Source organism: Carcharhinus amblyrhynchos, chromosome 13 (assembly GCF_965287045.1).
Source record: "Carcharhinus amblyrhynchos chromosome 13, sCarAmb.v2.hapA, whole genome shotgun sequence".
Classification (NCBI taxonomy): Eukaryota; Metazoa; Chordata; class Chondrichthyes; order Carcharhiniformes; family Carcharhinidae; genus Carcharhinus; species Carcharhinus amblyrhynchos.
This window is the reverse complement of record NC_137336.1, coordinates 44293885-44438063: the sequence shown is the minus strand read 5'-3', so window position 1 is coordinate 44438063 and position 144179 is coordinate 44293885. Positions and strand designations below refer to the sequence as shown.

The following is a 144179-nucleotide window of genomic DNA, read 5'->3' as shown; positions in this document are numbered from 1 at the left end:
ATATTGTTCACTTTACCTTTATGTAAAATTTTCTCTCACCTTTCATTTGTTTCCTGCACAGTTTTTTTTAAATCTTGCATGTTTTGTAGTAACCATTGAGGATAAAGGCTGCAGAGGTTTGGGAACATAATGCCTGCCAACTCCCCTTCAAGTACACACCATTCTGATTTGAAAAATTCTATAGTTTCTTCATTACCATTTGCTCCTTCATTGCCATTTGCTTAAAATCCTGGAGCTCTTAGCCTAACAGCAATGCGGGAGTACCTTCACCAAATAGGCTGCAGTAATTCAAGGTGGTAGCTCACCACCATTACTAGGGTAATTAGAGACAATAAGTGCTGTGCTTGCCAGTGACGGTGTGGAGATGCCAGCGTTGGACTGAGGTAAACACAGTAAGAAGTCTCACAAATTAGGTTAAAGTCCAACGGGTTTATTTGCCAGTAAAACCAACATCCTGTGAATGAATTAAAAACATACTTGGGTGGGAAAGGTTGTCCGTAAAAGTCTTTCATTTGTGTAATGTGTAATTTCTGAATAACATGAGATAAAGCGGGATAAAGAAATCATTTGGAATTTTTCACTTTTATTTCAAACTTTTTTTTGAGATTATGTACCCAAATCAATGAAACAGGCTTGGAGACAAACTTTTGACTCTATTGTAAAAATGCTATGACTGAAGTAAGACTGGTGCCTGAATAACATGCTGAAAATTAAACTTCTGCTTTTATGATTTTTACTTCTTTGTAAACCGTCACAATGCCTGAGGTATTGGCCAAGACGAGGTAGGAAATATGTTCACCTCAATTTCTGGAATTGCCAACAGCAGCTGTCTGCAAAAATAGTCCAGCAAAAATCTCTCACAATAAATATTGCATCCTAATGTAATTCTACCAATGGGGCCAATGTTTACCCAGCTTTTCATTATTGACAATTCACATGATGATAAACATTCTGAGGAATACACTTGATAGGTGACAAATGCATATGTGATTAGGATCCATAGCTTATATCTCTGTCACAGTGATATATTCTAACAATTGCTTCCACAATAATTCAGAGTGCAGTTAGATACTGCACCTGGAAAGAAAGAGTCTCAAAGATCAAAAGAAGGGAAGGCCGCGAAGCAAGGTAACAAGATAGATGAATTTCCAGAAATGTAGCCTGCCAATAGAATTTTATCTAGTGGTGCCTACTAGGTAACATATTTCTCAAACTTTTCTTTGCCCTTTGGTTATATGTGAGTGAAGTATGAAAACTGTTTTGTCTGTGGTAATTATATCCACAAGAACAACTCGCTATTGAAATGTTAGTGAAGCTAGTTCTGCTGGTTCCTATTTTTCAGATATTCTTGCTTCCCCATGGGAAATCTGGAATTCAGTCATCCTGTAACAACTCAGATTTACATTTTACTTCTGTGGTTATTTAGTCCAGAACATAGGGATCCAATAGGCCTATGGAACAAAAAAATCTATTAGGTATTCCTCACAAGAAAATATTATTGTAATTTCAAAATTCAGCAAAAATCCATCTTTTACCTTTGGGCCGAGGTATGTATCAGTTTAAATATATAGTTGCAAAGTCCAGCTCTGTAGTGCTGCTGGTTTCAAAGGTATTGGAGCCTGGAAAGAAAGAAAGTGGTGTTGAGTTTTGATGATACTGTGCTTTTAAGAAATATATGTTCATCCTGTTTCTTGTAAAGGGTATGTTTAGAATTCAGATCTGTTTTGCAAGATACCTATTTGTCTTGCAAAATATTTAAATTGATAGCTAGGAGCACAGGATAAGTACTCAGATATGGTCAGCTATTTACCATTTATATAGATGATCTGGAGGAGGGAACCGAGTGTAGGGTGTCGAAATTTGCTGATGACACCAAAATTGGTGGAAAGGCAAATTGTGCGGAGGGTGGGGAGAGTCTACTAGATAGGCTGGGCGAATGGGCCAGGAAATGGCAAATGGAATTTAATGTTGGCAAGTGTGAGGTGGTCCACTTTGGTAGGAATAATGGTAGGAAGGATTACTACTTACGTGGAGAAAAACTGCAGCAGGCGACGGTGCAGAGGGATCTCGGGGTCCTTGTGCATGAGTCGCAAAAACCCAGCTTGCAGGTGCAGCAGGTGGTCCGGAAGGCGAATGGGATACTGGCCTTCATCGCGAGGGGGATTGAATATAAAAGTAGGGAGGTCTTGCTGCGGCTGTATAGGGCATTGGTGAGGCCGCAGCTGGAGTACTGTGTGCAGTTTTGGGCGCCGTACTTACGCAAGGATATTTTGGCCTTGGAGGGAGTGCAGAGGAGGTTTACTAGGCTGATGCCGGAGTTGAGGGGGTTGAGCTATGAGGAGAGGCTGAATAGATTAGGCTTGTACTCGTTAGAGTTTAGAAGAATGAGGGGAGATCTCATTGAGACGTATAAGATGATGAATGGGATGGATAGGATAGAGGTGGAGACTCTTCCCTCTCAGAAAGGATAGTAGGGCTAGGGGGCATAGCCTCAAGATAAAGGGGGGGCGGTTTAGAACGGAGTTGAGGAGGAACTTCTTCACTCAAAGGGTGGTGAATCTCTGGAATTCTCTGCCCGTTGAAGTGGTGGAGGCTACCTCGCTAAATATTTTTAAGACGCGGGTTGATGGGTTTTTGATGAGAGAGGGGATTAAGGGTTATGGGGAGAGGGCGGGAATGTGGAACTGAGCCACGACAGATCAGCCATGATCTTATTGAATGGCGGAGCAGGCTCGAAGGGCTGGTTGGCCTACTCCTGCTCCTATTTCTTATGTTCTTATGGTATGTTTCTTTTAATGCATTTGTGTTTACTAGGGTTTCCTTTGGGGGTCTCAGTGTAGATTTTTGATTTTTGACAAGGACAAAGTCATGTGTTCAATTGGAGGAGCTAAGCTTGCAGGCAAAAAAAACATTGTTTCAATATCATTTTTAAAAACACAAGCAGTTGCTATTTGGACTGCCAGAAGAAACAGGTCACTCTCTCTATCTCTCCAGAGGTGTTCTGAAAGCCCTAGGACTGTTAACCTGAGAATAGCAAGGAAGCTTATATTTTGCTCACTAATCATAAAGGGAAGTTTAAACCTATAAGAAAAATAAGAATTGTATCTTTTCATGTTTAAATATTGTTCAATTGTTAAATGTTAAACTAATTCATTTGTTATAGTTAAACTGTGTTGTTAAATAAAATTTGCTTTGTTAAAAGCTTTCCAGTGTGTCAGCAGACTCATGCCTGGATTGAAACATCATATTCTTACATTAATGCTAAAATAGCAAATTGTTGAAGTCTGGTCTGACTTCATGATGTTATTTGGAGTTTCTGATCTGGTATCTTAATAAGGTTCATATCTGATGACTTCTAGTGCAGTCAGAATCAATCACCATCTTTGTTCCACACTTTCCCATCTCTCTATCCCTCTATAGCCAACCATTGCAGTGTCCACTTGTTCAAAATCTTGAAATAAAACACACTGCGAACAAAACATTCCACATGAATGCTGTGCTCCTGAGAGAGAACAACTGGTTCATGCACCATGGAGTCATTGCCACCAGTGTGATACCTCAGCATTCCTGGTTATCTCCTGGAGGACACACTGCTGAACTGCTGTCAGTCCCTGAAATCTCCTTTGAACGCTGACATCCACAGGCATGATGGCAGAAGTACAGACCTATGTTTTGAGCAAACACTAAGTGACAATATTGCCATTGCTGAGATACGATGATGATAATGATTAGATTACCCTGCGATGTATTGCCAGCAATACAAGAATTAGAGAAACCATCTTGCAGCAAGGTCACCCAGTTGCACTTGTATCCAGAGCTTAAACTGATCTGATTTATTATTGTCACATGTACTGAAATACAGTGAAAGGTATTATTTCTTGTGCACTATACAGGCAAAATATACCATTCATGAAGTACATAGGGGAAAAGAAAAAGGATAGGGTGCAAAATGTAGTGTTGCAGTTACAGATAGGACAAAGAGAAAGATCATCTTAATATATAAGACCATTCAAAAGTCTTATATAGCAGGAAAGAAGCTATTCTTGAATCTGTTTGCACGTGTTTTCAGAACTTTGTATCTTTTGTATTTTGTAACTGAATAATGCTATGCCCAGGTCATCTTTCTTATGAACATTTTAATCAGGATCAGTTTGAGAGGGTCAAAGTGACGGAATCTGATGACAAGCTATTTCATGGCATCTTTCTCAAACTACTTTTATCTGCTCCAAAGCATCTGCAAAAGATGTTAGCTTGCAAATTATATCTCTTCAAACAAAGTAAGTACAAAACAGCAAGTGGATTAACATTGCTGACATATTTTCAAGAGCTACACTCCCTTTGAAGAAAGTTGATGATGCTAATACAGAATTTGAAATCTTCCAGATTCAATGGGAAGCAACAGCATACCATGTTCTGAAAGCCATTAATCCAGCAGACACTGAACCTGATAGACAAGTGTCTTGCTCATTTCAAAGAAACCAAGTGTCAAGATACAACTCTCCTGATGTTGCATGAAGTAATGATGAAAATACAAAAACCATCAAAGAAACACCTATGAAAGAGTGTATTGGGCATATAGTGAGGAAGTGATTGCCCAAGATGGCACCTTGTACAAAAAAACTAGAGTCATCAATCCTAAGGGAATGAGGAAAGAGTTACTACAGTGCATTCATTGAAGCCATCAAGGAATCACGTCTAGTCTAAGAAAAACAAGAGGTACTCTATTGGCCAAACGTGAGCAATGAGATCAAGGACCATAGTAGTCGGTGCAGAACTCATAATGAACATCAAGCTAAAGAGCTGTTCATGACATTCCAGACAGACCATGGCTAAAGTTTGGAGTAGACAGCTTAATTCTCTTTGTAACTGACTATCTTATCACCATGAAATTATTCAGAGTACTGGGAGTTACACAATTTGATATCAACAACAACCAGCAAGTTCACACAATGTCTAAGACCACACTTTAGTCATTTTGCATTACAGACATTGACGATGGCCTTCAGTTCATGAGTGAAGAATTCAGATGCTTCATAAATTATTGAAAAATTCAGCACCACATATCTCCATACTGTCACCAGACAAATGGAAAGGTTGAAGCAGCAGTGAAAATTGCCAAAGGGAAAGTCAATAATCAAGTAGCTTCAGCACAAATGTGTACAAGACAATCCTACAACGGAGAAACACAGCTAATGAAGGCATGCAAAGTGGTCCAGTTCATTAATCAAAGTCATGCTGCACCCACACTACTCTTCCAATAGCTAAGAAACTACCGAAGCCAGTAGTATCAGGAGTGAATAACAATATCAAAGAGAAACAACGACCAAATTTCACTTTGACAAAGCAGCCAAATCATTGCTAGAGTTGAGAATTTGAGAGCTAGTCAGAGTGCAAATATTTAACGTTCTCAACAAATGTTCAGCCCAGTTTGCAAGTCGGGACACGTGCAGAGAAGTTGTCACCTCAATTGCACATGGTGAAAATGAATGACTAGGTGCATTGTCGTAACCACAGACATGTACGTAAAAATGAAAAAGTTGCTCCTTTACAGCAGACAGCTGATGAGAAGAATGAGGTCACCAATCACACAAGGAACTGAAATGACCATAATTTCTAGAGCTCAACCAACAAAAGGCAATGGATCAGCAGCAACAATTACCACAGCAGCAACACTTGCCAAAAGTGTGAAATTCTCCGCAGATGAAACATCACTCCAGGAACAAGCAGATAAATACCCAAGCATACACAATTAGGAGATCTGAACATTAAGGTTATGTGTACAATGAGTTTGTAGGGACAGACAAACATGTATCAGACTAAATAGTTTTCTGTACATACATCACAATTTTCATTATAGATCATGTATGTGCTTGACTTACAACTACAAATGATAGTGTACGCAGAGCTTTTATGAAAAGGAGAAGTGCCTGTGTGCAATGTGTCTTATCGTCATCATGTGACTTCTGTCATCCTTGGTATGTAAAGGCTTAATAGGAAAGGCATACCATCCACCGCTGGGAAGACAGAAGTTCAAAAACACTTTTAAATTTGATTTGCTGAACTAAATTTACAATTTTGCATTAAGCCATTGAAAGAAAATCTGTATCTTGACCTTTTAACACCAGAATCCAGCACAATTTCTCCAAATCTTTGTGTCCTCTATAATCTTACAAACCTATGAAACTTGTTGCTTCTAATTTTGTATGTATAAAAGTGTACAATGAAACAAAGGTGAACAGAGACATTGTTGTAAATGTAAAGTTGTCTTTTCTAAAGGCATATAAATAATTACCTTTACAAGATTGAATGCATCAGCTAACGCATTTTTGTGCAATCTTGCTTTCGCACATTTCTCTACTTGTTCAAAGGATCTTAATTTATTAATACACTTATTATAATATTATACACTTATTTCAATATTCTATTATAAAATGACACTATATAATTACCAAAATCAAACAAATGGTGGCATGGTAGCACAGTGTTTACCACTGTTGCCTCACAGCACAAGGGACTCGGATTCAGTTCCCAGCTTGGGTTGCTGTCTGTGTGAACCCTATATATTCTCCCGTATCTGCGTGGGTTTCCTCCAGGTGTTCCAGTTTCCACTCATAATCCAAAAGATGTGCTGGTTAGGTGTATTGCCTGTGTTAAGTTCTCCCTCAGTGTACCCGGGCAGGTGCCGGAGTGTGGCAACCAGGGGATTTTCACAATAACTTTGTTGTAGTGTTAATATTAAGCCTACGTGTGACACTAATGAATAAACTAAAACTTACGTTTGAGAGGACTGAACAAATTATACCCCCGCCACTTGCTAAGGGAGTGATCATCCTGCCTTCGCTAACATTACGAAAAAGTCTGTACAAATATAAAGCTGTGGTCCCAATAAAAATTCATACCAACTAATTTCCTGAAATTAGTGAACAGGAATTTCACCTATTCCCAGTTATAACACTGGCAACTCAATATTTTTGCCTGCAATTTGAATGTATTTTATGTAATATTACAGGTACATGTGTGAGACAGTACCTGTAGAGTGTGACCTAGAGCAGGTAGGTTCAAATTATCTTGACAGTTTCACGTGCTCTTTGACAACAGAAAACCAGATGCAAACTTATGAACCTGTACAAAACTCTAGTCACCGGCATCCAAAACTCGTTAAATGTACTGTCAGCACATGAATTGTTTTTGGACTGTTTCAAGTTGGCTTTGCACCAGCTGTAGTTAAACCACAGTCAATGTAAACCTGAAGCATTTTTGAATTACCTATTGAAGGTTATCTTGCTTTACTAGTCTAAATGTGATTCGGCTGGTTTCACACCCAAATTGCACCACATTGTTCACATCAATACAAAGTCAAAAGCATAAAATATGTGGTACAACCAGGCCATTATCTACATACTAGTATTCACACTGAACATATTAATTGGTGAGTCATTGGTCTGCAATGTTGGGCAGGATTTAACATTTCCACTTCATCCCTTCTGGAGGTATGGCATAGGTTTCCATTTGATCGGGCAGAAAGTTGTAGGATGGAGACCCTACTCACCCCCCGACTTCCTGCCTCAACCTGATCAACATAAGAACATAAGAACATAAGAAATAGGAGCAGGAGTAGGCCATCTAGCCCATCGAGCCTGCCCCGCCATTCAATAAGATCATGGCTGATCTGTCGTGGCTCAGTTCCACATTCCCGCCCTCTCCCCATAACCCTTAATCCCCTCTCTTATCAAAAACCCATCAACCCGCGTCTTGAAAATATTTAGCGAGGTAGCCTCCACCACTTCAACGGGCAGAGAATTCCAGAGATTCACCACCCTTTGAGTGAAGAAGTTCCTCCTCAACTCCATTCTAAACCGCCCCATCTTTATCCTGAGGCTGTGCCCCCTAGCCCTACTATCCTTTCTGAGTGGGAAGAGTCTCTCCACCTCTATCCTATCCATCCCATTCATCATCTTATATGTCTCAATGAGATCTCCCCTCATTCTTCTAAACTCTAACGAGTACAAGCCTAGTTTATTCAGCCTCTCCTCATAGCTCAACCCCCTCAACTCCAGCATCAGCCTAGTAAACCCCCTCTGCACTCCCTCCAAGGCCAAAATATCCTTGCGTAAGTACGGCGCCCAAAACTGCACACAGTACTCCAGCTGCGGCCTCACCAATGCCCTATACAGCCGCAGCAAGACCTCCCTACTTTTATATTCAATCCCCCTCGCTATGAAGGCCAGCATCCCATTCGCCTTCCTGACCACCTGCAAGCTGGGTTTTTGCGGCTCATGCACAAGGACCCCGAGGTCCCTCTGCACCGTCGCCTGCTGCAGTTTTTCTCCACGTAAGTAATAATCCTTCCTACCATTATTCCTACCAAAGTGGACCACCTCGCACTTGCCAACGTTAAATTCCATTTGCCGGTTCCTGGCCCATTCGCCCAGCCTATCTAGATCCTTCTGTAGACTCTCCACACCCTCCGCACAACTTGCCGTTCCACCAATCTTGGTGTTATCAGCAAATTTCGACACCATACACTCGGTTCCCTCCTCCAGATCAATGCATGTGCACATCACACCTGCATCCACAGGATGGTTTAAATTCCTTGTCACAATGGCGCTGCACCTATGTCAAGCGCATAGTGGTCTGTTTCTGTACTGATTTTATACATTTGCAAAGTTGATATAAAACATACATCACTGATTAGGACCCAAGGTTGCCTTAAATCTTGGTTTAAAGAAGTACCCCGATACAAGTTTTACAGAATTTGAGAAGCGCTTGCTGTCCTGTATTATGATACTTTACATGGTATCTCCAGATTCAGGCACTGAACTCCTATGTCAATGAACTGAGGGCTAATAGGGCTTTCTCTTGGTCTGGATGAGAGCCTTCTCACTTGGAGGACAATTTAGATTCTTTTGTCGTCAGAAAGGGCTCATTCCACCATGACTGGTATTCAACCAGTGACGTGTGAGGGAGTTGCTATGTGGGGAGACCACATAGCAAACTCCTATGTTGGGTTTGCCTGCAGGCTAGTGAGTCACGAAAATGAGCAGGCAAGGTCCTCTCCTTCACAAGCACTCTATGTTCAACTGAGGAGTACAGCATGGGAGAGAGGGATGTGTCCATGCTTCCAAACCCCATCTTACCCACCCCCCCACCCGCAGCCTGACACACTGATCCCCACTCCCTGTGACCCCTGACCCCTATCCCACACACTTCTATCTGGGACTTCATCAGCAATCCTCAAGGTAGGCCTAAGTGTTATACTGGCAGTGGCCACTGCTCTCAGTGGCAGAACTGGAAAACTGTGGGTATGAGAGTGGCTGGCAGTTCTTGGAGTGGAAACTCTTGGGGCTCAAACCTACTGAGAGCTTGATTTTCTTTTTATTCATTCATGGGACACAGGCGTCGCTGGCTGGGATAGCATTTGTTGCTCATCCCTAATTGCCCTTGAACTCGATGACTCGCTTGGCCATTTCAGAGGACAGTTGCGAGTCAATCACATTTCTGTGGCTCTGGAGTCACATGGAGGCCAGACCGGGCAAGGATGGCAGATTTTCTTCCCTAAAGGGACATTAGTGAACCAGGTATGTTTTTCTGACAATCAACAATGGTTTCACGGTCATCGGTAGATTCTTAATTCCAGACTTTTTTATTGAATTCAACTTCCGCCATCTGCCATGGTGGGATTCGAATCCAGATCTCCGAGAACATTAGCTGAGTTTCTGGAGTGATAGTCCAGTGATAATACCATTAGGCCATTGCCTCCCACTTTTGTGCAATATCCAATGCTGTTCAGCTAACTGTGACAGGCCTCCTGGAGTGAGGCGATCTGGGATTCCCACCAGTTCAAATAATTCAATGGACCTTCATTGCACACATTGAGTCAGAGTCATTTATGGCACAGGAGGTGACTATTTGGCCCATCGAGTCCATGCTGCAGCTGAGCAATCCAGTCAGTCCCAATCTTTCACTTGATTCCCATAGCCTCCAAGTTTATTTCCTTCAAGTGACCATCAAACTTCTTTTCAAAATCACTGCTAATTTTCACTTCTGCCACGCTCATTTTAGGCAGCAAGTTCCAGGTCATTGAGACTTGCTGCATACAAAAAAGTCTTCCTCACATTCCCCCTGTATCTCTTACCCAAAATCTTAAATTCTTATTGTTAATTTGGTTTCTCTCCACAGATGCCACCTGCAGGTACATTGTTACTGCCCATAAGATATTACATATTAATTATTAATCCAGCTCAAAAGCAATTATGCAAATAAATGCATCATTTGGTCCAAAGAATAAAGACACACATTAGAGAACTGTGGTACACTAAGCACGATGTACATTGTCCCTGCAATTCATGTTTCCTTTTTATGGTCTGTACCTGTGGCAATCTCCCACAAATTAGATAAACTATGTAGATAGATAGAGTCTAAACAGTAAATACTTTTTAATTTCTTTACTTCCTCTTCCTCTACAGAAAAATTAAGATAAAGTGCAGAAATACTTTCATTTTATGCTACTATAGTAAAACTATAAGTTTTACTATAGTGGCATAAAATGGAAGTATTACTTTCAGTTTTACTATAGTATTCCTATATACTATATATAGGAATACTATAGTAAAACTTAGAGTTTTACTATATAAAATAAAATGACAGTATTACTATAAGTTTTACGATAATATTCCTATATACTATAGTATAAAGGAATACTATAGTAAAACTGTAAGTTTTACTATAGTAGCATAAAACTTACAGTTTTACTATAGTATTCCTATATAAAATGCATAAAATGAAAGTATTTCTGTACTTTACCTTAATTTTTCTGTGGAGGAAGAGGAAGTAAAGAAATTAAAAGGTATTCACTGTTTAGACTCTATCTATCTACATAGTTTATCTAATTTGTGGGAGATTGCCACAGGTACTATTTATTATATAGTACTATAGTTTTACTATAGTAAATAGTATTATAGAATTACCAATTCCCAGCTCGGGTCACTGTCTGTGTGGAGTTTGCACATTCTCCTTGTGTCTGCATGGGTTTCCTCCGGGTGCTCCGGTTTCCTCCCACAGTCCAAAGATGTGTGGGTTAGGTTGATTCGCCGTGCTAAGAATACCCTTAGTATCCAGGGATGCATAGGTTAGAGGGATTAGTGGGTATAATATGTAGGGATATGGGGGTAGGGCCTGAGTGGGATTGTGTTCGGTGCAGACTCGACGGGCCGAAGAGCCTCTTTCTGCACTGTGGGGTTCTATGATCTATGATTACATTGATTTAGAAAATAGATTAGTTCTTGCTTTCCTCCCAGATCTTTGTCCTGAAGTTCAAACTGCTGAAGCCAGCACTATGCTCGAGGCCACTCTTTGTCTCAACCTGAACAGCTATTCAATAGGGTGAGGAACATCAGAAATGTAGCCAGATGTAGTCCCAATATTTAAATATACCCAATTTTCAGCCAGAGTTAATTATTTCAATACAAACTTTACCTATTGTTTACTGTAGGTTTACTGAATAAGATCCAATCATTTCTCCCAATAGTTTGTATCACAGGGTAATTATGGACAATTAATCTAATAGGACATATGTGCAAACAATAAATTTTACTTATTAACTGTATAATCCACGACAGGTACAGCCTGAGTTTCTCGTCTTCAAACATCAGAGGAATAAATTATTTCCAGCGTTTGAAAAAAATCCATTTTTTATTCATTCAACAGACATGTTAGTCACTCTGTATGGACAGGATTTGCTATCAGGGACAAATGCAGATTTCAGCCTGATGGTGGCAGCTACCTGAATGGAATTGAGAACTTCCTGGATGCAGCCAAATAAGCCATCTTCAGGAGCATGACCAATTAAGAGTGTGAAACAACCAGTGAACTGCCAGACCCAAAAGGAGGGCCCACAGCAAAGTCCAACCGGCAGTCCCAGTGGGAGAGAAAACCACAAGAGTGCCTCAATAAGATGGCACCCTCTGGAGAATTATGATTTTTCAAATATTAGGCTGGTCACAGCTGTCAGACCATTGGTGAAAATGGGGATCCTTTCCACAGGATGGCCTGTGACAGCGACTGTAGTCGCTCTGGCATCCGTTTCTCCGAATGGGGCTTGGAATTTAAAAAAATACCTCTTTGGGTCACCCTCCACCCCAACCGCCACTTCTAGCCTATTGGCGGGCTTCGACCTCAGCGGGAGGCCTTTCCTTGGCTGGTAAGAACCCAATGCCATCAACAATTCAATAATTAGCTACCTGCCGTTGCGACCCAGTAGCTGTTGTCAGTATCACCCTGCATGCGGTAAGACTGCTCAGAGATGGGAAAACGTCCAGAAGACAACACACCACACTGATTCCTAAATTTCCTTTTATTCCCACCTTCGAACTTCCATGGGGCTGGGAAGATTTTGCTTCATGTATGTATATCACGTGGACCAGGCTAAAGTGGTTAAAGACCTGCTGTCTCCCTTCAGTGCTGCTATAATAGCACTTTTTCTTGCTATTTCTAATTCTAACTGATAAGTTCCTTTGGATTTTCAAGGGCTTCAGGGAATCTGTTTCTTTCTCATTTCTGTGGGAATATGTCATCATGAAATGAAAAGCATCTCACCTGATAAAGTTCAGTGAAACCTAAGAGTTTAATTATAGTGATACAAGATCTGTACATGGTTTACTTGCCCTGATGTGTTTGTAGTTTTTTTAAATTAGAAAGTTCAGATGAAGGGCCTAGACCCATAATACATGATACCGACTGAAGAGTCATTTCTTTCAAAATTTAAGAAATAGAGATTAAAATATACCCAAACTGGGTTTTAACAGCCCGCCAGAGGAATAATTTTTAAACCTTGTTTGTAAGAGAAGTTGATGATATTTAAAAAAATCACATTTTCACTAATATAACAAATTTTGTAGAGTTATAAATTATTCACGATATTTCTTTAAGGGAAAACGGCAGAGTTTCATTCAATGAAGTTATTTTTAAAAACTAGTTCAAGCTTAAGATGCTGATTACTGTATACTAATTATATATTAAAAATGGTGAGAAAGCTCAACAAGTAATAGTATCTGTAAATGATACCATGATTATATGTTTATGCCCTTGAGTGTCATGAATTGAACTTTATAAGCCCTTTATAATAATTCTAACTATCGTGCCTAATATACATCACCATAGCAGTTAATTTCCTGGAGAAAAGCAAACATCCTTATAAAATAAAGGATTAGCGTTTAGATAACATTTCTCATAACTTGAGGATGTTCCAAAGCACTTTATCACCGACTAAGTACTTTAAGTGTAGTCACTATTACAAACATCTGGAAACAACAAGCAGGTCAAGACCAGTAAATTCGTCAAGTCTGTCCCACACTCGTAATGGCTGGAGCATGAGGACTTGACATTTCGTACTTCCCATCACCCACTCCCCCACAGCTGTGTATTTTCCTGGGAGAGGGGGGAAACTGGGTATCTGAATGATCAAGACTTGGGATTGGAAATAATGTGTCAAAGTTTACAGAGGATTCCAAATTTTGGGGGGTGAAGTGGGGTGTTGTTGGTGAGTCATGGCAATAAAAAAGGTAGTCATTAACACTTTGAAAACTGGCTTTTTCAAGCAATGGAAACAGTCAGTGCAATCTACCCAGAACAACATTTACATATAATAAATCAACATAAAAGCTCAGAAATTGTAGTTAAAAATAATAATGGTTGAATGTTTAATATGTATGACATTATTTCTGCTACTTGTAAGGAGGCATTAATCCATTTAAGGAAAATTCATTAAATCCTGCATTAAAGTAGAAGACAGAACAATGCCGTACAAATATGTTAAGTACACATTTGCTAATAAAATTTCCAAGTTGTAATGAAATTAAATTTCCTTCTTTTGCCACCCACAACTACTGCACACTAATACGGGGCAGCAGCCCTTCCAAAGTGTTTGCAATGGAAATTATGTTTCCACAGTAGAGATCAAAGTAGAAATAAATTATCATAGTCATTGCTAAGAAATGCAAAGCAAGTGCCTTAATAGAATTCTTCCAACTTTCCATAATGATATTCAATGAGAAATCTCTGTTCTATCTGATGAAATGTTCTTTCCAAATTCAGGAAAAGTAGTCCAAACTATTTATATTCAAATTGTAAAATTGATGTCATACGTTCAAAATTATCTCCCATTGTCACTTGATAAGTGTTCTTTATAAATTTTGCATAAATTGTCTGGAGTTATATTGATGAAAAATGGAGTTCAATCAGCCAAAATCTTAAATTTGCTCTTCAAATTACATATATACTATAAATAATATGGGCGCCCTCCCATAATGTGTCAGTATATGAAGAAGACCACAAGATCACAAAGTCTGGAAGTTCTGCTTCAAGCCACTCGCCATCCTGGCTTGGAAATATTTCACTGTTCCTTCACTATCACAGGTCAAGATCCTGGAACTCCCTCCTTAACAGTGTTGTGGTTGTTCCTGCACTACATGATCTGCAGTGTTCAAGAAGGCAGCTCGCCACCATCAAATCGGCAGTTTGGTATGGGCAATAAATGTTAGCTTAGAAGGCAAAGCTCACATCGCATAAATACATTTATGCTGCACAGTAGCACAATGGTTAGCACTGCTGCCTCAGTGCCAGAGACCTGGGTTTGATTCAAAGCTTGGGTGACTGTGCAGAGTTTGCACATACTCCCCATGTCTGCATGGGTGTCCTTTTGGTGCTCTGGTTTCTTCCCACAATCTGAAAGATGTGCTGATTGGGTGCATTGGCCATGCTAAATTCTCCCTCAGTGTAGCCAAACAGGCACCAGATTGTGGCAATTAAGGGATTTTTCATGGTAACTTAATTGCAGTGTTAATGTAAGCCTACTTGTGACTAATAACTAAACTTTACATTTTTTAAAGTGCTGGACGGGAGATCAATTGAATTCAAAAATCAGCAGGATCTACTATTTTTATAGCTTCTTTCGAGAATGTGAGGATGTCATCCAGACAATGGTTAATAGCTGGCCAGGAGATTTCAGTCTTCCACACAAACAGCAGCTAACGGTATATTTGAAAGTCTTGGTAAAACAGCCTGTATTCTGTGGCAATCAAACAAGCAATATTAGAAATAGCCCAGAGCTACTGTTTTTGATAAGCATTGAATGGTTTTATTCAATGTTCATTAAATGTTACTTTAAATCAGCTGAGCATACATTCAGCCCCAGAGGATAATAAAATGTTCAGCAATTCTTAAACTTGATTCAGCAGACTCCCCACCATGAAGAGTAGTAATTTATGCTTTATAATTGCAAATTCTTCAAGCTCTCACTATTACATTTAATTATTTCAATCCTACAAGGCTATATATGAAATATTGGATCATATTTTCCTCTTCGTTGGGCAGCATGGGTGGCAAAGTGGTTAACTCTGTTGCCTCGCAGTGCCAGGGACCCAGGTTCAATTCCCAGCTTAGGTCACTGTCTGTGCGGAGTCTACACCTTCTCCCCATGTCTGCATGGGTTTTCTCCAGATGTTCTGGTTTACTCCCACAATCCGAAACACATGCTGATTAGGTGCATTAGCTATGCTAAATTCTCCCTCAATGTTCCCGAACAGGTGTCAGAGTGTGGCTATTAGTAACTTCATTGCAGTGTTAATGTAAGACTATTTGTGTCTAATAAATAAACGTAAGTTGTTCAAAAATAGATATTAACACTTGTGAAGCCTTTAATTATAACACACTGTCAAAAGGGAGAGTGTACACCTGTAGTATTGTTTCACCAACCTTTAGGCAGATAATGAGTCACTTTAGTAACTTAAAATTTATTTATTAGTGTCACAAGTAGGCTTATGTTAACACAGCAATGACATTCCCATGGAGGACCCCTAGTCGCCATGCTCTGGTGCCTGTTCGGGTACACTGAGGCAGAATTCAGCACAGCCAGTGCACCTAACCAGCACATTTTTCAGACTGTGGGAGGCAGCCAGAGCACTTGGAGGAAACCCACACAGACATGGAGAGAATGTGCAGACTCCACACAGGCAGTGACCCAAGTCAGAAATTGGACCCAGGTCCCTGGCACTGTGAGGCAGAAGTGCTAACCACTGTGTCACTATGCCACCGTAATTTAAGTGATAAGTTCAGGATTGTATCTATTGATGCAAAAAATGTGTGGTTAATAACGAATGGAAATTTTAAAAATCTCGTTTTCTCATAAGGCCTCAAAGTAAATGGAATTGCTATGTATATTTAAATATATAGTAATAAAATGCTTCCTCTTAAATGTTGGCAGTTGTTTCCTTGCCTTTGTGTAAATTTGTTTTTAGAAGATTCCACTTCAAGTTACTTCTGATTTTATAAAACTGCATTCTTTTTCCTCCTTTTTAAAAATGTTGGTGTATCATTGGCTTTGGCCCTCTTTCAGACTGTTGATTCCAGAACTTTGATGTGGCCCCCATAACTAATCCAGGATTCCTCACCATACAGCAGGGTAGTTAAGCACATGGCCTGATAAAATTTGATTTTAGATTTCAGCTTAATGCTATTAAGGATGGCACAGTGACATAATGGTTGGCACTGTGCCAAGGATCTGGATTCAATTCCAACCTTGGATGACTGTGTGAAATTTCCATGTTCTCCTTTTGTCTGCATGTTTGCTCTGGGTCCTCTGGTTTCCTCCCGCACTCCAAAGATTGTGGATCAGGTTGATTGGCCATGCTAAATTGCCCCTTTGTGTCGTTGGGATTAGTAGGGTAAATACGTTGGGTTGTGGAGATATATAGGACCTGTGTGGGATTGTTGTTGGTGCAGGTTGCTTGGGCGAAATGGCCTCCTTCTGCACTGTAGTAATTCTATTCTATGATTCTATGCTGTTTCCATACATGATCATGGAATCAGACGCTGCCAAGGTATCAGAATTTTTCTACAACCATGTACCATCAATGGTTATGACTGGTACTTCATAGCATGTGTCTAGTGCTTAAAATATCTTTTGAGAAGTCCAGAATAGTCAGACAACAAACTCACTTCCGGGTCTCTCAATGCCATTTTGAAAACAGCCACAGCAAAATGGGTGACGGAAGATGGAACTTAGCCTTCCCACTGTCCCTCACTTCCTCCATGGCAACAGGTTTCTACTTACCATCTCGTCAAGTAGGTCGAGATCATAAACTGATCGCGTCCATGGGGAATCATGGCTAGAATCTTCAATCCTACAGTCAGCTAATAACTATAACTACCATAAATGCTGTTATGAGTTTTCATAAGAAATTTGCTAAACCAGTGCAATGTCAATACACTGTAACAGCATATCTAACACGTGTACACATAATCTGTGGGTTAAAGGACAGTATAGATAAGTGTATCTGCAACAATGATAAATGCCACATGAGGGCAGACTTGTACAAGTCTATAAAGTAATCACACTGAAGTTAAAGTTCAAACGCGAAGTACAAAAACGTTCTTGCTTTACCTACAATTAAATGTTAATAACATGAATTCCAGTTTAAGTTACAAGTTACCTACTATCTCATTATCCAAAGGAACAAAATACATTTATCAGGACGCTAAATTGACAATTGTATGAATACAAGTACAATTTGTTCCCTTTTTAATCAGAATGAACTCAGATGTTGCACAGCGCTGTTTGGAAAATAATAAGCCACATTTCAGTACATCCTATAAAAAATGGAACTTCATGTGTGGGTGAGAAATTGTAATCTTATAAATGAATCATGCTTATAACACAAAATATTTGATGCAACAAGCACCAAATCCTGTTGCCTAATGGGCTCTTGGTTGGCATATTAAACAAAATGTATTGTTATCTTGTTTAGGCTGGACATTTTGTACAATTGTGTGTTCAATCCTATGAACAATAATTCGCATACAAATAAATTAACTTCAGAACAGAACTATGCCAGTACTAAGACTCATCTTTTCAGGGTTGGCCTCATTACCACAAGATTTCAAAGGAGTAGTTGCATAAATACTCCCTTAATCTGTAGCCAGGAATTCTGATGACAGACACAGAAGTTGCCTGGCTACAGCTGCCAAATGGGTGCTGTGAGTTGTACCTGATTCATCCTGTTGGCGTCCATCCAGACCTCACATTGGTTCATTGTTTAATCAATAGAGCTGTTTCACAGTTCATAGAGGTAAAAAGCAAGCAGCTCTGATCGATTTTTAACCTGTGACTGAAATGAGCTGCTCTGAAAGTAGCTTCACTCTGTGAGCAACTGCAAATTTGGCTAAGCACTGGTAAATCAAATGTTTTAATTATTTAAAATAGCCAAACGAAAAGGCTATTCAGGCTACCTGATCGTGACAATGTTTACATTCCACCGGGTCTCCACCTATTCGTAATTACTTATCACCCTTCCCCCATATGATGGGAACTGAAGTAGGCTGTTCAGCCCTTCAAGTGTGTTCCACTATTTTATTGGATCATGATTATACATTAATGCCATTTATTCAATTTTTATACATAACCATTATATTCCTTCTTTAAAAGCCTATCGACTTTGGTCTCCAAAATTTCAGTTGGCCATGCACCCTCAACCTTTTATGGAGCAAATTCCAGATTTCCAATTGTCATAGTGTGAGAAAAAAGAGCTTCCCAATTTCACTCCTGAGTATCTGCAATTTTTCAATGTCTCTATTCATAACTATCAGGAAGAGTGATCAACACAGAATCAATGACAGAGCAAGAGAGCTTTACAGCACAGAAAGAGATCATTAAGCCCATTGTGGCTGCACTGGTCATCAGGCACCTATCTATTATAATCCCATTTTCCAGCACTTCGTCCGTAGCCTTGTATGCTATAGCATATCAAGTACTCATCTAAATCACAGAATCATAGAATCCCTGCAATGCACAAAGAGGCCACCAGGCCCATCGAATCTGCACCTACCATTCATAAGAGCATCCCACTTAGACTCTCCCCTCCACCCCTATCCCTGCAACCCTGTGCATTCACATGGCTAATCCACCTAACCTAACATCTTGGGACACTAAGGTTCAATTTAGCATGGCCAATCCACTGAACCTTCGCGTCTTTTCTTTTTCCCTGCTGCAAACCTACACCAGCAACACTATCTTTGCTTGTTAAATGCTCTTAAATTTGAATATCCTGTTTCAACAATCCCAGGGTGGAAACCATCAGATTTTAGAGATTAAATTATTCTAAATCACATTAATTTTCTCCATTAACAGTTCTTCTAACATACTAAATTCACTAAGCTCCTCTGCTTGACTTCAAATCCCCTTACACAGCTGATATTTTACCCTATTTCTTCCTTCTCCCACTTGTAAGCAAAAAAACTTCCACATGACTGCTTCAATCATGGCAACTTGAAAATCTGACATTCACATCACTGTGTAAAGCTCTCTAAAGATTAAACTTACTGGATTCTTTGAAGAAATAACCACGATTAGACAAGGCTACACAGTTAATGTTGTATACATGGACTTATGGAAGGCATTCAATAAAGTATGCATCTTATAAATTCAACATTCTCATCACTGTGTAAAGCTCTCCAAAGTTTAAACTTGCTTTTTTTTTGAAGAAATAACCATGATTAGACAAAGCAATGCAGTTGATGTTGTATACGTGGACTTGGAGAAGGCATTCAATAAAATATCACACATGACAGATATGTGACAAAACTTAGTGAATGTGGAGTTAGGAGTCAGGTAGCAGAATGGATTGAAAGATGGTTATAAAACAGAAAATAAATAATAAGCAGTATTGTACTGATGGGAAATGGGAGCTGGACTCAAAGATTTGATGTATAGGGCAGAATTTTAATTGCCACTGGAAGACAGGTTCAATTACACGTGGGGGGGTTGGGGGTTAAGACCTGAAAGATGGCATTGAGTTGGGGACTCAATGTGTCCTGTTCACTTCTGGATTTAACACAGGCAGATTTGCAGGTAAACAAAGACGTGTGAATAAAGTAGTTTCAATATTCAAATCCCCAATTAATAGAGGACTAACAAAATATCCTGGATTTAACAGCCAGCCTCAGGTTTCCCAGATTGCAAGTGACACAGTAGAGTCAATCCGACAAGAGTACAGCAGTAAAATTTTTCAGTGAAACTGGCAGGCTGCATAGCCTTAAGAGTGAAACTGAATAATTGTAGCCATGCCTAGATGAGAGGTTAGTGAGAGCACTTCATCTCATTGCTAGACAGGTGATTGGGTTCCCAGGACATTAGCTGAGTTTCTGAATTAATAGTGTAGCGATAATATTAGAAGACCATTGCCTCCCCATTTCTCTGCTGTAAACCTTCACAGTATAAAGTCTCACAACACCAGATTGAAGTCCAACAGGTTTATTCGGTCGCACAAACCACAAGCTTTCAGATCACTGCTCCTTCATCAGGTGAGTGAGAGTTCTCGCAGAACCAGCATTTCCACATCAAAGCACAAAGAACACAGAAAATTACAGCACAGGAACAGGCCCTTTGGCCCTCCGGCCCTCCGAACCTGCTCCAACCATGCTGCCTGACTTAACTAAAACCCCCCATGCTTCCAGGGACCATATCCTTCTATTCCCATCTCATTCATGTACTCGTCAAGACGCCCCTTAAAAGTCACTACCATATCCGCTTCCACGACCGCCCCCAGCAACGAGTTCCAGGCACCCATCACTCTCTATGTAAAACATCTGCCTCGTACATCTCTTTTATAACTTGGTCCTCGCACCTTAAACTTATGTCCCCTAGTAATTGACTCTTCCACCCTGGGAAAAAATTTCTGACTATCCACTATGTCCATGCCTCTCATAATCTTGTAGGCTTCTATCAGGCCTCCCCTCAAACTCTGTCACTCCAGTGAGAATAAACCAAGTTTCTCCAACCTCTTCTCACAGCTAATGCCCTCCATATCAGTCAACATCCTGGTAAATCTTTTCTGTACCGCCTCCAAAGCCTCCACATCCTTCTGCTAGTGTGGTGACCAGAATTGAACACTATATTCCAAGTGTGGCCTAACTAAGGTTCTATAAAGCTGCAACATGACTTGCCAGTTTTTAAACTCAATTCCCCAGCCGATGAAGGCAAGCATGCCATATGCTTCTTGACTACCTTCTCCACCTCCATTGCCATTTTCAGCGACCTGTATACCTGTACACTCAGATCTCTTTGCCTTTCAATACTCTTAAGGGTTCAGCCATTTACTGTGTATTTCCTATCTGTATTAGACCTTCCAAAATGCATTACCTCACATTTGTCCAGATTAAATCCATCTGCCATCTCTCCGCCCAAGTCTCCAATTGATTTATGTCGTGCCGTATCCGCTGATGATCCTCATCGCTATCCACAAATTCACCAACCTTTGTGTTGTCCGCAAACTTACTAATCAATCCAGTTACATTTTCCTCCAAATCATTTATATATATTACAAACAGCAAAGGTCCCAGCACTGATCCCTGAGGAACACCATTCAGAAACATACCCTTCCACTGCTACCCTCTGTCTTCTTTGATCAAGCCAGTTTTATATCCACCTTGCCATCTCACCTCTGATCCCATGTGACTTTACCTTCTGCATCAATCTGCCATGAGGGACATTATATAAACCTTTACTGCAGTATGACAGCAGCTAACACCTACACCAGCAACACCGGGGTGACAAAGTGGCAGCACCAGCTATATTTTCCTTAGCCACCTCCCACAACATAGGACAGAGAGGATAGAAACAAAAATCCAACTCGAGGAGACAAAACTCCCAGCACAAAGCCAACAAGCAAAAAATCATCACTATCAATATGTGTGAGCACCAGTGCTTCATGAGGCTCAGGATTTCACAGTAGGTCATTGCCTACGTCTGCAGCCTCCTGGAGCAAGACCTGCTGCCTTGTTAGGCAGGCATTGTCAATGGCCAAAGTGGCTATTATCAGAGACCCCACCAATCATCCTGTTCTCCCATCCCTGGTTGTCTGCCACTCTCTGGAGCTATGCACTGTCTTCCAATGCAAGGGGAAAGAATGTGAGAAATGTATTGTGTGGAGAGGATGGAACAATAAGGTTTGCAGAAGGTGACTGATGCATGGTTGCACATGGCACAAAGATGAGGGAAAAATGTGAATGTTGGCTGTTCAGACTGGAATATGAGGAAGTATCTGCATTGACAGAGAGGAATGAATGCAGTTCAAGGATGTGTTGGTTTGAGGAGTGCTACACAAAACAATGTAGGGAAGGTCAGGGCGTGGCATTGAAATTGTTCTGCTATTCACCTTTCCTGTCCTCCTGAGGTCCTTGATCTGTTGGAGCACTGAAGACAGATCTGAGGGACCAATATTCCTGCTGCTCATTTCTTTGACAACTTCCTATTCACACTTGGTTGGTGTAAGTTGCTGTCCTCCTCCTCCCACCCTTGGCAAGTATTCAGTTCTTGCAGCATGATTGGCTATGGTTGCAAGCTTCTGAGGTCCTTTTTCATTCTTGTGATTGCTGAAGCCTCCGGAATCAATGCACAGTTCAGCCACCTACACCCATGGCGGGTTTAACTAAGTTCCTCATTCACTACCGGTCTTTTGGCATGTAGGTCAGTTAAAGTTGTAGGTTCAAAATGTACATATAATGCCCAACTGTAAGGAACAGCTAATTACACAGAAGATATCACCGATATATAGGAAGATATAAACAGGTACACAGATTGGGTATATAATAGGAAGTCAAGTTAAATATTGAGAGTGTGTGCTTCGCTTTGGTAGTAGGTTTCTGATTATTTTGAGGTTAGGAAACTAAATGGTATAGCGAGTCAAAGAGAACTAGGAATAGGGATAATTAAATAGTCAAAATGCAAATTAATAGGGCCATAAACATTGCAAAGAAATTAGTTTCAGTTCCTACTCTCTGCAGACGTGTAGCAAAGAATGAAAAAGTGGAGTCATTTGAGCAAATGTCAGCATCTGAGCTAATGTTACCATCAGTACTTTTTAAAAATAATTAAGGTTAAATGTTAGGTTCTTGTGGTCTGAGGTGAGATGATTAATTGCTGATCTCAAGAAAAGCTACCGCAAAAATGTCATAATCTCTGTGACAGGAATTTGCTCTTTCCTGATAGTAATTTGAATCTAGTCCAAAGTCAAAGACCAGACCTCCTTGCACCCAGCAACAATGATGTCATTAAGAAGGATAGGCAGTCAACTGCAATGAAGTATTCTCAAAGACAACAAAGCAGGAAGTAATTAACACATCTATTTTAAAAGTTAACTCCTGGAGGTCAGAAGAATAGAGAACAAAATAAATGTTGGATCATAAACATGGGATTAGCATAGAAGATGAAATTTCACAAATGAGGTTTATAAAAAAAAATTTAAAATGTACGATTTTTAATAATAATGGTGAAACTTGACATTCTGCAAATATAAAAGTCTTTCAGGAGAAAAATTCTTCAGCAGCAATTATGGACTTAGTAAACAGTAAAAACCTCGTTACACACCATTCACCAAGGTTTAACTTCAATAGTTTTTACTGGAATATTAAGAATGTAGATTAATAACTTCTAAATAAATAGTACCTTTAACATGGAATAGCAATCATGGCTGGATTGCAATTCCACTTCTATCTACTTACACTAAAATGTAGCCATCTCTTTCTTGCCTGACTTTTCAACTAGGACTGAAGCTTTTTGTTGAGTGCAGAAGAGTCAGGAGAAAGGAAGCACTGTCTGCTGGAGAGTAGGCAGGTTGAAAGGTCCAGGCATTTTCAGAAGCCAGGGAGAAGGTAAATGTGTAAGATGAGTGAGCATGATAGCAGAGTAGCAGGATGGAGGTGGGGGGGGGGCGGTGTTAAGCAGGATGGAGGTGGGGGGGACTCAGAGTACTCAGTGATCGGGGGAACTAGGTCATCAGTCGGGTGGTCAGTGAGATGGTCGTCAGTGACAGTAGTCAGGAAAGGGTGGGGCATGGCTAGGGAAAATAGAAGTCACTTAAGAGGTCGAGAGGAGGGGATGGGAGATGAGTTGTTCAGCGAGGATGGAAGGGTTGGAGGTGTTTGGTTGGGGTGTGGTGTTGCTCAGCACCTTAGTTACCCAGGAGTTGGAACTTTTCCTGGGTAACTAATTCTGTGAGGTAGTTGAACAATCCAAACACTCCAATTTAAGTTGGAATAACAGATGGCTCCCAGTACAGGATGATTGCCCAATGGAAGTTTGAACTTTCCATACAATTGGTGTGCAATCCTTACACGAGGACTTCCAGGGAATGGGGGTCATATGTCTTTGAGGTTGGAGGTTATAAGCCATTAAAACATCCAAAGCACTTTAAAGGTGCATTATAAAACAAGAAACGACACTGAGCCATTGACAGATATTAGGGCAGATGAACAAAAGCTTGATCGAGGAGACAGGGTTTAACTGACCATTTTACAGAAGAGAGAGAGATGGGATGATTAAAATTGGGAATGTCCAAGAAAGCAGAATTAGAGAATTGCAGATCTTTCAGAAGATTATGAGATTGAAGAAGATTACAGAGATAGAGAGGGGGAGCTATTGAGACACTGGAAAGCAAGGAAGATCATTTCATGATCACTGACAGCATAGTGGTTAGCACTGCTCCCTCACAGCGCCAGCAACCCGGATTCATTTCTGAACTTGGGTGACTGTGTGGAGTTTGCATATTCTCCATGTGTCTGCTTGGGTTACCTTCAAGTGCTCCAGTTTCCTCCCACAATCCAAAGATATGTAGGTTTGGTGGACTGGCCATACTAAATTGTCCTTTGTCTCAAGATGTGTAGGTTAGGTGAATTAGCCATTATAAAAGCACAGGGCAATGGAGATATGGCAGGAATTTGGCCCTGGGTCAGTTGCTGAGTCAGAGCAGTTGGGCTGAATGGCCTCCTTCTGCACTGTAGGAATACTATGATTCTATTTTAAAATAGAGGCATTGCTCAGTAAACAAATGGTTGATCAATGAGACTTTATCGGAGAAAAGGTTCCAGCAGCTTTATTTTTATTTGATTTATTATTGTCACATGCATTAACATACAGTGAAAAGTATTGTTTCTTGTGCGCTATACAGAAAAATATACCATTCATAGAGAAGGAAATGAGAGAGTGCAGAATCTAGTGTTACAGTAATAGCTAGTGTATAGAGAAAGATAAAAATTAATGTAAGGTAAGTCCATTCAAAAGTATGACAGCAGCAGGGAAGAAGCTGTTCTTGAGTCAGTTGGTATGTGACTTTAGACTTTTGCATCTTTTTCCTAAAGGTGGAAGAGAGAATTTCTGGGGTGTGTGGGGTCCTTAATTATGCTGGCTGCTTTGCTGAGGCAGCTGGAAGTGTAGACAGAGTCAATGGATGGGAGGCTGGTTTATGTGATGGATTGAGCTACATTCACAACCTTTTGTAATTCCTTGTGGATAGAGGCAGAGCAGGAGCCATACCAAGCTGTGATACAACCAGCTAGAATGCTTTCCATGGTGCATTTGTAAAAGTTGGTGAGAGTCGTAGCTGACATGCCAAATTTCCTTAGTCTTCTGAAAAAGTAGAGGCATTGGTGGGCTTTCTTAATTATATTGTTGACATGGAGGACCAGGACAGGTTGTTGGTGATCTAGACACCTAAAAACCTGAAACTCTCGACCCTTTCTACTTCGTCCCCATTGATGTAGACAGGGGCATGTTCTTCTTTATGCTTCCTTAAGTCGATGACAATCTTCTTCATTTTGTTGACATTGAGGGAGAGATTGTTACTGCCGCACCAGTTCACCAGATTCTCTATTTCATTCCTGCACTCTGTCTCGTCATTGTTTCAGATTTGACCCACTACGGTGCTGTTGTCAGCAAACTTGAAAATCTTAAGAGTTTTGGATGGCCTCAGGCAGTGAGTTCTAGACTTCCATCACCCTTTGGAATGAAAAGAGTTTCCTCACACTCTTTCTAAACGTCCTGCTGTCTTTTGAAACAAAAAGTTAAAACAAGTCTTCTGCATAATCAGTGAATTTAAAATATCGCATGGCAATTTTTTAAAGGAAAAGGAGTACTACTCGTGTCCTGGTCAACATTTGTCCCTTAAACAACACAACCAAGAACAGACTAAGTAGTCATTCATCACAGTGTTTTGTGGAACCTTACTTATGTAACAATGATTAATACTTCAAAAAAAAATTAATTTACTTTGAAAAGTTTGGAACTTCCTGAGAGCACCATAAGTGCATGTCTCTATTTTTGCATATTCCGAATGGCTACTCTTTACATCCATAAAAGATTCATGAGCAAATTCAAAATTGATGGCATGAACTACTTCTTCATTATTATGGACCACAGAGTAGCGTCATTTGTCCACTTCATTCAATTATATTAATACCCTCAACTTTAAAGAGCTGTAGTGATACAATATTTAGGAAGCACTGTCTTAGAATAATAAAGCACAGGTCCACATACTATGCTCCAGATTCACCTACAGTCACAGACAGACGTTCAGGCATTCTTTCTAATGATACAGTGCAGGGAACCCAAAATAGGGAAAGGTCCATTAACTAAATAAATAACATAACATAAAACTATCTTTGTTCCAACCATGAGGTAGGAGTAGGAAGATACTTGTTAAAAGAACATTGGCTTCATGAAATATTTTTAGCCCTTTGTTAAAAATGCAACAGGATTCAGTAAATCTCATTGTAATAGCTTCTCCTGAGTTGGTGGATACCAGTGCTATTCTCCCTTGGCCACAGAAGAAAACAAAAATTGGCTGTGGTTGATAGTGAGGAAGAAACTGCAAACTGCAGGAAGACATCAACTGATGTCAAACATAGAAACTAGAGCCAGGAATAGGCCATTCAGCCCTTTGAGTCTGCTCTGCGATTTACCTTGATCATAACTGATCAGCGAATTCAATATTTTGATCCCCCTTTCCTACCATATCCCTTGATCCCTTTTGGCCAAAGAGCTATATCTAATTTCTTTTTGAAATAAAACAAAGTTTTGGTCTCAACTCCATTCTGTGGTAGAGAGTCCCAAACATTCACCACACTCTGGGCGAAGAAATTTCTCCTCACCTCAGTTCTAAAAGGTTTACCCCTTATCCTCAAACTATGACCCCTAGATCTAGACTCCCTCACCATTCTTACTGCATCTACCCTGTCTAACCCTGTTAGAATTTTATAAGTTTCTATGAGATTCCCTCTCACTCTTTTAAACTCCAGTGAATATAATCCTAACCAATTTAGTTTCTCCTCATATGATAGAGCTGCCATCCCAGGAATCAGCCTGGAATTCAATTGATATCAAGTGGGCAAACAAGCAACAAATGATGTTGAATCTGGAAAATGTGTAGATAATGTGTTCAGGGAAGGCAAACAAAGCAAAGGAATACACAATAAATGGTGGGTTTTTGAGAAGTGTAGAGGAACGAGGGGGCCTTAGAATGCATGTCTACAAATCCCTGAAATTAGGACAGGTAAATAAGATGTCCAGAAGGCACATGTGATATTTTCCTTTCCAGTCTGAAGTCTAGGGCAGTTATACTGGAATTGTATAAAACACACTAGTTTTATACAGACCACAGCTAGGCTCCTGTATACATGTTCTGGTCACAGTTTAACAGGAAAGATGAGAATCAACAACTTATATTTATATAGCACCTTTCACATAATGAAGTACACACCACAGGAGCATTATAAAATAATATGTGACTGCAGGCTACATAAGGAAATCTTAGGTCAAATGACCTAAAGTTTGGCCAAAGAAAGAAAGCAAGGGAGAGGTTGACAGGCAATGAGGATAGGGCAAGGCAACCAAAGTTATAGTCACCAATGGTGCAGCAATTAACTCACCTGAAGAAGGACCAGCACTCTGAAAGCTTGTGATTTCAAAGAAACCTGTTGGACTTCAACCTGGCATTGAGACTTCATACTGTGCAGCAATGAAAAGCAGGGATGCTCAAGAAGCCAGAATTAGAATCAGAGGTGTTGCCAATGGGATAAAAATTAACATGTCAATGAGGGAAATATTATGGTTGGTTACCAAAATTTTGTTCAGAAGTTTTAAGTAAGGTTTTAAATGGGAGGTGGCCTGATGGAAATAATTCCAGTGCTTAGAAACTAGATGAGAGACTGTTCAAGTACTCTCACTGTGGGACTCATTGTGCACCACACACACACACTGTGGGGATGGTAGAAGGAGATGCACTTGAGTCCAGTAAAATGGTTAAAGTTTATTTATTAGTCACATGCAAGCTTACATTAACATTGCAATGAAGCTACTGTGAAAATCCCCTAGTTGCCACACTCCAGCACCTATTCGGGTACACTGAGGGAGAATATAGCATGGCCAATTCACCTAACCTGCACATCTTTGGACTGTAGGAGGAAACTGGAGCACCTGGAGGAAACCCCTCACAGACATGGGGAGAATGTGCAAACTCCACACAGATGGTGACCCAAGCTAGGAATTGAACCCGGGTCCCTGGCACTGTGAGGCAGCAGTGCTAAGCGCTGTGCCACCATGCTGCCTGAGAAACATAAATTCTGATCCCATTCCACCTTCTCATTTTAAGCCTTAATGTATATTCACAATATCCTCCGACCTTATAATTTCAGACCCTGGGTCTGTTCAGGAATTCTCTCGCCACACAGCACACTCCCTTACCCATCTCCAATGTTCTCCTTCTGCCTGGAAACCTGTCTCAGTTTCTTATCCTCACTTGATATCAGCTATCTAAATTAATTTAATCTAACATTATCTATCTGTTACTGATACCCACAGCTACCCTATGGGCAGCACTGTGGCACAGTGGTTAGTACTGCTGCCTTACAGCACATGGATTTGGGTTTGATTACCCTCGGGTCACTGACTGCATGTGTTCTCCCCGTGTCTGCATGGGTTTCTTCCGGGTTCTCCTGTTTCCTCCCACTGTCCATAAGATGTGCTGGTAAAGTGCATTGGCCATGCTAAATTCTCCCTCAGTGTACCCAAATAGGTGTTGGGAGTGTGGCGACTAGGGGATTTTCACAGCATCTTCACTGCAGTGCTAATTTAAGCCTAGTTATAACACTAATAAATAAACTTAGAATATAAGAATTAGGAGCAGGAATAGGCCATTTGGTCCCTCGAGCCTACTCTGCCATACAATAAGATCATGGCTAACCTTATCATAGACTCAACTCCACTTAACCGCCCACTCACCATAATCCTTAATTCCTTTACTGTTCAAAAATCTATCCATCTTTGCCTTAAAAACATTCAATGAGGTAGCCTCAACTGCTTCATTGGGCAGGGAATTTCACAGATTAACAATCTTTGGGTGAAGACTTTCCTCCTCAATTCAATTCTAAATCTGTTCCCACTTATTTTGAAACTATGCCCCTAGTTCTGGTTTCACCCACTAGTCCAAACAACCTCCCTATTTTTTCTATTCCCTTCATAATTTTATATGTTTCAATAAGATCCCCATGCTAAGAAATTGCCCCTTAGTGTCCAGGGATGCGTAGGTTAGAGGGATTAGTGGGTATAATATGTGGGGAAATGGGGGTAGGGCCTGAGTGGGATTGTATTCGGTGCAGACCCTGGGATCTGCAGCCGAAGGGCCTCTTTCTGCACAGTAGGGTTCTATGGTTAAGATCCCCTGTCATTCTTCTAAGTTCAAATGAGTATAGTCCCAGTCTAATCAGTCTTCCTCATACGCCAACCTTTTCAACTCTGGAATCAATGTAGTGAATCTCCTCTGCACCTCCTCCAGTGCCAATATATCCCTGCTCAAGGAGACCAAAACTAAACACAGTACTCTAGGTGCGGCCTCACCAGCATCTTATACAACAAAACATAATTTGCTGTTTTTAAGTTCCATCCCTCTAGCAATGAAGGACAAAATTCCTTTCGCCTTTTTAAATTACCTGCTGCATCTGCCAACCAACGTTTTGTGATTCACGCACAAGGACACCCAGGTCTCTCTACGCAGCAGCATGCTGCAATTTTTTACCATTTAAATAATAATCAATTTTGCTGTTATTCCTGCCAAAATGGATGACCTCACATTTACCAACATTGTACTCCATCTGCCAGACCCTTGTCCACTCATTTAAACTATCTATAGCCCTTTGCAGATGTTCAGTCTCCTCTGCACACTTTGCTTTGCCGTTCAACTTAGTGTCCTCGGTGAACTTTGACACACTACACTTCATCCCCAACTCCAAATCATCTACGTAAATTGTAAACAACTGCAGGCCCAACACAGATCCCTGAGGCATACCACTAGCCACTGATCACTAATGGAAAAACCCATTTATCCCCCTTCTTCAATTTCTGTTAGTTAACCAATCCTCTATCCATGCTAATACATTACCCGTAATGCCGTGCACCTTTATCTTATGCAGCAGTCTTTAGTCACTCAACTTGTTGAATGCCTTCTACACCACATCCATCACACTGATAATGTCCTCAAAGAATTCCGCTAAATTAGTTACACATGACCTGCCTTTCATGAATACATGCTGTGTCTTCCCAATGGGACAATTTCTATCCCGATGTCTCACTATTTCTTCCTTGGTGATAGATTCAAGCATTTTCCCTACTACAGAAGTTAAGCTAACCGGCCGATAGTTACCTGCTTTTTGTCTACCTTCTTTTTAAACAGTGGCCTCACATTTGCTGTTTTCCAATCTGCTGGAACCGTCCCAGAGTCCAGCGAATTTTGGTAAATTACCAATAGTGCATTTGCTATTTCCCCTGCCATCTCTTTTAGTATCCTGAAATGCATTACATCAGGGCCAGGAGACTTGTCTACCATTAGCCCCATTAGCTTCCCAACATTACCTCTTTTGTGATAATGATCGTTTCTAGGTCCTCACCTAGCATTGCCTTCTTGTCATCAATTTTTGACATATTATTCGTGTCTTCTATGTGAAGATTGATGCAAAATGCCTATTCAATGCCTGATCCATTATTAAACCTCCCTTCTCATCCTCTAAAGGACCAATGTTTACCTTAGCCACTCTAGTTCTTTTTATATATTTAGAGAAACTTTTCCTATCTGTTTTTATATTCTGAGCTAGTTTGTTTGCATAATCCATCTTATGTTTCTTTATAGCTTTTTTTTGTGGCTTTCTGTTGACCTTTAAAGATTTCCCAATCGTCTAGCTTCCCATTAATCTTTGCCACTTTGTAAGCATTTTCTTTCAATTTGATACCCTCCTTTATTTCCTTAGGTATCCATAGCTGATAGTCCTTTTTCCTCAACCAAGGATTCTACAGCTCCACTCACCGTCTCCCACTTTCTCCCCCCCTCTCCCCAACCACTGTGGTTGACAAGGCGGTCAACTGTGTTTGTCTTATTTCCTGCACTTTTGCTCCCACTCTTTCCCCTCCCTGCCCAAACCGTGATAGGATTCCCCTAGATCTCGCCTTCCAGCCCACCAGCTTCTGTATTCAAAAAAAATCATCCTTTGCCATTCCTGCCACCTCCAGCAGACATCATCACCAAACACATCTTCTCTTCGTTTCCCCTTTCAGCATTCCAGAGACGTTAGTGTACTTCTCAATCATCCATAACATCCACTCCCCTTCACATGGCACCTTTCTATGAAAGTGCAGAAATGCAACACCTGCCCTTTTATTTCCTCTCTCCTCACTTTCCAAGGCCTCCAACATTCCTTCCAGGTAAAGCAACAATTAATGCGTACCCCTTGTGTTTCAGTATACTGCATATGCTTCCCACAAACGTAGTCTGCTCTACATTGAAGAGACCAAATGCAAATTGGATGATCAATTTTAAGAACACCTCTGTTGAATCCACAAGTGACTCTGAGCTTCCAGTCACCCACCATTTTAATTTTTCACTTTGTTCTCACATTGACCTTTGTCCCCTGCCTCCTCCAGTTCTCCAAGGAAGTTCAATGCAAGCTTGAGGAACAGCACTTTATTTTTTGATTAGTTTCCTTTGTTTCTTTACATATCCCTTGGTCATGCACCATCCAATCTGTCTGCCACCTGATCAAATACTATTCATAGAATCCCCACTATGCAGAAGGACGTCATTTGGCTCAAAGAGCCTACACCAACAGCAGTCACATCCCCATGACCCCCAAATTTACCGTTAATCCCCTTGACACTAAAGGACAATTTGTCATGGCCAATCAACCTAACACAGTAAGCAGTCTGACAACACCAGGTTTAAGTCCAACCGATTTTTTTGATAGTAAACTCACAAGCTTTTGAGGTTCCCCTCTTCATCAGGTGGAGAGTTCTGGCCTCAGACAGTACATATAACAGCACAGACAGTTTACAGATTATTGATTAGAATGCGAATCTTTACACCTAACCTGCTATTCAAGTCTTAAAGTGGCTAACAACGTGAGTGGAAGGAGCACTGAGCACAGGTTAAAAAGATGTGTATTGTCTCCAGACAGTACAGTAAGTGAGGTTTTGCAAACCCAGGCAAGTCATGGGGGTTACAGATAGTGCGACATGAACCCAAGATCCCTGTTGTGACCGTCCTCATGTGTGCGGAACTTGGTTATCAGATTCTGCTCAGCGACTCTGCGCTGTCATGTGTCGTGAAGGCCACCTTGGAGAATGCTTACCCGAAGGCCGGAGGCCGAATGCCCGTGACCACTGAAGCGTTCGCCAACAGGAAGGGAACAGTCTCGCCCGGTGATTGTCGAGCGATGTTCATTCATCCGTTGTCATAGCGTCTGCATGGTCTCCCCAATGTACCATGCTTTGGGACATCTTTTCTTGCAACGTATTAGGCAGACAATGTTGGCCGAGTTGCAAGAGAATGTACTGTGTACCTGGTGGATGGTATTCTCAATCAACCTAACTCAGACATCTTTGGATTGTGGGAGGAAACCAGACCACCCGGAGGAAATCCATGCAGACACAGGGAGAACATGCAAATACCACATTGGCAGTCACCTGAGGCCAGAATTGAACCCGGTTCCCTGGTGCTGTGAATTAGCAGCACTAACCACTGGTCAACCCTTAGTTTAGTTTATTTGTTAGTGTCACAAGTAGGCTGACATTAACACAATGAAGTTACTGTGAAAATCTCTGAGTCACCACACTCCAGCACCTGTTCGGGTATACTGTGGGATGAAACCAGAACACCCAGAGGAAACCCATGCAGACACAGGAAGAACATGCAGACTCCACATAGTGACCCAAGTTGGGAATCAAGCCCAGGTCCCTGGCGCTATTCAGCAGCAAGAAGCATCACAACACCAGGTTAAAGTCCAACAAATAAACTTGTTGGACTTTAACTTGGTGTTGTGAGACTTCTTACCGTGTTTGCCCCAGTCCAATGCTGGCATCTCCACATCATGCCTGTTCAGCAGCAGCAGCAGCAGGTCTAACCACTGTGCCACCCTGCCAACCCTTACTTCCTTCGGCTCGCTCCCCCCCCCCCTCCCCCCCACCCTCGACTTACTTAAAACCTCTGGCTTTTCCTTGTTCTGATGAGGTGCAAAAGGTTTCTCTCTCTCCCTAACCTGCAGCTGGGTACTTCCAGCATTTTACTGCAGCAACTTTTTTGCTACTTCTTCTTAAATCTTACTGAATTAACTTCTCCAGAGACATCAGCCAAAGGAGGAAACACAACTATAAAAGCAAAATACTGTGGATGCTGGAATCTGAAGCAAAAACAGGAAATGCTGTAAAATCTCAGCAAGTCTGACAGCATCTGCGCAGAGGGAGAATACAGCCAACATTTCCAGCCTGAATAACACTTCCTCAAAAGGAACACATATCCTATTGAGGAACAGGAAGCATCCGTCAACATTCCCGCCCCCCCCCCCCCCCGCCAAAAGGGAACAGATGAGCCCGCGGCATGATGGAAGTTGTAGTCGCCATCCCGCCGTATTGGACTACAAATCCCAGAATGCAATGCGATCACTGCCGTCCCCGTCCCTCGCAGTGAAGGTGCGTCACCATGGCCCCCAGGCGGCGGCATGGAGGGGAAGGAGAGGCGTGGCCGCATCACCATGGCGATGAGCGCGAGAACGGGCGGTTGATTGTAAAAAAACCGATGACGTCAGTCCCCCCTCCCCTCCCAGCCCCCACAAGCCTTTGCAAAGAAGAAAGAACTTGACGCTGAGAAGATGGAGCATCAGGGATAGTCGGCGGTCGATCGATCGGAGGGGGGGGGAAAAATAAAGAAGGCAAAGGATTAGGACAAGCAGCAGGAAACGGATCCGAATTATTCAAGAGAGGAGGAGGAGGAGGAGGAGGGGGTGGTGGGGAAAGCGACATAACCAGAGTGGCTTTCTATATGTCCGCGTCCCGCCCGTAGTCGTCGTCGTGCTGAAGAGAGAGTGAGTGAGTGAGAGTGGTTGGGGGTGGGGGGGGGGGAAATTTAGTAACGACGAGGATGGCCAGCGCCAGTGGTTCGAAAGCGGAATTTATCGTCGGTGGAAAATACAAATTGGTCCGGAAAATCGGCAGCGGCTCGTTTGGAGATATCTACTTGGCGATTAACATCACCAACGGGGAGGTGAGTGAGTGTGGGCCGCTTGTGAGGGTGGGATGGGAGGGGAGAGTGATTGCCCCCCTCCTCCTCCTCCTCTTTGCCTCCTTCCCCCCTCCTCACCCCATCCCACCCCCAATGTAACTGCTGCTGTTTGTTTCTATCACCCACTGACAAGACCAGAGTTTCTTAATTTATTATTAATTATCTTCTACCCTTCTCCTTCCCCCTCCCCAAACTCCCTAACCTTCCTCAGGAGGTGGCAGTGAAATTGGAATCACAGAAAGCTAGGCATCCTCAGCTTCTCTATGAGAGCAAACTGTACAAGATCTTACAGGGAGGAGTCGGCATCCCTCACATCCGGTATGTTCGATTGATAAACTTTTCCTTATGTTGGGGTGTTATTTGGTCTTGTGTATGTGTGTGTGTGCGTCTGTGCTTTTATGTAACAATTGCCTCTTTTTTTCAAGTGTTTGTGCGGTAGGCGTCCTCCTCCCCTCCCCCCCCCCAACTCAGTCAAAAGGCTGGTGAGAAAACGTGAGACCAACATAATTGTGTTACATAATTGTGTTTTAATCTCGCTTTGCATTAAACGGGGCCCTGCTTTTGGGGGATAACGGGGGGTGGGGGTGCTCAAGTGAGATATTTCCAAATAAGAGTTGAAGCGATCACTTTTGTGGCCTACCTTCTGGTCTCCCTTTTTCTCATCTGACCATTCCTCACCGTCCCCCCCCCCCTCCTTCCAGCCAGCAGCCTTCGCCTTTTGAAAATCCGTCCATTACACAGCAGCCTTTGAAAAATTGTATTTCTTGGTGCTTTTTATATTTGGTGAATTATGTTCTGACATGTACAGTGCGGATGGCTGCGTGGAATGGCTGCTCTTTTGTTGTGTTTTGTACGGACATGTCATAAAATGGCGGATCGACGTGATTAGGAGCAAGTTTCATCCTACAGGATTTATATATTTCGATGTGGTTGTCCCGGTTATTCCGTGTTATTTCCGACAATCGGGTCCTTTTGCTTTATAATCCGTATAAGCTAGAGGCTTCAAAAAATGAGGTCGATTCGAAACGGTGGAATTTTTGTGCTGTGCAACTTTTTGACCAAGTTTAAAGGCAGCCTGTCTCCTCACTCAGGACCCTGAATTTGCTGTGCAATGTTTGGGCAATAAGTGACGAAAGACTGAAACGAGCAGAAGAAAAAAAATCAAAATTGCAGGGAAAAACGGAAATCCCGCAGATTGGAATTGCTGTAAGGATAAAAGCGGAGTTTGTTTTGAAAAACATAAATAAACGTACTTTGCTACCAAAACGAAGGTTTTCATAGATACTTAATAAATAATAGACTCATTACATGTAAGAAATCCAAGTTAGGCAATAAGGAAATGGTGCATTTATTTAATAAGTACTCTGTACTTCGCAGTTAAGGAAGAGGATCAAAGGTGCAGTAAATTCTAAAATTCACCAGGGGGATCTTTTTTCCTAATACAGTTTTAAAAACGGAAATATATTTGCATTAAGATTGTTCTTACCCTTTAAGAAATAAACAATTTCCAAAGCATTAGATTTAGGAGTCCTGTTCAAGTGTTGGGAAATTTACTCCATTATGCCGTGTAATAAGGCCTATCTGTTTAACATCAGTTGGATGGTTACTTGAGTCTTTGAAATAATGACAGAGCAATTGGAGAAAAATGAATAGCACAGAATGGACATGGATTTGTGATGGGTAAATTGAGGTTGATGGTGATTACCTGTTGGGGTTTTTAGAAGGTTTGTTGATCTACAAAAAATGCACAGTGTTAGCATAATGAAAATACACAGCAGGTCAGATGGCACCTGTGGGGCAAGAAGCAGTTGACAATTTTAACGGGAACATTTTGTGATTGGATTTGAAGTGGTGATGTCCTAATGATTTGTATCTTGAAAGGAGTAGAGTTGGTCATCCAGATTGTCAGAATACACAAATTTAGACTGCACATGTACAAATTGATATTGTTAAAACTATGGCAGATATGTACTTATTCAATATAGGATAGTATAAGGTAATTCAGTTAAAATGTGTGATCAAATTGGAACATTTTTTTAATGATTAAAGGTATGGAGAAGCAAAGAGATTTAAGGTTCCTGGAGGCAATTAAGTTTGCATACATGCAGAATGTGATAACAAGTTTGAATCAAATTTTAGCTTTCATTTCAAGTATGTTGGAAGAAAAGTAAGGAAGTGATGTTTCAGTTGGTCAGATGCCTTCTGAAGTCTTGTATTAGGCCCTACAGAGATGCAGTACCAAAAAAATCACAAGTTTGGTTTTAAGTTTTCTGGACTGTATAAAATCTTGCCCCAGTGGAAAAGAGAATATAATTTTAAAAATGGAGTTACAGTTCCAGTGAAGCTAGGGCACACACTTGCTCACACAGATAGCAGAAAACTAAAATTCTCTTCTTGGGCCAAAAAATCTCTGGGGCTCAACTGAGTTAAAAATTTCCCAGACAGATTGAATAGGAATATCAAGGGGAAGAAGCTGAGGCAGAGATTGACCATTATCTAATTGAATAGGAGTACAGACTCATGTAGTCACTCTGTCTTTACCAGTATTGCCATTATTATTAGACCTAATGAGCTTCCCAGGAGGCCTGTTGTCTACCATACTTGGGGTATACATTTTTTGTCAGAAAATCCTGCCTTGATGGGAAGGGGGAGAGAAAGAGACTTGGGTGCAGGTTGTATAGCATGCTTCTTTTCAGTCTTGGATGAGGCCACATACAAAAAATATTGTATGGACTTATCTATGATTGGCACAGCATTTATTCACACACCTATAATTTTAAAATAAATTGGCTATATCTAAGACAGAAACTAGACATTTGTTAATTGGTACAAATTGCAGTTTTGAAGCAATTTGTCATTTGAGTAGGGAAGGGGGATAAATGAACCAGGATATCTGGTCTTAGAGAATGTTACACTCCTAAAGCTCTCCTCCACTCCACCTCCTCCCAGTAGATTGATAACAGAATCTTTGGCTGTTCTAAATATTTCTTGTTTTCCTACCTCCTTAATGTGCATTTTTTAAACCAAGCCTTTAGTTGCCATTGCTCCCTTGAGCCAACCAGTTATTTTTGTGTAAACTGCATAACAAGTGCTGTCCCTTGTTGAAACAGTTTGAATTGTATCTAAACTGCTGGGTGTCATTTTTGTAGCCTCTGTATATTGGACATCATATTACGCAAGAGCTCAAGTTTTAAAATTTAGTCTGCCAGTTTTGTTTTATTTATGTTGGCCTAAATGCTACAGCATAATGCCAATGATTTTTAAAAATCTGTATTTGATAGGTTATGGAACATCATGTTTTCTATGTGGAGCTGTTAATATTTGCAAGAAATGGCCTGAGCATTTTCATGCAGTGATTTTGGGAAATTGATGGAAAATGTTAATGAGTTTGTATTAAGGGCCTGGTTTTAGATTGTTCTGATGGAATTTGATATTTTGCCTTTTAGGTTTCTGGCCTGGTGTTGCTTAGAGACCTTACAATATGGATTAACAGTCTTCAAAGGTCAAAACCATAAAAGGAGATGGGTTGGCAAATCAACTTTCTGCCATATTACTCAGTGAACCCAAACCACATCTCTAAGGCCAATAAAATTCTTTCTGTAAATTTAAACATAAATTGTCTTCATTTTATTCTCTAGAGGGTCTACTTTGCACAACTAACTGAAATAAGGTCATATACAATTACAATTGTAAAATGCAGTATGTGGAGCTCTTGCACTTTGGTACTATTCTAATCCTGTTGTGCAACCTTGTTACTTGGTGGCCAAAGGGAATGTAGTTAAGGGATATCTCTGGTCAGAAGTACTCTCACTGAACAGATTTTCAATTTGTGGAATTGTGCTGTACAGCAAAATCTGCATTTAACCTAGGTTTAAAAATTAATTTGCGTAGATCAGTATCGTTGTTTAACCATATCTAGAGCTCAGTTTCTAAAACATCGGTTTGGCTTTATTACTTGCAGATCTTTTTCTGTAAAAATGCATGAAACTACTGTATTATTTGTGTAGCATTTTGAGTTGCTGATTAGATATCATGAGTGCTAGACAACAAGTCTCTTCAGAATTTGAGCCCCACCCAGATAACTTGCATAACGCTGCTAAATGTTGGTGCTAAGCATTTGAATGCACTTCTTTGTAGGTAGAGTAGTGGCATTTTGTGAAGTACTGTAATGTGGCACTTGTATACAAACATGATCAAATTAGATATAATGTAAGATTACATCATATAAAGATTGGAGCTGTATTATGTGTGATTTTAATGGGGAAAGCAATGCCTTTTGATAGGATTATATACAAATGAATGGATGTCCAGCTACAACCAAAAAGCCAGTGTGAAGTGTTATTTGATTCACACTAAAACAATTACTGGAGCAATAATCTGAATCCAGTTCCTGGGCCTGAGTTGTTACCAGATTGAAGTGGGTGAGAGTTCTTGAAGAATTCTTGCTCCAATTTTGTGTTTATACATATCTTGATTCTAGATTGACCTTATTCAAGGTTATGTTGGTAAAGCCCATATTGCTTTGGAACAAAGTAATGTTGGGACTTTGAAAACACATTTTCTTTGAATTATGTCTTGTCTGTTATATTCATTGCCCTGAATTGCTTCAATGCCTTAAAATTGCTTCCAGACGAAATTGTTTAAGAAATATTAGATGTCTGGAGCTTAAACTGTTTGTTTTTTGTAATCCCACAATTGTCCTGTTGTATTGTTTTTGCAAGCAGTTAATTTGCAAATGTTGTCTCAACTTTAAATTGGCATTTTCATATTAAGGTCAAAATTTGGCTTTCTGTGGGGGGTGGGGGAAGGCAAGGGACTTGTAAGATTGGAGACGAAAGGGAGGCGTATATTTTATCATGGGTGCTGAAGGACTCTAATCAGATAAAGGATGGGTTAGGTATAGAGCCAAACCTGCTTCAACCTTAAACCCCTTGAACGCCAATGTGGTTATTGATGTTTTGCATATAATCTCCAAATATGAAAGACAAGAATTTGAGATGGTCATTTATCCCTTTAAGCCAGTATTGCCATTCAGTGAGGTAATGGCTGAAGTTTTGACAATCCTTTTAATAACCACTAGCTTTGCCTCAACTCATGCCCATTCTGGGCACCACTCTTTGAGAAAGATGTTGAAGTGTTGAGAGGAGTTGCTGAGAAGATTGAGGGATTACCTGAGAGGTTAATCAGTTATATGGAAGAAGTTAGGGTTGTTCACCTGAGAGAAAATTGGATAGCAATGCTCAGATTGTGAGTAATAGATGGGGAGAAACTGCATTGGCAAAAGGGTCGCGAGCAGAGAGCTCTGATTTTAAAGCATCAAAAGTGACATGAGGGAACTGTGCAGTGTTATTATCCAAAATAGGCAGCAAAAGGATGATATTGGCTTTAAAAGAATTGGATAAGCACTTGGAGGAAAATGTTGCAAGGCTACACAAAGGATAGATGAGTGGGGCTATTCTTGCAGAGAGCTGGCATAGGCTTGATGGGCCAAATCTTGTATAGTACCATTTCAAGATCTGTGGCCTAACTTGATTTGCCTATCATTACTCTATATCTCTAGTAACCCTTGGGTAATGAGAATCTTATAAATCTGCTCGAGAGTTCTAAAGACTTTTTGTAAAAGTATTATCAAACACATTATTTCTAAAAAGGCCTGGCTTATTGTTCTTAATTTTTTAAAATACAAGAAATGCCAAGTTTGTATTCCTCATGCACACTCTAGCCGTTGATGTCCGGGTATTATGTCTGCACCACCTTTTATTTTTGCCTATTGACATGTATGCTCAGTTTACTGTGAAAAGTCTGTCTCACCCTATTCAAGACCATGCTTACCTCAAACTAGAATCTTTCCTGTTTTGCACCTTCCTATTTCACCACAACATTGTTCATATGGTCAGTGTTAGACGTATGCTTATGCTTTAAAGCTGTTTACTAAATCTGGCTGATTGCTTATTATTCAACCTAATATGGCTGCCATCTTGGTTTTAGAGTATCTGGATGCAGTTAGCAGCCTACTGAAGTCTGTGGAAGTTAAAATCCTCCGTTTAAACAATTTTGGTTGTTACTACATGCATACTTAATGTTAGAGATGATAGTTATCCTGAGTGCAAGTGCCCATTGAAAACAGAATTTTGATGCCAGCCATAGCTCACATTGGTTCCTTGTTTTTAATTGAAGGGACTTTATTTCTCAGTTTGAGCTAGAATTCTGCTCCAATCATAGGTAAAAGCATGTTGCACTGCACAGTACAATACCTTGTCAATATTGCTGTTCTCTAAAGATTGGTAATGAAATTATTGATACTGTTGTCTAGTTTCAAATGTGTTAATCTTTGAGTGACAACTATCTGTAGTAGCTGCTCTGTTTTGATTTATATTTTCATTTCCATTTTAAAGTGGGTCAGTTTATTTTGGCATAATGATACCAATTGTACTGCATTGCTAATTTTGATTTATACCTCAAATTGCTTTTCAGCAGTGTGGAATAAAGGTTGACTAGCTTAGTCTTGCAAGAAGCAAATTTCTAAGCATTCATCACAGTATGCTGATATGTGGAATTTTAATTTAATAAAATATAAGTATCATTGAAAGTACTGTTTTTCATTGATTATTTTTGGATTCTAGGTATTTTGAAAATCCTAATGCCCAATTAGTTTTGGATGTTCTGCCATTTCTTTTAATTAAAGATTGTCTGGGTAACTTCATTGGGTGCATATTCTCGATTAACATTTTTCTTGACCATTTAAGAACATAAGAACATAAGAAATAGGAGCAGGAGTAGGCCATCTAGCCCTTCGAGCCTGCCCCGCCATTCAATAAGATCATGGCTGATCTGTCGTGGCTCAGTTCCACTTTCCCGCCCTCTCCCCATAACCCTTAATCCCTTCTCTTATCAAAAACCCATCAACCCGCTTCTTAAAAATATTTAGCGAGGCAGCCTCCACCACTTCAACGGGCAGAGAATTCCAGAGATTCACCACCCTTTGAGTGAAGAAGTTCCTCCTCAACTCCGTTCTAAACCGCCTCCCCTTTATCTTGAGGCTGTGCCCCCTAGTCCTACTGTCTTTTTTGAGCGGGAAGAGTCTCTCCACCTCTATCCTATCCATCCCATTCATCATCTTATACGTCTCAATGAGATCTCCCCATTTGTAATTTCAATAGCCTTTACTTTTGATTCAAGCATTTTAAATTTAAAATTGGTGTGTAAATGTTCTGTCTCTAAACGTAGCAAAATATCCAAGCTAAGGATTTGCGAATTGTTTACTTACAGGTGGTATGGACAAGAAAAGGATTACAATGTCCTAGTTATGGACTTGCTCGGACCAAGTCTCGAAGATCTTTTTAACTTCTGTTCTCGCAGGTTCACAATGAAAACTGTTCTGATGTTAGCTGACCAGGTATGTAATAAATATGCAACAAATCACGATTGGATTAGTCCGTGTCTTACGTAAAGCTGCTGCTTAACAAAATAATATGGCATTTAGAGGCTGCGTCTTTCAGCTGACACCTGCAAGCCGAAGTGTCAGTATTGTGATTACTATAGCACTGTTTTGGACAAATACCTTAATATTAAATGGTTCAGCTACTATGTAATAATATGCTTGGAATGAATAATTTCTTGTATTTCTAATCAATGACCATTTTGAGACCTGGACACCACCTAGAAGAAACATGAAGGCAGTTGGTATATTTTCATTCAGTTGGCAGAAACTAAAGCTCACTGTAGTTCAGCCATGAAGATAGGTAGTCAAGATGCAACTGAGCCTGAGTTATAAAGAGTGGACTAATGCGTGGGGATAAAGCTGATATGAAATATATTTTGGGTCTGCTCCTGACATACTTTGCTGCACTGATCAGTGAATCAAGGTTGGCCCCATGGCTTCATGGTAATAGAGGAAATGATGGTGCCAGGCCATGAGATTACAGATTGTTTTGACCTGTAACTTCTGAGTCTATTCCTTTAGCACAGTGGTTGTACCATGCATCATAATGGAGTGTACTGTCAATACAAAGACAAGACTTTGTTTCTGTAAGGACTGTGCAGCCCTATATGTAGATACGCAAAGATGAGATCGACACATGGTGTTGGTGGGACTCCGCAGTCCTTGTAAAGTCAATATCCCAATTTTGCATTGAGAGCACTCTCCATTCTGATATGTAGCACAACCATAGTACTAAAGGATATATTCGACAAATCTTGTAGCTCAAAACCATCTGTAACTTTGTGACCTGACATTTTTCTTCCTTTACTATTACGAAGAAGCCAAGGGATTAACGATGAATCAATCATTGTGGGAGAACATGCCAGGAGATCACCACCTGGCATACCTAATGTGTTGCATAATTGGTGAAACTACAACATGGGATCCCACACACCCTAGACATCAGAAGCATACGATAGTGCTCCCTCAAAGCAACAGATCTAAGCTCTGCAATCCTAACATGTCAAGCCATGAATGATGGAGGTCAATTAAGCAACTAACTGGAGAAGGTGGCTTCAAAAATGACATCATCCTCACTGACAGAGCCAGCAAGTCAGTGCAAAAGATAAAGCTGATGCACAAGTGCTGAGTGAAAGGTCTATCTTGGCCTTCTCCTGAGGCCACCATATGTCAGCCTTCAGGCAGTTCAATTCACTGCCCTTGCCTGAATGCAGCTGATCTGGCCAATATTCGGGCTTGGGCTGATAAGTACATTGACTAGCACCACATAGCACAATGACCCTCTGAGAATGTAGCTCCCAGTGAAGTTCAGTGACATTACCATTGTTGACAGTCCCACCACCAACGTCTTTGGCGGGTCACCATTGATCAAATATCTGGCAGTGGTAATTGGTGTGCAAAGAACTTTACACTGCATTACTAATGGGTATGTAAGATTTGTGTTGCCCTAGTGGCCTATTACTGTGTAACAAGTGGAGACCAGTTGCATCATCACCTAGAATTCCAGTACAATCATGAGAAAAAAGCAAAGTCCCTGTGTAGATTTTTGGGCTGATCAGGCTGCCTGTATTTGTCCATTCCAATGTAGATGGGAAATTATTTCAGCTCTGGTTTGGTTAGAAGTGAGACTGAGTGGTTGATGGATTATGTGTTTTGATTTATTGATTAGTTACAGTTGGGAGTTTCTCTTTATACTGCTTTGAGTGGTTTTGTTAATGTTTATCTTGTGAGAACTTGGATGCCCTTATTGGCTGTGTCATCAATGAGGGTCAAAACTTGGAAGGATGCGGGTAGAGGAAGACCAGCACTGATCGTGGGCAAATCATTTAACTAATTTAAGTTTTTCAGTGAGGTTACAAATCGAAAAATGTAGTTGTGCTGCTTTTGAAATGCCAAAAGATGTTTTGAATAAAGTGACATGTAACAGGTTCTTCAAAGTTAAAGTCCATAGTAGTAAGATGGTTAACAATAATAGCATTGCAGAACGGGTTGAGTGAACAGTAATGCTGAATATTTTCAAACTGGAGGACGTAAATAAGGTGCCTCAGTATCAGATCATAGCTTTTCTTGATAAATGTTAACGTAGACTTGGGGACGCAGAGTGCAATTTTGACATTTTCTGATGACAATACTTGGAATTATTGTGAACTGAGGAGGATAGTGATAGATTTCGATAAGAAATTAAACAGGCTGTTTTGATTGGGTGGATTAAATTTAATACCAAGAAACACAATGACGTGGTAGTAAGAATGAGGATAGACAATATAAAATAAAGGAATAGTGGGACCTACTACATGCAGAAATTTTGAAGGTAGCATGGCAGGTTGAAAAATAAGCCTTACAAAATCTTGTGGCTTAAAAGAAAGAAGCATAGGGTTTGGAAGCAAGGAAGTTATGGTGAACTTCTGTAAAACATCGCTTCTGCTTGAACTGGAATAATGTGTCCAATTCTGGAGACTGCACTGCTGGATTGATGTGACGGGAGAGGATTTGAAAATGTTTCCAGGGATGAAATACTTCGATCCTAGGATTTTTCTTGTTGGAGGCAAGGTGGAAAACTAGAGGACCCTGATTTAAAGTGATCAATAAAAGGAACGTTATTATGATATTGAAATCTGGAGTAGAATCCCTACAGTGCACAAGGAGGTTATTATAGCCATTGGGTAGGCACTCTATCTCCAAAGGGGCATCTTACTAGACCTTCCCCATCCCCATAACATCATGCATTTACCATGGCAATCCATTTAAATCTTTGGACTGAGGGAGGAAACTGGAACACCCAGAGGAAACCCATGCAGACATGGGAAGAATGTGCAAATTCCAGTCACCCAAAGTCAGAATCAAATGAAGTAGCAATGTTAACCACTGTCACCTGCACCCTACACTGTGTAGTGGTGACTGATTCAATCATTGGCTTTTAAATAAAAATTGGCTAATTAGTCAAAACATTTGCAGGGCTGTGAAGATGGAGAACGGGGCTCAGTGAGAGCTGGTGCAGACAAAATGAGCCAAATGGCTGTCTTATGTAATGTAGTAATTGTGTGCTTCATCGAAGATGGGGCGAGCTCTTGAAAGTGAAATAATTTGGGTGGGATAGTGAAGACAGCTAATTTAATAACTGGTAAAATGATCAGTTGACTGATTAGATGACTACATCACCTTGAGCCTGCTTCACTATTCAAAATGATCATTGCTGAACTTGTCCATCAACTCTATCCCCATATTCTTAGATTCTTGGGCACAGCAGAATCAATAAATCTGTTCTGAATGTACTTGAAGGCTGACTATCAATGGCCTTCTGAGATACAGAATTCCGAAGGATCAGAGCCTGTAAACAGATTTCTTCTCCTGAGATCTGAGTGAGTGATTCCTTAACCTGAGACACTGATCTTTAGTTCCAAACTGCCCAACCAAGAGAGGATTCAGCATTTACTCGGTCAAACCAGTTTGTATCAAACCAGTCAACTTGTTTAACTCCACTGTGGGGCCCATTCTACTGACTGTCCTCAGAAGGCAGTTCTCTTTCCAAAAATCAATCTAATGAACCTCTGTTGCTTTCCCCTTTTGGCAAATATATCCATCCTCAGTTAAGGAGGCAAAATGATAGTTGGCTTTGGGTGTAGTCTCATCATAGCTTTATATAATTGTAGCAGGCATTAGCTAAAATTCCAAGCCCCTTGCAGTGGAGGCCAACGTAACTACCTAATTGAAAATTGTCTGCTTTTGAATTGGTTCAGCAAAGAAAATGTTAAAAAATCTTAGATTATTCAAATGTCCAAAGCTGTCATTTGTCATTCAAGCTTCTGCACCTTGTTTGAGAGTTGACAGATTTTGCTTTAGAAGTCAATTGGTCATTAGATTTGTGGGTGATCTACTTTATTTGCTATAGTTTCTCAAAGCATTTGATCAACAGTAGGCATACTATCAGTTAGAATGACTTTTTTCACTTGTGGATTAATGTAAAGGAATCTGATATGCATATGCCTCCACTCTGACAGCCATAGTAGCCAACATTCAAAGCTTTTTTTTATCTTTTCTGTATTTTGTATATTTTTAAACAAACGAGATGCAGATTTATATTTTCTCATCCAATTTAAGTGGATGAGACTTCTGTTTTCTCAAACCATTTCAAAATTTACTAAGGTGTAAAATATTTGCCTTTGATCTAATGGAAAGTCCCAAGATATCTTAAGTTATTATAAAACAAAGCATGACATCAAGCCACAAAAGGAGGTACAAGATCAGATAACCAAAAGCTGGTCAATAAGACAGGTTTTCAAGTGTTTTAGTGGAGGAAGATGCGCAGGCCATAATTATAGGAGTGCAGAGTTATGAGGTTGGAGGGATTTCAAATGTATAGTGCCCTCTATTTATACACTTGTACTGGCCATTGTTCTGCTAGATGTTTTCTCTTCTAAATTAACTTTTATTGTAGTTGGTACTGTTCAACTCAGTAGGATTGTGCGATGTTTATTGTGAGTCAATATTGTATGCTTTCAGATAAATTCTTAATGGTCATTTCCTTTCGGGAATAACCAATGGTAAAACCGTTGGCTTTCAAATGATAGTATTATACATGAGCTTCTCAATAAATCATTGGGTTGTAACTATTCACGTACAAGTGGGCAGTATTTTTGGCTTGACACTTGCTTGACAAATCAATTACCTTTTTATAAAGTTTTCATTCTGTACCTTAAGATTCTTTTTATTAACAATGATATGTGCTTTGACAAATGCTTTGGTCAACCTGATCAGGATAGCTAAATTCAGTGATGCATGCACAAAATATTTTTGCTGAGATTATGGCTTGTTTGCACCTTTTTTGTGGAAATAAACAATATTATGATTTGGCTGTGTATTTGCACTTTAATAAACTGCACTGGAAAAATGAAAGTCTGTGCTTTTTCCTAGAGGTTCTTTTGGAACATGTTAATAGACATTGCAGTTGAGGTTCCTCACTGTATGGTATAGCAGTGAAGAATTGACCCATTTAATTGGCCCACTTTTTTTGCACAAACGACAATATCACTATGCGAATCATAATTACTACATTTGAAGTTTTAGCATCAAATAGGTGAGCATTAAATACATTGGCACAGTGGTCAGCACTGCTACGTCAGTTGTAGGGACCTGGGTTTGATTCTCGGCTTGGGTCACCATCTGTGTGGAGCTTGCACATTCTCCCTCTGTCTGCGTGGGTTTCCTCTCTCTCAGTCCAAAGATTTGCAGGTTAGGTTGACTGGCTATGCTAAATTGCCCCTTAGTGTCCCAGAATGTTTTTGTTAGAGGGATTAGCAGGGTAAATGCGTGAGGTTTAGGGCTTGGGTGGGATTGTTAGTTCAGACTTGATGAGCCGAACAGCCGCCTCCTGCACTGCAGGGATTCTATGATTAACATATGGCTTGCTGCTAAATAAATGCATGTGAATTAGATTGGCATAGTACAAAATGGAAATTTATTCTGTAAATTGGATTGCACTATTAAATTCTTCTGTTTGACCATAGATGTGAAAGCATTTTTCAGCTTTCTGCATTATGATTTGTCTGTGTACAATTTTTCATTATTTTGTGATATTTTTAAGTATAGAATAGCTTATCTGAAAGGTACCAATGTAAATGTACCTTTTTGTTTATAAGTTTTTTTTTACATTTTGTTTTGTTTTTCAGATGATCAGCAGAATTGAGTATGTGCATACAAAAAATTTTATTCACAGAGATATCAAACCAGACAACTTTCTAATGGGTATTGGACGTCATTGTAATAAGGTTGGTATTCACACTAATGTATTTAATATATCAGTTTGGTAGAAATCTAATTTATTGGAAAAGACAGTCAAGTTTAAACAGTTGACATTTTCCTCCAGTGAAATAAATACTTCAAGCCTTTTATAATAAATGCCTTCACTGTTTAGAATGAATTTGTTTTCAGTAATATCTTGGATATTTATTTTGGACGGTAAATTAGCCTGTTCATTTTATTATGACTCCATTTAATTTTGTATATTCTAATTTAAATCCTAATCATGACAATTGCAATAGATGGAGGTGTGCACTTCAAAAAATAAGACACAATGTATCATTATTCCTGTCCTGGGCAATTAAATGGAGACATAAAGCATTAGGCAGTTTCTTGAATGCTCTTAAAATGAGGTTTGTTTACTGATTTTAATTTTAGGTTATCAACATAAAATACAGCATGTAAAATAAATGAACAGATTTTTCACTGCTTCTTTCCTCGCCAATAAATAGTACTGGTCTAAAGTAATTCACATAATAGCATTGGGTCACCTTGGAGAGTTAAAGTCTACTGTTGGATAGCTCATGTGACACGTGAAGCTGTGGCTGAACTTGAGTATCTGTAGTAGAGTTGTTGCATCAAAAAAATCTAAGGTCTTTTGGAATTGTTAACAGAAATCCATCCAGCTCTTCATACTAGAGTCATCCTTTTAATAGCAAAGGTAGTCCCTTGTCTTGTAAGTAAAACGTGTAAATGTGACTGCTTGTGCTGCTGATTAGTACAAATCAGAGAAATTTACTTCAATCTAATTTACCAAAACGTCTCCTAATTTTAAATGTTTGTTATAGCCTCTAGTTTCTCTTCGCCTTGGAGGAAAACTCAGAATAATCCATAATTTCTCAAGATGTAGAATCAACTATGTGGCCATTCCTGCATCCCTTTCGCATTCCACATCCAATATTAAGTAGCAATCAAAACTGTATCCAGTACATTGGAAGGGGTCTCGTAATATGGCTTGTCTGAATTTATTATACTCTTGTATACCCAATAGTATATCCCCAATATTCCATTTGTATTTAGCAGTTTGGAAACATTGAACGTTATGACCTTCTTGTTGTCCAGATCACACTTGCCCCAGTGCCTCAGTGTTTCTGTTTAGCACGTGTTCTGCATTAACCTTCCTTTTCCCAAATTCTCATCCGCGATGGAGATCCTCTTTGTTTGTGAGCAGTGGTGTTCATTACTTCCTCCCTGAAATCCTTTAATAAAAAGTATAAATCGCGGCCTGTTGTTAAAACTTGTGCCTGTTCCCAACCACCTGTCAGCTCTCTTTAGTGCATTTCCTTCTATCCTACAGATTGAGACTTTACAAAAGCAAACAAAACTGTTCATTTATTTCACGTGATTGTGCTGGCTTTCCTCTAGATATGTGCCTAAAATTATATTATGTAAAATTCAAGGGGTTAATGTGTAAATTCTTTTCATTCTTGAAAGATTTGTATAATATACTGGAATTAGAGATGTTAATCCCACTTTCATTTCATAAGGAATGAAGTTGAGCTTTGTATGTTTGTGTGCTTGATTGAAGTTTGTCATTTTTGAGCTTGAGCAGACAGGCAGCATTGGCAACATTACGCATGCTGCATTTGATGGTATATTTGATCTGTTTATAGTGACAGAAAACTTTGGAGCACCAATCAACTTTATATTTTAAAAAAAAGTTGTTTTTTACTAGTCACATTGATGTACAATAGCAAAGCATGTTTTTCCCATTTAGGTGCTGCATTCCCCTTCAAAAGTGTTTACCAGAGTCTGCCTGTACAAATGCCAACTTAGGGCCTATTTAATTTTAATCTTAAAGGAAGATTGTCTGCAAATAAATCATTTTCCCCTCTAGGCAATTTTTCTTCTATTTTAGTCATGCCAAAGTGACTATATGCTATTTTGTTACACAAGCTGCTTTTGGGATATTTTTTCCTGTATGTACAAGTGACATTAAAAATATTTTGGGTTTTTAATTTATGGAAGTATTTCATTGTCTTTCCCCAAGACACTCTTTCAACAAAGTGGTAACTTGTCAAAGGTACAATTCTATAGACGTTGCTAGCACGTGAAATTACAATTTTTGTGTGAGCCTCAGCAGAATGTCAACAGTCTTGCACTTGTGGAATTTATTGTCATGACCCCAACTTTACCTTCTAATATTCTCCTGCATTTATCAGAAGAAATTGCTGGATAATAAGCAGGAACAGGCATTTTACCTTCCATAAGGCCCTTGGATTAGTTTAATTGTCCTTTTTAGGTCAACTTAACAATGACCTGTGAATGAACCTGGAATTTTCATAGTTTTTTTTGCCTTGGTACCATACTTGACAGAAATGCAATTGTCAGCTTATTGGCTGCCATTAATTTCTGTGATTATTCATCTTGCTGCTCAAAGATCCAAGCATGTTTCTGCACAGTTTCTTGTGGACAGGTAGGGCCGAGAGAAAGATGCATTGACTCTTTTTTTGTTTTCTTCCTGCCTTTGGGAAGTGCATTACTTTTGCTTCGTGTGCCCCAACAGTTCAGGTGAAGGTAGTTCTGCCCGGAAACTGCAGAGGCTAATTCGCCACTGTGGGACTGGGTGGCTGTACCACCTGTTCTAGAAGAATTGAACTTGGATGAGGGAGGCAAGATGAGCTCTTTTTGGATTGTTTAATTGAACCTTTATTACTCATGTCTGTGTATTGTAAGTTTTTTGTCAGCAACTTATATTTTGTATCTCAAAACTACGTCAAAGATTAAATGTCATTTGTGGTGTTGAACAGTTGCTAGGCTTGACAAAGTATTGATCCCAATTGTTTGCTTAACCAGAGCTGGCATTTGAGCAACATTTTTAGTTCAGTTTGTTTTTGTAGTATAACTGCGCTTAGTGTTGAAATTTGCCCTATTAATAACAATACGAGTAAAATTGCAATACATCTTAAGCAGCAGCTCAGGAAAGTGCTCAAGTTCATGTGCTTCAGCAGACACACTTCCTTTAATAAAGACCATGCTTTTATTAATAAGTACCAGTAAACTGGCATAATACAGTATGGACTACATAGATTACAGTGCCTTCCTTATTACTGTCAACCTAAAAATCTTTACAGTATAACACAAACTGATTCTGTATTCAAATCCTGTCCTCAGTTCCCTCATTTCATATACTGCTGCTGTTCAAGTTGAGGTATCCTTTGGTGTTTTTAGACCAGTTTTGGTTTGAGAGTTTTCTTGGTAACTATTTTTGTCTAGGTGTGGCCTTGGCCTAACTTAGACTTTCTTGTAAAATCTAATTATTTGGGCAGCCTTAATGTTAAGTAATTATTTTTTACTATTCAGCATGTTCAAAAATGACTTCTACCTTGACCTACAGGTAGTTTAACCATTCAGAAGCTGGGTTCCAGGTTAACTTGGTACTGCGTTAGCAATATGAGTTAGGCAGCATCTAAGAAGCTACAGTTGGTCTCAACAGTCGTGATTTGAAAGGTGGTTATCAACCATGATTCCCACCTTGACCCCTCAGTGAAATCTACGTCTGTGGGCTTGGTTGAGTCTTAATTGTCTCATCTTCCCTTCCAGTGTTCAAGTGTTATTGCAGAGTGACTGCCTTTGGAGCAGTACTGCAACTGAAATCAAACTCTTTGAAGGGAGGGGGGAATGCATTTTTAAACTCTGGAATAAAGCTGCTTGCATTCTCTTCAATATATATAAACAGTAAATGATACATGTCCAATATTGACTTTGAATTTAAGACAGGGCCATATGTTGGTGATAGTTTGCGCTGAACGCTTTTGGTCATTTGACAATGAGACAATACTGTAACGAGACATACTTGTCTCTTATTTTAAACAGCTTATTTCAAACAGCTTATTTCAGGAGAAATGCGGAGGTAACAAGAGCCTTCATTATCAATAGGCTTTTTGCATTTAAAAAGGAGGATTTGGGTGACAAAATTATCACAAAAAATTGGAAATCTTACTGCAATAAGCAGAAAGCACTGTAGTCTAAGTATTGTATAAGATAATGTTACTGCTAATCAATAATTCAAAATGTATTGAAATAATTGTATTTAGGGAAAAGCAGACACAGTTCTGTAGGTGTAACTTTGTAAATAATGCCATCAAATCTGTATCTAATTGGGGGGTAATTGTGCCTGTGATCCAGTGAAATGCTTTTTTAAAGAAACTAATTTAGCATGCCTTTTGCCTAATATTAACCATTCTGAATATTTGATCCAAATATTTTGCCGAAATGCCTTCTACCTCTTCCTTACTGAAGGTCTTGACATTCATTACATGATACATGAAAATTTTTCATTTCAATAACATTTGTAATGCTATTGTGACCTTGAACTTATATCATTGTAACCCTTGGAAATTGTAAATTCCATAAGATTGAAATACTCTCCTGTGTAGTAGCTGTTTACTGTGTTTGCAATGTCATTAACAATATCAATACGATGTTGCATTAACAGTAATCTATTTATCTCCTTTTTGTTATCTTTCTTTCTGAATTTGGAGTTGCAACAAAATAGTTAAAACCAGAACAGCCGGACAGGACAATTTTAAGATCATCCAGAATTGTCAGAAGTATCTGCAGGGTTGATAGGTGCATGATATTGATCATCTATCTTCTGACATTGCCTGGGTCCTTTGTACATAACTTAATTTTAAGGCCACGGGATGTACTTGTCTAAGCTTGCCAAATGTCAGCTAATGTACTAATACAGACAAAGTGCTCTGTATTTTTCCTGAACTGCCACTTGTGCCGTACCTCCATACAACTTAGCAGATGCACTTACGTAATTGTGTTCCCCTGCACTTCAGCTGTAGATTGAATTGGTGATATTTTATTCCAATCCTGGGCATAATTGTTTTTCTAAACTTTAAATGGTTTTTTCATTCATTTCAAAAGCACTGGTGGTTTTATTTTTATTGTTTAATTTAGAACACAAAATTGATAGAGCTGATGTTGGGAAGATGGATGGCATTTGGCTGCCCCTTCTTAAAAGCCTCCGTGTTGCCTGTCTGCGCTGGCCTTACTATGTCAGCAATAATGTTCATGCACTGCCACAATCTTCATTTGTTCAGTGTTTAGAATCTCCAGTGGGGAAGAGGAAAAGAAGCATGACTGTTAGTCCTTCTCACGATCCAGCTTTCTCAGGATTAAATCAGGTCTGAAACTGTCTCCTACTCGAGCCAACCCAAAATTCATTTTTTCCAATCAGATTTAAGGCCACTATCTGTGTTGGCATTATTCAGACATACATGGTAAACGTGTTTGTTTTCTTGCTTGGAAATAAATTTCTAGTTTTGTTCACTTGATTCTTTTCTGGCTATGGTGTGCTATTAGAATTGGGCTAAAGTTTGACCATTTATGTATAACCTTTTATATTTCTTTGTATCTGCACTCATTTTATTTTAGCCTTCCTCCCTTTGACTGAATTCTGGCTGGGAGAAAACAAACACGTTTGTTCGACCCCCTTTGGCACTGGTGCTTTGTGAACCAGCTAGGTAGGAGGTGTGTCCACCTTTGAAGTCTGGATTTGTTAGCTTCCCACAGTGAGAACTGGCAATGGGGGCAGGTTGGAGTGTTGGCCTTCACTGGGACTCAGACCAGCCACCATGGAGGTGTTGGGTGAGTGCTACTTAGTCACCATGTTGACTATAGTGACTTTACATTCCTTTGTACCTCTGGTAATACTTTAATTGCGAATAAAACTGGCATATAAATTGGGGTTATATTTTGCAGTGTGAAAGGGTGTTCAACAAAAACAGTTGAAGAGAAACATTTAGAATTAAATGTTTTGTCCCCCAGACAGACAAAATAGCTTATCGAATGATTAGTCTTTGGTATCTTATTTTCCTGTTAGAATCTGAGGGATTTGTGCGGATGTTTGGATGAACAGTACCAATGTCATCTAGCATTATTTTAGCCATTTACTAAATGGGTGTGGAAGTTTCATTTAAATCTTGCTTCATTGTATTTAGAAAATTTAGGGTGCATGACCTCTTTAAAGCATGTAAAGTATTTCGTTTTAATTAAGTGGATGTTCTGTCAAGGAAGTTCTAAAGAATATGCAAAATTGGAAAGAACAGATAAGCTTTACCTAATGCTAGGAAAAGAATAGGATCAAGCAGTATTCATGTGCTGAATATTAAGCTAACTGTGTACTGGAGTCAGCATGTTTGTAAACTTCCAAATTTGAAGTATTGGTGTTTTTTTTCTCCATTTGTTTAATTGAGCCTATTTATTTGGTGACTGATATAGTAATAGTTTTCTAATTTGTGGTGTTTGGGTGCGTCTTGCGCTTGAACTATGTGGATAACTACATTACAATAAAATGTGGTATGTAGCACATAAGGGAATTCCACAGTAACTTAATTGCAGTGTTAATGTAAGCCCATCTATAGCAATAAATAAACTTCAAGAACTTAACTGTCCATAAATATTAGGCGTTTTAATTTGTCTGGTCAAATACTTATATTGATCTTGTTTACACCATCTATTTTATCTCCTGGGGATTGCTACATAAAGACAAATTGGGATGTGAGCAAAGTTTACTGTTGCACTTTTTTCCACTGCTTGTGGCAAAATCATAGGGAGGTCCTGATAATGTAGGAATCTTGAAAAGGAAATCACATTGTTTAATAGTGTATTTGTGCTATACGTTTCCCACTGGTAAGTGAGCTGTTTCAATAGCAATAAAAATTTATGTACCCCGCAGAGGCTATCTGAACTTGCTCTTTCTTTATTCATTCATAGAATGTGAATTTCTCTGGCTAAGTCAATTTATTATCCATCCCTAACGACCTCAAAGGCAGTGGTGAGCTGCTGCCTTGAAATGCTGCAGTCCATGTAGTGTAAGTACAAGTACACTACGTTATTGCTGGAGAATTCCAAGATTTTGACTCAGTGACAGGCTTAGCTAAGGCTTGAATTGCAGTTGTCCAGCGTTTGATCTCAAAGCCATTCTTTGAAATTATTTGTAGCATTCTCAAACAGTTTGTAGCAGGTATTTTGTCTGTGCAAATGGGGCCTTGTGGTACTTATAGAAGTAAGCTATTTAATTTCAGTGGTGTTTAACCTTGTAAATACAGGAATGTGAGGGGATAAGAAAATTAACTGGTGAATTGCATTTCTTGAGTAACTTATTCATGATTAATCATGGAGAGTAGATGATGAGGTGATGTCACTGGACTAATAATCCGGAGGTTCGGCCTAATGCTCTGGGGACATGAGTTCAAATGCCAGTATGACAGCTGGTAAAATTTAAATTCAATTACTAAAATTAGGAAATGAAAGCTAGTCTCAGTAATGGTGACAATGAAGTTGTCATTTATTGTTATAAAAACCCACCTGATTCGCTAATGTCCTTGAGGGTAGAAAATGTGCCAGTCTGGCTTGCATTTGACTCTATACTTCCATAATGTGGTTGACTCTTGACTGCACGTTGAAATGACCCAGCAAGTTATCCCATTCACAAGGAGTTAGGGATGGACAACAAATGCTGGCCTTGCCAATGATGTCCTCACCTGTGAAATAATTAATAGTCACAACTGCTCTTAAAGTCCAGTAACCAATTCAATTTCAGCTCATCACCTTCTCTCGCATTAAATCTTGACTTTCCCAAAACACTCTTAACTGTTTTCATTAAAATAATACCCAGTTGATGATCTTGAATGTTGAATATCTACCTTTTTTAGTACTCTATCATTAATCCTAATGAAGCTTTACCAAACAGCAATATGTACAAAGAACAATCCAGCACGGGAAACAGGCCCTTTGGCCCAACGAGCCCGTGCCGCTGCATCCTCCTACACCTAATCTGCCCTGCGTGTAGTTCCTTTTGTTATTAGCTCTAGTATTTATTGGATAAGAGTGCAATAAATTGAACAAATTTTAAAGCAAATGCAGACATTAAGACCTATAATGTAATGAACTAGTAGCTTTGACCATCTGAATTTCTGTTCCTATTACTTGAAATAAATTACAGATATGTTTGTTTAAATTTGGTGTACTTTGACGGCTTGTTTACCTAACTAATGCACTTTTCAATCTAGCCATTACCTCACAATTGTTTGTGTTTAACTAGGATTAATTTATTTTCGATTTCCTAATGGCATTATCAATTTAATGTGCTACTTTGGGGTACTCTCTTAATTTTGCCAATGCATCGGAATTAAGTGCTTTGCTGCAACTATGTTATCTGGGAGGATCCACCTCCTTCCAGCCCCTCATTTCAATACTTGTTATCAAGATGAATACAGGTTTGCAGTGGTGCAGTCTTAATTTGGAGTCAACTTTATTCAAATTGGTTTATCTTTATCATATTTCACCCTACCAATAGTTCCATTTCTGATTGGTTTCTGAAATTAATTTATGCTCTTGCAAATTAAAAATATATATGATTGATGCAGCTAATGGTACTCTAGCATTGTATTCCTAACGTGTGCAACATTAGTTAAATCACTGTTTATTCATTTTTGACTACAGATTTGTAATTAAGGGGTTTCTGTAGATTTGTGTGCCATGAGAACTGTTCAAGTGTGCTGTAAAAATTCGTACAACAGTAATGGAAATCAAATGTAAAACAAACATAGTCTCATCTTAAAATATTCAATCCAACTAAACTTGCAACTCATAAAATTAATCATCAAGTACCGTGCAAGTGAGTTATCGGTCTTTTGTTCCCAAAACCTGAACGTTCTAATCACAGGTGGCTGAATAGGTGAAATTGAGATGATGCGATAGTTTTCACTAGAAACCAAGCAACTGGTTCGTAAAGTGAAATTCAGAGGCCTGAACAGAGTGCTGTGTATGGAACCAGTTCCGGCTATGAATAGCTGAGTTGCACAGATTTTGAAAGTGACTGTTGCTCATTGTCAAAGTTGGTGTATTCTATGGTGGATTTGAAATGACGCATTTGATCCTTACTTAGTTTGTATGCACTATGTTGCAAAACTCTAGGGAGATGGAATCATAGTAAATGTGAGGCTTCTGAGCAATGGATTCAGCTAGACAAATGTGGGAGTATCGTGGACTTTTGTCTCATTGAAGTGCGCTGTTACTGAAAAGATTGGGAATGACTGCTGTAGATTGTGGGTAAATGAAAATTTTTTTTGCATGCTTAAATTTGCAACTTTTGCTCTTGCATGCAATATTGGATCCTTCAATATTACTGTAAGCTTTTAGCTTCATGATTTTTGAAAGAAACCCTTCTCAATAATTGCATATCTTTTGATGCCAAATGTTTTGTCAGTGATCCTAGTTGAGCGGATAATTTGACTACTCATATTAATGTTGACCTGCACATTTTTTTGAAATTGTGGTTTTAGAAATAAATTTAACTGACAAACTATGATGAATTTGCTTTAGAACTGAATTGGCACTCCATGAATGGTTTTATTTTAAATAACTGTAAAGCTATCTTGAGATACAAATTCCAATGTAAAGCTTTGAAATGTATGCTTGCTCAAGCCAAAATGTGTAAGTGTTTGTTTTTTAGGGTGACTAAGCATAGTGTGATTTTACTTGAGTAACCTTTAAGGGAATAATAGAACTGAGATTATTTAGTCAACAGGAAGGTAAAAGACTACCCTGACTTATCACACTCCATGTTAGCAGATCACAAACCAGTTGAATTTTCAGAAGTTTTAAAAGTTTTAATATACCCCAGTACTTTGGAAAGTTGTGGCCTTGGTAGAGACCTGCAAAGTAGTTAACCATTTGTTCTCTGTTCAACTTTTTAATTATCCTTGTCACCTTGTGTTAATAACAAGGTAAATGTGAAACAGATGATTAAGTAGAAATGGACCTTTTTTTGTCTTTCTAAATTTCTCAATCGTCAAATATCAAGATAAAAATAATTTATTGACTGATTATATAAAGATAGGAGGCATTGCAGGCAATTTAGATTGAAGAATAAAATTGCAATACTGATCAAGTGAACGTCTAGAGGTCTTGAAGACAAGAGGGTGGAGGTCATGCTTCAACAATACAAAGCCCTGTGAGGCCACACCTGGAGAACTGTGAACAGTTCTGGGCACTGCACCTTAGGAAGGATATATTGACCTTGGAGAGATTGCAACGTGATACCTGGATTTGAAGCATTAAATTGGGAAGAAACTAAATTAAGGTTGCATTCCATGAAATTTAAGTCTTCAAAATGATGTGATGGAAGTTTTCAAGTTATTATAGGAAGCAGAGTGCATAAGGAACTTACTTCCACTATTTGGGAAGTCTAGAATTTAGGGGTGTACTCAAATTTAGAATTGGACCTATTTGGAATGAAATTAGGAAACACTTAAGCTGTCTTCTGAAAATAGCAATTGATGGAAGATCAATTAATTTAAAAACTGACTGATTTATTAGCCATAGGTACATGTGAACAGTTGGTAAGTCGCATTAAGTCACAGATCAACTATTGAATGACACAACATCTTTTTTAGTGATATTTGATTAAGAGATAAATGTTGACCTGGAGACCAGTCAAATTCAGTTGGGACAGTGCAAATGTGGTGATTTGCCTTCATTGAGAGAACCTCAATTTAACATCTCATCCAAACAATGACACTACCTCTGCTCTTGGATCATTCATCCATCTCTCTGGAAAGACGCTTGACCCCATAACTGTCTAGCTCAGGCAAAAATGTTACCACTGAACCAAAGATGACGCTTGTAAAAAAATAAGTTGTGTGCATGTAAACTTTGATTTGAATTGATTTAATTAGAACTGCAAATTGCAGGAAATCACTTTAGCTAATGTTCTACCCTTTGAAAAATTAAGATACGTTGTAGATCCCTGGTAAAGTTAGCTTTACAGAATACTTTGAATGAAAACTTCCATTCTTAAGAAAAAATACTTGCACTGACCTAGCTCCTATCGCAATCTTAAGACAGCCCAAAGCCTCTTGCAACCAATTAAATACTTGGAAGTGTGATTACTATTGTAATATAGAAAACCTGGCAGTTGATTTGCACAAAAGAAACAATGCTAATGACCAGATTTTTTTAAAACTTAATTAGATTATAGGATGAGTATTGACCAGAGGTGATGGCATGGTGATATTGTCACTGGACTAGTAATTCAGAGATCCAGAGTAATGCTCTGGGGCTCCAGGTTCAAATCTAGAATCAAGTCAAATGACCATGAAATCATTGTGGGGTGGCCTCGTGGCACAGAGGTTAGAACTGCTGCCTCAGTGCCACGGACCTGGATTTGATTTCAGTCTTAGGAACTGTGTTGGTTTTCTCCCGTAGTCCAACGATGTGTAGGTTAGGTGGATTGGCCATGCTGAATTGTCCCTCAGTGTGCCAAGATGTGTAATTTAGGGAGATTAGAGGAATAAATATGTGGTGGTACAGGGATAGGGCAGGCAGGTGGGCCTCAGTAAGATGCTCTGTTGGAGAGTCACTGAAGACACAATGGGCCATATGGCCTTCTGCTCTGTAGGAATTGTATGATTCTAATTGCTAGCTCTGAAATATGCTATAGGATCTTTGACAAATATCTGAAAGGGCAGATGGGACTTCGATTTAAAATCTCACCTTGAAAAATGGCACCATCCACTCAAGTGTCATTATTCTGGTTCACTTGGTTTGGTGCTTACATCTTTGAACTGGCACTTTCACCCAAGTCAAAACGTTATGGGTTGATGTGCTATTGCTGGAAGTCCAGCAAACACAATCACTCAGTACAGCACCAGATAAGCCTTTCATACAGTAAAAAAGCTTTTTAAAATAGCTGAATGAACTTTTAAACTGGAATGGTTTCAGCTTATTAACTATTAAAGATATGCAACAATTTTTTCTTGGTTGGTGAGTCCAGACTGATCTTTCATAATTTGGGTGTATAGCTGTGTCGGTTACTAACAATCTGTACCTCACGCAGAATTTGTCATTTGGATTTAATACACCCATGACAAACTGAAATTTGTGTATCAGTGGTGCTCAAGCAACATTCAGACTAGCTGACGCAGTGCAGTCTCTCAGTTGAAGCAACTGTGGTTCTTGGGAGACATTTATGCCTTGATGAAACAAACCATATTCCTGAACTCTTTATATCCGTTCTTACAAGTTGAGGATTAATTACCATATTGCATTCCTATCCTTTCCATCCATGGAGAAATTCTACTTCAGATCCATAGAACAAATGAGCGGTAGCTTTTTTTAAATTGACATGGATAGTGAAGATTAATGAGGCCATTGGAAATTTCTAGCATATCAGCAAGCAGTACTCGTGTCATTCAAAATAAAGATTGGTTTTACTATTGCAGTAGTGCATGTGGAATGGAAGAGTCTGCAGCCTCATAGTCTGGACTTGTTTATGTACATTAATGTTGCTACCCAATTGCCAGAATGTAAATCTACAACTTAAGTGGCATAATATGTGATAAGGATATTAACAGAAATATTGGGTTAAAGTATTGGTTGCCCAATTAAATATTATTGATCTTAACTAAATCCTTGGGTATACGCAATTGATTATGACTAGTGTTGCATTTTTGAGAAAAAAGTAATTGAGCTGAAGAATGACAGTTTTGTAACAAAATTTAGAGCTGAATATTGTGCAGATTGTATGTCTGGTATAAAATTGATTCCAGTGTTACCATTCACTTTGTTTAGCCAAGTATCTGTTTTTGGTGCCAATCTAAACCATGATAATTGGGCTAGATTATTTGAACATGGAATTGGAACTGAGCCTAGTTCTATTCCTTAGTTCTCATACGTGCAACAGGATTCACTGCTCAGTGGTTCGAAACCTGCTCATACATGCAACGTGAATCACTGCTCAGTGGTTCAAAACCTTAGCTGTTTTCCTGGATGCCAACAACAGATCATTTTAATCTCAAATTCCAATCTCCAGTCCCCTGGTGTGTACAGCTTTGTGCTGAATGGGTGACATGTTTCATCTGTTCAGCCATCACAGAATTAGGAAGGTGACCTTGGGGCTTCAGCAGCTAACCATGGACAGAAATACTAAATCTAGGTGGCATGAATGCATATTGAAACTGTAGGCCAGTTGAGCTTGATGTGAAGATATTACTTGGATGACTGAGGATGTGGAGCTATTACCTGGATGAATGTGAGGGAAAGACCATTGTAATCCACTTGATGTCATTCCTTGATTTGCTAAATGCTAAGAGTCAATACACATTAATCATATAAAATGCAAGTGACCTCGGTATGTAATTTTATCATTCTCTTTTTCATAATTTCTGAATATGTAAGCAAGCTGCACAAGCAGAAATGAAAGAGTTAAGTTTTGGTTATTATCTCTTTTTGTTATTGTTGAGTATTTAGGATATTAAGGCAGGGAAAGAGATTATCTCCTAACAGGAGAATTATTGATGTAGCCCCTAGGCCACAGAAGGCAGCCTTTGGCTTCCTCACAGCCCAGATGACCCCATCCTGCCTCTCTTTGTCAAGTGAGCAACATGAATCAACACCCCTTAAAGAGGAGGGGTATTCAATGCAAGTTTTGTTTTATTGGTTTAAATTTTTCAAAATACTTGAAGAAAAAATTCTTATGTGCCAGTTTTTCAATTTTAGAGCACATTGCTACTTTCAACTACCATGCAGCTTTAGTTTACATCCTCTCTATTAGTAAATATGTTTTTATTCAAATTGGAAACCATATAGACAAAGGACTTAAAGGGTTTGGAGGAAAATATTTGTTCCTGAAAATCGAAACACTTGATCACTAAATTAGGCCCATTTTTCTTGACTTCAGTATTTTTTAGATTTGTCATAATGTATGCTATTGTCTTTCCCAAAGAAAATAATATTTTGAGGTGAAGTGTTTTTTTTGGGGGGGAGGGGTGATAGTTTAGGACAACCAAGTGAGTGCCAACAATGGGAATGATTACTTGCTTGAGTGAGAATAGTCATATCTTGAATAAAGCTATGTCTAATTAGAATTTCCTGTTTTGCACTCCTTTGCCTGCTGACAAACCCCACTGTAGCCTAGTTTTGCAGTATTGTAATTTTTCAATTTAGCTAGGCAAATGAATCATCAATTGCAAAATTGAAGCTAATATTGGCTTGCACTTTATATTGTCCCGTACTTCATGTTACAGCTGTTTCTGATTGACTTTGGTTTGGCCAAAAAATATCGTGACAACAGGACAAGACAACACATACCATACAGGGAAGACAAAAATCTTACAGGAACAGCACGTTACGCCAGCATCAATGCACATCTAGGTATTGAACAGAGGTAAGATATTCAATGATGTCTTTCATATTAAAACTATTGCTATTTTTCATTGTAAGGGATGGATGTTCAGAGCAATGGGAGCAGCAGTTGAATGGATGGTCCCTATCCTGGTGACAAATTAATCTGTTAATCCGCTGCTTTTGTTGGAATGAGGTAGACACTAGCTGAGATGTAAGGGTACAGTTCTGGGAGAAAATTCAGGTTGATTTTTCATCACAAGGCACTCTTGGAGCAGTTTTGTCAGGGCAGTGGAGTTTATCGTTTACCAGTGACAGATGGCTGAACCAGTTGTGTGCAGGAAATACTCAAGTTTTATTCCTCTGACTTAAGGGAATGAAGATATACACCTTAGTGACCTTAGATGGGGGAAGGGGATGTTTTGAGGACGAGACAATGAATGAGCAAATCAGCAATTGCAGTGGTATAATACAGAGCAAAACCACGAAGTGGGAAATTTGAAATATAAATGTAATCTTGGTGTTTTTATGGGATAGGATGCAGGAGGACCTTGCAGTGATTGAGGAGATAGAAGGTATTATAAGATAATGAGGTCATGACAGCAATGTTGAGTTCAAAGTGGCTGTAAGTTTTAGATACTTGTAGCTGGTAGAGAAACTGTTCAGAACCTTTTCTCGTCCATTGAATGTGTTGTGGCACAGCCAGCATTTATTATCCATCCCTTCAGAAAAGCTGCTGGTGAGCTGTCTTCTCAAATCTGTGGTTTAAGTACTTCAACTGGGAGGGAGTTTGGTGCCAGTAAAGGAATGGTAATATAGTACCAAGTCAAGATTGGATGAAATGCAGGACAGGCATATCTTCGCAAAAACAAAAGATAGAAGTGGCAGGATTTGGGAACCATGGATGACCAGGGAAATTGTAAGCTTCAAAAGGAAAGAAGCAGCATACAAAGCCCTTGAAGAATACAGTGAAAGTAAGAAGGAATTTAGATGTGGAATTAGGAGGGCTAAAGGGGCCATGACGTACCTTTTAGCAAATAAGGTCAAGGAGAATCCCAAGGCTTTTTAATGCATATATTATTAACAAGAAGTAAATGCAGTCAAGGACAATGGAGGAAAGTTAAGTCTGGAGCCATAGGAAGTGGGTGAAATCCTTAACTAATTTTTATCAATATTCACCAAGAAGGAAGATATGAAGGATGTTGAGGTTAGGGATACATACATGAATGTCTAGAGAATATCAATATATCAAAGAAGGAAGTGTTGATTATCCTAAATTGCATTAAGGTAGACAAGTCTCCGGAGCCGGATGGGATTATCCTGGGTTACTGTGGGGGGCAAGGGAAAAAGTAGCTGGAGCCTTCACAGATATGGTCATATCCTCTTTGAACACAGGCAAGGTTCCAGGGGATTGCAGAATAGCCAATGTCATTCCCTTCCTTAATAAAGGAAGCAGGGATAATCCAGGAAATTATGTCCCAGTGATCCTGATGTCAATGGTGGGAAAGCAATTGGAGAAGATACTGAGGGACAGGATATAAGCACATTTGGAAGAAAATGGACTAGTTAGTGATATGCAACACGTTTTTGTACAGGGAAGGTCATATGTCCAACTTGAGTTTTTTGAAGAGGTGACAGATGATTGAGGGAATGGCTATGGATGTATAGACTTTTGAGGTGTTTGACAAGGCCTCACATGGCAGATTGGTACAAAAGCTAAAATTGCATAGGATTTGGGGTGGGCTGGCCAGATGGATACAGAACTGGCTTGGTTATAGGAGAGTAGCAATGGAAGGATGTTCTTCAGAATGGAGAAAGGTATCTAGTGGTGTTCCGCAGCAATCAGTGCTGGGCCTCAGTTTGTAGTATATAAATATAAATGATCTGGAGGAAGCTATGGGGAGTCTTATTAGTAAGTTTGTGGATGATGCAAAGTTTGGTGGAGTTGTTGATAGTGTTGGGGATTGTCAGAGGATACAACAGGATATATGGATAAATTGGAGACTTAGGCACAGAAATGGAAGATCGCAATTAATCAGGACTAATGCAAGGTGATGTATTTTGGATTGAACTTGGGTGTGAATTATACTGTAAATGGCAGAACCATTAGAAACATTGTGCAGGTCCACAGTTTTCTAGAAGTGGCGTTACAGGTGGCCAAGCTTAAGGTGTATAGCATGCTTGCCTTCATCTGCCAGGGCATTGAATGCAAGAGTTGGGAAATCGTTTGTAGCTATAAAACCTTGGTTCGGCCACATTTGGAGTACTGCATGCACTACTGGTCCCCACGCTACCAAAAGGATGTGATTGCTTTGAAGAGTGGCAAAGAAGGTTCACCATGAGGAGAGGTTGAATAAACTAGGATTATTTCCACTGGAAAGACGGAGATTAAGGGGAGAGACCCAACAGAGGTCTACAAAATTGAGGCATAGATAGGTGGATAGTCAGAAGTCTTTTTCCAGATTGGAAGTGTCAATTACAAAAGGGCACAGGTTCAAAGTGAGAGAGGAAAAGTTTAAGGGAAATGTACAGGGTAAGTTTTTCACACATAGAGCTGGATGTCTGGAACGTGCTGCCAAGGGACATGATGAAAGCAGGCACAATAGAACATTTAAGCATTCGGATGGGTACATGAATAGGGAGGGAATAGAGGGACATGGATCGAGTAAGGATAGAAAGTTGTTTTTAGTTCACCATGAACGGCACAGGAGAGCCAAGCATACTTTTCTTTGTTTTTTGATGCTTGGGAGTGAATTTGGTGATGCTGACTTCCCACGCCATCTGCTCTTTCTTCTAAGATGGAGGCTCCAATTGGAGAGACTTTGACCTGTTGCTGTACACGGTACCCATGCTGATTTGATGCAGGGACTGAATGAATAGAGTGCAAATCACACGATAATTTATTCTGCATTGTTACTTCATTCTTTCAAGGGGTGACTAAGCCAGCATTTATTGCCACCTTCCAATTGCCCTCTAGATGGTAGTGGTAAACTATTCCTACGGTACTGCTAGGGAGGAAGTTTCAGGATTTTGACCAGCAATAGTGAAGGAATGGCAATATAGTTCTTAGTCTGGATGGTGAGAGGCTTGGAGGAAAACTTGGTGGTGATTGATGGTCCCATGCATCCTCTACTCCTTGTGGGTAGTAGAGGTTGTGAGTTCAGGAGAAGCTGTCAAATAAGCCTTGGTGAGTTCCTGGAGTGCACTGCAGCAGTATTGTGTCAGTAGTGGAAGTAGTAGATTTTGGTGGCAGAGGGAGTGTCATTCAAGCTGCTTTGTTCTTCATGGCATCAAGCTGCTTGAGTTGTTAGAAGTTACATTCAAAGGCAAGTGAAAAGCCAATCGTGCTCCTGACAGAATCATAGAATCCCTACAGAGCTGCGAGAGGCCATTTGGCCCATCAAGTCTGCACTGACTCCAAAGAGCATTTTACCCAGGCTCACTCCACACCCTATTTTGTAATCCTATGTAGCTACCATGGCTAATCCACCTAATCCACACACCTTTGGACTGTGGGAGGAAACCCACACAGACATGGATTACATGCAAACACCACAGTTACCCCATGGTCAGAATTGAACCTGGGTCCCCAGTGCTGAGGCACCAGTGTTGACCACTGTGCCATTGTGTCAGCCTTGTTTTGCAGATGGTGACAAGCTTTAACGAGTCACTGAATTACTTGGTAAATTTCCAGCCTCTGCTCTTTTGGCCATGTTTTGTATATTCAGTTTGGTTTCTGGTTCACAGGAATCCCCAGGATCTTAATTGTTGAGGATCCATGGTAATACCATTAAATGTCATGGGGAGATGGTTGGATTCTCTCTTGTTGGAGATGGTCATTGCCTGTGATTTGTGTGGCCACAAGCTACTTACCACGTATTGGCTCAAGCCTAAATGGTGTTCAGGATTGTTGCATTTGGGTAGAGACTGGTGGAGTTAGGTTTGTCCTGCTTTTGTGGATGGGGTATACCAGGGCATATCCAGTGCCTTCAGCCATTCCTTGATATAATTTGGAGAGAATGGAATTGGCTAAAAACTGACAGCTGTGATGCTCAAGATCTCAGGAGGTAAACAAGATGGAACATCCACTTGACACTTCTGGCTGCAGTTGATTGCAAATGCTATCAGTAAGGATATTTGTGTTACTTCTTCCAGTTTAATTTTTCACCATTTAGTACTGGATATGGCAGGACTTCAGAGCTTCGGTCTGATCCATTTGTTGTGGGATTGATTAGCTCTGTCTGTATGCTGTTTTAGTATGCATTGTGTTGTTGAGTTGTATTCATCCAGGCAAGTGGAAAAATTTCCATTACATTTCTGAGTGTCCCTTGTGGATTATGGAAAGGCTTTGGTGAGTCAGCCTCCACAGAATTCCCAGTCTTTGACCTTTTGCAGCCACAGTGTTTGTGTGGCAAGTCCAGTTCAATTTCTTGCCCCTGGTCACCCTAGGATGTCATGGGGAGATTGTTGAGATTCTTTTTTGTGGAGATGGTTTTTGTCTGGCACAGCCTAAGCTTGAATGTTGTCCAGGTCTTGCTACAGATTTGTACACAGCTTCAATGTCTGAAGAGCCTGAATGGAACTGAACACTGCAGTTATTAGCAAAGATGCCTACTTATTTTTATGATGGGGTGAAGATCGTTGTGGAAGCAGCTGAAGGTGGTTGACTCCGGGACACCACCTGTGAACTCCTGCAGTAGGTCTGAGATGGTTGGCCTGCTCTCTGTTGATATGACTGCAGCCAGATGAAGTGAATCTTCCAGATTTCCATCAATTTTAGTTTTACACAGCCAACTGCTATCTTGATGACTAAGACACTCGATCTCCTTTCACAATGTTTTCCCATGTTTGAGCCAGCAATGTAATGAGGCCTGAAGTAGTGTATTTGGCAGAACCTAAATGCTGCTGAATGGTAACATGTTAAGCACTGTCAGAAATATCTTCCATCAGTTGCTGAAAGAGTAAATTGAAGAAGTAATTGGTGGGATAGGATTTGTCCTTTTTTTTGAGCAACATGTACTTTTCCACTTGATCAAGTAGATCCCAATGTTGTAGCTGACCTGAAATGTCATCGTTAAGGGAAGAGGTAATCCTGGAGCATTAATCTTCATTGCAGCTGACATGTTCCTAGCATCCATAGCCTTCCTGTGTCTAATGCAGTCAGCCATTTCTTTATCTTATGGAGTGAATTGAATGCTGTGAACTAAAATGGGTCATCCACTGGGCAGTTTTGGCTGAAAATCATTCCAAGTGTTACCACCTGTCTTTTGTATTGCTGTGATTGGCTCCACCATCATTGTGGATGGGATATTCATGCAAGTACAGGCTGCCTAATTGTCAGCCACCATTCTTGATTGTGACAGGACTGCAGAGGTGTGATCTGATCGTTGGTTATGGGATTGTTTAGCTCTAACTGTTGTAAGTTGCTTCCACTCTTTAGCATACACATGTTATAGCTACATCAGTCTGGCATCTGATTTTTGGTATGTTGCCTAATTGCAATATTTCCTTGTGTTCAAACATTTTGAAAAAATCCCTTGAACAATTTTGGCAGAACGTCTTCCTTTGCAGAATAAAATCACAGTTGAGTGGATGTTATTTCATAGCCTTTAAACCAAAGAATGTAATAGTATGTGGAGGCATAACCAGTTAGCAAACTACTTCTTAATTACATTCTTCCTCTTATTGGGGAAATTGTCAATGGGATAGATTATAGTCAATTTATTCCAACAATCTGGTAAAGACACTTAAGATTCATTGAGAGATGTGAAGGTTGCTTTTTTTATATTTTAACTATACCCAACAAAGCTTCCTTGGTTACATAAACCTTAGAAATACTTTTTGTAAATGGCTTACTAACTTCAGGCTATATGTAGGGTTGTCAGTTGAAGAATGTTATGAAGTATTCTATGGAAATGTTTGATTTTTAGCTGTATTTGTTTATGCCGACTTGATTTAATTTTAAAAATAAAATACCCAATTGCACTGCATCTAAATTGCCTCAAATAGTCGAGACAGCACAGGATATTCTGCATATCATCTGAAAAGTGCATTGCGTGCACTGGGTTGGTACAGATGTTATAGTGCACATTACTATTGGGGTCACTTTTTAAATCTAGTTTTAAAATGATTGGAATTAGTAAATGGTATCTTTAAATTTGTATCATTTTTATTTGACAATTCTTTTCATTTTGTCCTATGGTTGAAGTGCAGGGACTAAATAAAATTGGTGCATAGGACAATTATTGTTCTTGGTTTTATTGCTTTCCTAGCCAAAATTGAGAGATGTGAGTTGCATGAGGGTGGTGTTTCATGGCTTGTTGAAAACAGTGGAGATTTATCTTTAAGCTTACCACTGGTTCAGAGTGTGGTTAATGTGTCTGCTGACTTGAGCAATAATTGACTATAGCAGTTATTTTTCAACTGGAAAATAGTGTGATTTTATAATGCCAAAGTGGCATTTCTTTGACGTAAAGATGAAATTGATGTTGGGAAAGTTAACAAGTTACAAAAATAAAGGATCAAAAAAAAACTGATATTACTCCTTTTTATTAGGAGTTGAAAAAGTCAATGGGATAATCAAGTGAGACTTTGTTAGTAGATTGGCACAAACTAGCTGCTTAATTAGTTTAGAAAGGAGCACAGATGCTCTTTTTTGTAATCGGGTCAACTAAATGCCTGTAAACTCTTCAAAGTTCAAAGATACTGTTCATTTTACGACTGTGTTTCCTCTTTGACCCGGAAGTTGCTCCTGTGATGTGGGTTGTGAAATGCCAGCTGATAACTTCTCCTTGGCTTGGGGTATCTGGTTCAGAATCCAAGATGGGTTGCATGTCTCCGAATCATTTAAGGCAACTATTGAGTGCAAAAGAATGGAGATTGCTATATGGTACTTCACTTAATGTGGATGTTATTGAGAGCAAAATCAAGTATTTTCAAAGTGAAACAGTTAATTACTAGCTTCTTGTTTTGCAACTTCCTAAGACATTTAACTTTTTTCCACCAGTCGTCGCGATGATATGGAATCTCTAGGATATGTACTGATGTACTTCAACAGAACGAGCCTTCCTTGGCAAGGACTGAAGGTAAATCCAGAGGAAACTCGCATTGCAGCATTTTCAAATCAGTCAGCTGAAAAAATTAACATAAGAATTAGTAACAGGAGTGGACCATGTCCCTATGAGCTTGCAGCTATTCACTAGATTTATGGCTGATCTTCACTCGATATTCCTTTCTCCTTTCTATCCCCCTTGATTCCCTGAGACCAAAAAAAAATCTCAACCTTAACTCGATGAAGAACCCACAAGCCTCTGGACAGAGAATTGCAAAGATCTACGGTGCTTTGAATGAATAAATATCTCTCCCTAAATGATGTACTTCCAAGGCCCCATGCTCAGGATCACCAATGACTGGAGCAGCCCCCTCAGTGCCTGCCATTTCAAGCTCCCTAGTATCTTTAATGTTTTGATGAGATTGCTCTCATTTTCCATGCTGCCAGAGAACGTAGCACAGTCTGTTCAATTTCTCACCATAGGACAATCCAAGGATCACGAGGAATCTAGTGATCCTTTGCTAGGAAGCCTCTAAGGCAAGTATAACTTCCTTGGCATATAGAACCAAACCAATGCACAGTGCTCTAGATATAGCCTCATCAAAGATCTGTGCAATTGTAGTACAGTTTTTGTCCTTGAGCACCCAATTCGCTTGCAGAAAAACAGGTATAAACATTTCTTTCCAAAGCCATTGTATTTGGCTTACTGCCTCAGAGACAAGAGGTTCTCGACACTTGGTCCGTAAGAAGGTGCTTATCAATTGCTGCATATTTAGTATTTACCGATCAGCGAGTAATGAAGTCACCAGTATCTTTGGAATCATGATGGAATATGGACCAGGTGCAGATGTGACCTATCCACTAGTCCTACAGTTTGTCCTTCACTAGATTTCACTTCTTTCAACTTCAGCCATTATCCGCTAAGCCACATTACCCTACTTTCACAACATTTCCTCTCCCTTGCACCCCTCAAATAATTTCCAGTTCAGTTGTTCTGTCTTTCTATGCACCTCCATATTCTATGGGATTGGAATACCTTATGCATTTAGTGAATACCAAAAGCACCTCGTCTTGTTTAAGGACAGGTAAATACATCTCGCTGTAGGACAAATTGCTGTTTACAATTTAAATACAAAAAAAAGTTGCTTGGTTTTTCCAATATCAGTAGGTTTAAGGGAAGGTAAAGTTGTAGTTTGCAAGTACTTCACTATAGACTACATTTGTATAAGCATATTTCAAGCATTTATTCAAAGCTTGTGTAAACATTTGGATCGGAAGGTTTTGACTAAATCAAATCATGCAGTCCTTTCTTTAAAAAAGGCATTGTTACTGCTAAATAAATTAAAAGTATTAACATTTTGCAAAAACACATCTACTTTTAAAATATTTAATTGAAGATACCAGTATAAGTAGTTGCAATAGCCAGTATATTCCATGAGAGAAATTGTAAATGTTGTTTTCAAGTATATGGCGTAAGGTTTCTGCAAGTGGTGCTTGCTTTTTTATATTATCATAATTCTGAATCTTTAATTTTTTATCACATATTACACCTATTGTAACTGCATGCAGTGATATTTTGGACATAATTTGAACCAGGTAATGGTTTTATATGCCACTGCCATTACACCGTTCATATATTTTGAAGTCATCATTGCTCATGTAATGAAGTAATTGACGCCATCTAGACAACCACTTTCTGCCCTTGTTTATTTTCCTTTGACTTCTGTGTAGATTTGTGACTTGGCACCCATAGGGTCCTAGGTGAGCCAGTTGCCATCTTGAAATATTTGCTTTGCCCCAGTCTTTCTTCACTAAAATGTTCTGAAAATGTAGCTCAGTAAAAGTATTTATATTTCTATCATGAACCTTGACTGTAATTTTTTTTACTTGCACAGTCTTTCCCAGATGGTTAAACAATAAGAATACAACAAAAGCTTAAATATATGCAAACTGACTAAGCCCAAATGATTAACATGAGTATTAATAGGCAGACCCTGACTTGTTCGGCATATAAATGTTGATTTTTATTTTAAAGTAAATGTTGCACTTGATATTAGTGTTGCATAATTGATTGACCTGCAGAACTAATCAACAGGTACTTTTCTGCTTTGTTTATAAGATGTTTAATGCTCAAGTCCTTTTGTACACTTTGAGCCATTCTAAAATGTTTATTCCACAGGCAGCCACGAAGAAGCAAAAATATGAGAAGATTAGTGAGAAGAAGATGTCTACACCAGTTGAGGTTTTGTGTAAGGTATGTCTTGTTTCTAAGTTTGAATCTGGTATTAATGTCATCTTTTTAAAATGTTGATTGTGCTTGACTGCCTTTTTAAATCTTCCAACTGAATGTTTGAATTGAGATCAACTGGCATTTTGAACAGTGGTGATCCTGGAAATGAGTGATTGAAGTCTTGCATTGTGTATGTTAATAGATCTTCCAAGCTTGTACTGTCTTAAGTGTTGTGAAGTTGAATTTGTAAAGAATGGTTGTAAAGAACTGTAAAAGTACTAGAGGGAAAGAAAACATTGTGTGGTGCCTTAAAGCTGGTTTGGAGTTCGGTGCCAGGGTGCAAAGTACACACAGACTCAAAATTGCAACATTTGTTTTGAGGACCGAGCATCAGGGTTGCCTTGGTAATAGTCTTTTGCATTTTAATAGCCTGTCGGTTCAAAAAAGACTATCAGCTATTAACAAAGAACAACACAGCACGGGAAACAGGCCCTTCGGCCCAACGAGCCCGCGCTGCCATCCCACTGTCTCAGTGACCTATTCATGATTTTAGTCTATACCTAACGTGCAAGGATCAGGGAGGTCCAATTTAGGGACAATTTAGTACCCAATCAATCAGCCTAAAAGCACATCTTTGGGGGGATGTGGGAGGAAACCGGAGCACCCGGAGGAAACCCACACAACCACGGGGAGAACGTGCAAACTCCCACGGACACAGGCCCAAATCCATGTGTCCGCACAGCAACAGAGATAGTCTCTGAGCTGTCATGTTGCCCTTGAGATGGTCCAGTTTAAGCACACTAACGACATGAAGCAATAGGCAACTCCCGAAGCAACGTCCAAGAGCAGCCCACTACAACCTGCTGCATGCATGCCCCTTGCTGGACTTAAATGCCTGTGGAGACAAAAAAATTCATTATTAAACAGGCAAAGACTAACATCCCTGAGGCAAAACGTATTCCCAAGCCTACAATGTTTAGTAAGGCCTACAATATCCCCCTATATGTAGCCCGCTCATATGGCTGTCCAAGTGGCTCTTAAACAACCCTAGCATGCCTGCTTCCACCACCTTACTCGGCAGTGCATTCCACACCCCCACTACCCTTTGCGTGAAAAACTGCCCTCTAATATTTGTCTTATACCTAGCCCCCCTCACCCTAAGCCCGTGACCCCTCGTTCTATCCATTTCTAATAGCGGAAAAAGCTTACCACCATTTACTCTATCTATCCCCTTCATAATCTTATAAACCTCTATTAGATCCCCCCTCAGCCGACGTCTCTCAAGGGAAAACAGCCCAAGTTCATTCAATCTATCCTCGTAAGACAGCCCTTCCATACCAGGCAACATCCTGGTAAATCTCCTCTGCACTCTCTCCAGGATCTCTACATCCTTCCGGTAGTACGGCGACCAGAACTGGACGCAGTACTCCAAGTGAGGCCTAACCAACGTTCTATACAACTGCAACATCAGACTCCTACTCTTATATTCTATACCTCTTCCTATGAAGGCTAACATACCATACGCTTTCCTCATCACATTCTGCACCTGCACCGACACCTTCAGGGACTTGTGCACTTGCACCCCCAGGTCTCTCTGCGTATCTATACTCCGGATAGTTCTACCTTTTATCGTATAACTCCCCTCCACATTATTCCGGCCAAAGTGCATCACCTCGCACTTCTCCGGATTAAATTCCATTTGCCATCTATCTGCCCAATCTACCAGCCTGTCTATGTCCTGTTGCATTGCCAGGCACTGCTCCTCAGTACCTGCCAATCCAACCATCTTAGTGTCATCAGCAAATTTGCTGATCACACCACCTACCCCCTCTTCCAAGTCATTAATATATACCACAAATAGAAGAGGTCCAAGTACCGAGCCCTGCGGCACACCACTGGTGACAGGCCTCCAATTGGAAAAGGAGCCTTCCACTACTACTCGCTGTCTCCTCCTCCCAAGCCAGTTCTCCACCCATCTACATACCTGGCCTTGTATCCCATGAGCCTTCACCTTTTCTATCAGCCTACCATGAGGGACCTTGTCAAACGCCTTACTGAAATCCATATAGACGACATCAACGGCTTGTCCTTCGTCAACCGTTTTTGTCACCTCTTCAAAAAATTCCACTAGATTCGTAAGGCACGACCTCCCTGTAACGAAGCCATGCTGTGTATCCCTGATCAGATTGCAGCGCTCCAGATGTTCATACATCCTATCCTTGAGGATCCTCTCCATTAGCTTGCCTATAACTGAAGTCAAGCTCACCGGCCTATAATTCCCTGGGTTATCCCTCTGACCCTTCTTAAACAACGGTACTACATTTGCAATGCGCCAATCCTCTGGGACCTCACCTGTGTCCAAAGAAGAGACAAAGATTTGCGTCAGAGGCCCAGCAATTTCATCCCTCACCTCCCTTAGCAGCCTGGGATAGATGCCATCAGGCCCCGGAGATTTATCCGTCTTTATACTGTCTAAAAGTCCCAACACCTCTTCCCTCGTGATGACTATATCCCTCAACGGATCCTCAAACTCCTCAAGCACAGCACCTGACATCAGGCCCCTCTCCTGTGTGAACACTGACGCAAAGTATTCATTCAGGATCTCCCCCATTCCCCCAGGCTCCAAGCATAGTTCCCCTCCTCTGTCCCTGAGAGGACCAATCTTCCCTCTAACCATCCTTTTATTTCTAACATAGGAGTAAAATGCCTTAGGATTGTCTTTAATCCTACCCGCCAAAGCCATTTCGTGGCCCCTTTTTGCCTTTCTGATGCCCCTTTTAAGTTCTCTCCTACATTCTCTGTATTCTTCTAACACTATCTCTGTCCTCAATTGCCTAGATCTAATGTACGCCTCCCTCTTCCTCCTGACCAGGTCCTCAATATCCCTAGTTACCCACGGCTCTCTAATCCTACCCTTCCCATCCTTCCTCTTGACCGGCACGTGCCTTTCCTGCAAAGATATTAGTTTTCCCTTGAGAGACTCCCACATACCCAGCGTCGACCTGCCATCAAACAGCTTACCCCAGTCCGTATCTTTAAGATCCTGCCTAATCCGGTTGTATCTAGCCCTCCCCCAGTTTAACACCCTCCCCTTAGGACAGGCTTCATCTTTATCCATTAATATCTTAAACCAGACAGAGTTGTGGTCACTGTTAGCCACCTGCTCTCCTACTTCAACGTCAACCACCTGCCCAGGCTCATTCCCCAGAACCAAGTCCAGTATAGCCCCCTCTCTGGTCGGGCTATCCACATACTGCTCCAGGGATCCTTCCATTACACACTGTACAACTTCCTCCCCGTCAGCACCCTCTGATCTCGGCACCTTCCAGTCTACCCCGGGGAGATTAAAATCTCCCACTACCACCACCCTATTCTTCCTGCACTTATCTAGAATGTCCCTGCTTATCCCTTCTTCCACAGCCCTCGGGCTGTTGGGCGGTCTGTAGTACACACCCAACATAGTAACATCTCCCTTCCTATTCCTCAACTCCACCCATAGCGACTCGATTCCTATATCCTCTATACCTCCCTCCCTCTGCACTGCTATGATGCAATCCTTAACTAACAACGCCACTCCCCCACCTCTCAGCGACCCACCCCTATCACGCCTGAAGCACTTATACCCAGGAACATTCAACTGCCAGTCCTGCCCTTCCTTTAACCAAGTCTCTGTCACCGCCACCACTTCCAACTTCCTTTCGAACATTATTGCCTTCAGTTCATCTGTTTTGCCAGTCACACTCCTAGCATTGAAACACATGCACCGAAGACCCTCAGAAACAATCCGATCCTTCTTCCTACCCTCCGGGCTTACCCTATCCCCAATCCCAGTTCCGTCCACATCCCCACCCCCCCCTCCATATTAGTTTAAACCCTGCCGAAACACTCCAGCTAACCTTCCAGCTAAGATATGCACACCCTTCCCAGTTAACTGTACCCCATCCCTCTTATATATTTGCCCCTCTTTCATAAAGACTTCCCAGTGGTCTACGAATCTAAAACCCTCTGCCCTACACCAATCCTTCAACCACGCATTGAGTTGGAGTATCTCATTATTTCTAGCCCTGCTAGCCCCAGGCACCGGCAGCAGCCCAGAGAACGCCACCCTGGAGGCCCTACATTTCAGCCTAGCCCCCAACTCCCTGAACTGCCTACGTATGTCCCCCCTGCACTTTGTTCCTACATCCTTCTCTCCTACGTGCACTATCACATCAGACTCGGTCCCTCCACCCTTCAAAATTCCCTCTACCCTTTCTGAAACATCCTGTACCCCTGCTCCAGGGAGGCAGACTACCATCCTGGAGTCCCGCTTTTGCCCACAGAACCGCCTGTCAATCCCTTTGACTCTCCCATCCCCCACCACTATCTCACACCCTGCACTCTTCCTTTCCTCCGAGGTATTCTGATCTCCCTCCCTTGCCTTCTCTACCCCAGCTGTCACCCCACCCTTAATATTCCGGGGTAATTCCTCTGGGGCGGTCCTAGTGCTATGACTCCTTTTCTTTTTGCTCTTCCTAACTGTAACCCATCCATCTCTCCTCCCAGGTCCTGGTATCTGCTCAGTGTTACTGTCCCTATCCATTATTTCCTCATTTTCCCTAACTAAAAACATATCCTCCAGCCTCAGTTCCAGCTGCCTCACCCGGGCCCTTAATCTCTGCACCTCTAGACATTTCCCACATATGTGTGTTTTCGGGAGATGTGCTGTCTCCAGAAATGTCCACATATGACAACGAACACAGTGAACACGTGTAACCCTAGACCCTGCCATTATGTTTGCCCCCTATTAAGGTGTCCTATTAATTCCTGTTACCAAGCCTACGCTCGCCCAAGCCCAGTGAGCTTAAGCCCTGTTACCTCTCACTCTGCTTCCCGCCTCACTCCGCTGCCCGCTCCTGACGCTGCCCGCTATCTACCTTGGCCTTTTTATACTCCTGCTCTCCCTTCCCAGCAGCCCCCGCGCCTATCTCCCGCTACGGAGCGCCAAAATAATCAAAAAACCCTCTCGAACTACAATTAAGTCAAAATATAGTAATTACAATGCAGCACACTCACCAAAAGGCAGCCACTCGTCGAAATCACAGCTCCAGAGAACAGTGATTAAGAGCCTATCCTATTTGAATTTGCTGTTGTTGACAACCTCAGACCAATCATCATGTAAGAAGCTTGCCAGGTCATTGCAAGTCTAAAGGCCAGAGCAACATCCATCTCAGAAGAACATCTCTAGAGCCAGGGCCAGATCAACTGAAGCAGTTAAACATAAGAACATAAGAGCATAAGAAATAGGAGCAGGAGTAGGCCAACTAGCCCTTCGAGCCTGCTCCGCCATTCAATAAGATCATGGCTGATCTGTCGTGGCTCAGTTCCACATTCCCGCCCTCTCCCCATAACCCTTAAAGGCAGTTGAGAGCAGTTAGATCAGTGGAAACAGTTGGTTCTTAACTCTGCCAGCTTCAGATGTGTCTTAAGAGCTCACCATTTAACCAGCGACAAGTATCAAATCAGACAGCGGGCAACTATATAAGAACTCCAAACTTTTCCAAAAGCCATCAAACCTGGTTGTATATTGTCTTTGAGTGACTAAAATTCTGTTATTCCTGTTTTGGTAAATGAATGCTCCTTGTATTTATTTGAACATCGTTATAGTCAAATCTTCCTTTAATTGACATGTTAATGGTTTAGTTAAAGTTCCTGTTTGGTTAAACAAAATAACTTGATAATTATTCACTTCAAGTGAATATTAATGAACCTCTAAATGTTAATGTAGAACAGTTGACACTTTTCCCAAACACCTTTTTACCAGATTACAAAGTGAGGTAAAGGGGATTAACCTCTGTATTCTCACGTTAAGTAACTTGCAGTGTTAAATGACTCTTGGATGGAGCTGGCATAGGAAGATAATGTAGAAAATTGAAATTTATCAAATGCTTTAGCAAGGGGATTGTGATCCTTTCCTGTTGAGTAGAAAGTTAACGCTTTCACTTTTCCATATTAGGGGTTCCCTGCTGAGTTTGCAATGTACCTGAACTACTGTCGTGGACTACGTTTTGAAGAAGCACCAGATTACATGTATCTTCGACAGCTTTTCCGCATTCTTTTCAGGTGACTTGTGAAGCTCTACACTTTTTGGATATATCATAAAATGGAGTATTTGGGAATTGACCAAGAGATTGCTTTCCTATCTTGCTACTAATGTGTTCTACAATTTGTCTTGATGTATAATTGGATAAATTGATGTCATCTCATCTTCCACACATTGGAAAGGACTTAGAATCATAGAATGATGCAGGAAAAGAAGCATTTGGCTTGTGTCCCAATTAGTTCCACACCACTGCATTTTGACCTTTGCCCTAAAAATTTGTTGCGTTCAACTATATTCACGGGTCGTACAGCAGTTAGCACTGCTGCTTCAGCACCAAGGGCCTGGGTTCAACTCTGGCCTTCAGTGACTGTATAGAATTTGTACGTTTTCTGCTTGTCTGTGTGGGTTTCCCCTGGGGGCTCAGGTTTCCTCCCACAGTCCAAAGAGTGTGGCACAGTGGTTAACACTGCTGCCTCATAGCTCTGGGGATCTGGGTTTGATTCCTGGCTTGGATCACTGTCAGTATGGAATTCACACATTCTCACTGTGTCTGCGTGGGTTTCCTGCAGGTGCTCTGGTTTCCCCTCATAGTCCAAAGATGTGCAGGTTAACTGCATTGGCCATGCTAAATTGCCCCTTACTGTACCAAGATGTGTAGGTTAGAGGAATTAGTGGGGTAAATATGTGGGCTGGCAGGGATAAGGTTTGTGGAATTGTTATTGGTGCAGCCTCGATTTGCTGAATGGCTCCCTTCTGCACTGTAGGGAGTCTGTGGTTCTAGATATGGATTAGGTTGATTGGCTATGCTAAATTCACCCTTGGTGTCAGGGGCATTGTAAATATCTGGATTTGCAGGGGTGGGGTCTGGGTGGGGTTGTTGGTGCCAGCTCGATGGGTTGATTGGCCTCTTTCTACATTATAAGGATTCTATTTATTCAATTCCATTTGAAGGCTATCTGATCTGCATATCACTTTTTCAAGCAATACATTTCAGACCATAACTCGAATGTTTTTCCCTTTGTTGCCTCTGGCTCCGCCATTTGTTTTAAATCTGCACCCTCTGGTTACCAACAATTCCGTTACTTGGGAAACCATTTCTCCTTACTTACATTATCATTTTGAACATCTGTCAAATCGCCTCATGACCTCGACTCGAAGAACAACCCCAGCTTTTCCATCTCAATATAGCTGAAGTTCCTCATCCTTAGTACTATTCTAGTGAAATTTACTGTACCCCTTCAGGTCTTTTGTCCTTTCTAAACAAATCAGCTGGAATACTCCAACTGGAGCCTAACCAGTGCTTTCCAGGTTTAGCATTAATTTTATAAGCCAAAGCTAGATAGTAAAGTTCCTTTTTTGTTTAAACAGCCTCCACAACTTGTGTTCTCATCTTTTTTAAAGATTTGTGTTCTTGCACCCCATTTACAGTTACACCATTTAATGTATTCCTACCAAACTGTATCACACCACAATTCTCTGCATTAATTTCTGCCTCTTTATCCTCCCAAAGTCTAATACTGTCCTGTGCTTACTAATTTTGTTTTTTATTTCGTTCACATTTGGAAATTATGTTCGAGTTGTTAATGTGTCAAAAGAACAGTGGTTCTGCTCCAGTCTGTAAAAATAACAATTGCTTGGCCTCTTTAGTAAAGAACAATCAACCCATTGAGCCTGCCCCACCAACAATCCCACCCAGGCCAATTTTGCGTGCACCTTTCCATTCTCCCTTTTAATTCCATGGGCTTCAGTCTTTATAATAAATTATGTGGCACTCCATCAAATATCTTCTGACTATCATATACACTATCAACTGCATTATCCAAAGGAATCCTTTCCATTATTTCATCAGAAAATTCAAAGTAATTTACACTGATTTACACTTGAATCCATGCTGGCCATTTGTTTATTTACTTGTATCTTTCCAAGCGATAACTTTATCCCAAGTTCTTGTTTCAATGTTCCCATGCCACATTCATGAGGCTGACTTCCCTCTAGTTGTCGGGTTCATCTCCTCCCCTTTGAACATCGTGTAAAATTTGCAGTCCTCTGGCCCCTCTTGATATTTAATGAGGTTTGGACGATTGTGACCTGAACTACTTCGGCTTTCTCATTCCTTCTCAAAGTAATCTAGGATGCATTCCATCCAAGATGACTCTTTGACTTGGAGTGCTTGCCTGCCTTTTAAGAATTTTTTTAAAATTTTTAATACCTCTATCTCTAATATCCCATCCTTTACTGTGACATTCTTTTCCATGAAGTCAGTTGAATACTAGGTGACTATTTTGAATATTTTTGTGTTCCTGGGGTTTTGACTGCTAGTTTAAAAAAAACTGTGCATGATTTAAAAGTAAAAGCGGCCCAGAAAATTGCTGATAAGATTCTCAATATTTTTTAGATTTGATTGTAAAGCACTTAAATATGTACTTTTTGGTTTAGAACCTTAAATCATCAGTATGACTATACCTTTGACTGGACAATGTTGAAGCAAAAGGCAGCACAACAGGCAGCTTCTTCAAGTGGGCAAGGGCAGCAAGCTCAAACCCCTACAGGCAAGCAAACTGAGAAATCCAAGAGCAACATGAAAGGTTAGTAGCTACGTGACTTTGCTTTAAAATTTACAGTTTCGTTTTTTCAATGTAGATAATTGATGACATGCAACTTTTAGTATGAAGTCAGGCAAGTAAAATCTAATTCAGCTGAACTATCCTGTACACTAATGTTTGAAGAGTAATGGTTAATTAACCACCTGGAATGAAATTCTCCCCCCACCCCTGCTACATTGTTATTTTAGATGTGGTGTCTGACCTGATGTATCTAAACGTTTCTTCAGTGGAAAAAGAACTTATTTCCACCTCAACTTGATGGTAATGAAGCAATAGCAAACGCACGATTTAGGTAGTAATAGCATCTTTAAAAAGATGGGGCTGACAGAAAGAAGTGAATGAACTGAGTGCAGGAAACCTTTACTCCAGCTTTACTACAGAATTAACCATTTTCGAACAGTTGAAAAGTGTTTTTCATTGTTACACTGTTGAACTAAGGATCACACCAATTGGCCCACTGCATTAATGGGTGACATTGAGTGTTTGGAGTGAGACAGTTGCATTTGAATCTACTTCAAAATGGAATGCTGTTTTTATATTTGTAAATGGGTTCCGGTCTTGAACTTGGTTACTGCAGTATTCAGTATCATAGTGGTCCATAAATGCTGAATGCATTTTGAGTGCTTTGCTTATTAACCGGAGTTATACCCAAGAGGACAGGAGTGTGTTCAAAAATTCCAGGTTAGTATGGAACATAATGACTGGCAGTGAATGTTATTGAGTTGTTGAAAGATACTAAGATGGTATTCTTTGTAAGTGACAGCCTTATAGTTAACTAGGGATACAGATAATTTGCATAAGAAAATTTAATTTTGTCTTTTATTGATTTAAGTATATCAACAATCATTTCAAACCAATATAAAAAAAGGTGAATTGGTTGGTTTAGCTATCCTGCAGTGTTTTAATTCTAAAATGTGAACTGGTTTTTGTGGCAGTAAGCCAAGCATTTAGTAAAATCAAAGATGAGAAACCTACCTGAAACTAAGAAATTACGACTGAGCTTGAAAAAATCCTCCTTTTCTCTAATAAGATGCATGCTGGTATGTTGCAAATCATTTCCTACCAAGTGTTGACATTCCTTGGATTAAGTCTTTAAGACTGAAAAGAAATAAAATCAACCAAGCTCCAGTGAACCTTAGTGCATTTAATAAACTTGAAGTCTGGGTTTTTAGCCCACTTAGCCTTGAAGGATTGGCTATATAAGACTCCAACAATGTTGTTGTGGTTGTGCAGGCCAGTTATCTGGTGACCTGCACTCTCTTTGGCAATATAATCTCAACACTTAATTTAATATTGACATGAAGGACTGCCTTTGTGCAGAAATGGACAGCCCCCTGTGCCAGGAATATTCCAGCTTCAAGTGGCTACACAAGACATGAATCACAGGACACTCTCCTGATGAAGGGGCAGTGCTCCAAAAAGTTCATGCAACAAATAAACCTGTTGGGCTTAACCTGGTGTTGTGAGACTTCATATCGTGTCTTCTGCAGTCCAATGCCAGCATCTCCACATCATGACACAAATCTAGAATTGGACCATAAATATCTAAACCCACACATCACAAAATTTTCAAGGAAACATTGCTTCAAGGCTATTTTTATTTGCTTAAAAGATTTGAGGATTTTTTTCCTCATTTTACAAATTCTTTATAGCCACAAGCATAAGGATAGCTAAGAAACAACTTCACTATATAGACACAATGGATTTCTCTTCAAATTGTAGATATTCCCAGTTAACCACAAAATTCAGAAAATTTGGGTAATGTGGGTTGGGAGCTAAAGTCAAAGGGTGCAACAATCAAATGCAGGGTTGCCAGTTTGTTCAGGTAAGATTATGGGTAATTGTGGATATGCATAGTTTTCTATTGAATAAATGGTATGCAGTGTGCAAAGAAACAGACATAGAACTGCACTCTGCAGAATCCCACTGTAATTGACCTTCCAGTCATGAACACTCATGGATTCTTCACTCTCCCCAAATAAGTCATACTTGGATCCTACTTGCCACTTCTCCTTAAATACCTTGAGTTTCTACTTTTCTTACCAGTATCTGTGAGGCCTTGTCAAAAAAGTTGCTAAAATCTATGTAGTCCACATCAAGTGTGTGACTTATTGACCCTCGTTAACTCCTCATAACACAGCCTTCCCATAACAAGTCCATGCTGATGGACATTGATTAATCATGCGTCTGATTGATGCTGTCCCTGAATTTTTCAAAAATTTGTCTACCACTGAAATATGACTGACAACCTGTAATTATTTGGTCTATCTCTTTTTCCCAATGTTGGGTATTTTCCAAGCCTCTGACACTGCACAACTGAGATGATTGGAAAATGATAGAACATTTCCCATTTAGTGGTAGTGGTTAACACTGCTGCCTCACAGCGCCAGGGACCCAGGTTCAGTTCTGGCCTTGGGTCACTATCTGTGTGGGTTCTTCCTGTGACTGTGTGGGTTTTCACCAGGTGCTCCAGTTTCCTCAAAGATGTGCCAGTTAGATTGGCCATGTTAAATTGCCATTTAGTGTTGAGGGATTAGGAGGGTAATATGTGGGATTACTGAGATGAGAGCTGGGTGGGATTGTTGTCCATGACGCTCAGTGGGCCAAATGGCTGCCTCCTGCACTGTAGATTCTGAGATTGATTTCTTTCCTTCCCATAATAGCTGGGATATATTCCATCTGGACATGGCAATTTATTGTATAATAAGATGTCTTTGAATATTCCCTTTTTACTATGTTTATTTTATCAAGTCTTTCTCACAATTTTAAGTGTCATCATCCTCCTTGTGAAAACTAACACTAAATGTATCTTGAGAATTATGCCCACCTCCAATGCCTCCACACAGTTCACTCTTGGCCTCTAATAGCCCCTACTTTTCCTTTGGTTATCCTCTTATGCATTTATAAAACATTTTTTTGGTTTTCCTTGACTTGTCAATTTTTTTTCATTCCCTCCCTTTGCTCTCCTAATTTTTATTTTTATTTCACCACCTTAACTCCTTCAGGCTCTCTAGGCTTTCAGTGCCTGATATAAACTCCCATTTTTGGCCCTTTTGGATTTCCTCTTTTTCTTTTGAGGACACATTTATTCTGAATTCTCCATCTCTTCCTCTAACTGAATTATCTTTGTACTGTTGTTTCCCTTTGCCATTCCTAAATCACACCTCAGCATTGTAAATTTGGCCTTCCCCAATGTAAGACTTTAATTCCTGGTCTATCTTCGTCCTCGTCTGTGCTAAGCTAAATTTAACTTGAAGTACGATCACTACCATCAAACTGCTCTCCCACTGATACTCTTACCATCTGCTCAGCTTGATTTCCTAAATCTAATTCCATATCTGTCCCTTCTATAGTACATGCTCTAGTTTTAAAAAAAAAAGCTGAACACTTTTCAAGAATTGTGGCCTCCATTCATTTTATATTAATTCATCTCAATTAATTACTGCCACATTGTTTTTGTATTTCTCCAAAACTTGTCAACATATTTGTTCTTTTTCCCCTTGATTAGAGGCCTCAGCAGTGATTGGTCTCATTTGATTTACCTCACAGCTATGATTTCTCCTTTCAAAAAAATTGCAATCATCCTCTGCTCTACCTTGTCTACAAATCCTGTAAACAAGATTGTTGAGCTGCCAGTCCTACCCTTAAGTATGTTTCAGTATCATTTACTTAGTATCTATCTGTGCTGTCAACTCATCTGCCTTATTCACTGGATGCCATGCCATAACATATATCAATGGAGGTAAACCTGGCTACCTAGCTCCCCAAAACTTATCTGAAACTCCTTACCCTTTATTCCTGTGTCATTGGTGTTGATAGGAGCCTTGACTTCTGTCCATTCACCCTCTCCATGCCCGCTTCCCCACTCACTAGAATGTTCTGCAGCCACTTAACATCATGACCCTGAAGCCCTAAGGCTGTAACATTGCATTCTAGAATTATTCCGGCAGCTGTAGAAATACCTTCCTGTTCTCCTCTGTTGAATCACCCATTTCCTCTCTGCCTGCTCTCTCCTAAGTTGCAGGTGACCATCTCCTGAAACATGTCATTCACATGTTCATAACCTTCTGGATGGGCTGCAATATTGCAGCTGTTAAATCCCTGAAAACTGCAGTTCAGGTCTCTCCAGCTTGCAACAATTCTTGTAGCTGTATTTGGATGCCTGGAACACTGTTCTGGAGTTAACAAATGTGCATTTGTCAAAACTGAGGTAGCGTGCCATGTGTGTTTGACTGAAACCACTCTTTTTGACCCATAACTAGTGACCTCACCTTCAGTTGCCTTGGCCTCAAACTTTGAAATATCCTTTCTACACTTCTGTCCCTGTACCTCTTTCTTCCTATTGAGGCACTTTTTAAAGCCTACCATTTTGATTAAGCTTTTGGTTACCTAATGCCCCCTTGTGTGGCTTATTGCCATTTTTTCTTTTTAAATGTACTTGTGAAGCCCTTTGAAATCTTTTCTTACATTAAAGATGCTAATAAGTTGCTGTCACATGTAATCTTGATGTGGATGTGCCGGCGTTGGACTGGGGTAAACACAGTAAAAAGTCTGACAACACCAGGTTTTAGTCCAACTGATTTATTTGATAGTAAACTCACAAGCTTTTGAGGGGACTCGCTCTTCATCAAGTGAATTCTCCATTCACCTGACGAAGAGGGAGTCCCCTCAAAAGCTTGAGTTTACTATCAAATAAATTGGTTGGACTAAAACCTGGTGTTGTCAGACTTTTTACATGTAATCTTACCAGAAGTAAACTTTCTTGTTTCTTGGCTAGCGCAAAAATATTCTCTGGCTACTCAAATTCTTTTGCCCTCCCTCTGACATCACATTAGGTGTTTGTTCCTCTTTCTAACGCTTGCACTCTCTTGACGACTGTTAGTCTTTACTTGTTTTTCCCTAATGGGAACAATGGCAGGAGAACGGCGAATGAGAAGAATATCAGCCATGATTGAATCGTAGAGCAGACTCGATGGGTTGAGTGGCTTGCTTCTGCTCCTGTATCTTATGGTCTTAATGAATGAGAATTAGTATACTTTGTATGAATGTGGTGGGAAGTAATGTTGCTGAATTTTTCCATATATATTGAGAACTACATAATTGATGTATAGAAATATTTTTGCTGAAATGTATCTGCAGTTAAAGGGTGCAGCAAATGAAATAATTTCATCCTCTATTTTCTGCAGGTTTCTGATCTCGAGGTTGGAACGAAGGAGCAAAGCAGCATGTGAGAGCAGGTTGCCTTTTGTCACTCCCCTTCTGATTTTTGTTTCACATGTACATGGCGTTCAGTGGACTACCATTTAACTGATGAATTAACTGAATCTACTGGATACAGCAGACTCTGGGAAGAGCATATAAAAACTGTACCTGCAACTGTAGCAGCCTTTAATCAAACTAATTCCTGGAAAAGCGCATTTTCATCTTTCGAAATAGAGCAACTGAAGCAGACTTGCTGGTGTTCAGTTTTCTTTATTCAATAAATGGGATGTAAGAAAGTGGTTGACACGGAGAGAAAATTAACATTGTGCATTTGCCAATTTTTTTCTTGTTTCCACACTGCTTGGAAGTTAAAGGATGTTTCTTAAGTTGCACATGGAAGCTGTTTCGTAAGCAGTCTCTGAATTTCGGCCCAAACTTGTACTTGAAAAGTGCACTGCATTGCTTATCTTTCCCTTGTATTGTGTTCCAAATTTCCTGTTGTCTGATGGAAAATGGTAAATATCTTAAGGCTGGGATTTCTCTATTAAAGCACCTGCAACCAGTAGTAAACTGATAGCAACCAAAGAATCCATGTTTTCTGTTGGAAGGACTCTGCCTGCTGTCTTTTGCTAGAGTGGCATCTAATGTGAAGAAATGACAAAAGTAGTGACTACTAGATAAATCTAGAACTCTGCATTAAGTATATTGTACTTGGTTAAAAGAAAAGCTTAGTCATCGCAAGCTTAGCTAACAACTTAAGACTGACCTTGTATGTAAATTGCTTAGATAGCATTGTAATCACTGTATACATCTACTCTGACCCGAGATTTACGGTGTTTTTGGACGTCAGCTTTTTGTTTACATGTTAATTGAATAAGAAAACACAGTTCTTGTAAAAGAATAGGGTTATTTTATATTGCTGTGCTGAATTTCCCTGTTTGCAATGCAACTCCCCTCAACTTTCACTTTTTTAAGAAAAAAAATCAAACTTTCAAATGCCAGTTCATTTAAAAATGTTGCATTTCTTCACAGATAGCTTTAGATTTGTAGACGGATGTACCTTTCTCCTTTTTTAATACGGTGGTTATTTTGTAATTTTTTGGGGGGCAGCGTTAGCTTTGCTGCTGCAGTGAATTGATTGGTTATAGAAAGAATATGTATCCAAGATGGAGCCTCTGCAGCTACTAAGCAAATACCATTGTATATTCAATGGCTGAACTTTGGAGTTTCTTTGAAATTTAAAAGCGTGTTGGAGGTTTTTTTACTTTTTCTTTTGATCTTGTAAAATGAATGAAAATTAACTGATGTTTTGCAGTCAAGATGTACAGTGCAGAAATGGCAACTGTTGCTGGCTGTGATTCTGGCCCAGCTGAAACCTTTTATTGCTGGAAGTACTTTAACAGTGTAATTTATTTCTTTTTAGCATGTAAGAATAAATTAAAAATTACTTGTCGGAACCACCTGACCAGTCTTAGTTCTTGCCAATTCATCATGCAAGTACTGTCAGATGTAATATTCATATTTCTATCAATTTTACGCATTTGATCAAATTAATTTGAATTTTTTTGATTTATTACACGGTATACCTCCCTCCTCTCGCTCATTAAATCTTTGGAACAGATTTTGGAAGGAAAGATGGAGTATGTTTATTTGCTCTGTCCTTTAAAAGCACAAGTAAAAAATATTCTTTCTGAATTTAGTTATTGGTAGCATGGAGATCTTTGAGTATACTTTATTCCTGCTGCCCTGCTTCAATGCAGTCTTATGTTATTAACCCGAAATGTAACTGCTTGATAACTTGACTTCATAACAGCCTCCAGAATCAGCACAGTGTAGTTCCATCTAGCTTGAAACAGCATCTCCTGTGTTTTGTAGGTTGTAACCCCCAGCATGTTACTGCTTGATGACATGACTAGCATGGCTTATCAGAGTAGGGTTGTCTTTGTCAATGCTCTCTGCTGACCACATTTGTGCATCTCTTGAAATGTTAAAGAAACTTAATGGCTGTTTCCTATTTAAATAAGAAGGGTACTTTAATGGGAAAGTGCTACTTGAACCTTTCCTTCATTAAGCAATTTGCAACTTATTGGCCTTTTTGAATTGGACTATTTTAATTTGTATATTCAAATTGTTCTGGGGGATAGACATTCACATTTTGGGGTCCTGTTTATTTTCAATCCTGACCAAAATTTTCAAGTTCAGTTCAAGCTGAAGTCCAGTGACTTACTTAAAACATACCCCTTAACTCCTGAGATTTGGCTACAACGAAATGTATATCTTGAGTTTGATTGCAGGTTGGTTTTTGAGATCAAGAGGTATTTGACATAATGAATACTGATACAAACTGTTGGAACCATTAGTTTGCCATTGAAAAGTATGGGAATAATGGTAAATCTTAGATAAGCAAGTTCATGTTTAGAGCCAGGGAAATCTTTTGTTTGCTAAGGTACATTTTAATGTAGGTGTGTTGCTCCTTGCACCTCTTCTTACATCTTCATGTTCTGCAACAAAAATTCAAAGGCGCAGTGCCTAGGCATTGAGGGAAAACTGGCAATTGCTAATTGAAGAAGTTTTTAAAAAATAACCTCGAGTCGTGCAAAGTGATAGCTAAATAGAGGTGGTGATTTCTTCTTTGACAATGCACTGAATTGTCAAAAATACCGAATATCGAATAGTAATACTGCCAAATAGCAATTTATCTTGTCCCTGTTGAGACTGAGCTGCTGTTTAATCATTTCTTTTTCATCTACTCTAGTTAATTTTGTTTTTCAGAATGAGTGTGCAATTATGGGTTTTGTATATCAAATATCTGTATATACTGGGATATTGTGACATCTAAGTGAGAGTAATGTGTTTGCCAATCAGCTTTCAATTTTTGAAGTGTACAGCTGTATTACTTCTGTTGCATCTATTTGAAAGTCTGAAATAAAATACACATTTTGAATTAATCAGATGCAAACCTGTGCAAATTGTTGGTGGGCCATGAGTATTAACTTGAAGCCAAGGACAAAATCCAGTTGCTTGTTTGATTCTGGCAACGTGCACCCGATAAATGTTTGAAGGATTACTTGACTACACGAAAGTATGCTTCAAGATGACATTTGCGTTATTTTCCTAAATGTGCTTGTTGATCTTGTGCTGGTGTAGGTGAAATATTTGGTTTATTACTGCTGTGAAAAATGACCACATAGTGACCACTTTTTTGGAAATTATGCTGATAGGTTGCAATATTTTTGAATACACCTGCAATTGTCTGGAAATGGTCCTAGGATGAGAAATACTGATCCATACTGAAATGAAACTAGACTATAGGAAGTAGCTGTCCAGCAAATTAAAAAATATTGTCTCCAAGATGCCTGCTGGGCTTGTTAAAGAAGCAGAATATTTGGTTATATTCAGTACTGTAATGCAAGGAATTTGTAATAGTTGAAGCATTTATCTGTATTTGTGGTATTAACTACATAATTGCTTCATTGCTTGTGATTAAAATTGTTGTTGCTGAAGGCATTACATTGTAAAATGCAAATTCTTGGATTGTACTTCCTTAGGTTTTAACATAAGAACATGAGAAATAGGAGCAGGAGTAGGCCATCTAGCCCTTCGAGCCTGCCCCGCCATTCAATAAGATCATGGCTGATCTGTCGTGGCTCAGTTCCACATTCCCGCCCTCTCCCCATAACCCTTAATCCCCTCTCTTATCAAAAACCCATCAACCCACGTCTTAAAAATATTTAGCGAGGTAGCCTCCACCACTTCAACGGGCAGAGAATTCCAGAGATACACCACCCTTCGAAGAAGTGCTTCCTCAACTCCGTTCTAAACCGCCCCCCCTCCTTTATCTTGAGGCTGTGCCCCCTAGTCCTACTGTCCTTTCTGAGCGGGAAGAATCTCTCCACCTCTATCCTATCCATCCCATTCATCATCTTATACGTCTCAATGAGATCTCCCCTCATTCTTCTAAACTCTAACGAGTACAAGCCTAGTTTATTCAGCCTCTCCTCATAGCTCAACCCCTTCAACTCCGGCATCAGCCTAGTACACCTCCTCTGCACTCCCTCCAAGGCCAAAATATCCTTGCGTAAGTACGGCGCCCAAAACTGCACACAGTACTCCAGCTGCGGCCTCACCAATGCCCTATACAGCTGCAGCAAGACCTCTCTACTTTTATATTCAATCCCCCTCGCTATGAAGGCCAGCATCCCATTAGCCTTCCTGACCACCTGCAGGCTGGGTTTTTGCGACTCATGCACAAGGACCCCGAGGTCCCTCTGCACCGTCGCCTGCTGCAGTTTTTCGCCACGTAAGTAATAATCCTTCCTACCGTTATTCCTACCAGCGTGGACCACCTCGCACTTGCCAACATTAAATTCCATTTGCCAGTTCTTGGCCCATTCGCCCAGCCTATCTAGATCCTGCTGTAGACTCTCCACACCCTCTGCGCAATTTGCCGTTCCACCAATCTTGGTGTCATCAGCAAATTTCGACACCACACACTCGGTTCCCTCCTCCAGATCATCTATATAAATGGTAAATAGCTGTGGCCCCAGCACCGACCCCTGGGGCACTCCACTAGTCACCATCCGCCAATCCTGCAATTTTCTGCATGATAAATAATTTATCTGATTGTGTTAAATGATAAATTTGAAAGAAATGTTTAAGAATGCATCTAATCGTTCAGGTGAGGTGTAATATATATTTGGATAGATATTAAATTATAGAAGTTATGAAGGGCAAAGATGTTCTAATTGGCTTGACATCTTAAGGATCTACATCATAATTCTGTAGCGCCTTTCAGGTCATCAGACTACTTTCCACCCAGCATCAAGCATACCTTGCATGGTCTCAAATTGTATGTTGCATTTCTGCATATTTTTCTCTAGTCATTGACTTGAATGTTATTCTTGTATGTATACTGATGCTTTATTCAATTGTTAGTAGTTGACATTGTTTCCCAAATTAAAAAGGGTATTTCATGAGTGTCAATATTTACTGCATCAGGTGCCCCATTGTTGAAGTACACTCGTTCAGTTTCCATTCAGATTTTTATCATATCTTAATGGCTTTGATACAACTGCAGGCCATTTTTCCTTGTGGGTTTTTTGTTTGTGGAGTTAATGCATCTTGAAATGCCAAGTGAGTCAGTTTTAAAATTAACACGCAATTCATTGAACCATTTTGATATTAAGAGCTAAATTATTTTTCATTTTGCAGCTGGCAAGATTGAAGTCGACTTCAACCATTATCTTTTTAATGCAAATTTATTGGAAGCTATCTGGATTTTTTCACATCAGAGATGAGTTTGAATCTGTTAAATGCTTTTGTGACTTTAAATTATGTAAGATACAGATTGGAATCTGTGTTGTAGGTTAAGGGAAAAGCAATCAAAACACCGAGAAAACATGACTTGTGGCTCTCAACTACTGGAGTAGGCTTTGGAGCAAGTGAACAACTGATGTGTGAAACATTAATTGATAAAACCTTTTGCCCCTACTGATACTTTGGTGCGAAAAGTTGTGTTAAATTGCTCATCTGAAATCCAACACTAAGGAAAGTAGCCACTGTATCTGATGATTTTGTTGAACTCTTGTTTATTTTTTTCCATGAGGACCACAATTCTGGCAGTCTTCCATTACTACAAGTGAGACAGACCAAAATTGTCATCCTGATCCAAATTGTAGTGAGTTGCTTCCCTGGGTTGGTGGTCTACACGTATCATTTTATGTAACGAAGCCCCTTAATGTAGCCAGAGTCGAAATGGTTTGTAATTTCCCCATCAATAGATGAAAAATGACAGGAATTGATTACATGTTGATGCAATCAGAGGCATCTGCCTTAATGGGCAAGAGAAATTAGAGCAGTAATCCTTGAAAAGGCAGAGGAGGAAGACCACAAGTTTAAAAATGCACAAGGGAGCACATTACAATGACAACCAGTTCTTTTTACTGGGAGCTGTTTGTTGAAGGTGTGCAATCATTCAGTTTGATCTAAGATTGCCCAACACTCCCATACTGGACGGAGCCAATAGTCCTGGGGTCACCTGACCCTGTGCCCACACATCAACTGTAAAATGTCGTCCTCCGTTGGCATCAGCATTGGCAGACTTGGAACACCCATTACCTGTATGGCTGTGTTCCAGCACGCTGTTCCACTTCTCCTTCCCATTGTCTGCCCCTTCCTGCCTTCTATTCCTGTGGTCAGCGGGATGGTAAAATTACAGTGTGCATATTTTAAAATGTAAACCCATCTCATGCTGCAATCTAATCCAATTTGAGGAGAACTTCAATTGAACAAAAGTTGAATGCTTCAGACCTTGTCTTTTATTGAGGACAAAAGCAGGGAGTTCTTGTTTACTTTTCTGTTGCACAGTTCTGGGATTTTTATATTCTGAATGCAACTCACCAGTTCTCTAAAGAATTTTGTTTGATCTAATGTAAATTGGCCAAGAAATCTAGAAGTGACTTCTCTACTTAATTGGATGGGGGAGGGGGGGTGGTGCTGGTGGCAAGATAAAAGACTCAAATTCTTCCATGATCTGGAATATAAAACCGATGTGAAATGGGAAAGTTGCAAAACGTAACTGCTTTCCAGCCTAGATATCCACCTGGTAGTCATTTAACAATGTATCTGATCTAGCACTTTAAGGTTTCTCCTGCGCAAAATTTCCCACTGGAAAAGCAGGCAAGAAAGCTGAGGGGTTCTGATTAGTTCTTTTACCAGAAAAAAAGGTAGATTAAGGTGATTCAAGTGCTTTGCTGGATTCCAAATGGTCCTCCAAAAATGGAGAGAGCAAAGGGTGCATCCGTGACAAATTATTTACTTATGACCTAAAATTACTTACTGCCATATTTCACTTTCTTTCTTGCAGCTAGATTTTGATTTTTAAAACATATTTGTAATGCGGAACAATGTTCAGTTTACCATTTGATGTCAGTTGCAGAATCTTGGTATGCATATCTCCTTGTGGGATCCAGCTGATGTCAACTTGGATAAACTGGATAATTTTCTTTGCAAAACAGAAAAACAATGGGTAGCTTACAAATGGCAGACTGTAATGCTTAACTGGCGCACTTCTCTCCACCACGACTTGAGCAAAATTAAATGCAAGACAATGGAAGACATTTTTGAATGTTTATTACAATATGGTTCTGCAGCAGAGAAAACATTTTTATTTAACTGCTTTTGTGAAGTTTTTTGACTATTACTTGGTCATAACAGCTGCATGTGTTTGTGCCTATTAATGTATACCTTATCCAAAGTGTCTTTCAAGTTTTTATGCAACTTTAAACATTGGATGTCACATGCTAACTGAAAACGTGTAAGCATAATTCATGTAGTTTTTTTAAAAACTTTTGCATTTATATAGTGGCTGATGACCACTGGATGTCTCAACGCACTTAACAGAAATTAAATACTTTTTGAATTGGGTCACTGTTATAATGTAGGAAAGACAAAAACTAATTTGTGCTCAGCAAACTCAAACCACAATGTAACGAATGACAAGGTAACAATTTTTGTGATATTTATCAAGGAATGATTATTGGCCAGGAGTCCAGGGATAACTCCCCTGCTGCTCTTCAAAACAATGCCATGCAGACAGGCTGATGGGACCATGGTCTAGTGTCTCGTCTGAAAAACAATACCTCTGCAATTCCCCCTGCACTGGAGTGTCAGCCTTGATTTTTCTGCTTAAACCTGGACTTCCAGAACTTGATCCCAGAACTTCTGATTCAGAGGCAAGTGGCTACCAACTGATTCACAATTGGTGCACAATAATGTACACAACAAAAATTAAGGACAATTAAGAGGGAAGGAAGGAATGAAAGGGCACAAGTGTTAAATAGCTCTTTATTCAGTATGTAATCAGTAGCTTTTTGCTATAATTGTATTAGAAACAACTAATTGCAAAGATCGGAACATCTTGTTAACCATATCAGATATCTTGAAGCCAGAAGTCGTCTTCTGCAACTGTCAGAGGAGCCTTGTGTTGCAAGTGCACCATATTTGTATTGAATGGGTTTAAGTACTAACTTGTGACGTTCAGAGTGCTTTGAAATTCCATTTAACTTTATTGGATTTTTGCTTTTTGATCTCTAATCTTATAATTGCATTTAAAATGCATAGAGCCATAGTTTCTGTGCAACTGCAGAGCTGTACTTGAGTCAATTATGTGGAGTTAAATGACTAAACTAGGAAATTTCTAATTTTCGGGAATCAATTATAACTTCTAGGAGTTGTTTTGAATTTCAAAATTACTATTGGAATACCTTGTTCTCTTCTGTCTGAAACAAAAATGATTAAAGATAAACTAGACACTTTCAGGATCTTGATTCAAGCTTGACTGAAATGATGCAAATTGTTCATCTGCACAGTTAAGGGAAGAAATAAACCTTTTTCAAAGTGTGACTTGTTTTTTCCAATTTTTTTCATGGCATGCAAATATCACTGACAAGGCCAACATTTTTTACTCATCCCTAAATTGCTATCAAGAGGAATGTGATGAGTTGCCATGTTGAATTGCTGCAGTCTCTCATAGGTATACCCCACCATACTGGGTAAGTTCCAGCATTTTGACCCCAACGACTGAAGGAACAGTGAAGGTTGTGTGTGGTTTGCAGAGAGCTTGCAGATGGCATTCTCATGTAACTATATCTTTGTTTTTCTACACTGAGACTACACTGGCTGGAGTCATGCCTAGCACAATGGAAGATGGTAATGGCAGATAGTTGATCGTTTCAATCCCGGCATACCATTGCAGCAGTTCCTCGGGGTCATGACTTGGGCCAAACTGTCTGCAGCTACTTTGTGGATGACTTTCCCTCCATCATAAGGTGACAAGTAGGGAAGTTTGTGAATGATTGCATGGTGTTTAACCATGACAACTCCTTCAGTACTGAAGCAGTCCATGTCCATGTGCAGCTATACCTGGACACCATTCAGGCTTGGACTGATAGCCACAAGCAACCTTTGTGCCACAAGTACCAGGCAATGACCATCTCCAACAAGAGAAAATTGAATGCCATGGTGAGATGGTTCAATGACATCATTAAATCATCACTATCAATATCCTGGGGGTTACAATTGGCCATAAACAGAAGCTGACATGCAAATACTTCGACACGAGAAGGACTGTGCAGAATTCTAGTGAGTAACTCACTTCCCAAACTTGTCTGCCATCTTCAAGGCAAAAGTCAGAAGCATGATGGAATACTCTCCCCTGCCTGGATGAGTGCTGCTCCGACAACAACCAAGAATCTTGATACCATCCAGGACAAAGCAGACCATTTGATTAACACCCCATTCACCACTTTCAACATTCAGAGCTTTTGATGCACAGTAGCAGTAATGTGTGTGTGCAATCTACAAGATGCAGTGCAACAACTTGACCAGGCTCCTTCAACAGCACCTTCCAAACCTGTGACCTACCACCAGGAAAGTCAAGGGCGACAAGATGCATGATAACTTCACTACCTGCAAGCTACTCTGAATGTCACACCCCAATCTGACTTAGAACTGTATCACCATTCCTTCACTGCTAGATTACAATTCTGGAATTCATAACTGTGCTGACAGTCCATCACCTGGGCTGCAGCAGTTCAAGAAGGTGGCTCACCATCATCTCTAGGCAATAAATGCTTTAGCCAATGACTCAAGCTGTGAAAAATGTTGCTCCGGCTGATAATTTGGAAGCAGTCCTTTGTGGATTCACAGATTTGCCATTTCATCTTTTAATTATACCTGGTGTTGAACCTAGCTGATACACTGATGGATCGAGGAATATGCTGTAAGGTTACAGATAGTGGTGGAATATAGTGCTACTACTGATAGCCCATAGTACCTCATGGGGTTTCAATTTTAAGCTGCTAGATTTGTTCTCGCACAATGGTAGTGCCACACAGCACACTGGCTGGTGATCTCGATGTGAAGAGGCGATCAATCTTTCCCCATGTCTGGCAGCTGTATCCTTCAGGACTTAATCAGCTTGGTCAATAATGATAATTGACCAATCTTGGTGATGGGCATTGAAATCCCCTATCCAAAGTACAGCCTGTGACCTTACTACCTTGGTGCTTAAACAAGTGATACTCAATATTTGAGAAATACCAATTGATCAGTTGCAAGACAGCTGGAGGCTTGTTTGCCCTGATGCCACAAGTTTTGAGATCTGACAATGTTGAGAACTCTAGCATATGCCATCCTGGTTGTATACCACTGGTAGATTAGCCCAATAGGTGGGACAAGATGTAATTGGGGATGGTGGAAGAGCTGAGACATTGGCTGAAGCCTGTGGAACAGCTTTCTCAAATCTGGTGCAAGTCCCTCTATTAGTGAGGAGAGCTTTGCAGGGCCAACTGGGCAAGCTATGTCTTTGATCAGTACACAAACTACTGTCAGGTGGTCTAGTTTATGGCACTTGACGGGTGGCACTTGAATCCCAGGCGGACCAATATCTTGGCGGGAAGGTTGGCTAGGGCTACTGCGGGGATTTTAAACTAGAAAGGTTGGGAGGAGGGAATAGAGATGAGGTGACAGAGCGAGGAGGTTAGCTCCCAAGTAGACAAGGACTGTAGACAGTATGAGAGGGAGGTTAGACAGGTGATGGAGAAGGGAAGTGCCCAGACCGAGGGTCTGAGGTGTCTATTTTAATGCCAGGAGTGTAGTGAATAAAGTAGATGAGCTTAGGGCATGGATTGCTGCTTGGGAATGTGATGTGCTGGCCATTACGGAGACTTGGATGTCTCGGGGACAGGACTGGGTACTTCAGGTGCCGGGATTCGGATGTTTCAGGAAGGACAGGGAGGAGGCAAAAGAGGTGGCGGAGTGACACTTGATCAGAGAAGGTGGATGCCGTGGAGGGACTGTCTACGGAGTCTCTGTGGGTGGAAGTTAGGAACAGCAAAGGGTCAATAACTTTGCTGGGTGTTTTCTATAGGCCGCCCAATAGTGACAGGGAAGTTGAGGTGCAGATAGGGAAACAGATCCTAGAGAGATGTAGTAATAACAGTTGTCAAAATGGGAGACTTTAATTTCCCAAACATTGACTGGAATATCCCTCGGGTAAGGGGTTTAGTTGGGGAGGAGTTTGTTAGGTGTGTTCAGGAGGGTTTCCTGACACAGCACGTGGATAAGCCTACGAGAGGAGACGCTGTACTTGACCTGGTGCTGGCTAATGAGCCAGTACAGGTGTCGGATCTCTCGGTGGCAGAGCATCTCGGGGATGGAGATCATAATTCTATCTCCTTCATGATAGCATTGGAAAGAGATAGGATCAGGCAGGCTAGGAAGGTGTTTATCTGGAGTAAGGGGAAATATGAAGACATCAGGCAGATAATTGGACGAGTAAACTGGAAGGAGGTGTTCTTGGGGAAAAGTACTGAAGGAAGGTGGCGAATTTTCAAAGAATGTTTGACTGGAGCTCTGCATGACAACGTTCAGATGAGACAAGGAGGTTTTGGTAGGTCGCGGGAACTATGGTGCACGAAAGTTGTAATTAACCTAGTCAGGAAGAAAAGAAAGGCTACAGAGCTAGGAGATGTTAAGGATCTAGAGGAGTATAAGGCCTGTAGAAAGGAGCTTAAAGAGGAAATTAGGAGAGCCGGAAGGGGTCATGAGAAGGCCTTGGCAGGTAAGATTAAAGAGGATCCCAAGGCATTCTACAAATATGCAAAGAGTAAAAGGATGAGAAGTGAAGGGATAGGACCTATAAAAGGGGGGAAAAGTCTGTGTGGAACCGGAAGAAATGGCAGAGGTGCTTAATGAGTACTTGCCTCGGTATTCACGGTGGAAAGTGATCTGGGAGGTGTACTACAGGTTTGCAGTGGACTGAAAAGATTGAGTATGTGGGCATTAAGAAAGGATGTGTTGGAACTTTTAAATTCTATCAAGATAAGTCGCTGGCGCCGGATGGGATGTACCCCACCCCAGGTTACTGAGGGAGGTGAGGGAATTGATTGCAGAGCCCCTGGCGATGATCTTTGCATCGCCGATGGAGACGGGAGAGGTTCTGGAGGATTGCGGATGTGGTTCCTGTTCCCAAGAAAGGGAACAGGGATAGCCCAGGAAATTACCGACCAGTGAGTCTGACCTCAGTGGTTGGTAAGTTGATGGAGAGGATTCTGAGGGACAAGATTTATGAGCATTTAAAGTTTAGAATGATCAGAAATAGCATGGCTTTGTCAAGGGCAGGTCGTGCCTTACGAGCCTAGTTGAATTCTTTGAAAATGTGACTGAACACACTGACGAAGGAAGAGCGGTGGATGTGGTTTACATGGACTTCAGCAAGGCATTTGACAAGGTCCCCCATGCAAGACTTCCTGAAGGTGAGAGGGCATGGTATCCAAGGGGCTTTGGCCTTGTGGATCCAGAACTGGCTTGCCTGCAGAAGGCAGAGAGTGGTTGTAGATGTGTCTTTTTCTGCATGGAGCTCAGTCACCAGTAGAGTGCCCCAGGGATCTGTTCTCGGACCCTTGCTGTTTGTCATTTTCATAAATGACCTGGATGAGGAAGTGGAGGGATGGATTAGTAAGTTTGCCGACAATATGAAGGTTGGTGTTGTGGATAGTCTGGAGGGATGTCAGAAGTTGCAGCGTGACATAGATAGGATGCAAGATTGGGTGGAGAAGCGGCAGATGGACTTCAATGTGGATAAAGGTGTAGTGGTCCATTTTGGCAGGACCAATGGTATGAAGGAGTACAATATCAAGGGTAGGAGTCTTAGCAGTGTTGAGGAGCAGAAGGATCTTGGGGCCTGGGTCCATAGGACTCTTAAATTGGCCTCACAGGTGGAGGATGTGGCCAAGAAGGCGTATGGTGTACTGGCCTTCATTTAATCGAGGGATTGAGGTTAGGAGTTGGGAGGTAATGCTGCAATTTTATAAGACCCTTGTCAGACCTCACTTGGAGTACTGTGTGCAGTTCTGGTCACCTCACAACAGGAAGGATGTGGAAGCTATTGAGAGGGTGCAGAGGAGATTTACAAGGATGTTGCCTGGATTGAGAGGCATGCCTTAGGTTGAGGGAGCTAGGTCTCATCTCTTTGGAGAGACGAAGGTTGAGAGACGACCTGATAGAGGTTTATAAAATGCTAAGAGGAATAGATAGGGTAGATTCTCGGAGGCTATTTCCCAGGGCTGAAATGGTCACTACGAGAGGAGACAGGTTTAAGGTGCTGGGAAGCAAGTACAGAGATGTTAGGGATAAGTTTTTCACTCAGAGGGTGGTGAGTGAGTGGAATCGGCTGCTGTCGGTGGTGGTAGAGGCAAACTTGCTGGGGTCTTTTAAAAGACTTCTGGATGAGTATATGGTAGTTGCAGATAGTTCTATGGCCTGGTAGTTATGAATGTGATCAGCGCAACTTGTGGGCCGAAGAACACTACAGCACAAACAGGTCCTATGTTATTTTGAACTTTTCTGTAGTGAATTTGATACAACTGAGTGGCCTGCTAGGCCATTTCAGAACACTTTTTAAACTTAACCACCTTGCTTTGGGTCTGGAATAGTGTTTTGGACCAGGCCAGGTAAGGATGGCACATTTGCTTCACTAAAATACATTAATGAGCCAGGTGAGCGGAAAGATTAGTTATTTTTGAATCTGTTCATGTTAATCAAATTCAGCACATTTTAAGTGTTTTGGGGCTTTATTTGGGAAACGATTCAATTTAAATTAGCCCAGAATACTACAATTTGTTTGGAAATATGAAATGAAGGAGACGGAGCACTGTTACACAAGAGTCACGTGACATTTACATTTAAACTACTTTAAAGATTTTTACCATAGAAAATGTATTCACTTGTTAACTTGTAAACCAAATTCACAATTCATTTAATTTCATGTGAGGAAAAATGAGACACCTCTCTCTTTAAAATTGTCATGAACTGTGAAATGGGCATGTATGTAAGTATGGATATTTGTTTGCCCTGATGCCACAAGTTTTGAGATCTGACAATGTTGAGAACACTGGCATATGCAATCCTGATTGTGTACCACTGGTAGATCTGCCCAATGAATGAGACAGGATTTAATTGGGGATGCTGGTGCAAGAGCTGGGACATTGGCTGAAATCTGTGGAACAGCTTTCCCAAACCTGGTGCAAGTCCCTCTATTAGTGAGGAGATCTTTGCAGGGCCAACTGGGCAATCTGTATCTTTGTGATCAATACATAAGTCACTGTCAGGCAGTCTACGTTATTTTATTGAACTTTTCTGTAGTACGTTTGATAGAACTAAGTGGCTTGCTGGTTCAGTTAAATTGAAGACAGACTACAAAGGCCAAAATATCAATAGGGAGTCGGTGTGAATGCAAGTGGAAATGAACGGATTCCTAGGGGCACTCTGAATAGGCATTATTTTAGGTAGATAAGGGAAGTGATTTAAAATCAACTTGTACTTGAAAGGGAATATATACAATTGGGAGATTGTAAATGGGTGAGGCAAAGTAGTAAGTTTACTTTTCATAAATACTGTAGCCATAAAGCAAAAGGTTGATATATTCTGGGAAGAGGAGCTTCTAAGTGACTGTGGAAACAATAGAGCAGAAGGTCTAAAGGAAAAACCATATTTCAAGAGGAACTGAACTCTTTTGGAATGAATGTGAGATCTTGACAGTGTGTGCTGAAGCCAGACCTGTGAACACCAACTGCTGTCACCCTCGAGGAACCTGTGTATGACTTCCCTTTAAAGCAGCAGGTATTGTGCAGTAATACTGGAATTCTTTTTATAGATGAAAAATCTGAGGACTGCTGCCATCATAAGGAGTTTTAGTTTTGAGTTTATTTAAGCCAAAATCATTTGGGAAACATTTGTTCAATATAATTCTAACTATGTAAAGATATTCTCGCTTTTAAATATTTTGTTTCTTGAATGTTTGTTTTAATGTTTAAATTTAACATGCTGTGCCAGAACAAGTCACATCAAGTTAAATATGATGCTTCACTGAAAATGATGACGAGGTCCTATGAAGATGTTGGATAATTCCAGTGGTTTGAAGAATTAAAGGAAAATATTTTTTCTTTAGGGCATCATTTTTTTCCAATCCAATAAAGATATTGTCAAAGGCAAGGGCAGTTGAAACTTGCCTGAGACTCTGATCTAACTGCAGGGGAATCAAAGTAGTCAAAACAGATCCAAAATGGCTTGCTCTCAATCGGATATAAATTCTTTCCATGTGTCCATGTTTTGAGAATAATTATACTTCGTTCACATTCAACATTTATCTCCAATATTGAATTTGTACTACTAGAGCAATGGATTTAACAATTTATCACAGTTTACAGTGGAATGTTTATTTGTTGAGCTTATAATATTGAATAAGGTGGATTTCTATTTTTGTTGCTGAAGAAAGATGTTGAAGCTTTTCATCTTGCCTTCCTCTTGTATTCAGATGTTCTGATGCATGCAAGAATGTCATGCTGGTCAAGCAATAGGAACACAAGTGGTATTCACCACTAACAGGATGCTGCTGTAAGCCAGAAAATGGTGTTCTGCCTATCTCACAAATGAGTAATGCAGTATGTGAATTTCAGTGCCAGTGTGATGCTAGGTATATAGGCCTGTTTGTCCCAAAGGCTGGCAGGTATTTCACAGGCTTTGTTTAGTTATTAGTCACAAGTAAACTTCAATGAAGTTACTGTGAAAATCCTCTAGTTGCCATGGCACCTGTTTGGGTGCAGAGGGAGAATTTGGCATCATCAATACACCTAACCAGAGCATCTTTTAAACTGGGGGAGGAAATTGTGTTACCTGGAAGAAACCCACACGGACATGGGGAGAACGCACAGATAGTGACACAAGCTGGCAATCTATCCCAGGTCCCTGGTGCTGTGAGGCAAGAATGTTCCACAATGCCTATTCATCCCAAAGGCTGGCACATACTTTACGGGTTTGGATCAAAAACTTTACAAACTCAAAGATAAAACGATTTACAATATCTATCCAAACATTCAGGGTGAATAAGAGGTACATGTAAACTAGCAGGCAAACTAGTTGAACATGTCACAGTACACACTTAATAGCAAATGCGACCAAGATGGAGTAATGTATTTATCAGCAGCTCACGCAGTTGAGTAAGCCCCAAGTTGATCAATTTCACTGAAATTGTCTTGCATTCCAGTCTTCACCTTCAAAGATCTCACCTTGAAATTCTCTCAAAGTCATTCCAACTTGGAAGCACTCAATAACAGTCCATCTCACAGGGTTTTAATCTTGTTTCCCAAGTTTTGAGTATGTACGTAAGCGAATGTTTAGCTCTTTTGCCACGTCTTGCAAAACGTTACTGATCCAAAGGGGAATGGGGTATCTTCAGCTCAACAGCCCACAGCATGAATCACCAGCTTTCTGCTATCTCAGATCACCAGGGTTTCTCTTGAACCCTCACCATAAATACAGTCCTTTTTTCTACTTAAAGCCTCTTTTCTCTGTTCTTTCTCCTTAACTGGGATCCCTCCCAATCTCTGTCTCCATCCTTATGTGGGATTTCCTTTGGAACCACCCACTTATCCAGCCTGGGATCTTTCAACAACGGTATTCTGATCCCGGTTACGCAAGTGGCTTTACATATCATTTTTTTCCTCTATACACAGGCATCCTGGGCCAGTCCTCAGCCCAAAGAAGTACAAAATGTTGAATTGCATTTGCACAACTTGCTTCTGGCCTGTACATGCACAAAATTTCCATGACTGTCAGGACTTTGAGTTCCTGGCCCCTGCTCCAGGAGATGGTAAGAGGATCTATTATTTATTTGATTTATTATTGTCACATGTATTAGTGTACAATGAAAAGTACTGTTCCTTGTGTGCCATACAGACAAAGCATACTATCCATAAAGAAGGAAACGTGTGTACAGAATGTACTGTTAGTTATAGCCAGGGTGTAGAGAAAGATCAACTTAATGCAAAGTAGGTCCATTCAAAAGGCTGGCAGCAGGGAAGAAATTGTTCTTGAATCAGTTGGTACGTGACTTTTATATCCTTTTCCCGAGGGAAGAAGATGGAAGAGAGTATGAGTTAAATGCATTGGAGAATTTTGAGCTGAATCTCTTGTTCTATAAATAGGGATTAGTCTCTATAGTTTCCTTCAATCTTTGTGGGCTGCTCCCTCTTCCTATTTTTATGGCTAGTTTGAAGTATTATTTTCAGTGGAGGGAGGTAATATGTTCAAGGGGCAGCTCTTTCTTGCTGAGGACAAAAACATGGAATTGGAGTTGAACACAGAAGGAATTGAGAGGAAGTTTTTGACAAATTTAGATCACTGTGACAATCACTACTGGTAGGACATTCTTGAGCCAACATATGCTCTTCCCGTATTATCCCTTGAAACATTTGTACCAAAATGCTTTGAGATGTTACTGCATGCATCATGGTGGAAAGATTAGAGTGGAAAAAGAGATTTTGTATTTCTATACTGCTTTTTAAAAAGGCATCTAATCTTTTCTGGCAACAAAACACAAAGGAATCTCCGTTTAATGTCTTCTGAAATGCAGCACTTTTTGAAAATACAGCAATTCCTTAATATGGCACTAAATTATCAGCCTAGATTATGTGCTGATGCCTGCAGCATAGTTAAGCCCATAATCCTCTGACTCCAATCAGATAGGAAAACCCTTCCACCTGTTGATGTGAGCATACATGGGCAAGGAGATGTTCAGGTGTCACCACTATTCCTGAGCTCTGTTCTCGTTACAGGCAGATGAACTCTGCATATCTGCAAATTAATTATCTGTTACACTTTTGCACAGCCCATCTTGTCTATCTCTTACACTTTAGTCTTGAAGGATTCACAACAAATGTTAAACCTTGTCCCCAGAGGTATTTTGCTTATTTCCAGCAGTTTGTTTTTGATTTTATAATGAATAAAATTCTGGATGGCTAATGGTTGTTAGGAAATTTCTTTATTTGCATGCACCCTGCTTTCTTTTCATTCCTAATGTTTGATTTTGATAATGTGGATAACCTGTCAGTGCAATAGCAATAAAAACTGACCTTTGGTGTGCGTTGATTCCAATTTGAAAGAACATAATTGATATTTTCAAATGTCGACCTTTTTCTCCCTCTCTTCACTTGCAAAGCAAGATGTTTTGAATGCCTTGAATGGTGTTCTTCCTTTGACCATTATTATGAAAAGCACCAACTGATGATTGTTTGGCTCTTGCTGTTTGGACTTTGCCAAGCCCATCTTGGTTGCTTGTATACTTAAACATACTGTTCAAAAATTGTATACTTGTAAAAGACCTACGTTCCTCCCTCCCACTTCTTTTGCTTTCAACATAACTTTCTCCTGTGGGGAAAGACTCAAGTTTTTAAAGGACAAATCTGGTTTTAAACAACTATTTGAATCCTCATAGACGTCCAAATTAAATGATTATTATAGAGTAAATTTGGAGAAACTTGGGTGGTTTGGAAATCAGATCAACAATTTAATGCAAGTGACCAAAGAATCAAAAGGGAGATGAATGGATGTTTTTCCTCTTGTGGAGGAATTATGACCTGGAAGGCGCTACCTGAAAGGATGAGGGAAACTGATTCAGTGGTAGCAAAAGAGAATTACATCTGTATTTGTAAAGCAAAGGTTTGCAGGATAAGTGCAAGTGAAATTAATTGGTTCTTTTTTCAAAGAGCTAGCATAAGCACAATAGATTGAATGGCCCCCTGTGCTGCATAATTCTTTAAAAATAGCTCAAGTGCTTAATCTTTGAAGAATAGTCACACAGACTCTGTTTCTCTCTCCACAGATGCTGCCAGACTTGGGTCTTCTCAGAATTTTCAGTTTTGATGAGAGTAGTTGGTGTTTAACTTGATTTATTTGAATGTTTGAAGAGCAAGAATTAAATGTTGTGTATGGAAGTTGAGGTATTATGGAAAGTGAAGTGTCTGATCCTTTCTCCAAAACAATATACATCACGACTGATTTGCTTCACAATCCAAAGTACATTTTTTAAGTCAAATTGATTACACTATTTTCATATTCTTTGCTATGTAGATAGATTAACAAAACAATAACAAAATTAAACTCGCACTTGATTATCAATTAGTGTTAGGCCATACAGAAATCTGCTTCAATCATGGCTGGAGGACTTTTTTGCCCTGTTCCTGACTATAATTATAGCAATGAAGGCTTTTCTAACTGTCTTCAGGCTTGTTCCCTTTCCATCTTATGAGACAACGGTTTTGTGGCGTCGTGGTTGCAACTAGATCAGTCATGATCTTATTGAATGGTAGAGCAGGCTCAAGCTGCTAAGCAGCCTACTCCTAATTCATATGTTTGTATGTGGTGATCAAAGGTGCACCTGGTATGATTCGAGCCCTACCCGGCTGTGGCAGTCTCTGCTACATCTGCAGACCAAGACTGAGTTGAGAAGGTGTATGATTCACTGGTCTGTCTTTTTTTGTGTGGGCCTTATTTGTCAGCTGAGCTTTTCATTTCTACTCATGGCTCCAATGACCTTCTGAATAGTCAGCTTCCAGAACTCACCGCTGTCGGTGACAGTCTCTCAGTTGTCAATGTGCATGTCCTTGTTACAGAGATATATTTCACCCAGGAAATTGTGACGCAGTGGCCAATTCACCATTTGGAAGGTCTTTGAGTGTACGACCATTGTCCATCTGATGAATGTGTCCAAACAAGTGCACACATCGTTCCATTAGCAATGGACGTACGCTAATAGGGTTAGCATGCTTCAGGACCTCTGTAGTGATAATCGCGTCCTGCCGAGAGATGTTGAGGATATGTCTGCAACAGTGAAGGTAGAAACTGTCCAGTGTTTTCTCTTGCCCCAGCACATGCTGTCTAGGTCTCATCACGGTACAGAAGTACACTGAGGACGCAGGCTTGATTGATTTCACATGGTGTTCGGTCAGGTTGCTGTTCCACAAATTCTTAGCTTAGCCATGACAGCTGCGACTTTGTCAATCCTTCTCATCAATTTTGCTGCTAGTTTTTACAGAACACTTCAACTGAACACTTTACCTCTTTGGAAACTTTGACTTTTCCAATGTTTATTGCAACAAACAGGAACCAAATGTTAGTTCAGGTTCCATTTGCAGTTAATGAGGTATAACACGCCTCTGGTTAGTCGGTGAGCAGAATTTTCCAGCTGTAGCTGGCGCACATTTAGCAATCAAGATTTTATCTTATGGCTGCTTAATTTTGTCCATTAAATATAGTGCACAAAATGTTATATTTAAATTTAATTATTTGATGACCAATAAAGTGGAAGGAAACTTCCAACAGAAGAGGTAGGTGAGTCATTTTAGGCCGTTAATGTTAATTTGGTTCAGGGGCAAACATAGCATATTTTGTAATGAATTATCTCTGTATACAAGAGAGAAGAAATTCTGGCTGCGGAGTATATTGTTTAGAAGGCCTGTATTTTGACATGGAGAGAGAACAACTGAGTCACATCTTTGTCACATGATTCATTTTGATGTGAGTGCTTAGTATTCTCAGCAGTTGTAATGCAGTATTTATCATAACCTACCATCTTAATAAATCTTTCAGGGTGGCCGTGGTTTCTGTTGCCATGTTGGATGTGGCAGAATAGGCAAGTTTTCTTGTATAAGGAATCAATGACCATTGTGTTTTTCAGAAACAAATGGTTTCCAATCTATCTCCCTTACTGAGGTTGTTGACTAAAGCTGGGAAATAGGTGTCAAAATAGCAACTGAGCCCAGATTGTTTTTACCAACGTAGTCTTGGACAGTGAACAAAGCTAGCATGCTTGCAGTGGATGTGCAAGACCCATTGTTAAGGACTAGGTGAGAGATGGGGATGGTGGCATAGTGGTTAGTACTGCTGCGCCTCAGCGCCAGGGACATGGCTTCAGTTCCTGGCTTGGGCCATTGTCTGTATGGAGTCTGCATATTATCCCCATGTCTGCTTGGCTTTCCTCCGGGTGCTCCGGTTTCCTCCCACAGTCTGAAAGACGTGGTCGGGTGCATTGACTCAAACAGGCACTGGAGCATGGTGACAAAGGGATTTCATGGTAACTTCATTGCAGTTAATGTAAACCTTACTTGTGACTAATAAAACTTTAACTTTAACTTTTTCATTTCTTCACTGATCCTTTCCCTACCACCCTCCTGGGTTTTCTCATTCCTTAAAGGAAACAAATGTTTATTATTCAACACCTGAATATATGGGCAAATACACCCACACTGTTTCTCTGTCTTACATATTCGCAAAAATTGTGATTTTGTAAGTAGGGTTCATCTAGATCAGAAGATTCCAAGAGTTCCTTGTCAAGCTGATGTTTTTTTCCCGTGGTGAAGCTTTAAAAGCCTTGCAGGCCTGTAATTCTCTTTTGGTGTACTGGAAGTTGGGAGGCTTTAAGGAGATGGAGTGGCCGTTTGTTCAGAGTAGCAAATTTCTCTCCCACTCCATTCAAGCTGCAATATTAAATCCTATTCCGATTTCTCAGGAAGAGGCCAGCGCTGATCCAATTCTGTCAACTGGTGTTTCCAGGGCAAGGGAAAATTTGAATGGGAGGGGAACTAGTGTCTTAGCGGGGAGGTTAGCTGGTGTGTTTAGGAATGGTTTAAGCTAATAGGGAGGGGGGGTGGGGGTGTGGCTGGGAGAGAGTTGGGCGAAAGGAAAATTATCAGGGAGAAGGAGGCTCCGAGGGACACTCGTGGGTTGAACTGTGTCTGTTTCAATGCAAGGAGTGTGGCAGGGAAAACAGATGAGTTTAGGGCCTTGATGTTTGTGAGGAAGTTAAATGTGGTGGCTGTAACGGAGACGTGGTTGCGAGAAGGGCAGGACTGGCAGCTGAATGTTCCTGGGTATAAGTGTTTTAGATGTGACAGAGGAGGGTTGAAGAGAGGTGGAGGGGTGGCACTGTTAGTAAAGGAGAACATCACAGTAGTGCAGAGGGAGGACAATATGGAAGAGATAGGGATTGAGTCACTGTGGGTGGAGTTGAGGAATAAAAAGGGAGAGATTACGTTGCTAGAGGTGTACTATAGGCCACCCAACAGCCCGAGGTCAGTGGAGGAAGGCATTTGCAGGGGCATTTTGGATAGGTGCAGGAAGAATAGGGTGGTTGTAGTGGGTGACTTTAATCTTCCTGGAGTGGATTGGAGGGGGCCTAGAGCTGGGGGTACGGAGGGAGAGGAGTTTGTAAAATGTGTTTTGGAAGGGTCTCTAGAGCAGTATGTAACTAGCCCGACTAGGGAAGGGGCTATACTGGATTTAGTGTTGGGTAATGAGCCGGGGCAGGTGGTTGAGGTAGAGGTAGGCGAACATGTGGCTAACAGTGACCACAAGTCCGTCTACTTTAGGATAAAAATGGAAAGGGATGAGTGCCGGCCGAACGGGAGTGTGCCGAACTGGGGAAAAGCGAGCTATAGCCGGATTAGGAGGGAGCTGCAGGACATTGATTGGGAGGGACTGTTAGCTGGCAAGTCCACAGTTGGCAAGTGGGAGGCTTTTAAGGGCAAACTGAAAATGTTGCAGGAGAGGTATGTTCCGGTTAAGCGGAAGGATGGGAAAGGTAGGATTAGAGAGCCGTGGATTACAAGGGGTATCGAAGACTTGGTGAGGAAGAAGAGGGAGGCGTATGTTAGGTCGAAACAACTGAGTACGGAGAGTGCGCTGGAGGAATATAGAGAGAGTAGGAGGGAGCTAAAAAGGGGGATTAGATGGGCGAAGAGAGGGCATGAAATGGCTTTGGCTGGTAGGATTAAGGAAAATCCAAAGGCATTTTATTCCTATATTAGGAGCAAGAGAGTAGTTAGAGGGAAAATTGGTCCTCTTAGAGACAAAAGTGGGGAGTTATGTATTGAGTCGGAGGAAATGGGGGAGCTCCTGAATGAATACTTTGCGTCGGTATTCACGAAGGAGAGAGGTTCGGTGTCGTGCGGTGTCTTGGAGGGAGCTGTGGATCAGTTGCAGGAAATATCTATTACGAGGGAGGAAGTGCTAGGGCTTTTAGGTAGCGTAAGGACGGATAAAGCTCCGGGGCCTGATGGTATTTATCCCAGGCTGCTTAGGGAGGTGAAAGATGAAATTGCTGGGCCTCTGGCGCAAATCTTTGTCCCTTCTTTGGACACAGGTGAGGTCCCAGAAGACTGGAGGGTAGCAAATGTGGTACCGCTATTTAACAAAGGTAGCAGGGATAACCCTGGAAATTATAGACCAGTGAGTTTGACATCGGTGGTAGGGAAATTAATGGAAAAAATACTTAGGGGTAGGATGTATGAGCATTTGGAGCGTTGCGATCTGATTAGGGATATGCAACATGGCTTTGTTAGGGGGAGGTCTTACCTTACGAATCTGGTAGAATTCTTTGAGGAGGTTACAAAAACGGTTGACGATGGGAGAGCCGTTGATGTCATCTATATGGATTTCAGTAAGGCGTTTGACAAAGTCCTTCATGGTAGGCTGGTAGAAAAGGTTAAGGCACATGGGATACGAGGTCAGGTAGCTAGGTGGATTGAGAACTGGCTGGGCAATAGGAGACAGAGGGTAGTTGTTGAGGGGACCTTTTTGGGCTGGAGGCCAGTGACCAGTGGTGTGCCGCAGGGCTCAGTACTGGGACCTCTCCTCTTTGTAGTCTACATAAACGACTTGGAAGAGAGCGTACGTGGTGTGATCAGCAAGTTTGCGGATGACACCAAGATGGCAGGGTTGGCGGATACTGAAGTGGAATGTCAGGTGATACAACAGGATATAGATAGGTTGGTACATTGGGCAGATAGGTGGCAGATGGCATTTAATCCTGACAAATGCGAGGTGACGCATTTTGGAAGGAATAATGCAGAGAGGAGCTACGTGATAAAAGGTAGACCGATTAGGAGTATAGAAATACAGAGGGACCTGGGAGTGCAGGTTCACAAGTCTATGAAGGTTGCGACACAAGTGGAGAAGGTTGTGAGGAAAGCTTATGGAATGCTAGCCTTTGTAGGAAGGGGTATAGAGTATAAGAGCTGTCATCTAATGCTTCAGTTGTACAGAACGTTGGTTAGACCGCATTTGGAGTACTGCGTCCAGTTCTGGTCACCTTACTACCGGAAGGACGTGGAGACTCTGGAGAGGGTGCAGAGGAGGTTTACCAGGATGTTGCCTGGCATGGAGGGACTGGGTTACGAGGAAAGGTTGGAGAAACTGGGACTTTTCTCCTTGGAAAGCTGGAGATTGAGGGGGGACATGATAGAGGTATATAAGATACTGAAGGGAATAGATAGTCAATAGTGACAGACTGCTCCCTAGACTGAGTACAATTACGAGAGGTCATGATCTAAGGGTGAGGGGGGAGAGGTATAATTTGGATGTGAGAGGAAGGTTCTTCACGCAGAGGGTCGTGGGGGTATGGAACGCGCTACCGAGTAGGGTGGTGGAGGCAGGAACGTTGGACTCGTTTAAGGGTCGCTTAGATACATGAGCGAAATGAGGATGGAGGGTTATAGTAGGGGGTATTAAATAAGGTCGGAGCCTCGGGAGACACCGGAAGTGCAGACTTGTAAGTTAACGTTTTTGTCTTTTATTCTGCAAGTGGAGGTCCACCTTGTTGTCAAACGAGGGGCATGCACACGGTGGGTCGTGCGTGGGCTGCTCTTGGAGGTTCCGGGAGTGGCCTAGTACTTCGTGTCGGTGTGTGTGCTTGATCCTGGACCGATAGACGGGCGCCGCAACAGCTCAGTGACTAGCACTGCTAGCTGTGCAGATACATGGATTTGGGCCTGTGTCTGTGGGAGTTTGCGCATTCTCCCTGTGGTTGCGTGGGTTTCCTCTGGGCGCTCCAGTTTCCTCCCACACCCCAAAGATGTGCTCTTAGGCTGATCGGTATACCAAATTGACACTATTCTCCCCTGAATCTGGCTAAGTTAGGGGTTCCATTTGTAGACACGCAGGGTAGAATAGGTGTAGGATGATGCGGTGGCGTGGGCTCGTTGGGCCAAAGGGCCTGTTTCCTGTGCTGGGTTGTTCTTTGTTCTTTGTCTTGCTCCTTTATCTGGTCCTGATGTTTTTCCCTGTCTGGTCCAAAAATGCACCTTACTAAGTCTCTTTACTAATAATCTAGTTTGTCATGTGACCAGAGTTGCTTTTTCCATGGTTTTTGTGAATAGTTTCTGATGTCTAGGCTATTGTCAAACAATGGAGTCTGAGTGTCGCCTGTTCACTTCAATGGGGCTTTTCTGATTTTCTCTGGATTTCAACTTTGCGGTCAAAGAATTTGCGAATAGTGTTGTGAAACTTGCTTTTCTTGATGAGTTGAAGTAACCACAGGAAGGGCTTTTGCGTTTTAATGACAGTATGTCCAAAAAGGTCTTTGCATTTTGGTAATGTCATCAAGACTTATCCAAATATGAAGGTTATGTCAAATGTGGCACTCCAGGTCTTGTGTGTTGGCAGAAAAGAAAAGGTCACCTGACCTGTCAACTCCATTTTGTCTGAAGGAATGTGTCTATTTCAATTTATACTGTTTAAGTGTGGCTATATTCTAGAAAAAGTGATAGTATTTCAGAGGTCAATATAAAAACAAAGTGAAGGAGAGCTTCTGGATAGTTGGGGCATCATCCTGATCCTGTTTTCACCTGGTGTCTATTCATGAAAACCTTTCAACAGGGTAGCACTTGGGAGCAGCTCAATCACTACACACTGATTTTGGACTGAATGGTTTAGTGCCACATTTGACAAACCACTTAGTTTAGGTTGCTGGGAGAATATTTCACTTTAAATTGTATCAAGCACATTCGTGACTGGATTTCTGTCTTAGATTATCATGTTGAAACCATTTCAATGAGTGGTTTGCATACGTATAACATACACCTTTTTTTGGTCAGGAGGAAATAACCACATTTATATTTTGCTCAGCTTCTATTATCGACGTGATATATAAGCAGGTGTTAATACATTTTTATTTTATCTTGAGCAGCAATTGAACCTGATGTGGGGAAGCATTAGTCTTGGAGTTTATTGACCTAAAATTTTCGTTGTCAAAAGAAAGAATGCAGTCCTTCTACATTGCACCCATTGCATCCCCAGCCCCCAGATATTCCTGCAGTTTAATACTTGGCCAAAAAAAGCTGTCTATATCACCAAGTCAGTCTATTTTGTTGTAAGTTAAATTAATCTTGATTGCCCACTTGACAACAACATTTCTGTGAAGTTAAATAAAATTATTAAAATAACTGCACGGAATATTCATGATTTCTCAGATACTGAAACAGTTCATGTTCAAATGCAACAAGATCTGGACAATATTCAGATCTTATGCCCAAAAATCTGTCCACTATCAGGAATGTGATGGAGTACTCCTCACTTGCCTGGTTGGGTGCACCTCCAACAACACTCAAAGCTTGACACCATCCAGGGCAAAGCAGTCTGCTTGGCTGGCATCACATCCACTGAAGTTCAGTAGCAGCAGTGTGTACTGTTTACAAAGTGCACTGCAGCAATTCACCAAGGATCCTTAGCACCTTCCAAACCCACAACCACTTCCATGTACAAGGGCAGCAGATGCATGGGAGCACCACCTGCAAGTTTCCCTCCAAGCCACTCACCATCCTGACTTGGAAATATTTTGCTGTTCCTTTACAGTCACAGGATCAAAATCCTGGAATTCCCTCTAATGGCATTGTGGGTCAACCCACAGCACATGGACTGCAGCATTTCAAAAAGGCAGCTCACCACCACCTTCTCAAGGGCAACTAGGGATGGGCAATAAAAGCTGGCCAGCCAGCGACACCCATGTTCCATGGATGAATTTAAAAAATCCTTGATTTGCACATTTTCCCCTGAAGGCAGTTACATTTGCATAATGTTGTTAGGTGTGGTATATTAAACTCAATGTTATCTCATGAAGGAATTTGCTCTACTTGAATAATTGAACTGAAATCATGAGGCAAGACAGTATTACTTTGAAGAACTTTTTCTCAACTCTTTATTGAACATCTTCCTATCAACCTAACTGTTGGCAAGCTATCAAATCAAGTCCTTCCAACTTTATCTTGTGCAAATGCCTATGAGATAAACTTAGAATTTATAATGATAGGCAATGAATAACATTTATGCAGCTACTTTTCAGAATGTATACCCGCGTTCTACCTATTTTACCTTGGATATTTTAAACTGCAGAAAGACTTATGCGTAGGTGGAACAAAGGTAAAATGACGCAGCCCTGTGAACCATTCCTGTTTAAAATGTCAGACCCAGTCTTGAGCAGGAAAGCTTACTGTAAATCTCATTCAGGAAGTGACTAATGCAGGTGTACATGTCTAAACACCTCTGACATGGGGAGTTATTCTTTGAGTAATTTTTCACCATGCTACATTACTGCTGGAACTAGGAATGTGTGCACTAAAGAATAGGGTTGAGTAATTTTAGACATTTTCAAGATTTGAATAACATAAACATCAATATACTTGATCTCGAATTCCACACACAACAAAGGTAGATTTAAATGTAGAGAAAGAATGAAAAGGCAACTTAGAATTATGCAGACACTAAAAATATATGTACTTTATCATCGAATTGAAGATCAAGTTGGATAAGTACGTGAAAAAATGACAAATATGTAACTGGTATTGTCAAAGAATTTCTAGACTCACCATTTTGATATGGACCACATTTGTAATTTCCAGTCCTAACAATTTCTATATTTGGGATCACTGGAAAAGGGAAGCTAATTAACACATGATTAATCCTACCATGTGATTAATTAGAAATGATGCTGAGATGCCAGTGTTGGACTGGGGTAAACACAGTAAGAAGTCTCTCAATACCAGGTTAAAGTCCAACAGCTTTATTTGGTAGCAAAAGCTACTAGCTTTTGAAGCACTCGCTGCTCCTTCATCAGGTGAGTCTTAAAGACTTGATTACCTGTAAAGACTCGCATTCCAACCATTATTTTGTAAATTGAATTTGTCTTTATATGCCCTGTTTGTGAACTGAAATACCACTCACCTGCCGAAGGAGCAGTGAGCGCTCCGAATAAATGCAGGCTCGCCGGTGACACCCACGTCCCACAAATGAATTAAAGAAAAAACGTGCAGGTCAGATCAGATAACAATGGCAGGTTTTCTTCCCCAAGAGACATTAGTAAACTGGGTGGGGTTTCACAACAATCTACAATGGTTTTATTGGATCTTCTGAGTGACCATCTCAGTGAGAGGGTGGCGTGGGACAGTTGCTTGTGACCAGGCAGTAATATGCCTCTCAATAGACCTTTCAGAGAAGCACAGAAGTAGCTAACCCATTTGGAAGTTGAGCATGGGATGGCCATAGAGACGTAGGAAAGATTTGAGATGAGGTTTTGGGATTGCAAATTATGTTGTGGCAAATAGCATCAGTATGGCTGCACTGCAGTACATAATAAAAGTTCATTATAAGGAGCATAAGCTCAGAAATGCTGACCTGTAAGAATATCTAGTTCAAAGCTGAAATTTGTTACATTATAATCGGTGTACTAGCAGTTTCTAAATTGCGATAGTACGTAGTAAGGTTCAAATAATTTCCATAAAACCAGCATTCGATTGTCCAAGTTGAAAGTTTAAACTGGAGGTACCTAGAGCTAAATCAGGAGGTGGTCGTCATTTGGCCCATCAAGTCTGCACCGCCACCAATCCCAACCAACCCCTATGTATCCTGGTATTAATGGGCAATTTGGCATGGCCAATCAACTTGACCTGTATTACTTTTGACTGTGGGAGGAAACCTGTGCACCCAGAGGAAACCCACGCAGACACGGAGAACGTGCAAACTCCACACAGTGACCCAAGGGCATAATTGATCCCATGTCCCTGGCGCTGAGAGGCAGCAGTGCTAACCACTGCATCACCATGCCACCTGTAATTTGATGATTATTGCAATAATCAGTTGTAAGGATTGATGAATATGATCGGCAAAGTTTGAATTTGCAGTTTATGTATCAACCAAGCAGCAATTATATTGCTGGCTGAAGCACAATATGGCCTCTTGATTGTAATTTAAGTGCCATGCTGAAGTAGTCTTACATCCATGCAGTGTGTTGGTTCTCTACAATGTAAAGAGTGAAGCTGTTGTTTGAAACACTATTTCCATATGCAGCTAAATAAAAAAAAGTCAACTTGATGGGCATCTGAATTAAATCCAAAGCCATGGTAATAAGGGTAATTATCCAACTGCAAATAGGCTTCTTGTGTTTGTCACTACTTCTGATATTTATACTTTGTTTACTAATTGCACTGAAGCTATTGGATGTTTTATTCTGTAAATCTCTGGTTTATGAAAAGCATTGGAATTCCTTCCATAAAATGCCCCACATATCATTTTTTAAAGATGCTCAATGCAACCTACCTCTCTGACCAAGCTTGACTTGATACACATCTATGCTTAGGTGTAGATATATACTTAGGTATACCTTAGGTATGCTTAGGTATAGATGTGATCAGCGCAACTTGTGGGCTGAAAGGCCTGTTTTTGCTGTAGTGTTCTATGATATCTTGGTGCGCTCTGTCAATTTATGGCTGATTATGTGCATGTGAAATGCCTTGGGTCATTTTAACATGTTAAATGTAAGTTAATAATAGAGAATTATATCTGTCAGTTTGTCTGAATCCCCAGTGTGAAACAGTCTTCAATGTAAATACTAGTAAGGTAATTGTAAACGGGGTAAAATGTTTTAGGTCTTGGGATTCTGGTCTGAAGTATTTATAGGAAGTGGACCTTTTAGATTGTGGGGGAATAAATGTCCTTTTACGGTAACAGCTGTTAGGCTGCTGAGAACTGTAACATCAATAACAAGAGCTTCACAGTTAAGTGGTAATATGAAGCCAAGCCTCTCTCAAAATAGATTGCAAATGAGCCGAATGCTTATTACATGTGAGTATTTGTTTTTTGGGGTGAGGGACCTTAAATAATGGTATAACGACAAAAGTCATTTATAGGCAAGTCTGGCCACTCTCATCATTGTTATCTGAAGAAAGCATGAGTTGAGTATATTCATTGCTTTGAAAAGTTTCTTCACTGTGACAGTGCGTCTTGATCAGTATTGTAGGAATTTTTGAACAGGAAAACTCTTTAAAACACTCAGTTCCCTATATTGCATGCCTTCCTGTATCCCTTTGAGCCTCTTTCTCCAGAAACCAACCCAATTGTCTCCCGAACGCTGTGATTTGTATATGAAGTATACGTAGCATCTACCATTTTTTATTTGCTCATTTAAAATAAATTAACTAATTATCGAAGTATTTGTCAGCATGATCTAGATTAACCCTGATAATTCCAAAAACTCCTATTTGGTCACGTGAAAGTCCGTTCCAGTGAGGACATGCCCAACTGCTTTAACCTTCTCTCTCAATTGAAATAACTGAGAACTAGACTCACCTTAAAGATGGTTTATGCATGACATTCCAAGGCAATAAGACAAATGCACATCAACACTGACTTTACTATTTCCTACTTCTGTTTGAGTGTGCAAAGAAAAGTATATTTATTTAAATTATTATTGTCTAAATTTACAATCAACATTTATTCTTATATTTCCCAGAGCTGCAATTCTGTTCTCAGTATCTGGGAGGTGCCGCATTCCGCTTGGGAAATTACTTTGGTGAAGCCACTTTGCAATATAAACAATCAGAAGGAAAAGCACAACATGGTGTCCCCACACCGTCATGTCAACACTGCTTACATTCAGTTGGATACCTTGACGGAAGCTAAATGATTACACGTGTATTTGATGCACGTGCAGTTCCTTTCATTGACGTTCAATGTATGAGTTTTGGCATTTAGTAATTTCACTTCTGAATCAAATGGCAATACTTTTTGTTGTGGAGATAGTGGTTTGGTTCCTACTCAGTGGATGGCTTGCTTCCTCAGTTTCTCAATGCTGTTAAATATTTTAATTTCTTAGTTTCTTTTCTCCCTGATAATAGTGACTCTTGCTTGGCTGTGATTCCACATGTGCTGGCAGCCCTTCTCATGTGGGCATAGGCATTATGACAGGAAGCTAGTGAATGGAATGGTGAGAGGGATGGAAATCTGGGTACTGGAGTCTTAACTCATCCCATGAGCATCAGCATTGCATTCACTGAGATCTTTACCCAACTGGTTGTGTATATTGGTTCTGGACAGCTTGTAACAACCTCATGTCAAAACCTATCCTATTTGATGAAACAAAGGGTTTTTTTCCCAAAAAAAAGACAATGCCGTGCTGGCTACCCCTAATCAGTCCTTACCTTTCAGAATCCCCTCCAACACCTACCCACCACTGATGTTAGATCACCAGTCTGTAGTTCTTTGGCTTTTTCCTACCGCCTTTCCTTAATAACAGCACATTTGCTGCCCTCCAGTCTTCCAGCACCTCACCTGCGGATGTTGATACAAGTATCTTTGCCAGCGACCCTGTATTTACTTTCCTAACTTCTGTCTCAATGTCCTGCGATACACTTGATCAGGTTCTGGGAGTTTATCTACCTTTTGTGTTTTAAGACCTCTCACACGTCCTCTTCTGTAATATGGAAGCTTTTCAAGGCCATCAGTATTTGCTTCTCCTGAATTCCCTAGCTTCCATGCCCTTCTCCACAGTAAATACTGATGAAAAATATTTGTTTGGGATCTCACCCATCACTTGTGGCTCCACACAAATGAATTGTTGACCTTTAAAGGGCCTTATTCTCCCTAGTTACTCTTTTGCACTTTTTATACTTGTAGAATCTCTTTGGCAGATAAGGAAAAGGAGAATCCAAAACTATCACGTCCCCTCTTTTGCCCTTCTGATTTCCCTTTTAAGTGTACCCCTACACCCTTAGTCCTCAAGAGATTCACTTGACCTCAGTTGCCTATACCTGAGACATGATTCCTTCTTTGTATTGACCACAGCCTTAATACCTCTACTCATCCAGTGTTCTCTACTTTTGCCAGCCTTGTCCTTCACTCTAACAGGAACATGCTGGCCCTGAACTCTCCTTACCTCGCTTTTGAAGCTTTCCACTTGCCAGACGCTCTCGTACCTGCAAACAGCCTCTTCCAATCAAGTTGCATTAAAGTAAGGTATCAAAATATGTTAATGGAAGAGTAAACGTCCATGCTTAGTGAAAATAAAACTTAAGAACAAGTGACAGATGGCCCAGTGGGGGAGGGGATTCTTGCATTGGGACAAAAAATGGGTTGGACATGGGATGGATTACAGCAAATTCAGATGAAGACAGATTGGAATGGATGAAAGGAGCAGAGAAATTGAGAAGACCAATGTTGCACTGACAGTTCTCAACAAAAAGATCGAGATCAGGTAGATGGGCAAAGTGGGGTCCAGACAGATGAAGAAGACTGGAGGCAGGTGAGGGGATCCATTGAATGGAGGGAGAACTACAACCTGAAAAAGTGAACACAGAAATGGAGGAACAGTGTCATGCTGAGCCCTAAATTCATTAATGTGAGGGCATAAATGGATGGATGTGATCTTTTGCTGAATATAGAATATTCAACATCAGAGCGGAGAAAGTCAGAGGGAATGGCGAATACGTGGCAAGGGCTGCATTTAGAACGGATAGGGACAGAGGGATGTTGAAAGGTCCTGTATGGGCATTGGTGTCAGTAAGTTGTTGGAGCTTGCATTACTGAAAGGAAGAGAAAAGCATTCTTAAGGGAATTGTTGAAGTAAAGAATAAAATGGAACAGGGGTCAAGGACAGCTTTGCAATGGTCTTCAGTGCTGCTGAAGTGTGTACATATGACAGCACATGGCACTGTGAATCTTGGAATGCCGAGAACATCAGTCTGAGGGGTGTTGTATATCCTGGGTGGATTCAATACATGAGGGATAGAACGTGTTGGAATTCACATGGGGTGAGTCTGAGAAGGAGATGGTTGCTGAGGAAGGAAATGTGGCCATGAAAGTGAGTTTTGGTAAAAGAAAAATTGAAAGCAATGATGGTTAATGCAGTAGAAGAGGCAGATGGAAGTCCAATCAGGGAGAAGAGCAGGATTACTTCAAGGTAGGCATTCCTGAAAGAGAAATGGCAGTAAAGTAATACTAAAAAGCAAATGTTGTGGATGCTGGAATCTAAAACTCTTTTATATCCCAAACAAATTTGGCCAAATGCAAACAACCTGCTTCCTTCACTAAGCCATCTGATACTTGTTCTTGTGTTTTGTTTTCAGTGAACACTGGCCTTTATTCTCCTATCAACACATTCTGATATCTTACCTTCACACAACCACTGTCACCTTCTGTCATTAATGGTTCCTCCTTCTTGTGACCTATGCATTTACAATCTCTCCTAGCTCCCACAATCACTGATCTACTACTCTGCTCCAACTGCTCCACCTCCTATACAGTATAATGTCCAACACATTCCCCCCTCAGCTGATAATAAGTTTTATGGCCCAAAACATGAACTCTATTTTCCCTCCCTCCACAGATGCTGCCAGATCTCCTGCATTTTTCCAGCATTTTCTGTTTTTATTGTAGCAATTGATTTTTTTCAAAAGTGACAATGCAATGTGTGATTTTCAATGTGATCAATAATAATGGTATTCAAAACTGGCTCAAAGCTGCGATAACTTGATCCCTATTCGCTTTTTATTTTCACTAATTTATCTAAAATTTGCTGCACTTTAGATTCTCTGTATATTATTTTGATTAGTTTTGTTAGCACACTTAACCATGGGCCACAATTCTCTTGAAAGCTCCAGTATCATGAGATTGAGTGGGCTTGAAGCCACATGACCACACTGGCAAGCAGCAGGGTTTCCTGAATGAGGAATCACTTTACAAGCATGTTGTGTTTCAAGACTACACACTTAACAAATATAGAAGCGCGGCACGAAAGAGTCACATGCCAGTGAGTGCAAATTGACAACATGTTGATCTTGAAAGGAGTTGCTGTTGACTTCTTACGTTAATGGGGACTCTAGAACAGTGCAGACTTCATGCTGTTTGCTCTCTACCATTCTCTGGTGAGAAGTTAAATAACTTTTTTTAGCAACAAGATCTTTAAAAGATAGTCTTTGATAGAAGTAATTTATGTATATATCCCAAAGCACTTTGGCCAATGAATAACTTTTAAGTGTAGTCAGTTGTAGTCAATTTGACAATACTGTCCCACTAGCAGCAAATGTGAAATCTGTTATGTAGTTTTTTAATGTTTTATTCTAATTTTTCTAATAAGCAAACTGATTACTAATTGAAATGGGCAAATTGGTTAAAATTAAATGGTGTAAACCTTGGTATACAGAAAGAAAAATTGTGCATTGATTACATGTCTGTCCCATCTCTAAATATTCTAAGTTATCAAACAATTGACTTTGTGCAGGAATATTTAAATATTTTAATACTGATAAAAATAAGACTCCATCTCTTTCAAACACTGGCAAGTTTCTTTTGAGTTGGGGCACTTTGCTAACATGTCACTGGTTAGCATTATAGGCACGTAGAGATTCTGGGGAGAAACAATGATTTCCCAGTTTTCCAAGACCTATAGCAATTTTCAGTTATGCTCAAGAATGAGCTTTTGGGATGTGCCGTCTGAGCAATTTCGAGCTTTTTTTAGTGTTCTAATTACTGCAACTACAATAGGAAATGTGAATGTCACAGATGTGGTGTTATGCTGCCCAGTGAAAATATGCAACATTTTCCCATGGCAATAACAGATCTTTTCAAAATTTGAATATATTTTGGGTTAGGCCAATAAGTAGCAAGAAAAAGTAAAACTCGCTGAGCTTGATGCATTAAGGACTTTCCTTCTGAAGAAATGTTGGACATGCTGGGCCCAAATCCATTGCAGCTCAGAAGAATGAGGGGTGATCCTTCTGAAACTTAAGATCTTGAGGGAACTTGATAGGGCAGTCACCAGGAGATTGTTTCCTCTTGCGAAGGAAGCTAGAACTCAGGGACAAGGTCACCCTTTTAAGGCAGAATTGAGTTTTTTTTCCTGAGGGTTGTTAAGAATGTGGAATTCTCTTCCCAGAAGGTAGTGGAAATTTTTGTTAGACAAGGTTATTGAGGGATATAGAGGGCAGACAGGAAAGTGGAACTGAGATTACAACTAGATCAGCCATGATCTTATTGATTTGCAACGCAGGCTTGATGGACCAAATAGTCTACTCCTGCTGCCAAGTCCTATGTTCCTATGAAGTGTAAGGTTTTGCATTGGTAATATTTTAATTACAAATATTTTCTTTTTTAGAGCTGTCAATCAGCCACCTATATTTTTCACACTGCCCCTTGGTGCTGAAACTAGCTCCTAGCTCCTTTGAGAGACCAGGAATTTCTCCCACAGTGAATTGCAGTTTCCTGACGTACGCAGTCAGGACTGACTCCCTGCATGTAACACATTCAGAAAATTCCTTAGATTTCAGGAGAGGCGATTTGGTGACATCTAATCTTGATCAATGCTTTTTCTCCGTAGCCTTTCCTGGCTTGGAACTTTTGTAATGGTGAATGTTTTATAATTTGACTATTTTGTGGTAGGATTTTTCAAAATCTACACATGGCATGTTTGGAAGGCACTATGGCTATCCAGAATTATTCCTTGAACTTGGACAGCTGTTTTGACCTTTGCTCTTGGAAGCTTAGCTTGCTAAATCACTGGCTCACCAAGGATATCACAATCTCATCTCTATGAAGAGGCTACCTTTCTCCAGTAGAATATAGCATGGCAAAGGCCCTATTGCTAAATATGCCTCTTCATTGTGTCCCATTTCTCTCTTGCCTATTTGAACCCCAAAACCTCAGCTAAGCATAATCTTAGAGTCAAAAACAGATTTAATGGTTAAGAGGTAGAATACTCTCTCCCTCCTTTTTTTTGTCTCCTCAACTCTTCAAACTGTTAGTGAGACCACAACATTTCTAGATGGTCCCAAGGGATAGGAAGGCAAAAATAAATTAATGATTGTTCCATTTTTAAACTAAATAGAAGGATGGTGTATTGCAGATGTCAAAGAAGATTGTAGTCACCTTTCGAAGCCTGAACCTATTATTTGTGAGTAGCACAATGCTCTGATGCATAAAGTTCAATCTCTAACCTATCTCAAACTTTTTATCAATGCAAACCTTTGGCAGTTAGTTGTACTATTGTTAATCACTTGAAATTCTGTGTTTAAACTTAAGGGTTATTATAAAGGAATGAGGATAGAGTTGGCTGGTGTGCTCTGGGAAAGAAGTTTAGCAGGAAAGGTGATTGATCAGCAATGGCAGACATTTATGGACTTGGCTGTTATGAGAAGTTGAGTAGGTTGGGTTTGCGCTCACTGGAGATTAGAAGAATGAATGGTGACCTTGAGACATAGAATTCTCAGGGGACTTTACAGGGCAGATGCTAAGACATTGTTTCTGCATAAGGGAGAGCCTCGGATCAGAGGGCATAATCTCAAAGTTAGAGGTCGCCCGTTTAAGACTGACATGAAAAGGAATTTCTTCTCTGCTGGTCGTGCATCTGAGGAATTCATTACCATGGAGAACTGTAGAGGCTGGGTCATTAAGTATATCCAAGGCTGTGAGAGAGACATTTTTAAGCAGTAAGGGAATTGAGTTATGCGAATAAGACAGGAAAATTGAGTTGAGGATTGTCATTTCAGGTCAGTTATGATCTCATTGAATGGCAGAGCAGACTTTTTGGGCTGAATGGCTTACATCTGCTTCTGCATCTGATGTCTTACAGAATTTATTACACATTACTGCACCAAAACTCCACAATTTCTGTCTTTTGCCTCACCTTTCGACCATGGGGGAAAACAGTCACATTCAGTGAAAGGCAAGCAAGGATATATTTTCTTCTGTCTAATCGAACACCCCTTTCCCTCACACCCATTGAAATAAAGAATCATCTCCAAAAGATGGTCATTTCCTAAAATAAATTCATCCTGGCCATCAGCCTAACTCCAGCCTGGGAAGATTTCTAGACAGAATTATTTCATGGTTCTGGCATCATTAGAACAGAGAGCCACATTGAGATTTCCTGGGCTGACAAATTTATCAGGGCTTGGTTCAATTCAAAATCTAGTTACCCCTTGAAGTACAGTGCCAAAACTAACTTATACCTTAGAATTGTAAGTACTCATCATTTTGTTACTGTTCTGCAACAACTTGTATTTGCATATTGTTGTGCCTTTAACATTCTCAAAATGCCTTGGGATATTTTATAATATCATAAAACAAAATTTGATGCCAAGTCACATGAAATATCAGACCATGCAACCAAAGTCTTGGTTGAAGAGGTAGTTTTAAAGGAGCATCTTAAAGGAGAAAAGAGATGCAGAGCATTTAAAGCAGGAATTCCAAATTTTATGGCTTTGGCAGCTGAAGACAAATGTCAAGTGTAGAGCGATTAAAATCGAAGATATTCATGCGGCCAGAATTAGAGGAGTGCAATTATATTAGATGGTTACGAGGTTGGAGGAGATTAGTGAGTGGGTGAGATGAGACCATTGAGAAATTTTAAATCAAGGACGGGGATTTTAAGATTGGCTCCAAGTTAAGCAACACCCAATGTAAGTGGATGACCACAGGGGTGGTGAGTAAATGGAACTAGGTGCCTGAGTCCTTATCCTGACAGCTAAGTTTTGAATGACCTCAAATTGACGAAGGATCAAATGTGGGAGGCTGTTCAGGAGTGCATTGGGAATAGTCAAATCTAGAGGCAAGGTAGGTATGGAGTATTTGAGCAGCAGATGACTAGAGTCTGGTGCGGGAATGTGATCAGAAGATGATTCCTAATGGTTTGGATTTACCTCAGTTTCCATGGAGACAGATGAAGTTTCTGGCTAAGAAACAGAGTACAAAGGATTCCAGACGTTCACTCCCCCAGTACTTAATTGGAGGAAATATTTGCTCCTCTAATACTACTAGATGTCTGTCAGACAGGCAGTCTGATAATTTAGCAACAGTGAAAGAGTTGAGAGATGGTAGAGGTTTTTTTGTTCGAGATGTAGTCACCACTAGCTAGGCCAGCATTTACTGCTCATTGCTGTTTGCTGTTAAGAAGTTAGTTCATTGCCTTCTAGAACTGCTGCATTAGTATACATGTGGAAATTGAGATTTTCAATCTCGTTGCTGAAAGCAGCACATGTCTCCCTTGGTTCTAGATTCCCATCCAGATAAAATAACCTTCCAGCTTCTGCTCTGTGGCACAGTTGAGTTGATGGATAAGATTAAACTGAGAGTGCAGCTGCATAACATTGGAGGAAGAGGCTGTGGTCAAAGACTGGAGAGAGGAGGGATAGTTTAGCTTTGTCACAATCTTGCAAAGCATCATTTGTAACTGATAGCTGTGACAGCACCTACAGTGAAATAGCTATGTAAACATGATTGGGTGGGATTCAGTGTGTAGCTCTGGGGAAAACAGGTATGGATTTTGGACGCAACAAAAATGTTTAGGGCTTTGGTGACAAAAGGAAGACTAGAGATGGGATGATAACTTGCAAAAAATTTGGGACAAGGATTTTTTGAGGAAAGGAGTGATGGTGACAGATGTGAAGGTGTGACAGCAAGTATCTAAGAGTTAGAGCAGTTAACAATATCGGCCAACATGGTTAAAGTGAAATTGGGAGATTATCAGGTTAATGAGAGTAGGGTAAAGAGAACGTGAAATGTCTTATTGAGACAATGAGCTCAGAGGACACAAAGAGATACAACTTAAACTAGAGTATGATGAGTTCATGACCAGGATACTTGAGGAGGTTTGGCCTGGTGGACTAGGGGAAAGGAGGTAAAGATTAGACACAACTGATTATATGGCCTCATTCTTAATGCCAAGTTCATGAGAAGGAGCAGAAGGAGACAGAGGATAATGACTTAAGATGGGTTGCAGCGGGGAAAATTTGCTGTTGATTATCATTGCATTGCTGAATGATCTTACAATGGTGGGCAGTTTTGACAGGCAAGAGCAGTACCCAGTATTGTATCATGTGGTCCAACCAGATGGAAACTTAGAAAAAGTGCTGATGTAGAATATTAATTTTTGACTTAACCTATGGTAACACAGTGGTTGGCACTGGTGCCTCATAGTGCTGGGGACCCAGGTTTGATTCCAGGCTTGGGTCACTGGGGAATTTACTTATTCTCCCTATGTCTGTGTGAGTTTCCTTTTGGGTGCTCTGATTTCCTCCCACATTCTGAAAGACTGATTAGGCGCATTGACCCAAACAGGTGCCGGACTGTGGCAGCCAGGGAAATTTCACAGTAACTTCATTGCAGTGTTAATGTAAGACTTACTTGTGACTAATAAATAAATTTAATATTGCTGTCCTATATTGCCACAATGGTTACGCTGCTAAAGCATTTTGTTGGCTATTTACCACTTGGAAACATCTCGATGATATTCACACCATATATTTTGGCATTCAGAATAATTGATTTAAAAGAAAACAAATGTAACTTTTTCAAGTAGGGTACCAAAATGTTTATAAATCAGATTTTTTTTAAACTTTCTGCATTCATGCTGGTTATTTAAATTATAGACCCATGGGTCATCATCACTACCTATGTCTGTTCAGTTAGAAACACACTGCATTAAAATGAAAACTTGGCCTTTCCAATCATTTTTGTAGTTTCATTTTCAGAAACACTGTCCTGGGCACTTGGCAATTTTCACAATGTCCTGCCAAGTACAGAGTGAACCTTTTTTTATGTTTGGCAACAGACAGTCTGGTTAGGGCAAAGGAAAATGCTGCAGTTGGTTTCTAATCACTTTTGAGTGAAAAATTTAGTACAAGAACAGTGGCAGGGTTGAGCCTAGACTTGCACAGTGAACCTGGTAATACCTGTATGTTTAGTAGGAATTTATTGAACAGGGAGTGGGTGTGTGCAGCAGTTAATCTGAAGAGACAAAAATGAATTTAGTTTGTCAGATTTTGGGATCCAACTTAAAAGCCAACTTTAGAAATCTTGTATTTTTGATTCTTGCCCATTTTCTGGTCAATGTCCCAAGAGGTGCAGCAATTTTCATATCCATAAGGATCATTAATATCAGATAAACCTGAGCATTGCAGGGTGTGGCTATCTTGATGCATTAAGTCAAAAAGTAGCCATGTACAGATCTATCACTTGACTTTCCTGCAGAAATATGCTATATTTCGGCATTAATGCTGGAAATCTGCCCTGCCACAGCTTATGAAGTGATGCAATGTTTCTATTGGGGTGTTCACAGATCACTTGGAGTCCGCGTTAATGTAGCAACATGCATGTTGTAACCCAGAGATACAAAGGGAGCCTCAGCCATCACTACCATGTGGCTGACCAGGAATCTTTCTCTCACTGTCATTGGCATGTGTTGGATGATTTGCAGGTTGATAATCAGTCTCTCGGCTGCATTATGAATGAACCTTCGGTTATCAAGTCCTATGATATAACTCATACCCAAAGCTTTTGACTTGGGCAGGGATGCAACACATTGCACGACAAGACCTTCCAATAGGCTGAATAGATGCTCCAAATTTGATTGAGGTCTCATTAAAGAAAATTCTGATTCTTGTATATCCTTCCTCATGCAGCAAATTACTATCATCCTTGTGTTGGTCAAGTGATATATGATCCAAATATTTGGTTGGGATTTATTTTGGTATAATGTATACCCAAAGTCTTTTATTTTGGATTGCCTTTGTCAATTTCCCCAACATACAGATACCACCACTTTTTTTCTTTGTACACTTTTTTCTATTCACTTCAAACTCCATTAATTTACTTTCTATTATCTGGATTTAATCATGTTTCAAATACTCCCAATATTTTGTAGTTCCTGATTGCCACAGCAACTTCCGAATCTTTGTGTGTGTGTGTATATACACACAATATAAAATTCACTCCTCACACACCCGGGTGTCCATCTAGCTAAGGTCTTTGGTTTAGGGTGTACCTCCTGAGTTTGTATTCCTTCCCTATTCAGTTTAACTCTGAAGCAGGTGATGCAAAGCTCTCGAGTGAATGAGTTGCTTGGACTGAGCTTGTCGGAGCTGGTTCAGCCCAACTGGAACGGCATTCTGGCTGTTTCAGGCAAGTATTTTGTATGGGTTCTGTTTCCTGTTGTCATGCTCTGTTTGCTTTTACAACAAAGTGAAGCTTTGTAAGGACCCAAGGCCTATTGTGTGACCAATGTTATCAAGCAGAATCTTAAGATCGAAAGCAAGAAATTCCTAACAGTGTGTTTCTCCAACAGGAAGTGAAGTGAAAACTTCTTTATTGCTGCCAGAAGTTGAAAGTTCAAGAATGCATTATGCTTATTGTGATGAAACTGGTTGTACCTGTCACGTCTGATACATTTTCTGCCGATACTGCAGCTTCCACACCTTTGGCAGACCCAATGTGTTCATGCATTTCAGCTTACACATTGAAACTGAAGAATCGCCTAACTTGGTAATAATGTAATGTCAGCAATTCACTTTATATTACTGTAATTGTACACATTTTTAAAGCAATTTCTAGTTATAGACATCACTCATACCCATTTTCCATATTGTGATTTCATCCTGCTTTATAACTTTGCTTCAGCTTATTTCTTGTTGTTTTAAAACAGTAACCTAACCTGTTATCCTTTACTCAACCAAGTGTTTGAAGCTGGCCCTGACTATTTAGCAGACCATTAGTACACACCTGCAACTTGAATTGGTTGTATTAGAATAGCCCAGTAACAGTCGTCATATTTAAAATGTGTTCAGATGAACAAAAATAGGGACTTCTATTTAATATAGTGTCTTTAACCAACATTCCCAGGTGATTTGTGGGAAATATTGTTATTAAACAAAATATGGCACCAAGCCAGATAGTAGGAAAAGAGACCAAAGAAATGGATTGTAAGGAGTGTTTGAAAGAAGGGGGGAGGCAAGGTGGAAAGGTGCAGGAGAGGAATCTCCAATCTCAGGGTCAAGACAACTTAAAGTGCAGCAAATAAAATCAGGAATGCTAGAGATTCCAGGATATCCCACTAAGGAAGAATCTAACCAATTACCTTTGATATTCACTGCCATTGCCATCACTGAATACCCTCTACAATCCACACCCTGAGGGTTACCATTAATCAAAAACGGAACTGGGGCAACCATGTAAATACTGTGGCTACAAGACCAGGTCTGGGAATTCTGGAAAGTAACTCAACCTCCTGTTTTTCCAAAGCTGGTCCACCATCGACAAGCACAATTCAGAAGTGTGATGGAATGCTTGGATGAATGCAACAACACTAAGTTCAATTCCAAACAGCCCATTTGATTAGCACCCCATCCCCCACAATAAACAGTCACTCTCTCCATCATTGGTGCAATGTAGCAGCAGCGTCTACCATCTACAAGGTGCACTGCAGCAACTCACCCAAGGCTCCTCAGCTATCACCTTCCACATCTGCAACCTCTACTACCTAGAAGGTCAGGGATAGCAGATGTAGGGGAACACCACCACCTGCAATTTCCCTACAAGCCACTCACTATCCTGACTTGGAGATGTATATTGCCATCCCTTCACTGTTGCTAGGTCAAAATCATGGGATTCCTAACAGAATCATAGAGGTTTACAGCATGGAAACAGGCCCTTCAGCCCAACTTGTTCATGCCACCCTTTTTTAAACCCCTAAGCTAGTCTCAATTGTCCACATTTGGTCTATATCCATCTTACTCGTGTAACTGTTTAAATGTTTTTTAAAAGACAAAATTGTACCCAGCTCTTCTACCTCTGGCAGCTTGTTCCAGACACACTCCACCCTCTGAAAAAATTGCCATTGTGGACCCTTTAGTATCTCTCCCCTCAACTTAAACCTATGCTCTCTAGTTTTAGACACTCCTAAGCTGGGAAAAGATCTATCTAACTGAACTATGCCCCTCATTATTTTATTGACCTCTAAGATCACCCCTAAACTTCCTATTCTCCAGAGGGAAAAGGTCCCAGTCAATCCAGCCTCTCCTTATAACTCAAACCATCAAGTTCAGGTAGCATCCTAGTAAATCTTTTTTGCACTCTTTCTAGTTTAATAACATCTTTTCTATAATAGGGTGACCAGAACTGTACACTATTCCAAGTGAAGCCTTAATGTCTTGTACAACTTCAACAAGAAGCCTCAACTCCTGTATTCAATGTTCTGAGCAATGAAATCAAGTATGCTGAATGCCGCCTTCACTACTGTCCACCTTTGACTCCACTTTTAAGGAGCTATGAACCTGTACCCCTAGATCTTTGTTCTGTAACTCTCCCCAATGCCCTACCATTAACTGAGTAAGTCCTGCCTAGTTCAATCTATCAAAATTCATCACCTCGCATTTATCTAAATTAAACTCCAACTGCCATTCATCAGTCCAGTGGCCCAATTGATCAAGATCACATCGCAATCCGAAATAACCACCTTCACTGTCCACTAAGCCATCAATCTTGGTATCATCTACAAACTTACTAACCATATTCTCATCCAAATCATTAATATAAATGACAAATAATAGTAAACCCAGCACTGATCCCTGAGGCACACTACTGGTTACAGGCCTCCAGTTTGAAAAACAATCCTCTACAATCACCCTCTGGCTTCTGTCATCAAGCCAATTTTGTATCCATTTAGTTACCTCACCCTGGATCCCGTGAGATTTAACCTTGTGCAACAACCTACCATGTGATACCTTGTCAAAGGCCTTGCTAACGTCCATGTAGACAACATCAACTGCACTGCCCTCATCTACCACCTTGGTTACCCCTTCAAAAAAACTCTCAAATTTCAGAGACATGATTTTCCACTCACAAAGCCACGCTGACTATTCCTAATCAGTCCTTGTGTCTCTAAATGCCTGTAGACCCTTTCTCTCAAAATATCTTCCAACAATTTGTCCACCATAGATGTGAGGCTCAGTGGCCTGTAGTTCACAGGCTTTTCCCTGAAGCCCTTTTTAAACAAAGGCACATTTGCCATCCTCTGATCTTCAGGCACCTCACTTGTGACTATTGATGATTCAAATATCTCTGCTAGGGTACCCACAATTTCCCCCCTAGCCTCCCACAATGGCTTGGGAGACACTACTACCTTGATGTGCTTTGATAAGACTTTCTTCTTTGTAATATGTGCACTCAAAACACCACTATTTAGTTTCCCATGTTCCCTAACATCCATGCTTTTCTGAACAGTAAATACTGATGAAAAATATTCATTTAGGATCTCACCCATCTCTTGTGGATCTGCACATAAATAACCTGTGTTGATTTTGTTCCTATTGCACATGGACTTCAGAAGTTCAAGAAGGCAGCTCATAATCTCCTTGAGGGCAATTAGGGATGGACAATAAATGCTGGCCTAACCAATTCCCATGAGCAAATCAAAAAGAATCCTTGTGGTTTGAGAAGCTGAAGAGGATCATCAAGATAGGGATCGGGATGAGGCCTCGAAAGAATTTAAAAACATGGATGTGAAGTTTAATATCACAATGTTGCTTGACCAGGGACAATATAGGTCAGTGAGTAAAGTGGTACTAATTGAGTGGGATTTGATGCAAATTAAGGGCACAGTTTTGGATTATCTCAAGTTTATGGAGGGTTGATGTGTAATGCGCCAGGAGTGTGTTGGAATGAAGTGTAGAGGTAAGAATGGCAATGAAGATTTCAGCAGATGAATTGAGACAGGTGAAGTCAGGAGTTGAAGTGGAAATTGGCAATCTGAAAGGCAGAGAAACATGGGTGGGGTCGAATATGCTATATTGTGAACAGGTTGGCTTAAATTTTACTGTTGCTAAGAAAAGGTATTGAGTTAATTAGGGAGCAGTGTTTGGATTGGGAGTCAAAAACTAATGACTTTGTTCTTCCCGGTATTTAATTTGTAGATATCAGATACATAGTCTGATGATTTAGTAACAGTGGAGGAGCTGAGAGAGGTGGTGGTGGTGGTGAAGTAGAGCTGAAGTCAGTAGTAGTGTATGCGAAAACTAATGCAGTACTTTTGGATGATGATGTCGAGCATATAGTGAGCAATAGGAGATCCGGGATAGATGCTTGGGCAGTAATAGATCAGGGGCAGGAAGAGAGGTCATTGCTAATGACACTTTTCTATTTAATTTAACCAGAGTGGAACCAGGTGAGAGTAGTTGCACCCAGCTGGACAAGAGTGGAGAAAGTGATTGGGTGGTTAATTATGTCAAAAGCTGCAAACAGGTTGAGAAGGACTGGATTAGAATGGTTACCTTAGTCATATTCATAGGAAGTCATTTGTGACTTTGATAAGTGCTGTTTTGACACTATGGCAGGAGTGGAAACCCGATTGGAGGGATTCAATCATAGGGTCACAGGCCAGCTGAGCAGAGATTTTGGAGGAAACAACAAGTTCAAGGACTTTGGAGAGGAAAGGGAGATTAGAGATGGAACTTTAGTTTGCACAGGCAGTTGTCTTAAGGGTGCTTCTTTTGGGGGCAGGTGGTGACAATGGCAGATTTAAAGAAGGGATAGCACCTGAAAAATGAGAGCTGTTAATATTAGCCAATGAGAACCAAGAACAGAAGGTGGGTGGTCAGCAGTTTAGTGGGAATAGGGTGAAAGGAGCAAGAGGGAGAGGGGCCCAGTGTGCTTGAGGAAGGGAGGAAAATGGCAGATGCAGCTGATTTGATGGCCTTAGTGACAAAGAAATCCATGAGTTCCCTGTACTACTTGGAGGTGAGTGCAAGGGGATGGGGAAAGTGATTTGAGAAGACAATGCATTAGCGAGAGATGTGTTGGTTACAGTCCTTTAGGTCTGAAGTCATACTTAAGTATAACAGTAAGTTGTTTTTGACCCTTAAAACAGTTTACAAGTATATGGAAAAGGCTACAAGCTAGGAGCTGGCTCTATGCTTGTAGTTCACACGGCCCAACACCAGACTGAACCTGGTATGGATCATGTGCCACTGGATGGTACTGTGCTTGGTCCCGTTTATGTGCCAGATCCCCTTCTTACAAAATGAGGTTGAGAAACATGGAAAACACTAGATGTGAACATGGCAAAAAAAATCCTGAGCTAAGGTGCTTTAGTTATCATGAATTAAATTGTGATAGATTTCACTTTGTGGTAAATTAAGACTTCAACTTCTAAACATAAGAAAAATGACAGGGAAGAATCCATTTAGTCTAATCAGCCTCTCCTATAAAATTACAGTATATGCTTTCCTTAACTACCCAGAAGCCACTTAATCTTACGGGAGAGACAAAAGAAAGCAGATTAAAACTCAGCATCAAAATTGTGTTGTCAACAGTTTGATGGGCATAGCGTTTTGTGTCACAAGTAGGCTTACATTAACACTGAAATGAAGTTACTGAGAAAATCCCCCAAGTCAACACAATCTGGCAACTGTTCAAGTAGACTGAGGGAGAATTTAACATAGCCAATGCACCTAACCAGCCTGTCTTTCGGACCATAGGAGGAAACCGGATCACCTGGAGGAAACCCACACAGGCACGGGGAGAGCTTGCAGACTCTGCATAGACAGCGACTGAAGCCGAAATTGAACCTTGGTGCTAATTACTGTGCTGTGAGATGATAGATTTCATGGAAGAAACGAAGATGAGGGAAGAGAGAAAACCATGGTGGGGGTTCGGTGGAGAAATCCAAGTTGGGTAAGGGAAGTAGAAAAGGTAGCTGAATTAATATCTTTACTTTGGTGACAAAGACTTATTGGAGGTGAGGGTGCATGAGACAGTTGGTAGGAAAGCTAAAAAATGGACAATGACCAGGATGAGGCTCAGATCTTTTTCCCTTTGTTCACGAGATGTGGGTATAGCTGTCTGGACCCTTGGACTGGATGACTTGCTAGGCCATTTAAGAGTCAAACCACGTTGCTGTGGATTTGGAGTCACATATAGGCCAGGCTAGATAAGGTAAGGACAACCGGTTTTCTCCCCTAAAGGTGCAGATGGATTTTTACAACAATCGACAGGTAAACGTTTGGTCTCCAGGCTTCGACTAAATTTAAACTTCGGCAATTGCCATGGCAGGTTTCGAGCCCCGATCCCCAGAACATTACCCTGGATCTCTGGTCCAATAACAGCATCACTACGCTATCACCAACTGGAGGTGGTTTCGGTAGAGGAAAGGGAGGCCTGGTAGATATTGATAAAGTCTAGCGTGACTGTTGGCCAAGTAATCACTGATGTGGAGATGCTGGCGTTGGACTGGGGTAAACACAGTAAGAAGTCTCAACACCAGGTTGAAGTCCAACAGGTTTATTTGGTAGTAAATGCCACTAGCTTTTGGCAATTTGCCCCTTTGTCACTCACCTGACGAAAGGGCAAACCCCGAAAGCTAGTGGCATTTACTACCAAATAAACCTGTTGGACTTTAACCTGGTGTTATGAGACTTCTTACTAAGTAATCACTGCTATTGGACTGGTGAGTGAGACAAAATTGGGTTGTTAGTATCCTCCTTGTGGGAGCGTAGGGATAATCTCAAGTGACACTAGGTATAAATTTGCTTGTGATATCCTGAGGGCAAATAATCTGTCAGCATTTGTTGTTCAGGCTCACCTGTGAATAATTGCCATTTGGGTGTGATATTGGAAAAGTTCCTGTGGAACATAGCTAGAAATCAAAACCTTTAGGAGAGAGAGGCTTGACATTGACTAGTTTGAAGAAGAGAAAAGAGTAACTTTAAAGCTTATAATTTTACTTAAAATGTATTAGCACATCTACATTGAATGCAAATTATTGTAACTGATCATTCCCAACTGTTATCACATTAAAAGAATAATTTAATGATACCTAATCAGAAATACATACTGTTATGTGTACTGCAACTTACAATTGCCCTTCAGTATTTTTCATTGGTCCACTATATACTCCTGTAGATAGAAGACTATGTTGGATCTTACTGTGCAGGCTCAAACTATTACATTATTTTTAACAGACTCAAAAGAAAACAGCATAAAGCTTCAGGGATGAGTGCTTATAAAACAACAAATTGAAAAATTTATTAAGAGTAAAGCATAATATTGTATGCAGGCCAGTGAACACCTGGAAGATATCACATCTGGAGACTTTTTGACGGTTTTGAATGTGCGCAACATTGCTGCTGTCTTCTTTCATTAGAACCAGCTATTGCCTTTAGACAGACACAGCACAGAGTGAACTAGACTTTATCAGACTGTTTTTGTGTCAATTAAGAAACCTTGCATTCCGTGGGTGCTAATCTTGAGAAAATAGCTACCTTTCTTTCCAAATATCCCTTGAAGCTATTGATGTCTGCTGTTGCAATTTGCAAACTTATGCATGTTTGCAGTTGCCAATAAATTAGCTATTCACATTTTTAGACAGGTTTTTTTGGGAAAGAGGATATCGATCAAAATTGCATCTCACTTGGTCAGCTGGAGTTTGAAGGTTACTGTAGCTTTGTTTCTGACAGCCCAATTACTTGTCATGATACCATGAGATTTCCTTGGTGATGATTATCGATGCAAGTTTAAGACAGACCTCAGTTCTATGTGATTTATGATTAAAAACAATGGCTTACTTTGAATTGTTTTACACCACAAATAAAAGACCAGCCTAATTGCACAGTGTGCTTTTGCAGGCTATAGTTTACAGTCACACAAATGGGTATGTTTAGCATTAACAGAAGAACATGTTTTTTTTAAATATTTGCTTAACAGTTTATCAACATGATCAGAATTGAAGGTTCTGGTTTAAAATAGGCTCCTAAATTTATTCAGTTACACACTATGCTTTATTATATAATATGCAAGTAGCAATCTTACCACTTACCAAATTAATATCTTTGGATTTTATGCTATGTTTTGGTAGGAGATGCGTGCAACTACGTCTCATGAATTCAACTGCAGTGCTATTGCAGCATGTGACTCAAACTGCAGTGTTATTATACTACATGACTCATGCTGCAGTAAGACCCTTTAAAGTAATCAAGATGCATTTGAAAAACTGACATTGCTGTACTGCCACGTGTCTGCAGAATCATATTCCATTTTCATAATTTTCTCTATACTAAACCTAGTTGATGCAGGTCCTCAGTTTCTCTTTCTCTTTTTAAAAAACTTTTAACACTTGTCTTGCTGATTTCTGAGTGGCATTTTCTCCTCGAGTCAGAAGGTCACAGAATTAAGATCCAGTCTGGGGTCACAATAATCCAAGCTGATGCTCGGCGATGTGATGCACTATTGAAGGTGCCATCTTTCAGGTGAGATGTTAAATAAAGGCTCAGACATAAATGATCTAATGATGTGCAGGTTAGGTGGATTGGCCATGCTAAATTGCCCCTTAGTGTCAGGGGGACTAGCAAGGTAAATATGTGAGGTTATGAGGCTAGGGCCTACATGGGATTGTCCCCTTCTGCACTGTAGGGATTCTATGATCATTTTCTATGATCCCTTGGCTCTATTTCAAAAGATTAAGGGAATTCTTGCTGGTGACTTGGCCAATATTGATCCCTTAACCAACATAACTAAAAATGCAAATTATCTGGCAATTGCCTCCATGTTGGCTTGTGTGTGTTTGCGGTGTGCAAATTGACCATGTTTTCAGTATTACAGCAGTCATTTCAACAATGCTTCATTTGATGTAAGATGTTTTGGGAAGTTCTGAGGTTGAGAGAGTTGCTGGAGAAATACAAGGACTATTTCATATAAAGAGACCATTTCAATAACTATGGGTACAACGTAAGAAAATGCTGGAAGTATGCAGAGATAAACAGAATCAGCATTTCTGATGAATGGTCGGTCTTGGGTTATGAAAGGTCTGAAACATTGGTTCTGCTTTTCTCTCCACAATTGCTGTCAGATCTGCCGGGTATTTCCAGCACTTTTCATCTTATCGCTATGTAGCAGTCAAGGTGACTATTGTTGAAAGAGACATGCAGTTGAAGCTTTTCATCTTGAACTTATAAGGACAGATTTGCAAGAATAACAGCAATTTATACTGTATTAAAGAAGGGTGTTGATTGCCACAGAGATTACACCAGGGAATAGTTAACTGCTAAGTTTTTGTTCAAGTTCCAACGAAGCAGGTTGACTCTGGTCAAGACATTGCCATCTGGAATGGCTGTCCACCAAGGTTTTGTTTAGTCGGAAATGTGTGATCATGTTCTTTTTGTTTGCAAAGGACACTTGTAGGTTTTTTCAAGTTTCCAGCATCTCCAGTATTTTGCTTTTGCTTTGATATCCTTATAACTTCTCACTTGTCAGTAATAATATGCTGATTTGTTACATTTGTAATTGATTTGCTCTCAAAGTTGCCCCTTAGTGCTCCAAGATATGTAGGTTGGGCGATTAGCAGGGTAAATACATAGGGTTAAGGTGTAAGAATGATGCAAACTCAATGGGTCAAATGGCCTCCTTTTGCACTGTAGAGATTGTATGTTCATAACTTGTGTATCATCCGTTTCCCATTGCTTCCAGAGGACCATTTAAACCAATCACCACACTCCGCACCAACAGAATTATTACAGTGCATTAGGAGGTATTTGGCCCATTGTGTCTGTGCTGGCTCCTCAAATGGACATCGTGCTTATTGCCATTTCCCATACCCCTGCACATGGCTTCTATTCAAGTAATCATCTAATGCCCTTTTGAATGACTCGATTGAACCTGCCTCCACTACAGTATCAGGCAATGTGTTCCAGATCCCAATCACTTGTGGTGTGAAACCTGAGCCTGATTTCAGCTTTCTTATTATTTAGCCTTATTGCTTATCACCAGCTCCAAATATTTTCTTTTCCTTCACTCCACTCCAACACGCTTCCTCAAATGTTGAACACAGCAAAATACTTCAGAGTAATGTCAAAGCCATGCTCCCAAGTTTAAGGATATGAGGGATGCACACAATGCCATCTGCAGTTTAGGCTGAAACATTTCATTCTTTCCCAGGCCCCTCTCTCCTCTGCTTAAACTTCCTCCCACTCTAGAATTATCCTGGAGAACAAAGATCACTGACCCCTTAAACCATTCCCCAATGCACCTTCAACAATCCAACAAGTCCAAGTGCTTCTGGGCTCCATCACCCTACTCCCTTAGTGCCAACGAACACTCCCCCCATTCCCAACCTTGCTGACCAATTGAGCACATAGGCTCTGTCAAGTTTAGGAACAACAGGTTTGCTGGGCCTTTGAGTAGGTTGTTCCTGGTTCAAGTAAGGAAGAAGCAGAATCAGCAGTAAGCTTTGGTATTCGTTGAGCCATTGGGTGAACTTTACAGGGACAAACATATTATTCCTCAGCAACTCTCCCACCTACCCCCCACCCAACAATGATAAACTGGGGGGTTTTAATGCGGGGACAGTGCAACTTCTGCCCCTCAGGGACAGGAAACCCACTCTTGAGCTTGCAGCAAATCAGATTGTAGCCTGTAGTTCCAGCAGTGCCAGAAGCAAGTAGTGGCCACAGCTTTGTACTGAAAACAATTTTACAGTCCCCTCCTCCACTAAAATATTTCAAGTGGGGAGTGGGGTGCAAGTGGAGGGGCATATAACATATAGCATGTTGGCAAGCTCACCTCCATCCTCCCACCCAAGACCTGATATTACAGAGCCGCATAAGGTATCATGCACCCCATCTCTATCGAACAAAGAACACAGGAACAGGCTCTTCGGCCCTCCAAGCCTGTGCTGCTCACGCGCCCAACTAGACCATTTGTTTGTATCCCTCTATTCCCAGTTTGTTCGTGTGGCTATCTAGGTAAGTCTTAAATGATCCCAGCATGTCCGCCTCAACCACCTTGGCGGTGCATTCCAGGCCCCAGCACCCTCTGTGTAAAATACGTCCCCCTCATCTGTGTTGAACCTTGCCCTCCCGCCCCTCACCTTGAACTTGATGCTTTCTAACTTGGATTAGCTTAGGGGTTTTAAAAAAGAAAGGGTGGCGTGGACAAGTTGGGTGAAAGGGCCTGTTTCCATGCTGTAAACCTCTGACTTTATGACACCCATTGTAAGCCTATTAATGACTGCTCAGTACTTTATTGTGTCCTCACTACTATAATGCACATGCTGGGAGAGTGGAAGGAAGGCAAATGATCCCATGTGAAGACAAATCTGGGCATTTTGATTAGCCAGGGTTTGGAGAACTCAGTCATGGACACATGAAAGGTCAAATGTTGAGTTTGAGGCAATTGTGGATGGAAGGAGACTCAGTGAGAAGCTTTCATCTTGGGGATGTGTTGCTGGTAAGCATATGGCATTCCCTCTCAGCAGGTGGTTGAGCGCACCAATCCCCCCACCCTCCTTCCCGTTTTTGACCCATGGATTGAACTGAACAAGTTATTTCTTTCCATCGCCCCAGCCGTACGTTTTATAATTGTGAGGGTGGAATAAGGTACTTGAGTGATTTTCAATTTGGTTAAAAGCCTCAATAGGTCTGTGGGTAGGACTGTCACTTACTCACCCCCTGTAATGAGACTGTGGGTGGGTGAGGCAGACATGAACTTGCTCTACTGTAAATGCCCTCCTGCCTTGAAATATGCTGTTGAGGGGCTGTAAATTCACCTTTGTGTTATCGTATGCTGACAGATGCTGGGAATGTTAGCCTGGCCTCTAAACAAGCTAGCTTCGCTTAAAGATTCCTTTGTTCTCACCCGTCTCTCTTTCACCTTTTTTTTTTCTCCACTATGCTTTTTGTATTTGATCACCCACCAGAACCATTTTGTTCCTACTCCTGTACTTCAGCTTCTAACATAATTGTCTGTAGATTAGAGTTGGGATTCCAAGCTAATGTCTGCCATAGCAACATGTGATGTAATTGCAGTTCTAGTTCTATTGCTACCTTTAAATCTGAAGTATATTCTTCTGTTTACCCTGCTGCCTTTTGTTGACTTTAGAAGCAAATGATGTGCTTGATAAACTGACGAAGGAAGCATAGTAAATACACTTATATAAAAAAAAATTCAAGACGTGCAATGAGCTACATAGGCAATGGAGATAATTTGGAAGCTATTTGGAAAGAGGACAGAAGAGCAACAATATGGCTGCATTTTCAGCCCCTTCCTCCCATTACCTTGAAATGTAGGATGGAGATGGAGCCCTGAAAATATGCGTGCTGGGTAATGTGTCAACGTCAAGATCCTGGTGCTGGCAGTAATTATCAGGGTGCTCATCATTTCTACATTGAGTCCAATTAACACTGTTCAAAAACTTATTCAGAGATTGTTAGGAGTTATTGTGGGGTGTCTAAATATGTATACCCCCATACTTCCCCACATTCTCTAAGTGGACAGATAACCTGTCTCTATATCCATAGAATCCCTACAGTGCAGCTGGAGGCCATGCTGCCCATCAAGTATATGTCTTACCCATGTATTTACCGTGGCTAATGCACCCACTCTACACATTTTTACACTGCGGGAGGAAACCGGTGGAAACGCATGTCGACACGGGGAGAATGTGCAAACTCCATACAGTTACCTAAGGCTCGGATCGAACGTGGGCCTGCGTGAGGCAGCAGTGCTACCCCGTCAATTAAGGGTTTCCCCATGTCAAAATCTAAAAGTCATTCTGTTTCATCACAGAATGCAATTTTCTAACCCTAGAACACATACAACTCCCCTCCCCATCTCTGCCGACAATTCAGTTTAGAAAATAAAGTAAAATTTATTTATTATTCACAAGTAAGGCTTACGTTAACACTGCAATGAAGTTGCTGTGAAATTCCCCTAATTCTCTCACTCTGGTGTCTGTTCGGGTTAATACACCTAACCAGCACGTCATTCAGACTGAGGGGAAACATGAGCATCCAGTGGAAACCCAGGCAGACACAGGGAGAACATGCAAACTCCACACACACTGATCCAAACCAAATCGAACCTGGCTCGGTGGCGCTGTGAGGCAGCAGTGCTAACCGCTGTGCCACCGTGCTGCACTAATCAAATAGCGAATGACTAAACTGTAGGAAGAGACCAGGGGTGGAATTTGTTCTGGGGCACAGTTGGCAATCTGGGCACGAACTAGGTGCAATGTTTCACTGTTTTTACAAGGTGAACTTTATTGTTCAAATTTACACTCAACTTGGGCTAATTTGCATGATTAATCAAAAATCTTACATAAATCTGTGGAGTGTTTCAGTGTGGAATTGTTTATTTTTTTCCCCTTGCATTAAAAAAAGTCCAGATGTTATTTAAGAGTGGTAACCTGAGAGTTTTATTCATGCATAAAAGTGGGTTTCTATTAAAAAAAAATCTTTTAACCATGAGGTTCTAGTCTGCCACCTGTGAATAGCCTGATTTTAAATTACTGAAAATGGATTTAAAAATGAATAAAACAATTTACTTGTTTGATTGGAATACACTAGCTTTTTTTTTGTAGTAAACTAAACATTTTTAAATATTTCAAGCTTTGTAAAAGCCCCAGCCCCAACCCCTGCCGAAGAACAAGCCTAGCTGGAGCCCTTTCAAAGGGCTGCAAAAAAGTTGAGTACTAGAAACCTGCCTTCCCGATTAATTCGATCCAGGATCCACTTCCAGCAGCATTCTTTTTTTTTCAGACGGGGCAAAACACCATGGAACTTCGATTTGGTGTGGATATAACTTGTGCTAGAATCAGCATTGAAAATGGGAGCCTTCAGCCCTGCTCCACCATCCTCTATCTCAACACCATTCTCCGACACTCTTTCCATACACTTGGCATCTTTAGAATCCAGAATTGTCTCAATTTCCTCAAATATATCCAGTGACTTGGCCTCCACAGCCGTCTGCGGTAGGGCATGCCACCATTTCAGCACCCTCTGAGAAAAGAAATTTCTCCTCATCTCTGTCCAAAATAGCCAACTCTGTATCCTGATACTGTGAGCCCCTAGAACCTTCTACCCCCCACCCCACCCAGCCAGAATGCCACAATCTTTGCTGCTTTGGACAATTTCAGTTGAATATCTAGTGGAAACTCTACCCTATTTTGCTTTATATGCCTAGTCAACTTATTAAAAACAAATTTTGTGGAAATTTGCTTGAAACCATAGCAGCTACAGTCTGGTTTTACTGGAATTTGCAGCCATCTACAGTCAGTTAATCAAGTTATGAGGAATGACTGGAAGAACTTGGGTTTTTCAATTTGGGAATGATACGCCCAAAAGATGAACACACAATACAGAAAACAGTAAAGATATGATTATTCTGGAATATCACAGAATTGTAAAATCCCTGCCGTGCAGGAGGAGGTCATTCTGCCCATTGAGCCTGCACTGACAACAATCCCACCCAGACCCTATCCCCATAACCCCACATATTTACCTCGCTAATCCTCCTAACCTACACATCTTGGGACACCAAGGAGCAATTTAGCATGGTCACTCAACCTAACCCACACATCTTTGGAGTGTGAAGGAAACCCATGCAGACACTGGGAAAATGTGCAAACTCCACACAGTCGCCCAAGGCTGGAATTGAACCCAAGTCCCTGGCACTGAGAGGCAGCAGTGCTAACCACTGTGCCATTCCCATTTGAAATAAATCTGAGCAGGAAACACAAATGACTTGTTCAAGCTGGTGATTTTGGAGCTGTTGTGGTTCCAAATTCTGAATGCTAAACTGCAACCTTTTTGATGGATCCTTAAACTAAGGCTCCTTCTACCACATCAGATTATTGCAGGTCATTGACTGTGTGGAGTTTGCGCATTCTCCCTGTGTTTGCGTGGGTTTCCTCCAGGTGCTCCCGTTTCCACTCAGTCGAAGGATGTGCAGGTTAAGTTGACTGGCCATGTTAAATTGCCCTTAGTGTCAAGGGAAATAACAAGTTAAATGTATAGGATTACGAGGATAGGGCTTGGGTGGGATTGTTGTCTGTGTGCTTGATGGGCCAAATAGCCTCCTGCACTGTAAGGATTCTATGATTCTCTTCTACCTTGACCAATATTTATTTGGTCAACAAAAGCAGATTTTTGTAGAAAATTGCAGTCTGTAAATTCTGTCCCGTTTCCTATATTCCAAACGTGACCACACTACAAAAAGGTATTGTCTGTAAAATGCTTTGAGGAACTCTGAGACAGAGGTTGTACAAATACACGTGCTTTCTTTTCTTTAGTATTAGGGGAGATCGTAGAGTCTTTCCGGATAAATGAATGATGGGGAGGCATATTGCCATCCTAGTGCATAAGAATCTTATGACTGTAAGTGGAACATGTTTATAAGTGGGAGGACTCATCATGACTGAGTGCAAATGAATTCATTTAAACATTAAGCACTCCAACGTCATTCTCACAGAAACAGTCATCAAACGTACATATATATTAGTTACCTCCAGTTAACAAACCCAATTAATTTGATCAATCTAAGTTCTGGCATTTATTTAAGAGGTGGTGGTGCTGGTTATTGTTGAGCAAATCAGATGAATGGAAAATCAACGCAGGGGAAACCAATCTAGTTCTGACTCGCCTCTACGCAAAGCTATAAGATAAAGGTGTGTTTTGTCAAGTTTGAAAGTTGGGTGTGATTGCTTTCCATGGTGGCACCAGCATAGTCAGCTTTCAATTTTGTTTGACAAGTAGGGTGGGGGAATCAGGTTACAAGTTTTTGAAATATCATTGGACTTGCCTACCAGCACCGTGCAGTGAAACTATTTTCCTGAACAAGAAGATACATCTTTGAGTGTTTGCATTTCGATATAAACAAAATCTGCATGTTAATCCCTATTTGGTTGGGTTAAAACAAGGTTAAGATTGTTTTTTATTTTAAAAATGAACCATACAGATTTTAATGCTCTTCAGCTCCAAACTCCAAATCTTGTTTCAGGCCCAGTTTATAATGCATGGGAAAATGGAATTATGTTAGTTCCCTCGTGATGTTTCTCATTCTTGAGGTAATGCTGAGAAATGGCACCATCTGGAGGGCTGAAGGTGTAAGTGTTGTCAATCTCATGCCTGAAAATTAGCATTCTTCATCGAAAACACATTGGAGAGCTGGTTAGTTTTATAGTATTGCTGATCCGAACGAAGCAGGACGTTTTCCTTTAACTATGCTGAAGGTACCATTTTGTGAATGTTCTCATGTTGAATGATTTAAAAAAAAAAAATCTTTTGGCACATTTGTGAACTTTAGCCAGCAGTTTTTGTGTTTTTTTGCACTGCATAATTATCAGGCGCCATTTAAATTATTTGCAGAGCAATTGGTGAGTCAAGTATCTCAATCAAGCCTCATCCTCTAATAGTGTGTTAGCTGAGTCACAATGTGTTGCTTTCATTGGGGGCGAGGGAAGGGAAAGCCTCAAGTGCTGTGGTTCTAAGTGACACAGAGCTGAGCAGAGTGTAAGAAAGACAAGAATTATGAGTGATCCCTTAGCAACTGTGGTCAAATCATTAAATCTCTTCCTGCACTGCAGTCAGCCCCTTGATGTGAACATCATTAAAATACATAACATCAAAGTGAATTTGATTTAAATTTATTGTTGCCACATGTATTAATATACAGCAAAGTATTGTTTCTTGCCAGCTATACAGACAAAGCATACCATTCATAGAGAAGAAAATGAGAAGGTGCGGAAAGTAGTGTTACAGTCATAGCTAGGGTATAGAGAAAGATCAACCTAATGCAAGGTAGGTTCATTAAGTCTGACAGCAGCAGGGAAGAAGGTGTTCTTCAGTCAGTTGGTACGTGACCTGTCTTTTGTATCTTTCTCCTGACGGAAGAAGGTGGAAGAGAGAATGACCAGGGTGCGTGGGGCCTTTAGCTATGCTGGCTGCTTTGCTGAGGCAGCAGGAAGTTATGCAGAGTCAACGGATGTGGGGCTGTTTTGCGTGATGGATTGGGCTACATTCACAACCTTCTGTAGTTCCTTGTGATCTTGGGCAGAGTAGGAGCCATACCAAGCTGTGATGCAACCAGAAAGAATGCTTTCTATGATGCATCTGTAGAAGTCGGTAAGAATTGTAGCTGACATGCCAAATTTCCTTACTTCTGAGAAAGTAGAGGCGTTAGTGGGCTTTCTTCACTATAGTGTCGGCATGGGAGGGGGACCAGGACAGGTTGTTGGTGATCTGAACACCTAAAAACTTGAAGCTTTTGACTCTTTCTACTTCGTCCCCATTGATGTAGACAGGGGCATGTTCTCCTTTCGACTTCCTGAAGTCGATGACAATCCCCTCCAGTTGTGCTATGGAATATTCTATTTTTCCATTTCTTTTTTGGGCTACTACCACTGGTGCCAGATTCCTTGTTTGGAGATGCGGCTGCTCTCCATGGGGAAATGTGTGTCCTCCTGCTGGTCACTTCAGCCATCAAAATAGCAGATTGTGGCGGGGGGGAAACGGGATCCGCTCTTGCTACCATTTTCAGTATTGGAAATTGCTTTAAGTGGCATGCAGCCAAAGAACAAACTGCCCAAATTTCCTTCACGCTCGATCCTTCCTTTTTCCATGCCCCCTCAAATAAATTATTTACCAAAGGCTAGTACAGAGAGTGCTAGCAGTTTGTTGAAATTGGCCATGTTTTCTGATCCTGAAAGCTACCCAATGCATGCAACTGGAAGTATACACAGATATTGGGTGAAAACAAAACTGGTGAACCCTATTATGCATGTCCCTATGGACTAAGGGAGCATAAAGAATCACAAGGTTGGCCTCATGACTTGAACACTGGGAGCTCTTTATTTCAGGTATGTGCTCATTCACAGTCAGGTCTAAGACTCCCCAACAGGGTCCCATGCTGGGAGGAGTTAATTACCCGGGATCACCTGACCTGCACTTCTAAAGGGGAACTCTTAAAGTGGCAGTCTTAAAGGATAAGCAACACCTCCTGCATGATCATCCTCAGTACTGGTGCCCACAAGGCTGTGCCCGCAGCCCCTTACTAAACTCCTTATACACCTATGACTGTGGCCAAATTCCCCTCCAACTTGATTTTCAAGTTTGCTGATGACGTCACCATGATGGGTCGGATCTCAAACAATGACGATGGAGTATAGGAAGGAGAGAATCTGTTGAACTGGTGTAACGACAATAATCTCTCCCTCAATACTAACAAAATGAAAAATAGTTATTGATTTCAGGAAGTATAGTGGAGGACATACACCTGTCTAAATCAAGGGAGGCAAAGTAGAAATGGTTGAGAACTTTGTGTTTAGGTGTACAGATCACCAACAACCGGTCCTGGCCCTGGTCCCCCATGCCAACACTATAGTTAAGAAAGCCCATAACGCCTTTACTTTCTTAGGAATCGGACACTTTAGGAACTTTCAAGTGGTTATTGGATGGGCACATGGAGCACACCAGAATGATAGGGAGTGGGAGGGCTTGATGTTGGGTTTGGACATAGCTCGGTGCAACATCGAGGACCGAAGGGCCTGTACTGTGCTGTACTGTTCTATGTTCTACGTTAAGATTATGGAAATTTTTCACGTCTGCTACAACTCTCTCCAACTTTTACAGATGCACCATAGAAAGCATTCTTTCTATTTGTACCACAGCATGATTTGGAGCTTGC

At 40.5% G+C, this 144179-nt stretch overlaps 1 protein-coding gene and 1 long non-coding RNA gene across 4 annotated transcripts; both read left to right on the top strand.

Annotated features, from left to right (window-relative positions):
• The first annotated feature begins 34003 nt into the window (after positions 1-34003).
• On the top strand, positions 34004-87913 carry csnk1a1 (casein kinase 1, alpha 1). Of its 3 annotated transcripts, XM_080201618.1 has the most exons (11): positions 34007-34400; positions 34630-34736; positions 41688-41814; positions 47526-47624; positions 52710-52793; positions 61701-61840; positions 68804-68882; positions 71028-71102; positions 77074-77180; positions 79597-79745; positions 84950-87913. In XM_080201618.1, the coding sequence occupies exons 1-11, from the start codon at positions 34278-34280 to the stop codon at positions 84955-84957; spliced, it is 1098 nt and encodes a 365-aa protein (XP_080057744.1). In that variant the 5' UTR covers positions 34007-34277; the 3' UTR covers positions 84958-87913. The 3 variants fall into 3 exon arrangements, with proteins under 3 accessions (XP_080057745.1, XP_080057744.1, XP_080057746.1); XM_080201619.1 differs by lacking the exon at positions 84950-87913 and having other exon boundaries at positions 34004-34400; positions 79597-79750; XM_080201620.1 differs by lacking the exon at positions 52710-52793 and having other exon boundaries at positions 34015-34400.
• Positions 87914-118697: 30784 nt separating this feature from the next.
• On the top strand, positions 118698-131952 carry LOC145351509 (uncharacterized). Its single transcript, XR_013888414.1, has 3 exons — positions 118698-118828; positions 126022-126218; positions 131207-131952. It is a non-coding gene; the product is annotated as an uncharacterized LOC145351509 (long non-coding RNA).
• Positions 131953-144179: the final 12227 nt, after the last annotated feature.

Excerpts from the sequence above, each read along its gene's own strand:
- csnk1a1 (XM_080201618.1), top strand. The coding sequence starts at position 34,278 with ATGGCCAGCGCCAGTGGTTCGAAAGCGGAATTTATCGTCGGTGGAAAA. Across the intron at positions 41,815-47,525 it reads TTCTGATGTTAGCTGACCAG|ATGATCAGCAGAATTGAGTA; the intron begins GTATGTAATAAA and ends TTTGTTTTTCAG. Across the intron at positions 77,181-79,596 it reads CTTTTCCGCATTCTTTTCAG|AACCTTAAATCATCAGTATG; the intron begins GTGACTTGTGAA and ends TTTTTGGTTTAG.